The sequence below is a fragment of the Mustela nivalis genome (genome assembly GCF_964662115.1).
Source record: "Mustela nivalis genome assembly, chromosome: 6".
In the NCBI taxonomy this organism is placed as follows: domain Eukaryota; kingdom Metazoa; phylum Chordata; class Mammalia; order Carnivora; family Mustelidae; genus Mustela; species Mustela nivalis.
Window position 1 is genome coordinate 16,368,575 of NC_139025.1, and position 143,139 is coordinate 16,511,713.

The 143,139-nt window shown below is 43.9% G+C and overlaps 3 protein-coding genes across 55 annotated transcripts in view; 2 read left to right on the forward strand and 1 right to left on the reverse strand.

Moving 5' to 3' along the window:
- The first annotated feature begins 7,583 nt into the window (after positions 1–7,583).
- FLVCR2 (FLVCR choline and putative heme transporter 2) lies at positions 7,584–60,755 on the forward strand. Its single transcript, XM_082733617.1, has 10 exons — positions 7,584–9,528; positions 35,293–35,434; positions 38,361–38,501; positions 47,160–47,227; positions 49,046–49,149; positions 52,195–52,305; positions 53,410–53,515; positions 53,666–53,777; positions 54,368–54,423; positions 59,013–60,755. Exons 1-10 carry the CDS (start codon positions 8,806–8,808, stop codon positions 59,088–59,090), a joined length of 1,641 nt encoding a protein of 546 aa, XP_082589743.1. The 5' UTR covers positions 7,584–8,805; the 3' UTR covers positions 59,091–60,755.
- Positions 60,756–61,739: 984 nt separating this feature from the next.
- On the reverse strand, positions 61,740–71,463 carry ERG28 (ergosterol biosynthesis 28 homolog; the record flags this gene model as incomplete). 4 transcript variants are annotated; one of them, XM_082733632.1, is made up of 5 exons in its annotated part: positions 61,740–62,482; positions 62,610–62,728; positions 65,336–65,426; positions 68,075–68,238; positions 70,833–71,271. In XM_082733632.1, the coding sequence occupies 4 exons, from the start codon at positions 68,205–68,207 to the stop codon at positions 62,403–62,405; spliced, it is 423 nt and encodes a 140-aa protein (XP_082589758.1). In that variant the 3' UTR covers positions 61,740–62,402. The 4 variants fall into 4 exon arrangements, 3 of the variants coding, with proteins under 3 accessions (XP_082589758.1, XP_082589756.1, XP_082589757.1); XR_014312467.1 differs by lacking the exon at positions 68,075–68,238 and having other exon boundaries at positions 65,332–65,426; positions 70,833–71,463; XM_082733630.1 differs by lacking the exon at positions 68,075–68,238 and having other exon boundaries at positions 70,833–71,463.
- Positions 71,368–143,139, forward strand: part of TTLL5 (tubulin tyrosine ligase like 5) — a 285,101-nt gene continuing 213,329 nt past the window's right edge. For 37 of the 50 annotated variants that reach the window (XR_014312440.1, XR_014312441.1, XR_014312442.1 and 34 more), the window contains exons 1-16: positions 71,368–71,478; positions 72,784–72,952; positions 78,529–78,635; positions 90,095–90,177; positions 91,542–91,648; positions 98,635–98,765; positions 103,250–103,332; positions 110,426–110,495; positions 110,953–111,037; positions 122,218–122,319; positions 124,065–124,156; positions 124,953–125,060; positions 135,384–135,465; positions 137,013–137,074; positions 138,474–138,568; positions 140,763–140,804. Coding sequence is in view for 26 of the 50 variants with exons in the window: in XM_082733575.1 (XP_082589701.1) it covers positions 72,879–72,952; positions 78,529–78,635; positions 90,095–90,177; positions 91,542–91,648; positions 98,635–98,765; positions 103,250–103,332; positions 110,426–110,495; positions 110,953–111,037; positions 122,218–122,319; positions 124,065–124,156; positions 124,953–125,060; positions 135,384–135,465; positions 137,013–137,074; positions 138,474–138,568; positions 140,763–140,804 (1,323 nt within the window). In the remaining 24 variants the exon portion in view is untranslated. The remainder of the gene's footprint in view (positions 71,479–72,783; positions 72,953–78,528; positions 78,636–90,094; positions 90,178–91,541; positions 91,649–98,634; positions 98,766–103,249; positions 103,333–110,425; positions 110,496–110,952; positions 111,038–122,217; positions 122,320–124,064; positions 124,157–124,952; positions 125,061–135,383; positions 135,466–137,012; positions 137,075–138,473; positions 138,569–140,762; positions 140,805–143,139) is intronic. The other 13 variants (XR_014312454.1, XR_014312455.1, XR_014312456.1 and 10 more) reach the window with 1 other exon arrangement.

The following is a 143,139-nucleotide window of genomic DNA, read 5'->3' on the forward strand; positions in this document are numbered from 1 at the left end:
TGCCCCATTTGAGACACGAGAAAACACTTTCAAGACTACTTAGTGCTCAGGGCAGCTGATGGCACCACCGGCAGGGACTTCACGCGACTATTACTTTGGAAAACTTAAAGAGAATCCATAAAAATGTGGGTTTCATTTTGGACTTGTTTCTTTCTAATTTTTCTATTTATTCACAGAATCAAGGTGAACCTGAGCCAAGCGTCCTGCCCTGCAGTACCAAGGGGGCGTGGTGCCAGAGAGTGAAAGATGAGAGGATGAATTCGGGACTCCCTACTTTCCATAAAATTTGATTGTTGGATTTTCATGGGAATTTATACTCAGCATTTAAAGCAGCTTCTCTGGCCTTTCGATCTTGCAGGGGCTGAGAGGAAGGGGTTGGGGGTGTGGGCAACAAAGGAAGAAGGACAGAGGAACCAGAGGCGGGGGTGATGATACAATTTTGCTTCTCTCTCCACAAGCTTTCCTGGGAAATTGTTACCCTCCCTCCAGAGAGAATTATCCTGATTCCTCCCTCTGCCCTCCACTCCCCCATCCAATCCTGCCACCTGCAGCTCCTCCCCCATTCCCCTCACTGCCGCCACTCTCAAACTCCCTTCTCACTTGGGTGAGAGCAAGGACCTCCCAAGAGGTCCCTCTGCCCCCATGCTCACCCCCCCCCCCGCCACCTCATTGGGTTCTCCCCAAAGCAGCCAGAGCAGCCAGGACTCTCCAAGAGACAATTCTGATAACGTCCCTTCATCTGATTGAAACCTCTCAATGGCTCCCCTTTGCTCTTAGGACAAAGTAAAAATCTCTTCATGATGCTTGCACCATCTAGCTGCTGCCTCTCTGGTTGCCCTCACCCTCACTCTGCCCTAGCCACACTGATGTTCAACTCCTTCCTGCCTCAGGGCCTTTGCACATACTGTTTGCTTGATTAGAATGCCCTTCCCCCCCTTCACCTAGTTAGTTTTCACTCTTAAGAGCTGGCTTCACTCTTAAGAGCTAACTTCTCTGCCCTAGATAAATTCTTACCAATAACCCTCAGAGCACTTGTAACAATTTTACTTATGCATGTGTGAGAGTTTGCTTGGTTATTGTCCTCCAAACTAAACCATTAGCTCCATCAGGGCAGGAAAGGACTATGCCTGTTTTACTCACCAGAGGATCCCCAACACTGGCCGTAGGTCTTACCTGTCCCTCAAGGTCCTGTTCAAACATCTCTCTGAGAAGCCCTCTCTAGCTTCCTGCTTTGTCAATCCATGAGCCAGCACTGACCTTCACCAAGAATTTACTGCCCCACTCTACAATGACTTCCTCACTAGTCTGTCTCACCATAAGTTTGTGGACACCCGGAGGGTAAGAATACTAAGACCACTGTCCTTGTTGTGTTTGGTTTCCCTGACGCCCAGCACAGTGCTTGGCCTGCAGGAGACGAGTGTGTGAATGAATGAATAAATGGCTCTGTTAAGAAAGCCTGGGTATTATCCGCAAACACGGAGGGATTTCACCAGATGATTCTGTCTATCCTTTCTCTAGCACTCTGGTTTCAACATCACCTAACCCTGTCTGCTCAGCACCCCTCTTGTCACCCCACGTACCTTTAATTGTTGCCTTGGTGATCAACAAATCTCACTGCTACCACACTTCCTCTGTTTCATTATGCAAAGAAAACCTCACACCTCTGGACTTTCTATAGATTATGCAAAAAAAAATCTTAATATCTCCTTCCTCTTTGACTCTTGTTTAGCAAGACCTTTCTCATGTTTATGGAGGAACTTTGTTTTCTAATTATTAAGAAATATTTAAAATCTATAAAAAGCTATCAAGAACAACATAGTGAGCACCACGAACACATCAAAACGTGGACAGATGCGGAAGTACAATGTGATCTGGGTCCACAGGCCTTTTCTTTAGGATAATGACTGATACCATTTGAGGCCTCTCAAGATACAGCCCTGTATACCCAGGGAACTGAAACATTCATCTCAAACCATGCGTCCAGGACAGAGCCTGGCCCTGATGTGTCCAGCTAGGAAGCTTTCATTCTGTCCTGACTTCTAAAGAGAATGGGTCTTCCCCGGCTCTTTAAGACATCAGCAGGCCCTGGTCCCACTCCCTTCAAGGACAGACTCGGAGACACTCTGAACTGAGAGGACCCTGGAAGGGAAGGAATCCAGAATCCCATACCACGGGACTGATCTGGGGCTTTCCCACTCTATGGGCTCTATGGTAGCCTTCGCGGGGGGGGGGGGGGGGGAGGAAGACAAAATAAAGGAAGCCTGAGTATTCAGGACAAGCTGGACATGTTGCCATTCATTTTGAGGCCATCCGGAGATGGGACTTGCCTAGGAGTTGCATTTCAGAAGGCAGTTCAATCACACCTTCACTTCCCTTCTCTAGGCCAGACATCACACAAGAGAGATTGAGGTTGAATGTGAAAAGGGCAGGAGAACTTGAGAAACTCAAGGCAGTGGATGACTTAAAGACCTAAATAAACATGTATGGTAGAGGGGTGCCTGGGTGGCTCAGTGGGTTACAGCCTCTGCCTTCACCTCAGGTCATGATCTCAGGGTCCTGGGATCGAGTCCCAATTCAGGCTCTCTGTTCAGTGGGGAGCCTGCTTCCCCCACGCCTCCCTGCCTGCCTTTCTGCCTACTTGTGATCCCTCTCTGTCAAACAAATAAATAAATAAATAAAATCTTTTAAAAAAGAACAACCCCCTCTCCAAACCCAAGAACATGTATGGTAGAGTGTGTACATGCAGGTTGTGGAAGAAGCCTCTAAATCATACACTGGAAAAGGCTTCTTGGAGGCAGTGGCACTTGCCCCCGTGAAAGCTGGTGTGGGCAAGGCATGATGTCTGCACCATGCTTGCGGGGAGCGACAGGTGTTTCCACCTGCCTGGAGGGCCAAGTGGAGTGGCTTGTGGTGGGTGTTGTGGCCAGAGCAGCATCACAAAGGCTTCAGTGCTCAGCTGGGGAGTGGGGAACATCTGCAGTCGAGGGGTGGCTGCTGGAAGAGTCAAGGCAGGAGAGAGGGCTAACGAGAACTGGAACTCTGAAGAGTGGCGCAGTGGTGAACCGGAAGGGTCAGACCAATGAGGACGGGTCGCAGCATCAAGGTGAGGAGCCACGAGAAGCCCAACGAAGGTGGTGCCAAGGGGAAAGGAGGAAAGGGAAGATGGTAAGGATGCCCCGCGGACACTGAGAGTAAAGGAAGAGAGGGTTCTGGGTGGCTCTCAAGATACTTCTCTGGCTGACCTGGGAGCTGGAGGAGCTATTCATTGATAGACAGAATTCCAGAGGAGACGTGGACCTTGGCATGATCTTTGGATGATGGGACAGAAGTTTCATCACAAGAGGGAGTCATACGTGGTTAAGATCCCCCATGGAATCTACAAGTGTAAAAGTCATTGGAAGCAGAAGGAAGGTCAGGGAGAGTGTCAAGCAAGTCTAGGGGGTGGGTTATGGGGCCTCTGACCACACACCTAGTTCTCTGAGGTGACACACGGCCCAAGTTTGGAGGACCCGGCTCAGCTGAAAAACCATCCCTGAGGTTCCAGAGTTGAGTCTCGAGTGTCCATTTTAGCACCAACATAAAATCCATGACAGAACAGACCACACCCGCAGATATCACAGTGGGCCTCGGTGAAGAAATTCTATCTCCACTGAGTTTGATTCAATTTTTAAAGTGTAGAGTTTTAGGGGGTGACTGGGTGGCTCAGTGGGTTAAGCCTCTGCCTTTGGCTCAGATCATGATCTCAGGGTCCTGGGATCGAGTCCCACATCGGGCTCTGCTCAGCAGGGAGCCTGCTTCCCTCTCTGTCTCTGCCTGTCTCTCTGCTTGTGATCTCTCTCTCTCTGTGTCAAATAAATAAAATCTTAAAAAAAAATAAAGTGTAGAGTTTTGGGGGCTGGGGTGACTGGGTGGCTCAGTCGTTAAGCATCTGCCTTCAGCTCAGGGCGTGATCCTGAGGTCCTGGATAGAGCCCCTCATCGGGCTCCCTGCTCAGTGGGAAGGCTGCTTCTCCCTCTCCCACTCCCCCGGCTTGTGTTCCCTCTCTCCTTTGTCTCTCTGTGTCAAATAAATAAATAAAATCTTAAGAAAAATAAAGTGTAGAGTTTTTTAAAAGCCAAATATATACAAAGTTTAATAAATCAAATAGTCATGTATCGAGGATATCAGTTGGTTAACTACCTTTCCTACTCCCCCAAGCCAAGGACTTCTAACTTTTGTTTGATAAGTCTTTTGGTATTTATCTCCATAACTCTAAATCAGATAGTATATTGATATTTTCTGATTTTGTCCATGTTAGGCATTATGCATTGACCTTCCAATATGGCAGTCAAAGATTTAGCTCTGCTTACCCCACCCTTCCCTCTACCACACACATGTGCTCACTTCCCATTCCCTCCATCTCCCAATATAGTTACATCATACTTGGTTGTATCAGCTTCCAGTCTTCACATTGTGATGACCATGTGATTCACACCTGAGTCACTTAAGATAACCATGATTTTCCCTTCTTCCCTCCACAACATTTTATATTCCACTGGAATTAACACTTGGTCCCTCCCATTTACTTAATTACATCTGTGATATGTTATCACAAGTCCAAGCTGTAATTCACCCCAATTGTGTAAACCCCTCTCAAGAGTTTCGCACACAATCCTATCAGTGTCATCTACTTGAATAAAACTTTCCTGGAGTTTTTTTGACTAGCTTCCCTCTGAACAAGGTGCTTTCTGTGCCTGGCCCATAATGGTTCATCTGGGGTTTTCTTTTACTATGATCCTGGTGATTCCAGTTCCCTGCCTCTTGCATTGGAGTCCCCATTTTCTTGGATCTAACAACTTATTCTCTAGGCTTCCTTCCTTGTTTTGGTGGAGCGCATCCTTCAGCAGCTTTCTGAGAGAGAGGATGAGGCACTACCTTTTTTGGGAAACTCTGCATTTCTGAAAATGTTTGATTCTCTTGTCATACTTGTTTTGTTTTGGTCGTTTGGGTATGGAATTCGAGGCAGGAAATGATTTTCTTCTGAAGGCATTATTTCCCTGACTTCCGGTTTCCAGGTTGGATACCTCTGATGACATTCCATGCCTGCTTTTTTGGAATGCATTTTATGAAACCTCTTTTTCAATCTCTGGAAACCTCTCGGAGCTCCTTTTTGTCCCAGTTTTCTGAAATTTCATGGTGAAGTGTAATTCAACTCTATACTACCAATAAGTACCGAGAACATGTGCTGCATGAATGATCCCACCAAAAGCTCCAAAGTATGCAAAGACATACACAAGTCTTTAAGGACCTGGAAATGTACGGGAGTGTGGGAGACAAGGGAAAGTAGGATTTGGTGAGGATGCACTATTACACACATAAGATTTGTAAGAGCTGCATTTCCACAAATTCTAAGTGTTGGTATTTTTTAAGAGGGACTGATCCAGAATCTCGATCTGATTCATTCATTAGCAATTTAGACTTCCTATGGACTCAACAAATTCCATGCCTCACCCATCCACAGTCTTGGCTTATCTGGTAGGACGTTGTGACTTCTAGTCCTACTTTTATTGCTGGGAGTTGTTGTTAGCCTCTAGAGGGCAGACTTTGCTGCTATTCTGCTGAAGGCCGGGAAAGCTTGTTTTCAAAGCCAGAGGGTCCCTCCAAGTCCCAGGGAACTAGTTGGGGTAAACCAGGGAACAGGGCCCCCTTTCAGGAAGCAATCTCTAAAGTGTATTTCTCCTTCTTCTTCAAGATTACCTATACTTAGGACATATCTATGGATAGGTAAACAGATGTAACACATAGTAAGCTACTCAGTTTTCTCAATGGATGAACACAGAATATTTCTCTCTATGTAATATCATCCCAACATTTACATAGCTGTCCATCCCTGGTGGGAATCAGCCAAGCACTACTGTGATGGCTGCCACATTATTATTACTGAAAACAATTTTGCCGATATTTTTAATTCTCATTTTATAGACCTGGAGGATAGAGAGATTAGTAAACTGAATCCAGCCCTCACGTTAGATCCTTAGATCTGGCTCACTCTACCACAAAAGGCCACCCCAAATATCACTGGAATGACCAGTGGTTAGACCAGTGGGATTTGTCACCGAACTCTAAACTCTAGCATTTGTTACCCCATAGCAGCACACAGTAGGGGAGAGGAGGTGTGCTGGGTGGAAGAGAACTCACAGAACCATATTGTTGCTTGTTTTGATGCTAAGTAGCTGTGGGGCTCTGAGCTACAGGCTCCAACTCTCTGGGCCTCAGTTTCCATATATGCAAGATACAGGTAAGAATACATTGTAAAGGGGCACTTGCCTGGCTCAGTCAGTAGAGCATCTGATCTTGATCTTGTGTTCAAGCCCACACTGGGTGTAGAGATCACTTTAAAAAATTTCTTTCTTTCTTTCTTTCTTTCTTTCTTTCTTTCTTTCTTTCTTTCTCCTTCTCTTCTTCTTCTTCTGAATACATTGTTAAGAGTTGGAGAGAGGTCTATGATGATCTAGGAATTAGATGCAGTAAGAGGTCTTAGAAGGTCTTTCAAGAGAATAGAGGTTCTGTGTTCCTTGAAGAATGATAGGAAACACTGCTGGAATTTTGAGAATGGGGACTGTTAAATTAGTGTAGAGATTCTTCCTGGGTGTGAGTTTTCTCTCCAAACATTCCACAATAGTCCAAGACCCCATAATTTCTGCAAAAAAAGTTGGTGCCTCCAAACAGTGTTCCCCCTCCTAGGAACCAGGGGCTTTGGCCCCACCAGGGGTGCTCAAATGTGGCTACCTGCTGAGACGACCTGGGGACCTTTAAATGTGCAGATGCCAGGGGTCCCGTCTTAACCAGATTTGGGGTGTGGCTGAAGCACTGGGAATGGTGAGTTCCCCATGTGCTTCTAATGTTCAATCCAAGTTGAGAACCGCTGCCCCGGGCTTTAAATTCAACATTCACTTGAAAATTTAAAAAGAAAACAAAGGAAAGCAGTAGGGCCCAGTGGCTCTCAAACTTTGATGTGCAAACAAACAGATCACCTGGAGGTCTTCTAAAATGTAACCTCTAATTCGGGAGGTCCACGGTGGACGGGGCTTCTGCCTTTGTAATAGGCTCCCAGGAGCATGTCCACACTGCTGTTCCCAGACGGCATGTGAGCAGCGAGGCTATAGCTGGAGTGAATACAGACTTGACTGAGAACTATGGTTCTTCAAGCCAGCTGGGATCTTAAGTAAGAAATCACTTCACTTTTTGAGCCTTAGTCTTCTGATCTTAAATGCAGGCTGGCCATGGTAACTACATCATAGAGTTCTTGTGATGCTTTAATGCCATAATGTAGCAAACATGTTAGGCATGATACAACAAATATTAGCTTTTGGATTCTTAGGATAGCTAACACTCATGGAACGATTGCGATCCGCCAGGAAATTTTTAAAGCACTTTCACGTCTTGTATCATTCAAGCCTCAAAACAACACTGTGAGGTGTGTACTTATGATTTCATCATCCCTATTTTATGGGTGAAGAAACCGAGGCAGGGAGGTAGAGTATCTTAATTTACATCACAATCTGGGAGTGGTTAAACTGGTGTTTGAACCCAGAGAGAATCTGGGTCCCGCACCCCCCACCCCCGTCCTCCCGGGCTGAAATGGGACACTGGAAACAGACATTTCTGCCCTGCAGGTCTGACATTCTGGAGGCGATGACTTGAAGGATCACCCTCTGTTACGGGCTGGGATCAACAGGTGGCAGCCCAGGGCTACTTAAAGAAATACCCAGCAACAAGGCCACCAGTTCTAAAAACTCTCCAAACTCTCGGCTACTCTCCACCCACCGGTGCTTGCCTAGGTGACCAGGGACCGACAGGAAAGAAGAGGCGTACCTCACGGGTTCAAATTTGAGTCCCCCAAGAAAAGACCACTTCGGCAGGCAAAGCAACGAGCGAGCCATTCGAGTTTCCTGCAATTTGCGTTTACCCGAGGAGCGCAACCAGACCGAGAAATCTACAAATCTCTTTATACCCAAAGTTCAGCAAGGATCCGGGAGCTCAGCCAATTGGTAAAAAGTCGGGAAGCCCTCCTGGATTGCCCAGAGCACTCTGGAGGAGCCGGGCATCGATGCCCACGCGCAGGGGATGGGGACCCGCGCCGAGGAGACTCCATCTGTGGGATTACCTCGGCAGAACTTCGGGGTTTTTTTCCTGCGGGGGTCCCCTGAGAGAGGCAATGAATCTGAGGGGCAGTGCAGGGGGTGGGGGGGTTAACCCGGCGGTTTCCATGGCACCCGGGGCGTGGGGGAGGAATGCACCCCGCAAGCTGTGGCGAAACAACTGCGCAGCCGGACCAGCCCGGCTCGAGAAGGCGGGAGGGAAGGGGGGGCAGGAGGGTGGGGGAAGCCGGCTGGACGGGGGTGGGGCGGTCACGTGCGCCCGAGGGGGCGGGGCCCCAAAGCCACCCCGGAGCGGAACCCTGTCCCACCTAGAGGCTCCGTGCCAGGCGCGAACTTTTCTCCACGACCGAGGGACAGAATTGGCCTGAACCCCTGGGGTGGACTGCAGGCCCCCGGAGCCAGGACCGGGCTGAGGTGTCTGCAGCCGGCCTGGGGGGGACAGCGGTCGGTGGCAAGAGACACCAAGGAAAAGTGGGAGCAGAAGCTTGGGGGTGAGTGAAGGGAGCCCGGCTCGCGGTTTTTACGCAGCCTCGGGTCTCCGTTTATTCTGGGATTGGGCCGGGGCAAGTGCCCTTCCAGCTCTAAGGGAGCGGCCGAGGCCACTGTCCCTTGAGACTGCCGGAGTCCTCAGCACCTGTCTCGGGCTCCAGGAGAGGCTGTGATCATGGTGAATGAAGATCCCAACCAACACGAGCACGATGGCAGCTCTGCGCAGGAGCCTGCCCTCTGGGCAGACCCCAGCGCCTCGGGCCAAGCCAGCGTGTCCGCAGAGCAGAGCGTGTCGGCCCCCCCCAGCGTCTCCATCCACCCCAGCGTCTCGACCCAGCCCAGCAGTTCGGCCCACCCCTGCGTCACGGCGCACCCAAGCAGTTCGGCCCACCCCAGTACCTTGGCCCAAGCCGGTGGCTTGGCCCACCCCAGTAGCTCAGGCCCTGAGGACCTTAGCGTGATCAAGGTGAGCAAACGCCGCTGGGTGGTAGTCCTGCTGTTCAGCGGCTACTCCATGTGCAACGCCTTCCAGTGGATCCAGTACGGCTCCATCAATAACATCTTCATGAAGTTCTACGGGGTCAGCGCCTTTGCCATCGACTGGCTGTCCATGTGTTACATGCTCACCTACATCCCTCTGCTCCTGCCCGTGGCCTGGCTGCTGGAGAAATTCGGCCTGCGTACCATCGCCCTCACAGGCTCTGCTCTCAACTGCCTGGGGGCCTGGGTGAAGTTGGGGAGCCTGAAGCCACATCTCTTCCCGGTCACCGTCCTGGGCCAGGTTGTCTGCTCGGTGGCCCAGGTCTTCATCCTGGGCATGCCCTCCCGCATTGCTTCCGTCTGGTTCGGGGCTAACGAGGTGTCAACGGCCTGCTCTGTCGCAGTCTTTGGCAATCAGGTGGGTCGAGCTGTGGGTGGGCCGTTTGGAGGAATGGGCGTCATTGTCATAGTGAGGCCCTCCGTGTTAGGTTGCACCTGAGTGTGGGGGAGCCTGTAGTTTTCTGACTTCAGCAGTGTTTGTGACTCTGGGTGACTTGGTGGCTGAGTGGGAGGGAGGGATTGTGACTGGATGGCTGTGTAAGAGAAGAGCAGGGGAACAGAAGGAGGAGACCTAGTCTTTGACCGACAGTTCCTCCTCCCCTAGCAGGAAGCACGCTTCTGGACCGCCCTCGGGTTTATGATCTTCCTGACCCCCGCAGTCCACGGCTTAAACCTGGGGTTTCAGGAAAGTCATTCTTTCTCAGGGAGCAGCCCGTGGGCATCAGGTTATTCTGGGATTGTCAGAATTTGATGGGTATTTTTAGCCGGACCCACCGGCTTTCCTAGAGCACAGAATCTCCTGTACAACATACAATCACAGAGCGCTGGCTTGGTGGTGCTTGGCCCTGTGCTGACCATCTTTTATACACAGCTGAAGCCAGGACAGTGGAAACGGTGCTCTGGGACATGCTGCTTTCCTGGGGGTTAGAGCCAAGCCTAGCAGGAGGGAATAGAAATCTCACCCTGAATTTCTAAGGCCTAGAAACCTTTTTGGAAAGGCGTGGAGAGCTCCTATCTCAATCCCTTTTCTTTTCTTCTTTTGAAGGAAGATCTCAAATTCTTTGCATCTCAGTGAGGTTATGATCCAAAATGCTAGGCATATTATGACTGCCTTCTCTAAATATTTGAAGCAAGTATTTACGGGGTTCTGCCTCCCAAGGGTTAAATCTCTGTCTGTGCAGCAGAACAGGATTCATAGGAGGTCACTGCAGTCTCAAACCCATTGTTTGGGGAGAGCACTGTTGGCTATGTGGGAGAAGCCCCTCCCCTGTGGCCAGGAGAGATCAGAGAATTCAAAAAAATTTTTTTATAAATCATAAAGCATAAACTAATAGATTTTCAGACTCCTCCTCACACACCTGTGAGGGAACTTGACACCAGATAAATCTTTAAAATTTAATAATACTGTTTACTCATTCCCCACCCCCAATCCCCACCAAGGTCAGGAAATGCTAAGAATTTTGCATTTTAAAAACACTCTGACAGAATATATTTGTAGCACAGAGCCATCTACTCAATTTGATCTTTTCGGCTTAACCCTAAGAAAATATATGAAAAACCCTGAAAAAATGTATTGAAAAATTGAATTGTTTGTGCTTCCTCCTGTAGGGATGAAGATCTATGTTTGTTTCTTGGCATGTGTTTTATTTAACCTTTCTTTCTGAGGAAAGTAGGGCTAAATGGAGGAGAGATAGTACTAGAGTGGTAGCAAGAGCTTTGCTGCTTAGAAATAAAGGCTCCCCAGAGTTGTCTAAACAGACTTCGGATGGTATTCCGCACTCTGATTCTTCTGGGCCTGTGAACCTCACACTGATATGCCAAACTCTGTACCCTGGTAATTCTGAGCCTCCTTCATCTAGTGCCTCCAACCACTCTACATGTGCACCAGCCCTGCTGGCATCAAATTCGTCATTCATTCATTCATTCATTCATTCAACAAGGATTCACCTAGTGCCTCCCAGTTTGCCAGGCACTGGGCTAGGCCCACAAAAGTAATCCCTGTCTTTGCAGAGTTCCCGTACAGGATTTTAAAATTGTTCCAGGCACTAGGATTCTGATAAACAAACGAGTAAACAAAACCAAGGACAGCATGTATAGGATTTATTTTCAGTTCTCCAGAAGAATTTTAATACTTTGTTCGCCTGACTGCTTAGAGGAAATTGAAGGGGAAGGAAGCCAATGTCTATCAAACACCTATTATGTGCAAGGTATTTCTCATCTGTTATTTATTTTTTCAACTCTTTGAGGTAGGTGGAATTTGTCCCTGTTGTTATGGGTGAGAAAATTGAGACCCAGATAATTAGAGGAAACTTATCTGGGGTTCTACAGCTACTAAGTGGTAGAAGGGAGATTTGATCGCGACTCCACCTCCAAAATCCAGTGTCGGTAGGCCAGTGCTGAGTTGTCATGTGGATAAAGCATATGTTTTTTAGTTTTTAAATTAAATTTTTAAATTAATTTTTTATTTTTTTCATTCATTAATTTTTTTTTAAAAAGTGGAGCCCAAGGCAGGACTTGAACTCATGACCCTGAGATCAAGACCTGAGCTGAGATCAAGAGTCGGACCCTTAACTGACTGAGCTAGCCAGGTGCCCCTAAAGCCTATATTTTTACAAAGGGGGAGGTCAGGATTGTGAGGGTGGAATTTTGTCCCTCGTATCTGGTTGGTGAGGGTGATTAAGTTTCCAGCAGTTTTCTCCAGAATCAGAGAGCCTCTCCACCTGCCTTCTGTTTTGAAGGGCTGGGCGTTAGTATCACCTTTCCACCTACCCTGTTGTAAACTGCTGAAGGGCAGATTCTGCCTCTAGAAGCCTAGCAGGAGTCACAAGCAGGTGGGGCTCTCTTTGGCAAGAAGAAACCAATGAGTCCTCAGCAGGGCTGAGAGAGGGAAGGAATGCTAGAATTGCAACAGAGCCTCTTCCCTTTGGCTCTGGCCGTTTGCACAGGTAGTGACACCTGGCATCTGGCAATACTTGTTCCATTGCTTTCAGGGAAATGACCCATGGGGGGTTTTCAGGGACGTGAATGATCTTATAGCAGAAGGATTGGAAGAAAGCCCCTTCCTAGAGTCTGGTGGTAGCTTAGTGGCATTGGACGGGAGAGAGGTGGGATCTCGAAGGGGCCGAGTCAGGGCCAGCCCCGAGGAGGAATTTACAGCACCGAGATGGCAGAGGGACTTCAAGGACCCTTGGGCAGCTGAGAGCCCAGTGCCTACCAGAAAGAGAAGAGGAGAGAATGTTTGCTTTTTGGGTTGCGAAAAATATCAGAGCCCCCCCCTTTCCTGGTTTCACTTTCCATGGTTTTAGTCCCCTGCGGTCAACCTGGAAACAGATGGTCCTCCTCCTGACCTACAGGAGCATCATCCTACACGATGTCATAATGGCACATCATTCCCCTCGCTTCATCTCATCACACAGGCATGTTAGCCTGGCACTTCATTGTAAGAAGGGTGAGCAGAGTACAGTAAGACAGAGAGAGAGAAAGAGAGAGAGAGAGGCGACATTCATGTGCTTTCATTACAATGTATTGTTACAGCAGTTCTAGTTTATTGCTAGTTAATTGCTAATCTCTTACGTTGCCTCACTGACAACTGAACTTTACCATGGTTAGAGGTAGGTGTAGAGAAACACGTCATACAGACAGGGTTCAGTACTATCTGCAGTTTGAGGCACCCTGTGGGGGATCTGGGAATACAGCCCCCGTGGATAAGGATGGACTTAGCAGTCTGGTGCAGTCACCTTCCAGAATCGGGCGTGTAGCCGCCACGCCGTTTGGGCTTTTGGAAATAGGACCACCCAATAGAAACATAAGGCAAGCCACGTGTACAACTAAATTTTCCTACTAGCTACATTAAAAATAGGTGAAACGTTGATTTTTTTAAAAAGTAGAAAGAGCAGGTGAAACTGGTTTTATTAGGATATTTTATTTAATTCGGTATATCCAAAATAGTCTTTCAACATATAATCAATATAACAAAATCACTAATAAGCTATTTTCCATTCTTTTTTTATACTGAGTCTTCGAAAATCAGCATGAATTTGACACTTAGAGCCTCACCACATTTCCCAGGAATGGGCTCAATAGCCAGATCTAGCAGATCTAGAACAATGATGCTATTTACGGGGTGGGGGGGAATATCCTTGACCCTCTTGGGGCCCTGGTTCGGTCTAAAAATTAAACTGATGGAGACAGGTTATAGGAGAAAATCATCCAAGTTTATTTAGTATAAGTATTGCATGATTTCCTTCCTAAGGAAATGAAGAAACACTCAGACCTGTGTGGTTTCAGGCCAAGTTTGATGAAAAGTGCATCATCATAGAGGAATATGACAGGTTAGGAGTGTAAAGTTAGTGTAGTGAACGGGAGGAAGCTGGACAAGGCCTACTTGTTATGCTTCTCCTTGGTATCCTTCTGTCTTCAGAGGTAGGGGTGCTCCTTTGCTCCAGCTGTGAGAGGGGTAGCTCTTATAGGAGAGTTTAAGACCTATTTCAGGGAAGAAGGGTGAGGAGGAGGAGGAAGTCAGAGTGGCTTTCCTACTCTGCTGTTTTCCGAAACCCCCTCTGGGTGCCGTACTTTGGGGGAGCATGTCCTGACCCACATCATATCTAAGTGTTTGGAAATAGGTTCTAGCAGATAAAGACAGACCCTAGGAATCAAAGTCCAGCCTTGAGGACGTGGTGTTTGCCCGCTGGCTGATCGAGTGGTAATACCAGAGAGGCTGGGTGTTTGAGACTGACTCAGGGGTCAGGGTCATGAGGTGGGTGGTCAGCCCACTCTTGTTCCCAGATCATGGTCATTTGCCATGGAGATGTGTTAAAGTCTAAGCTTACCGTTCTGGATTTTCTAATGTCAGAGGCCTTTCATGGTCTCATTGAAGTTGGGGGAGGTGAAGGCAAACTCATGTTCTCTTCTGGTCATTGTTCTTGTTCCTTAAAGCACACAGAGTGCCTGCCCACGTGGCTGACCACTGCTGGCCTCCCCTTATGCACTAGAAGACAGGAATAGTCCAGGGCTGGGAGGGCGGAAGGAGGCTAGAGGTGACTGACATGCAGCGGGGGTGTGGGGGGTGGGGCTGGGACCACACCCTCCTGGGGGCCAGCCAGGTCCTATAAATGTGACAGTCAAAATGACAGTGGGGTGTAATGGGGTCATGGCAACTTGAGAGTCCATTTCCCATCTAAAGACAGCAGCTGCATCAGCTCCCGCCAACTGTTGGTATACAAAGTATGGCCCAGTGCTGCCAGATCTTTTTTTTTTTTTTTTTAAGATTTTATTTATTTGACAGACAGAGATCACAAGTAGGCAGAGAGGGAGGAAGGGAAGCAGGCTCCTGCTGAGCAGAGAGCCTGATGTGGGGCTCGATCCTGGGACCCCCAGGATCGTGACCTGAGCTGAAGGCAGAGGCATTAACCCACTGAGCCACCCAGGCACCACCATTTTTTTTTCTTTAGGGAGAAACCAGAGATCCAGATTTTTAGATCAAGTCTGTTTTGATGATGATGATGATGATGATGATGATGATGATTATGGTAAAAGAGACATAATGTTTATCATTTTAACCATTCACAAGTATACAATTCAATGACATTAACTACTTTTACAATGTTATGGAAGCACTACCACTATCTATTCCCCAAACATTTTCATAAACCCCCCACCACTGCGTACCCATCAAATATTAACTCCTCCTATCCCCCTCCCTCCAGCCCCTAGTGACCTCTGTTCTACTCTGTTTCTACGAATTTGCCTCGGCTAGGTACGTCACATAAGTGGAATCATACAACGTTTGTCTTTCTGGGTCTGGCTTATGAAATCTATTAAGTGCTGATAACTAATTCATAGGTGTGTGCGTTTAGTTATATTCCATCTTTTGAAACTGTGGGTCAGATAAAACTTGAGTTTGAGGCTTCTGGGGAAGATATAGTGGAAGGGAATGCCCGGTCTCCTTTGTTTATCGGGACACCCTTGCCAAAGACGCAGGCCAGCAGAATGAGCTCAGAGGCGAGCAGCTCTGGGGAGGAATCCAGACCCGTGTTCCCAGCGAAAAATGGCGATCATCTGCCTCACCCTAGGGGCTGGGTAAAAATACAGATGCCTGGGCCCCGAGGTGGACTTCCTTACCTGGACTCTCTAGGGCTGGGGCCCGGGCTCCTATCTCTTCACCTGGCTTCCCAGGTGAGACCCGTGATCAGTTTTTTGAAATCACTAGGAGGAGAGAGCAGCAGGCTATGGGAAGGCAGCCTCTCGCTTGCAGCCACGTTGTTGTCATGAGAGATTTATTGCATGTTTGGCTGAATGTGTCATGAGAGATTTATTGCATGTTTGCTGAATGCTGGTCTGGTGGGCAATGGAGGAAGCAATGGGGAGCTCAGGCATTCAGCCTCCAGACTGAGGGAAGAGGCTGGGCTGGGGTAGGGCTCATCATTTGTATTCATTTAAGATTTTAAAAATATACTCCCACTCTGGGTGTGGGGGGCACACCCTGGTGGAATGTAAGGTGGAACCAACCTCATGCGCCCTCTTCTTCATTTTGTTCCTTTAACCTTCAGCTCAGGGCACTGGAGGAGGCTCGGGTTGGCCTGGCATGACTTGTCTTTGTTCCTTTGGTGGCATTGTTGCAAGTGCCTGGCAATTCTCATGGAATCAAGTCTAAGTCTTCGAGTTAGCATGCTCAGACCCCGACTCCTCACCGTTTCTTTCTATCCAGTCTGTCTCTTGTTCTCTCCCAGCCTTGTCGCTCTACTCTCACCAGTCTGGCTCCTTAATTCTCTCCTTGAAGATAGACTCACTGTTTGGGGAATAAGCCTCAGGCTGTGAAGAGTGATGTCAGCAACATGGTGGGTCAGGAAGCTTCAGACCCTCACCCCTCACAGAAATGTTAAGTAAACTAAAACCAAGCTAAAATCACTTCTTCATAGGAGTTCTGGAGATTAGTCAAAGATAAACAGCAACTAGGCAAACACCCAACCAAGAGAAACCCCCATTCAAAATGGTGGGAGATTTCATGGCATTTTTACTTAAGTTTTCCTCCCCCCCCCCTTCCTCCCACATGCTGTACTCCCAATAACCAGGTCCTTTCTGTAAACTGAATTTGCAACACTTTAACCTAATTGTATTTTTGTACACTAACAATGAACAATCCAAAAAAGGAAATTAAGAAAACAAAACAAGCCCAGGAATAAATTTAATGAAAAGGGTGAAAGATTTATACACTGAAAACTGTGAAACATCGCTGAAAGTAATTAAAGAAGTCATAAATACATAAATACATGAAAAAGACATCCTGTGTTTGTGGAAGACTAAATATTATTAAGATGGAAATATTACCAAAAACATTTATAGATTCAGTGTCATCCCCATCAAAATGCCAATGATGTTATTTGCAGAAATAGAAAAATGGAAAAAAGAAAATATTTAAGGGATGCTGAATAGCCAAAATAATTTTGGAGGAAAACAACAAAGTTGGAGGTCTCACACTTCTTAACCCTAAAACTAGTAACAAAGCGGTAGCAATCATGGCGGTATGATACTGGCAAAAAGGTATAACATAGAGACCGATGGAATAGAGAGCCCAGAAGTAAACCCTCACATATGTGATCCAATGATTTTAACAAGGGTGCCAAGGCCAATGGGAACATTTTCCTTAATATTTTTTAGAGCAGTTTTAGGTTTGCAGCAAAATTAAGTCGAAGGCACAGAGATTTCTCCCTACCCTTCTTACTGCCACTCCTCAGCTCGCATAGCCTCCCCTGTCGTCACCATCCACCACCAGAATGTTACAGTTGTTGAACCTACATTGACACATCATGACAACCAATCTCCTCAACAAATGGTGTGGAGAAAACTATAACCCACAGTGCTATATTTGTTACAGTTGATGAACCTACATTGACACATGGTTATCACTAAACAAATGGTGTTGGTAAAACTCTATAATAAGAAAACACAGGGAAAACGCTTCGTGATCTTGGATCTGGTAACGATGGCAATGATTTCTTGGTTGTGATACAAAAAGCATGGTCAAAAAAAAAAAAGAGAGATTCATTGGACAATATCAAAACAAAACTCTTCTGTGCATCACAGGACACTGATCATTAGAGTGAGAAGGCAATTTGTGGAATGGGAGAAAACATTTTCAAACCATATATCTGATAAGGGTTGATATCCAGAATATATAAAGAATCCCTACCGCTGAACAAAACAAAACAAAACTTATTTAAAAATGAGCAAAGGACTTGAACAGGTATTCCTCCAAAAAAGATATACAAATGGTCACTACGCATATGAAAAGATGCTCATTATCAGGGAAATGCAAGGCAAAAACACAATGAGATTCCACCTCACACTTAATAGAATGCTATGAAAGAATAAAGAAGTGTAGACAAGCTTGTGGAGAAATTGGAACCCTTGTGCATTGCTGATGGGAATGTAAAATGGTGCAGTCTGGAAAACAGTATGGCAGTTCCTCAGAAACTTAAAACTAGAATTACTGTATGATCCAGCAATTCTGCTCCTAGCTATTTATCCAAAAGAACTGAAAGCAGGAAGCTAAACCTGATATTTGTATGCTTGTTTTTACAGCAACATTATTCACAATAGCCATAAAAGTGAAAGTAACCTAAGTGTCCCTCTACAGATACATGGGTAAACAAAATGTGATATACACATAAAATGAAATATTATTCATCCGTGAAAGGAAATTCTGACCCTGCTCCACATGGATCAGCCTTGGAGACATTAGGTAGGTGGAAATAGGTAGACGGTAGGTGGAATAGGATAGTCCGCCAAAGGAGAGATACTACGGGATCCCACTTATATGAGGTATTGATGTGTATTTTTTCCTGACACCAACCAATTCTCCAATTCTGTGCCACCAACTGAGTGTCCTACAATCAGATTTAATTCTGACACTGATTACTTGGAGTTAATGCCGACCAGCCAACCCCACAAGTTCAGGGCTCGGTTCCACAAGACTGCCCCCACTTAAGATGCCATCTCCAAGTCTTGGGGGCCAGCCAAACTTCTCACCCACTGGTTATACATTGAAGGTTCGCATGACCCCTACTCAGGTTCTATGATTGGCTAGGATGGCTCACAGAACGCAGGTAAACATTTTGTTTACTAGTAAGGTAACTTTACTCGTTATTATAAAGAATGCAACTCAGGAACGGCCAAGTGGAAGAGATGCGGGGGTCTCTCTGGGCCTGCCACCCTGCCTCTCCACCCTGATGTCATGTGTTTTGACCAGAAAGTTCACCGAATTTCCTTGCTCGTGTGTTTTTATAGAGCTCAATTTCTAGCTCCCCTTCCCTCTTCAGACGTCAGAGGAGGATGAGGCTGAAAGTTCCCAAACTCGAATCATGTAATTTTCTGGAGATTAGCCCATCCTAAGGCCATTGACAGGCCATGCTCTGAGTCACTTCAGCATCATAAATTCAGATGTGATGGAAAAGGGTTTCTTAGAAGTAACAAAAGACACTCCTACACTCACGAGATGCCAACAGCTTTCAGAACTCTGTACCAGGAACCGGGGACAAAGAGCAAATATGTTTTGATGATACCACAGGTACAAAGAGTACTCAGATTCATAGAGACAGAAAGTAGGATGGCAGTTGCCAGGGACTAGGGGAGGAAAGAACGGGGAGTTACTGTTTGATGAGTATAGCATTTCAGTTTGGGAAGATGAAGAATGTTCTGGAGATGGGTAGAAGTGATGGTTTGCATAGCAATATACTTCATGCCACTAAACCATACAGTTAAAAATGGTTAAAATGCTAAGTTTCATGCTATGTGTATTTTACAAAAAAAAAAAAAAATCCATTGCTTGCTGGGTGCCTGCTCACCTGTCTTCAACTCATTAGTGTCTGTGCTTGGAGGAGAGCATTCTGGGCCCTCTGGGTGCTTGCTGAGTTCACTGAGACACTGGGATACTTTGTTTCCTGGTGGTTTGTGTTTCCCCCTTTTCCTTATCTTTTCTCCTGTCGTTCCCTCCCTCTCTCCGCGCCCCCCCCCCTTTTTCAGCTACATGGGAAACTTATCAGAGGGCTGGAAATTTGACTAATAAACCTCCCCCATATCTCAGAGCAGGGCTCTGGGTGTAACAGGTGCTGACAGATGGACACACAGACACACTCACAGGCATTAAGGTGACTACTCAGTTGAGAGCTCAGGTCATTGGAGGAAGGAACTGTCATACCTGGATTTGTCTTTCTGATGTGATTCAGTCTTGTTCCTTCAATGGAAAGAGCTATGCAGTCCTTACTGTGTTGTGTGCCTTGAACCATGCCAGACCCAGGGTGGTTGAGAACACCATCGTTAGCTCTGCTGTGTTCCTTCAGACAAGTCCATTAGGTTTTCTACGTTTTGATTTCTTCTTTTGTAAGCGGGAGACAATAGTGGCTATTGCAGAAGGTAAAGGAGAGGGTTAAGTGAGACATAATGGAGGGCTCTCAGCTGGCAGAATTTGTTCGATGAAAAGGTGCTCAATGAAGAACAGATGTTATCAGTACTACCGTCAATAAACACAATTGCTCCTTTGCACAGGGGGCTCCTGATCTAGAAGGAGAGGCCAACACTGAAAGACTCATAATACCACCATGTATGTTCATGGGACCTTACAGGTCACACAGCACATGGGAGGACATTATCCCAGTATGAGCATAATGGGGAGCAACCAGGACAGCTTCCCTGAGGAGGTGATTTTTATGAGCTGATTTTGCATGAGTGGAGTGACCAGGGGTTGGGTGATTAGGGAGGGCAGGCCATTCTGCGAAGTGTCCAGGCAGTATCACAATGGGGACTCGTCCCACTTGAAAGCCACTCAAACGGACAGCTGTATGTAGGGCTCAGAGGTGGTGTTTCTTTCACAGCATGTGGCGATGACACCTGTTGTCTGTGATGAAGACTTTCGAGTCTCTGAGATAACACAGATGCTGTGTTATCATCAGTCCTTCGTCTCACAAACCTAAGGTTAGGTGGACACAGCTGGTTTCTACTGCCTGGTTCTTGATCTTTTTCCAGCAATGCTGTTAACAGGATATCCCTTTCTTGACTTAGACTACGCCCCCCCCATCCCCAACATCAAACAACCCTGAGTGGATCGCAGGATAAGGGCTGGAACCCCATCAAGCATGATAAAAAACTGTGTGGTTCACGTGACAGCCGGTGTCTCCTCTTCTTTCTTTGTTCTGTCTCCCGACTTCTACCCACTACCATTCCTGAAGTGAACCCAATGGAGCATCTTTCTTCTCTTGGGTCTGAAGGACTTTTTTCTTTACTGAGTTGTTCCGAGGGGGGAAGCCGCCTTGCAGGCTCCAGCTGTCCACCTTGATTCTTCTGCTTTCTGACCTCCTTGCGGGCATCTTTCCTTTTTTATGCTGTGCAAAAACATGAGCTCAGCTTCTCAGCACCAGGTGGTTCAAGAGGACGCCTTGCTTGGGCATGCGTGCAGATGATAGACGTGCCATCGGGGTGCTGCAGGGGAGATAGGAGGTGCACTGGGCTCTCCTTGCCTGCCATCTTCTTGCAATCTGTGTGTCTCAGAACCTCATAATGGAGCAGTGTTTGCTTTGGAGCCTGATTCCTTCTCTAGAGCGGAGGTGAACACAAGTCCCGTGCGTTTCCAGGAGACCGCTTTTGATTGGACAGCTCTGCTGGCTCCCGAGGGGGTTGTGTGGGGAGTGAGAGGACACAATGATGGAGCCAATTTAGGAGTTGGGTTGTTTTTTTTTCCCCCTCCTTTTCCCCCTTCTTCTCTCCCCTGGAAATGCGTGCTTTCTGCCCCAAATTACTGTGTTGCCATGGCTGGGTCTCCTCTGATGGCTCTGGAGACCGCTCCCTGTACACGAGGCCAACTGTGGTGTCCGTCTATTCCGAGAAGTGGGCGGGGCCCATTCCAATGGGCTGTTTGTTCGGGGTGGTGGCTGCCCTGTGAAGCAATCTGTGCCTCCTCAGACCTTTGCCCTGGGCTTCTAGTTCAGTGCTGGGCATGTCTGTGGAACCACTCAGTGAGCTCGCTCGGAGGACCGTTTCCTCTTTCCCGAGGAGCTCAGCGGGCATACAGATCCCTCTCTCTCCCCCCACCCCTGTCTAGGACGCACAGGGAAGTTAGCTCTGGAGAACAGTCTCTTGACTTCTTGCACTGAGGGCAGCCGAGAGCCACTGCGAAGGGAGGGCCCTGCGCCTCCAGTACCAGAAGCACCTGCGAGGGTGGAGGGGGGTGGTGTGTGTTGTTAAAATGCAGATTCCTAGGCACCAAGCAGACCCAGGGAATCAGTGTCTCGGGGTGGGGTTCGGGAATCTGTGTTTTTGATCCTCTGTTAGGGATTCTGACACTCTCTGAAGTTCGAGAACTCCTGGGATGAAAGAGTCGTGGAGCCCGGACCCGGTGCTGCTCGCCACTGTGTTTGTGGTGTCCGGCAGGACGCTTGCCCTCCTCGGTCATCAGCCTTGTGAGCTGTAGCAGGAAAGCCTGCCTCCCAAGGTTGTTACCAGAATTAGGTGAGGGAGTGTGTGAAGGCTCTCGGAATCAAAAAAGCCCTCCGGAGACGGTTCCTGAGCCCACACCCGCCTGCTCCCTCCACACCACACTCTCTGCAGCGTCTTTTGATTTCAGTCACTTTCCTTCATCTCTGCTGCCATCCCTGAAGTTTAGGCTGGCAGATGCCCCTCCCCAGGTCCATACGTGGGGCAAGTGAAGCAGTCCACACCCCATGTCCACTCTCTCAGCCTCTCAGCGGTGAGCTGGTTGGGGCCAGCAGTCACCACCCTCCTGCAGAGAGGTCACCCCCCGCCCCCGCCCCACCGCTTGCTTGTAACATACCAACCAGAAGAGGCCACGCCTGGCACACAGCAGCGACTGAGGCTCTCTGGATGGGAAGGGGGATGTCTGGTGCTCTGGCTTTTTTACACTTTAGCCGTGGGACCTTATCTTCTCATCGCTGAGAGAAGATTCCAGAGCATTTTCTGTGATTATCGTCTCGTACCCCGTCACCTGCAGCCTCAGGAGGAGAGGAGTTGGGGTGAGGGAAGAATGTGGCTTGATTCAACTCTCTGACTAATCTTTTCCACCTTTTCTCTGTAACTAGGCCCCAGGAGAAAATCCCCTCCACCTAGAGCCTCAGTTCCCGAAGCCTTGGAAGCAGGTGGTCAGGAAAGGCAGCAGGTGGTGATAAAGCCTCCCTTCCGGGCTGCCTGAGCGGGGCAGGGCCGGGAAAGATCAAGGCTCTCCGGTTTCTGGAGCAGCTTCCTGGAAACCCTCCCCACGCCCTATGTCCTGAGTATCACTGGAGTGTCACTGTCCCTGTCCCAAGGGACAGTCTCAGCCCCCGGCCTGCCGTGTGGCCTTGAGAAAGGCATCTCAACAGCCCTCCCCGTTGGTGGAGCAAGACCGTCCTTGCCAGTGTTTGCTTCTCAGGCTGTTGTTGGGGGGGAGATAAGTCATGTTCCCAGAGCCCAGATCACTGGCCAGAGGTTTGTTTCAGGCACCGAAGGAAACATGGACGTTCTCTCCTCCCATCGGACTGCTTTCTGCTTCCCTGTCCAGAAAGAACTTTGATAAGAGGTGCTGGGTAAATGTGTTTGCCACTTTCTGATGACCCAAACACGTTCCTCAGCTCTACCACAATCGCCCTGCAAAGGAGTCCATCAGGCCCTGGGTCATCTGGAGTCTCCGACCACGTCTTCCAGGCACCTGTGGCTGGTTGGTGCCTTGTCACGGCTCAGCGAGGTTCTGTGGGAAGACAGCGGGGCCGGGAACGGGACCATCATAAGTCCCAATATTTACTTCACTGCTCTGAACGCAGCAAGTTGCTTGACTTTGGGCATCCTGCTGTTGACCTTGACCTCACCGGGTTGCCTTGCTGCTCAGGTTGTATGTTGTGCAAACCTAGGCTCTTAAGTGCCTTTAAGGAAAAAACGACTCTGGACTTGCTCAGTGACACTTAAGGAATAAAACGTTGGACATGCGTACAGCGCATGTCCCGTTGCCTTTGTGAAGTGCGGTGGTTGGAATGCACTTGGCTTGAGGACGGCAGCCTCTGTCTGCAGAGCTTGGCATTCTTGCCCTTTAGAATCTGCTTTTCGTTTCCATAAGCTCTCTGGTCATTCTGGCTGTAGGAACCCATCCTAGAGCTTCTGGGTTCTGGAGTCTTCCTGCTAATTTGAGCCTCTTGGCCTGACCCATTCTGCAGCTTCAGGAATCCTGCAGAACGTTCTGATTATTTTTGATTGCCAGAAGGGGCTTTTGCCAAGGGTTAGCACAAAGCAGCTTTTCAATCTATACATGCCCAGGATGGCTCCTTTCTTCAATGAAGGTGGGTATCCATGGTGGCACAGCACAGAGCCGATATGGTCTTCACGGAGGACACGTGGCCCAGAGTGAGGAGCCTTCTTTTGAGGACGTGGTGGTGTTGGCCTTCCCCTATTTCCACCCAGGGCCTTTACAGTTAGTGGCAGTGATCAGTGGTAACCCACAGGGACTGGGGGGGCTTGGGCTGTAACTTGTGAAGACATTGTCTTTTTTCTTTCCAGAGTTGTTCCTCCTCAGAGAAAAGGCTACCCCATTATCTGCCCCAGGAATGGCTAGTCCTGCATTCTCATGCTGTCCCCCAAAACCCATGGCCTTTCGAAGGGTGCTCCTGCCCTGGGCCACATCTCTGTCCCTTGCAAATAACCCACACAGTCCCCTGGCCATCCCCTCTGTCTTCTTGAATCCTGCTTGTTCTGGATTTCATTCCCTCCAGCCAGCCTCCCCACATGCCCCCAGTTGATAGCAGGTAATGTGACTAATGGGAGCCAGGGAATGAAGGCTCTCATCCTCTTGGCCGGACCGTCTCAGGAAGGACAGCTTCGGGTTAAAGGTCACACACTGCGCTTCTAGAACTCAGTGCTCTTAGGAGCTATGGTTTTGTTGGTTGTTTTGTTTTGTTTTGTTTTGTTTGAGACAGTGCAGCGCAACTGTCATTTTTGTATTGCACAAATGTTTAGTGAGCATCTGCTTTGTTCTGAGCAGCAGTCTGAGTGCTAAGCATGAAGCAATGAATGGGAAAGAAAAGGTCCCCGAGTTCACATTTAAGAGAGGAGAGATGAAACTGTAAGGCAGCGAGTAATGGAGTGACTAATGGTGGAAATATCAGGTCAAGCAGGAGAGGAGGCATCTTCAGAGCAGGATTTTGGGAGATGCTCTTGTGTAAGTAGGTCCCTGAGTAACTCCCTAGATCACAGAGCCAGATCTGATGGTGCTGCTTCCTTGGGGTGGTGTTAGCTATGGGTGGCAGAGATTTCTTTCTCTTTCTAGATTTCTCTTCGGGATCACGAGGCAGGGTTAGTTAACTTGTGCAGTCGACTTCACAAGCTAGGAAAAAGCGGCTTTGGAACCACCCTGTCTGTTTCTGGTGGCACACCCTGCAGGAAGAGGAACTGGGTCTTTCCATGGTAACCCACAAAACAATAACTCTTCCAGGGCCTGCCCCCTGAGTAATCACCTGGGTCTGAACTTCACCCTCGAAAATCAGAAGGGGAGGACTGTCACTCAGAAAGTCCAATCAGACTTCGAAGAAATGTGGGAGGGATAGAAACATTTATTGTCACACGAACTCCTTTTAGGGATGACAGCATGGGACACTGCATGTGTCTGGGCTGTTACCACCATCTGTACCCAGGACAGCGGGACTGATCCGTTGGCTACTATGTGCGGGCTTCTGGGGCAGAGTTGGTGCGAAGTCCCAAAGCCTTTGAATAGAGCTAAGCACGTTGCCCACTTCCAGGGCGGAAACCTGGGAGATAGTGAGGTCTGTGCTCCGCTGCTTTGGCTGGCCTGGCGGTTCGAAAGATGCCCCCTCGTTTTTCCTCTTTTGCAATAGAGTCATGGGGAAGTTCTTTGAGCCTGTGGTCATTGGCCCTCAGCAGTGTCAGCAGAGGGACCTTTGAGTAGTGAAGCCAGCAGCGCCACGGGCTCTTAGTGAAAAGGGAGGTAGAGGAGGCTTCACATCTGTGTTCATATAGACCTAGAATTACCCCTTTGCAGACGTCACCAGGAGGACAATTTCAAGAGGAACTCTAACCCTGAAAAGAAGGAGTGTGAGTACTGAGAGCCTCCTGAGTGGATGGCAGCAAGCAGGAACAGATAGGAAGCTCAGCTTAAAAAAAAAAAAAAAATTCCCTGTAGAACTCAGACCCCTCCCCTAAACCTAGCTTCTTCTCTGTTTATAGCCTAGTGCACCTCTGCTCTTCAGCTACCTTGCACCCCCCCAAAGATGAGGAGTGAAACCCAGCACCAAGGCTGTAGGTCAAGATCAAGGTATATTCGATAGCTTATAAGCTTGGTGATACAAGCACTTTGTCTCCTCCCTTTCTTTTTAGTACGACCATTTGGTGCTCAATCACTACTGAATGTAGGTTTGATGATGGGAAGTCCCATATCCCAATGGCTGATCTTCAGAGCCCAAATCGGAGGTCTTCTATAGGTCATTCCTCCTCATTTTTGCTTTCTTGTGGTGGTAAGCTCTTGGAATAGACCTAATTGCTGTTATGCCCAACCTGTCAGCTGTAGATACTTGAGTTAGATCTGAGCTGCACAATCCTGAGTTATCTCTTTACTTAGAAGCTGTTTCCCAAGCACCTTCTCTCCTCTTGGCATTGTGCCTGGTGCCATGTGGGGAAGAGTCACAGAAGGCAATGTAAATCAGTGACCCTGTCCTCAAGGTGCTAATCATCTATCTGGGGAGACACCACCACCCTATGTGAAGAAAAATCCAAAAAGCATCCCATAAGAATAAGAAATCGTGTAAAGTCTAACCAAGTAGTAAACAAAACAGACTATGGCTGGAGGTACCTCTCATCTCCAACAGCTAGACCTAGAGGGATGGGCTTGGTTTATGGAATGGAGCATATAAGACTGGGGGACGTGTCAGGTGTCTGAAGGTACTCACTTCTGTGACTATCACCCTGCCTACTGGATTTGGAGTCAGTCTTGCTGTTAGAAGCTGAGTGGCCTTGGGCAATTCAGAGATGTTTTCTCATCTATAAAAACCAAGTTCGACACAACGATGCCAACTTTAGGTGGTTGCCATGGGGATTAAATGAAATAACGTGAAAAAATCACTTAGCACGCTGCCTAGCACATAGTAGGTGCTTGTTATGCATCAGAGCTCTTCCTTTTAGTTTTGCTAACAGCGAAGACCTGCTCATTTAACCCAAGGCTTAGGGTACAGACTCTAGTCCAGATGGCCTGAGCTTGAAGTCTGGCCTTATCATTTATTATTATATGACCTTGGCTAAACTACACAAATGTCATTTCCTCAAATTTTTTCCTCCTGAATGCTCAATTTTTAAATTTTTTTAAAAAGGTTTTATTTCTATTATTTGACAGAAAGAAAATAGAGAGAGAGCGTGCACAAGTAGGCAGAGGGGCAGGCGGAGGAGGAGGGAGAAGTAGGTTCCCTGCGAGCCCAACACGGGGCTTGATCCTAGCACCCTCGGATTGTGACCTGAGCCAAAGACAGGTGCTTAACTGACTGAGCCACCCAGGCGCCCCTGAATGCTCAATTTTAAAATAAGGATTAAAAGATTGCGCTTGTATGTGTGTATGTGGCTTAGTAGTGCCGTGGTGACTCGGGCATGTGAGCTCCACGTATCAGCGGCTATTAGTTCTTTCCCTGAGAAGCAGGCCGTCCTAATTTCTCTAACTGCTGCTTCCTGCATTTCCCTAACCTCTTTTCCCCTAAAGGACTGAAGAAACCCAACAGTGTCCAGGTGGTAGAAGCCCTCAGCACAGTTGTAGATTTGAGGACAGACCCTGTGAATGGGGAGGGAGCCCTAAGGACGTCTTGGGTTGACTAGCTGTGACCACCGTGACCTTGCTTCCTCAGTTCTTAGAGACCTCCGCTTAGCCTTCTAAATGCATAAACCCCCCTTGGTGAGTGATTTCCTCCTAAATCAATGGGATTGTTTTTGTTCCTGAAGGTCTGCTCCCTCCTTAATCCTGAGTTGGTCTTTTCAAAAGAAGCCAAAGGCTTGGATTTGGGAATTTCAAAAATACAGTCATATGAGCGGGCTTTGCAGGCACATTATTGCTTACCATGGCATTTCCTAGGAGCTGCCCAGCATTCCTAGGTGGCCAGAGGCTCATTTCTATAATTCAGCTGGTGTTCAGCTTTCATGTTTCAATGTCCCGGCACCCACCCCATTCTTTTTGTTTTGTTTTTTTTTTTTCCCTCGGGCATCCGCAGACTCAGTGCCAGGATGCCCCTTCTGCACCTCCCCCATTGGTCCAAAGATGGCTTTCCTGCCCAGTGCCTTTCCACTGGCCTAGTACCTTACATTTGGGACCCTGGAGCCCCTGTTTGCATCATTTTACCCAGACGTAGGTGTAAAAACAGATGTTTAAGCGACATACTGGAATGTGCTAATGTGTGTTTCCATAGAAGCATTTTTGCCATGTTTAAATGCCCACACCAGCACATACCAGGGATGGCCCATGAGTGTTGACGTCACTCCTGAGTTGCACCTAATACCCCACGTGTATGTGGTCCTAGGAGACAAAGCGTCAGTGGCACCGTGCTGTTCATGCCGAAGACGCCCGTGTCGAGCCACGCAGCCCCAGAAGTGTGTGGGCATAATTAGGTATGGGATGGAAATCAGGCTTACCGCATTTTTAGCACGTTTTGGTGTCCATAAATTCTTCATGGACTCAAATGACCTTTTGTGTAGTAACATTTCCTGACATTGGTCTGTGTAGTTGAATTTTTTTTTTTTTGAAGATTTTATTTATTTATTTGACAGAGAGAGAGACAGAGACAGAGAACAAGCAGGGGGAGCAGCAGAGGGAGAGGGAGAAGTGGGTTGTCTGCTGAGCAGGGAACCCAACACAGGGCTCGATCCAGGATGCTGGGAGCATGTCCTGAGCCGAAGGCAGGTGCTTAACCGACTAAACCACTCAGGCGCCCCTGTGTAGTTTAACTTTTCCTCAACTGTGGTACTCTGTGAACCTTAGCTTCGGGTTAATTTTTAGAGTGTAAGACCATTGCCAGTGAACATAGAGATGTGTAGGTTCGCACGTGTATCTCGTCACTCATGATATAAAAATACCCTCCTGGGGGCGGCGTTGGGCCGTGTGCTTTAAGATTGTTCACGTGGGTTGATGGGCTTTAAGAGTGTGAAAATCTAGATTGAACCCCAATGTATCTTTCACGTGGCTCTGATTTTAAAAGGGCCTTCAATCATGTTTTTGTTTTGTTTGGCTTGGCTTGGCTTGGTTTGGTTTTAAATAGCAAACTTTCTCTGAGAATTCGGTCTGCATTTCAATTTCCGGCAACGTCTTTCCCCAGGTCCAGGCTCGTGGCTAATCTGGAAGGGGAGTGAGGTGTTCCTGACATGCCAGTGAGCTGAAGCCTCTTCATTCAACACCCGTTTATTGAGCGAGCCCCTGCTCTGTTTACCAGGCACCAGACTAGAGTCAGAAAAATGGCAGAAGACCAAGGGATTAGAGGAGTTCAGGGCAAGGAGATCTCTCCTCGCTAGTATAATCAAAGAAAACCCAGTAAAGGAGCTGATGTTGAGATGGGCTCTGAAACATTAAAAGAGGGAGCCCTTTCCAAGCGGGGAAGCTGCTTGCATAAAGGTAGAAACTAGACCACGAAGAGACTGGAATCGTGACTCGTCCAAGTCCAATCTGGCTGGAGTACCAGGGACACAGCAGGAAGTGGGCGGAGAAGGGCCTGGAAAGACAGTTGAAAGTAGGTGAAGAAAGCCAAGAACAGCAGTCTGAGGGGTTTGGACTTCCTTCCTCCCTCTGAAAGGCCTGATTCCTTGGAGGGACCCCCCACCCGCTGACAGGGGCTTGGTGGCCAGCCCTGCGCTGAGGAACGTGTGCCTGAGTGTGTGGCACAGGGCGGTAGAGGAGAGCCCATGGTTACCCACTCAGAGAGGGCTCCAGGGAGGGCTTGGGAGGCTCGGGGACAGAGTGTGTGTCAGAGCACAGGGTCAGGGGTGACTGAGAGAATGGAGAAAGAGCCACGAGAGGGAAGGAGTTGGAGAGGGAAGACAAGGAGAACCAGGGAGGGCAGTTTGACGGCCCTAAACAGACCATGACTTCAAGGCCTGGTAGCTTCTCACGGCCGCCATTACTGTGAGAGGGCGTGAGGGGAGAGCCGTGGCTGTAGCCACCCCTTGGTGTGAAGCTTCCTGCTGCGCAGTCCACTCAAAGGAGCTCATGTAGACCCCAGAATAACCGCGAGAGCTAGACAGTATAACTAGATAATGGTATCTTCCTTTTGTGCATTACAAAGCAGGCACAAGGAGGTAAATCCGCTTCCCACAGTCAGACATGTAATAACAGGTAGAGCTGGGATTTGAACTCTTATCTCTCTGATCCCAGAGCCTGAGTCCCTAACCACTATATTAGAGTGATGATGTCTTCCAGGACTGTTGAGATTGAAAGGAGGAAAGGTGAGGGTTTCTTTCTTTGTTTGTTTGTTTTTTAAAGATCTTATTTATTTGAGAGAGAAAGAGCATGAGAGGGGGAAGGTCAGAGGGAGAAGCACACCCCGCGTGGAGCAGGAATCCCAATGCGGGACTCGACCCTGGGACTCCGGGATCATGACCTGAGCTGAAGGTAGTTGCTTAACCAATAAGCCACCCAGGCAACCCGAGGGGTTTGCAACATAGGTGTGAATTCTTTGAGGATTAAGTGAACCCATTAGGTCAAAAGCAGACCATGTTTGAAGTAAGACAAAGACTTGTTTTTGTTCTAAAGGGCTCTGTGGCAGGGAAAGCTGCCCACCAAGTTAGGAGACATTTTTTTTTATCCACGACACCAGGATGTCAGCTCCTGGGAGCCCTGAAATCCCAGAGACATGCCTGGCCCTGACCTGGTGACTGTGCCCAGGGGAAAAGAATGAGGCAATGTCCCAGAAATGGCCCAACCCTGGTACGGAGTGGGGTCATCTCTGTTTGGATGGCAGGTATGCCCTGGGGGAGGAGTGAGCAGAAGAGGGGGTTGGGTGAGTGAGAACTTGTTTGCTGAGGTGGTTGCCTTCTATCAAGAAGAGCAGTGTCCACCTTACCAATGGCCCAGGGACAGAAGGATGAGGTGCATAGCAGCCTAGCAAAGGATTCAGATGGGGACCAGTGGTCTGTCCCTGGAATATTAGGACCAAAGACCTCACCATGGTGTTGGCACAGAGCTCCCTGCCTTTCGTGGAAGGCCCAGGGTCCTCGTTTGATGGCTTGGGTATCTTCATGGCCACACGACATGTAGGAGGACAGCTCTGTGCCACGATTTTGACTCAATGGTGACTCCAGGCTTTGCTGAATGTCCCATTATGGTCAGCGATGGGGATAGTGGTCCTGTGGATCTTAGAGCCAACATAGCACATGCTTTGTCCCGTGCAAAGAGATTAAATTTGGAAATCTTAGCCTCTTAGAGGCAGCCTCTAATCTTAGCCTCTTAGAGGCAGCCTGGTTTTCTGGGTTTTTGTTTGCTCTGCCAAATGCAGAGTAAGCAAGAATGACAAGGAGTGCTTTACACAAAGTATGGCTTTTTCCTGTTCCCCAGTCCCCTCAGGTGGCACGGGTGCGGTTTTTGACTGTGACCTTTGCTTTGGAAGTACTCCTGACCACTGATGCTGCAACAGCATTTAGACATCACCCTTGGGTTTGCAGAGAGGGCAAATAGAAACCAGGGTGTGAGCACTGAGTACCCCAGCCTGCCTTTTCATGCTTTTGTTAAATGCCCTCTTTGGGGTGAAGTTAACCACAGGGATGAGTCTCGCGGGCTCCAGATTCAGAACGGCTGTGTGTTCAGACTTAAGCTCTCACGCTTCCCGCTGTGTGACCTGGGGCAAGTCAATTTTCTGTACCTCCCTTTCATCGACTATAAAACTGGGACAGCGGGACACCCACATCTTTCTTTCTGGGGTGGTTTCAAGGATTGAGATCCTCCACTCTGTGCATTTTATGATCAGTATCACATGCTGCGCTCTAGAGATCAGTGGAAGCCCTGCCCTCCTGGTACTTACAGTCTGGTTGGGGAGACGGATGGCAATTGAATAATCACACAAGTATAAAACTACCTGGGTGGGGCCTGACCTCAAATGAGACACTAGAGAAAGCTTCCCTGACCAAGTGCGGCTTGAGCTCAGGCCTGAAGGATGTCTGCATGGACTCGGTGAACCGGAGGAGGGAGGGTATTCTAGTCTGGTCAGAGGAAGCTGGTGCAAAATCCCTGTGGGTCCTTGGACATGAAGGTGCTTTGGACATTTTTTAAAAGAAGATTTTATGTATGTATTAAAGAGAGCATGCATATGAGCAGGAGCAGACTTCCTCTTGAGCAGGACACGGCACCCAGACACCCTACTTTGGACGTTTGAAAGATGGAGAGGAGGCCAGCGTGGCAGGGTTTCAGGGAGCAGAGAGTTGGCCGGGGCAGATGACCCCCAGTGCAGAACTTCGTGGGTATGCTTAGGTTTTTACTTAATTTAAAAGCAAGGGGAAGTCACTGCAAGGTTTTAGGTAGAGGAAGGACATAATCCAATCATATTTTGCCAGTATCACTGGCTGCAGAGTGGAAAATGTCTGCGAGCAGAGCCACGTGGAAGCTGTTAGGACACCCATGACCAAACTGTCACCCAAGCTCCCTTGATGGGTGACAAGGATTGCCTACATATGAACCTACAGGTACTCAGGATGAATCCCAGACCTGCAGGATCACAGTGGGGTCAAGGTTGGTGGCTTTTTCAGGCAGTGTGGGCAATCTTGCTATTGGTGCTGTAGAAATGATGAGAACCTAATTCCACTTGAAAAGCAATTTTTTTTTTAAAGATTTTATTTATTTATTTGACAGAGATCACAAGGAGAGAGGCAGGCAGGGAGAGAGGGAAGCAGGCTCCCCACAGAGCAGAGAGCCCGACGCGGGGCTGGATCCCAGGACCCTGAGATCACGACCTGAGCGGAAGGCAGAGGCTTAACCCACTGAGCCACCCAGGCGCACCTGAAAAGCAATTTTTAAAGCATAAGTTCCTGTAGAGACAAGACTGGATGGTTTGACTGTGTATTGTGTTTTTTGCCCACAACTAATAATTTGTTGAGGATGGTAAAACTAGGACAAACGCTAGGACATAAACCAATCAAACCAGTTAGCAATTATTTTTAATCATTTTCATTCATGGCCCGGGTCTTGTTTTTGTAAGTGCAGGAAAGGTGCCAGCACACCCTCTTGGGGCATCATTCTCCCATCTCTTTGAGTTAATCTTGTACTGACTTGGGCTGCAGGTCTCTGATTTTTACCCTTGAGGTGTCCTAGAAAATTCATGACAGAACTTGAATGGGTGAGAACCTAGGCTTCCATGTTGACTAGTGTCATATCAACTTTTCACAGGAGATGGTAGGTGAGCTCAGGTTCTGGAGTCAGAACTGGTATTAGGAGGGCCAGTTCTTCTGCTAGCTGTCCATGTGACCTTAGGCAGGGTGTGGACCATCAGTGTTTCTCATTTTTGTCTTTATTGTAAAATTTCTTGGGTTAAATGAAAAAGATAAATGCTGTTAGATACAGAGTACATAGTAGATGCTCAAGAAATAGCCAGCCATCCTACCTTCTCCCTACCTCCTCCCCTGTAAACCTTTTTATATTCCCCTTACCCCTCTGAATCCAATGTGGTTTGTAGAAAGAACAGGGACCCTCATGGGCAGACCTGTGCGATACTGCCAGCTTTGCGTAGAGAAGATTTTTCCACCAGTGTTCATCCATCCATCTGTCTAGCTAGCCAACATGACTGAGCACCTGCCAGGGAACAGACAGGAATTGGGAGCTGAGCAGAGCCTGTAAACTCTCACTGAACACAGATCTCAAGAAGAAGGAACAAATACGTCTTGAAAAAAACAGAAGAGGCAGCAGTCCAATCCGGATGTTTTTGTTTTCCACGCTGACCACGAAAGTACCTCCAAAGTCAATTTCCTTCTGAAGAAAGTGTACCTTGTGGCAGTGTTGCTCTCTGGCTGGGTCACCACGGGTCCCTACAGCTGACTGCCTCAGCCTGCTGTCTGGAGAAGGCTTCCATGTGGAATAGCACTCATTCAGGCCTCGTGTATAGACAGAATGGAGTGTGGTCTCTGAGGAATCAGAGTCTGCTCTGGTGTAGAACAAGCTGGGAGGGCTTCTTTCTCAAGGCAGAAGATTACTGAGTATTAGGTTTTCCTGTATCAAGGTCTTTTGGGGAATGAAAGAATCATAGAGACTTGGATGATATCCCATATCTGTCCTCATTCTTTTTTTTTAAATTTAATTTAATTTTTTCAGTGTTCCAAGATTCATTGTTTATGCACCACACCCAGTGCTCCATGCAATACATGACCTCCTTAATACCTTGGGACATTTTGGGGTTCGGTTGAACGTGTAGATCTCCAACACCCAAGTAGTGGGAGACCAGATAGAACCTGAAGGGTACCCTGTTTTCCAACTGTGCCCGTTGTATTTGTCCCTTTGTCTTTGGCTGGTTTACACCCCTTAAATTATTGGAGATCAACCCTTAAGCTAGACTTAACTCTGGCAAATCGTTGTGACCAAGGATCAGAGAAGACTCCAAGGACATGAAATATCTTCTCTTCTGGAGAATTCGGCTCACTTGACCCTTTCTCAGGACTCTTAGCGCTGGTGAGGCCTGTCAGGCCCAGTGGCAGAGGCCCTGGGGGGAGAAGCTAAAAGATCTGTTTTCTTATCTCAAATTTGCTAGAACTCCTATGACCCTGTGTGACTCACCTCCTAGAGCTTACCTTCAATTGACTTCCACTTGACCCTGTATTAATCAGGCTGTACTAGACAATGACAAAGGAACTTTCAAAACAATAGCATCCTATGATTTCAACCCACAATAACCCCCTTTGTGTTATTCTTTTGTATCTTTGTTTTAAAGTCCCTGCCCCCACTAGATTATAAAGTTACTTGAAAACGAGAATTGTGCCATATCCATCGCAGTACCTTGGTAAAATATCTAGCAGAGTACTTTTCACACAATAGATGGTTTAAAGATCTGTTTGATTTATTGATTATATATTGGCAAATTTGGAAGAACCCTATCCAGAGCCTATCGATGATGACTTTTGCCACTGTTCCAGAGCTGAGAACCACCATCCTGAGTGGTTGTAACTGACAGGCTGGAAAAGCAATCAAGGTGGTCAACAGACAGGTGTAACAGACGTTGTTATAGGGTCGCATGAAACTAACTCACCTTCTACCCACAGTTCCTTTCAAGTGCAGTAAAGAAAAGTGGGACCTTAAAAGATTAACTCGTCTTCCTTCACTTTGGGAATTTGAGGCTTGCCTGAGTTCTCAGGCTGTTTTCTGATTTCTGCCTTGGTATGTATGTGTGGCAGAAGGACTTTTGGGAGTTACGTCACAGTAAGCCATCACTGAATCTAGGCATTTGGGAACTTGGTAATGCCTGAGTCATGTTATCTATCAGATCCTGGGAATTTGAACTGTGAGGCAGGAATGAGATGTTTTAATTCGTGGGTGTGTGCGCATGCATGTTTATAGCCAGTTTTCATGCCCCCATGTCCTGTGTGTGTACCTTTATGTGGTGACATGTGACTTCACACTGTAGATGCTTTGTAAATTATGAGTTATTTACACAATGAACTTATTTTTTCACATGTGTGAGTGGGGTAGCAATTTTAGGCTTTCATCTCCTACTGAATGCAAGTTCTTGGGGTTATAGGGTATAGAATTGAATTTTTCTGTCAGCCAGTCTCAAAGCTCCAGGTTAATGGATTCAGTGAGATGAAAAATTCAGTGGGGAAAAAAAAATCAATGTTTTACTCTACTATAGAGTACATTGTTCATTAGTCTGCAGATAGAGAAGAGCTAGCCTGCCTTGAGAACCCCAACTCTAATGTTTTCCAATAGGTATCGATAGGGTGATCAGGGGTAAGTTTCAATCAATAAAAAGAGTTGAGTTGTCAATGAAATGAAAGATCTCTTTGGTGTTTTGAGAGGGGGGACCAATTCCTGTTGGGGTTTTAAGGAGGCCTGGAAGTTAGGGTTTGTGCTTCTTATCAGGAGTCTCTTTAAGTTTATGCTGTCATCTCTTGGCTGTTGGAAACTGTGATTGATTGTCTCTGTCTTCTATAGCTTGGAATTGCAATTGGGTTCTTGGTCCCTCCTGTTTTGGTACCCAACATCGAAGACCGGGACAAGCTTGCCTACCACATCAGCATCATGTTTTACATAATAGCAGGCGTGGCTACTCTGCTTTTCATCCTTGTCATCATCGGTAAGGTCATTAGTAGACTGATGGGGGGCCATGAGGCAGGGAGGTTCTGCTGACTTGGGTGGGGACCTTGTGAACATGACCTTAGAATACCACGGACATTTACGGAAAGTAGATGCCAGGCTGCTAGTTGAGGTCTTCAAATGTCTTAGCCAATAGAGTGCTAGCTGTTCTTGTGTACTTTGTTAGCTGCTCAGTAAGGATTTAATTGTAATCAACCGGTTCCCCAATAAAACCTCACCAGAGTTAACGGGCAGGCTATTGATCCCTGTGATGAAACCCCCTGAGTGCTTATGATATATATCACAGGCACTATGCTAAACATGCCTGATCTCTTTGAATCTTGAGGGAAATTCCCATCACCAATCCCATCAATCCCCTCTTTCCCACAAAGAGGAAAATGAGACTTAAGGGGAGTTAAGTAAATTATTCAACATTAGATGGGTAGTAAGTGGCAGAGATCACCTAACCCTGTGTAACTCCATACTCTAAATTTCTGGAACGAAACTAAAACAGAATTGACCCACAAACACTAATATTCTTGTAGATTCATCTGAGAATACGTGGGGACCACATTTTTGAGGCTTTTTTGTTTTTTAAACTATAAGAGGAATACATGTTGGTTATGGAACAATCTGAACAATACAAAAAAGCATAAAGAAAAGAATAGCCAAGGTGCCTGGCTGGCTCAATTGGTAGAGCATGCGACTCTTGATTGAGCTCATGGGCGTGAGTTCAAGCCCCATGTTGGGGGTAGAGGTTACTTCAATAAATAAATAAAATAAATAATTAAAATAGGGGCGCCTGGGTGGCTCAGTGGTTTGGGCTGCTGCCTTCAGCTCGGGTCATGATCTCAGGGTCCTGGGATCGAGCCCCGCATCGGGCTCCCTGCTCTGCAGGAAGCCTGCTTCCCTCTCTCTCTCTCTCTCTCTCTGCCTGCCTCTCTGCCTACTTGTGATCTCTGTCTGTCAAATAAATAAATAAAATCTTTAAAAAAAATAATTAAAATAAAAAGAAATAACCATTAACTTAGACGGTACCAGTTAATCCCCACCACCAACCTCAGACAACCACTATTAATTTTATGTGCATGTACATTTGATCGTTGAGATATTGATTACTATATTTATATATCCTCTTTTATCATCTGAATGGTATTACATGTGTTGTGATAAATTCAGAAACAGCATAGTAGAGGCTTTTTAATTTTCAGTTAGTCATTCGCCTTTAAAGGTTAACCAACCAGCTTTCTTCCTAACATTCCATCTCACGTGGTAAAAAAAGGTCTCATTCTTCCCTGCCATCCCCACCTCCTGTTTTATGATTGTGCACCCTGTTCCACTGTTCTTACTGAGTCACTCTCTCCCCTTGGGCTCCAAGATGAGAAAGTCTGATGGCTTTTCGAAGCTGTCAGGATATGTTGGGTGGAGGACTTGCTGTTTCTGGGAAGGGGAGAAGCTACGGGAGTGTGGATGGCCTCAGGAAAGAACAGTTCATCCAGGGTCCCTCTTACTCAACCAGACCTTAAGTTTCAACTTGTAACGTGCCCAGCTTCAAATGCCTGCGCTCGTAGCAGATGAGCATGTGGTTCTTTGCATTTGAAATTCCAAAGGTAAGACATTTGTATGTTTTGACATTGTATTATCAAGCCAGAGATTGGCTAATTGAGTAAAGAACTGAAAAATCTGATCTGAATTCTGGTTTATAGTTTCTCCAGGACCTTGGAGAAATGGAAGAGAGATAGCCTCTTGCCTTGCTTTCTTTCCCCTCATGCAAAGGGAGGTGAATGGACAAGACAGTGGATGAATGGTTTCCAACACCAGGAAGTAATCCAGGAGTATTTCTGGAGAAGGAAGAAGCAGGGCTCTGAAGTTAGGGCTGGGGGGGTGCTTTGATCTTCAAGAGAGTAAACCTCACCTGCAGAGCTTCCTCTAACTAGAGACAGTTTATTGACCTTTCAGGAGCATTCTCATGGCGTGTGGAGAAGCTACATGGAGCTTGCCTGGACCCAACTTGGGGGGGAAGCAATTTAACCAAACAAATGGTTACACTTGTCTGGCCCCAGAACCTGAACAGCGATCAGTGCCATCAAATTTTTGTACCAGCTGTGCTGGAAATCAAATATAAAATGAATGGTTTTTGTGCTATCTCTCCCCAGTCCTTCCTACCCCTTCTGCAGGGGTGTGTGTTAATTCTCTTGTCTCTTCACGAGGCAGACATTAGAGTCAGAATGTGACAAACTAGGAATTGACTTGAGGTTTTTTCCAACAGAAGAAGATCTTTTCACTTATTCAGGGAATATTCCTTGGCTGCCATGTGCCAGGCTCTCTGCTAAGCAGGGGCGACACGGTCCCTTCCCCTTTGGGAGGAGCTTTGGTGCTAAGCCATTCACTGGGCTCACTAACCCCAAACTTTCTCACTTTCTCTCTCTCCATGTATTACTACTATGTTATTTTCAGTGTGCTGTGATATGTTATTTGCTGATTGATTATGGGACTCCTTGACCCTCGAATGCTGCATAGGAGGCCCAAGGAGTGCAGCCATCCAGAGGCCATGAAGAAAAAGCCACAGGTGGTGAGAAACCGCTTCAAGAAAGAGGGACTGATGGATTTAATTGAAGAATTCATATTTCCTTTTTGAGTCTTTTTTTAAAAAAAAGATTTTATTTATTTATTTGACAGTGAGAGAGAGCATGAGAGAGGAAAAGGTCAGAGGGAGAAGCAGACTCCCCATGGAGCAGGGAGCACGATGCGGGACTCGATCCCAGGACTCTGGGATCATGACCCGAGCCGAAGGCAGTCGCCCAACCAGCTGAGCCACCCAGGCGCCCTCCTTTTTGAGTCTTAACCTTTTCTCTTGTCCACGTGTTAGCTCTGCAGGGGTGGGGCCATGGAGATTTGCAGTGATATCTCTGTTTCTTTCCTTTCAGTATTCAAGGAGAAGCCTAAACACCCCCCCAGCAGGGCACAATCTCTGAGCTATGCCTTGGCGTCCCCTGATGCATCGTACTTAAGTTCCATTGTCCGGGTCTTCAAAAACCTCAACTTTGTGCTGCTTATCATCACCTATGGTAATGTGCATGTGTGTCCAAGAGTGTGTTTAAATTGGTAAAGTAAGACCTGATGTCTTTCTCTTTCCAAATCCCTAGTGTGTATATAAAGCTATTGCTCAGGGCCAACCCAGAAAAGTCAGTTGTGCCTCAGGGCCTTTGCATGTTCTGTGAAGTTCACTTAGAAAAGCATTCCCTCCCAAGTCAAGTTGTCTTGACAAATGCCTGCTGATCCTTCAGGTCTTACCTAAGTATCAGTGCTATAAAGGTGACCTTTACCTGTTTTATTACGCTGTTCCTGGTGCATCTTAACACTTACATTTAAAAAGAAAATTCCAGGTCTCTTTTCCCCCTAGACTATGAACGTTCCAAGGGTAGGGATTTATGGCTTTTCATCTTTATAGTTCCTTAGCAGTGGCCAGCCTGGATTGGACACTCTAACAGTTATTTAGTGAATGAATGAATGAATGAATGAATGAATGCATATATGAGTCTTGCCACATAAACCGGTCCCAACCAATCCTCTATCATTTTGTAACACTAACTCCTTTTTTTACCTGAATACAAGACAGTATCCCTCTTTTAGTTCCCTTTTTTGCTTTTGGTAAGATACAGTTGAATATGCATTAAAATTCTTTAAAAGATTTTATTTTATTTATTTTAGAGAGGGGGAGAGAGAGAGAAAGAGAGAGAAAGTACATGAGTAGGGAGAAGAGCAGAGGGAGAGGGAGAGGGGAGCAAAACTCCCAGCTGAATGGCGAGCCCAACATGGAGCTTGATCCCATGACCCACAGGTCATGACCTAAGCTGAAACTAAGAGTCAGACACTCAACCAGCTGAGACACCCAGGTACCCTTACTAGTTAGTTTCTTAAAAATCAAGAGTCAACAGTTGTGTAACATGCTTAGTAACCATTAGAAGGAAAGAAACAAGGTTGGTTTGACATAATTTATGCTTAGTGAAACTCCAGTTGGCTTTAACCTTGTTTTTTTTTTTTTAATATAACAATAACATTTGCTATGTGCCAAGACTTCCCATGTATGATTTTATTTATTTAACTCTCATCATGCCCATGTGAGGACGGTACCATAGTTTTCCCTATTTAACAGAGGAGAAAACTTAAACTCAAGACAGGCTAAGTAACTAGCTCGAGAAGACACAGCTTTGCATTGGCAGAGGCAGAATTCAAATATAGGTTTATCTAACTCCAGAGCCTACACAATTAGTGCCTATACCCCTTTTTGAATTATGCCAGAGTTTCATGTTAGGCTTATTATCATGCTCTTTATCTAAATTAGAGTGTTTATCTGCGGAGGCACGAAAAGGTAGTATCACACACAGGAGAGTGGCATGCCTATTTTTTAGGCACTCACAAAAATAAGTGATCTCTTACCTGGAAAAGTGTTGGATGAACAGATTAGTCTTCAAGGTCTCAGGTCTCCATTTCTCATTCTTTCCAGCTTTTCCGTTCTGAGAATGTCTCTGCCTTCACCCATAATATACAGACAGACTTTCCAATACTTAAGATGTCCAATTAAAGACGTTATGTGAGTTGTCCATAAGTAGGAGACACTCATGTGTAGATGGGACCAATCACTTAGTGGGGATATTTGGAGTATATCAGGCCATATAGATGGATAGTAAAGCCACATGACCTTTGGGATCCCTTTCAGATTCAGGATTGCATGGCTCCAAGAACTTTTACTTTTCCTTGAGTTAAATATCTCAAGTGCATTGACTTTTGAACACCATAAATCTTTTTTTTAAAATTTTTTATTTTTTATAAACATATATTTTTATCCCCAGGGGTACAGGTCTGTGAATCGCCAGGTTTACACACTTCACAGCACTCACCAAAGCACATACCCTCCCCAATGTCCATAACCCCACCCCCCTTCTCCTAACCCCCCTCCCCCCAGCAACCCTCAGTTTGTTTTGTGAGATTAAGAGTCACTTCTGTTTTTGTCTCCCTCCCAATCCCATCTTGTTTCATTGATTCTTCTCCTACCCACTTAAGCCCCCATGTTGCATCACCACTTCCTCATATCAGGGGAACACATAAATCTTATTGCATCTGACATCAGGGTATTTTAGCCTACCTTGGCATTCTAGAGCAGATGAGTGCTTAATAAATTTTTTTAATGGGTGAGAATAATGATAGTGGTGATAAGTGGGCGATGATCCCAGTGTATAGGCAGGGAAGCAAAGCAACTCTTCCTCTTATTCATGGCTGGTTGCTTATATGGTCTTTAATTTGGCAGCATTGTTTTAATACTGCACTTCTGCACATTCATCTATTTTGTTAAATGATAACACAGGAAATAGGGAAGCACTTCTGGAATGGTGGAGTGAGGACCTTGGATAATCTGTTCTTCCATAAAGCAACAAGTGCACTGGATTAAAAACATTGTCAAAATCAAATTTCCAGAACTCTTAAACAAAGGTTTGCAACAATCCAAGGGACATTTATTCAAGGGAAAAAAAATGACTGAATAACAACAGAAACAGTGAGCTTTGTGTTTTAACTTGCCCTATTCCAATCCGCCTCTCCCAGTCTCTGTGGTAGCCTTGACAACCAGCAGCCTAGCAGCCATGGTAGTTGGGAGAACCAGCAGCCTCACAGCCACTTGGTGGGGCAAAAACAATTCTGGAGCTCCCCCCAAAAACCCTGTTCCTAGGTCATTATATGATATCTGACAGTTCCCTAGAAGAGCCCCATTCAGAGGACTTGCTTTTATTTAACCTGACTCAGAGCTTGCTCTATGGGAAAAGCACTATTTCCAGGGCATTTGTTGAAAATCATCACTGTTTAGTATCATAGCTGCCTAAGGTAGTAATAACCAGTTTAGGAAACAGGAAGCTGGCCCAAATTCTTGAAACAAAAATCTAGAGAATGAGATGGTCATAGGAGCTTTGAAAAGCTCTCACATATTCTTAGGAATTTAAATAGAAGTCCACATACATATGAGCCCTAAACTCTCACCTCTGGCTGATCTTGAGGCTCTGGGCAAGGAGGAAGTGAAGGCTAAGGCAGGATTTACACCTGCCTGCTGGAGCATTGAAGGAGAGCCTCAGACCTCATACAGAGGAGGTCCTTGGCAAAGGTGGAGACTTAATGGTTTAAGGTATTTAAGGAAATTTCTTTCTAATCATTACCTCACCACTAAACTGATGTAGCAGAAATTTCAGCAGCTGCACATGACAAAGAATACAAACTTTAAAAAATTAGTCCAGGAAAGTCATCAAGCAAACAGCAGCAACAGCAACAAATCCCAGGGAGGGATGAGAATCTCATTTCCAGAGCTGACATGGTATTCAAAGTGTCCAGCTTTATCAAAAGATTATGAGACATGCAAAGAAATTAGAAAGAATGACACAAGGGGAAAAAAGCACTTAATAGAAACTGTTCCTAAGGAAGCCCAGATGTTGGACATAATAAAGATTATAAATCAACAATATAAATAGTGTTCAAAGAACTAAAGAAACCATGCCTAAAGAATGAAAAAAAAAAGGTGGAGAATAAAGTTTTACCAAATAGAGGATATCGATAAAGACAGGAATGAAAAAGAACCAAATAGAAATTCTGGAATTGAAAGTACACTAACTAAAATGAAAAACTCACTGGAGGGCTCAAAATCAGATATGAGCTGGCAGCAGAAAGAATCATTGAACTTGAAGATAGGTCACATGAAATTATCCTGTCTGAGGAACAGAAAAAATAAAGAAGAAAAATGAGCAGAACCTCGAGACCTGTGGGAAACGATCATGCAAACCAACATACACATAATGGGAGTCCTAGAAGGTGAGGAGAGAAAAGGCGAAAGTTAATTGTCATTTAAATTGGGATAGTGCTACCCAGAAAAACAATTTGCTTCTGATTCTCTAGGAGCATTTGAGTCCATTGCAGAGATAGAATTTAATAACTTTTTTTTTTTTTTTTTTTCCATCAAAGGTCTGGGGTTATTCCAGTGAGAGAGAGTTAAACTAATCTGGATGTTTGCATATATTTAATTATAGTTAGAAAACTGCAAGCCTTTTTCCATGATAGATAATTGGACTTGGTGACTAAACTTTGGACCAACAAGGAAACGATTTTTAGGCTTAATAACAGATTCGGAAAGAATTTTATTGAGCTATTACTGTGTGTCAGACCCTCTGTTAAGTGCTTTACATAGATCATCACATTTAATCTTCAAAACAATCCCATGACATCGGTTCTCAACTCCATTCCATTTTATATTGAGGACGCTGAGGCTCCATTTAGTTCCTTGCCCACAACTGGACAGCTAGCAAGCAACAGATCTTGGATTTAAACTTCTGTCTGACTGATGCCGAAGCCTATCTTCCTCACCACCGTGCCATTTTTGTGTCCTTATGGAGAAAGGAACATCTAGAGACAAAGCCAAGCTCTTTTAGCCTCACTTGTCTCAGTGGTCCTTGGGTTTACCTCGGGGAGGTATTTCCTTCTTCAGGTTCAATCCTGTAAGCCAGCTGCCTAGGAGTTGCCTTCTCCTAAGATGCAGATCTAGAGTTCTGGGGTTTTCGAAGCAGGATCAACTTATATTGACCAGCCATCTTTGGGATTTGGAAATGATGGGGTTTTGACTTTAGCATCTTTCTAAGGCTTAGAGGTCATGTAAAGGCAGTGTTTGGGACTCAGTCCACCTAAGAATCACTGCTCTCCTCCAAATTAAATCTTTGCTCCAAATTACAAACAAAACAAAACCCTCTATAAATTCACCTAGATGTTTTGAAGCTCTCCCGAGTGTCCCACCACCTCTCCTGTAGTTTCAGATTGGGCTTTGAAAAGGGAAATGGTTCATATTTTTATATTGTACGTATGATGTTCATATTTTCCTCTGAATTACATGCACTTAAGAGCATGTGGCTTGAATCAAGCCGATGATAGCATTTCATGGGCATGTTTGCTGGACGTGGGTGAACATGTCTTGGGATAAGAGCCTTGAATGCTGGAATGGTGAATTCAGAGTTGGCATGTATGGAATGAGTTTTAATGTCTGCTCTGCCAAATTACTCAATGTACCTCCTTCACCCATCCTGTGCCCATGAAATAAAAATCTCTGAAAATACGAATCAATTTTGGTTCCCACTGGAGTGCTCTGAAGGGAAATGAGAGCTTCTAAAGCAGTTGCATGAATCCACATTGCTGTTGTGTTGGTGAACTTGATTTCCTACATTCTTTCACTGGTCTGAACTGCATTTCACCAGGTAAGGAATAGCTCCCACATAGCTGGTGGGATCGCCAGTACTGTCTTTCTAGTGGCTTTCCAAGTCTTCCCCAAGCTGCTGAGTCTGCTGCCCAGAGTAGAGCCTGGTGAGGGCTTTGGAGGAATTTCAGGGGGCTTTTTCTTGTAGGCTTCTGGTCATACCCTTAGAGATACATTTGAGAGATATAATAAAGGCTGTCCAACTAAATTGAATGTCAGGTAAACAGCACATTCTTTTCAGCATAAACATGTCCCATGGAGTATTAGGGGCATATTTATGCTGAAAAAGTATTACCTGAATTTCAAATTATAACTGGATGTGTTGTTTTTGTTTTGTTTTGTTTTCTAAATCTGGCAGCCCAGCTTAGAGAGGAGGGGGCAGAGATGGGTTTTGTGTTTGATATTCCTGAAATCACAGGAATAAAAAAAATGCCTTTTCCTCCAGTAAAATACCACCCCCAATGCCCTTCTCCAGGTTTGGCAATGCAGGAAGACCCAGGGCTGGAACCATATTCTCTACAGGTCTGCCAGAGTCTAGGGGCCCAGTGGATCTTAGGATTTGTATCAGCAGAGTTGGGCAGTGGTGTGGCATAAGAGAATAACCTTTCCTAGGCTACCTTCTCCTTGAGTCCCTAGGCCTTGCTTTCACATGATCCCCTCTTCTGCCCTATCATCAATGGCACAACAATTGCCACATTGAAAAAAATCATTGAAAAGGCTTCTCTTCTAAAGAATGTCCTCAAAGGGAACACTATTCCATGTTGTCCCCCAGCCTTGCCTTCTGAATAATCTTCCAGTGCTGGACATCCAAACTCACAGCCCAGCACAGGAAGATTATCACCTTCCCTTGGGGCTTTCAAGGGCTTTACTACTGCCCACTCCCCTATGGGTTTAGGGAGGCTGATTGTGCTTCCTCTCAGATCCTACTTGAGAGTAGGCATAATATCCTTCTTGTGATTCCCTGGAGCTTTGATGAGGTGAGGCTGGCCCTTTAAAACGAGGGTTTACTACAAGTCCAGGAAGGGCCCAAGGGAAATGAACACAGAGTATCCAGAGCCCAGAGATAGAATCTGGGATCAGTGTTTCCCAAGCTTGCCTGATGACAGAATCGCCTCAGGTGCTTGGTTGAGTGTGTGCCTGAATTTCCCTGCCTTTCTTCTAGAAACTCAGTTTCAGAAAGTCTGGACGAGGGCCTGGGAATCTGCTCTTAAAAGGCATTCCAGGTGATTCTGGCTTGCAGCAGCATTGAGCAGCTCTAATGTAGGGTCATTCTCATGGTCTTGAAGCCCCTTCTCATACCATTTGCCGCCATGTTAACCTGGGAGCCTGGGCCTAGTCTTGGACCTTCCGGATTCCCAAGGTCATTTACTTATGAACTCTGCTGAGTCTAAGAAATGGCTAGGGGGGGGGGTTGTTGTTGTTGTTAAGTGGGCTCTACACCCAGCATGGAGCCCAGTGTATGGCTTGAACTCAGGACCTTCAGATCAAGACCTGAGCTGAGATCAAGTCAGATACTTCACCGACTTAGCTACCTGGGCACCCCTATTGTTGTTATTATTGTTGTTATTTTAGATTTTACTTATTTATTTAATTTTTAAAAAGATTTTATTTATTTATTTGATAGACAGATCACAAGCAGGCAGAGAGAGAGGGGGGAAGCAGGCTCCCTGCTGAGCAGAGAGCCCAATGCAGGACTCGATCCCAGGACCCTGGGATCAGGACTTGAGCTGAAGGCAGAGGCTTAGCCCACTGAGCCACCCAGGAGCCCCTTACTTATTTATTTAAGATAGAGACAGAGAGAGAGTATGTGAGTGAGCAATGGGGGAGGGGCGAGAAGGAGAGGGACAGGAGCAAGGGGACTGAGCATGGAGCCCAAGCACAGGGCTCCATCTCATGACCCAGAGATAGTAACCTGAGCCAAATTCATGATTCTGATGCTCAACTTGACTGAGCCACCCAGGTGCCTGTTGTTATTTTTAAATTACAGATTCTTAGCTCTATTTTAGGAAAATCAGATTTAGTAGATCCAGGGTGAGGCCCAGGAATCTGCATTTTTAAACTCTTCTGCACTTAACTTGGTGTCTCATTCCTCTGGGAACCTGATAAAGGGAGTCAGTGAACTGCATTGAGGCAACATCACATATGATAAAAATGACCTCAGTGTTAAAAATGACTGTCTGGATTGGGGGACCTTTTCATATCTGCTAGGAGGCCATTCTTTGTGCTTCTCTGAGTATGCTGACTCTTTTAGCTGGCCTGTCCTCTCTGGGGCCCTAAAGCTATGCCTCTGGAGATGCCACCAGCAATAGTGGCTCCTGCGAGGTGATAAACCAGGACGGCTGCCATGCCCATATTTCCCTGCGCCTGTGCCATCACTGTGAGGCCAAAGAGGATGGGTTCTGGGTGGCTCCGTGATCTGGGCTTCGTGGAAGAGGAATCCCTGAGGCTGCCCTGCTCGTGAGCTGTGTCCTGTTACTTAGAGTCTTCTAGGGCATCTAATGTCAAGTGTACCAGTGATGGTCTTGTGAGCCTCAAAATTAGTTAAAATTAAGAACCCTGGTGAGCATTATAAAATGACTTTCTGTATTTGTTTTAAAACTGGGTGCATTTTCCTCATCTATAAAATGGGGATGATAATATTAATTACCTTGCTATAAGGATTGTAAGATACCTAAACGGTATCTAGTACATAAAAATGTGCTACTGCCACCTTCCTCCCCACCCTCCTCCCCACTCTCCTCCTCACCTTCCTCCCCACCCTCTTCCTCACTGTCCTCCTCGCCATCCTCCTCACCACCGTCATCATCATTATCATCATCGCCGTTGGGTCAGTTTCAGTCTCATTAAAGCTACTACAGCTTTGCACAAATGGCCTCATGGATTCTTATCGTGTATTCTGGTGTTCCTTTTATCCGTTGGATGAATTGATGAGTTAGGAGAGTCAGCTCAATGCTCTTTAGGGTGCTTTCTGGTTTCAGATATGAGATTTTGTGTGACATTGAGCCAAAAAGAAAGCTGAATGGGGACAGAAAAGAGAAACCACCCACAGAAGGAGTGGTGTCACGGGTCAGAGGCCTGGAGCAATCTGGAGCGGGGACAGGTCATCAGGAGGAGATGGAAGGTGTCCAGTGGTTCTGCTGACCCTGAAGGTCAATAGGTCAATGCTTGAGAGGAATGTAGACGGTTCTGACCTGGGAATAATGTTTCTAGCGCCTGTGTTTCCAGGGCAGGGTTAAAGGGATCTGCAGGCAGTGGTGTGGGCTGAGAAATGGTTGAAATAGTTACTTTGGGTTGTTTTGGAGTCTTGAGTAGCCTCCTACTTTCTGGGGACACCACTCATAATGGCAGTGAAGCTGAGGACTTCTGACCTCCCTACCTGCCAGGGGGAGATGGTAGCAATGGTCCAGCATAAGGCTGCCCCTAATGCAGTGTGTCTCCCTCCTTCTTTCAGGTCTCAATGCTGGTGCTTTTTATGCCTTGTCCACGCTGCTGAATCGCATGGTGATCTTGCACTACCCGGTAAGGTAGTCCCTTGAGCACGCTGAAGAGAGTGAGAGCTCTGTCCATCCCGGCAGGAGCTGGGGCAGTGGTTAACTCTAGTCCCCCTTAGACCCTGCCCTTGCCATTCCAGACAGTGTCGTATGGTGCTGTGCTTATGGGATTTGGAGGGAGACGGCCCTGGTTCTCAGCCCTACCTCTAAATTGTATGACAGGCTGTTTAGCCTCTCATTCTCCTTTCTGCAAAAGAAACAATTCCTTATTGAAAGATTATTTTTTAGCGTTAGAAACTAATACTATGTATGTGTGCCCATATGTATATATTCATATGTTCTATGTATGTAAAGCACATAGCATGGCGCCTAGCTGTACAGTAGGTAAACCTACAGACATACAGATCATGTATGAAAGATTTAATTTGTAAAATAGGGGTTTAATAGAGTTTAATTTTGAATGCTTGATTGCTCAACTGGAAGCATTTCTTCTTCTTTTTTGTTTTTCTTTTAAAAGATTTTATCTATTTGTCGAAGAGAGAAGAGGAAGAGTACACATAAGCAGGGAGAGGGGCAGAGGCAGAGGGAGAAGCAGGCTTCCCGCTGAGCAAGGAGCCAGACTATGGGACTCCATCCCAGGACCCTGGAATCACGCTCTGAGCCAAAGGCAGAAACTTAACTGACTGAGCCACCCAGGCATCCCTGAAAGCATTTCTTAAATGTTTTTGGAACCAGCAAGGGCTGGATTCTAGGAGTGGGATACTGTGTGTCCTGGAGTCAGGAATCCCAGGTCCAACCCCCTTTTGAAAGGAGAGGGGTCTTAAGGTACCTGGGTGGCTCAGTGGGTTAAGCTTCTGCCTTCAGCTCAGTTCATGATCTCAGGGTCCTGGGATCAAGCCCTGCATCAGGCTCTCTGCTCAGTGGGGAGCCTGCTTCCCCCTCTCTCTCTTCTTGCCTCTCTGCTTACTTTTGATCTCTCTCTGTCAAATAAATAAATAAAATCTTTTAAAAAAGGACAGGGTTTTCACACTTGCAGAGGTGGTAGGCCACTGTGGCTAACGTGTTCCTATTTTGGAGTTTGACAGGTCTGAGTTCAGATCCTAGCTCTGTTCTTAATAAATGCCTCATGACTTCCTGCTAGCAGGTTCATCTCACTGTGCCTTGTTTTTTGTTTTTGTTTTTTTTTTTTTTTTTTTCCCATATATAAAGCGCAGACTATTGGTTTCTAACCTCACAGTGGGGAATTTTGAGAAGTAAACAAGATTATATAACTGTCATCTTCCTATTCTTTTTGGCACTAATAGCTCAAAAATAATTAAATAAAAAACAACAACTAAGCACAAAATATTTGGATATATGTATTTCGGTCTCCCTGTTTGTGAAATGGGGATAATGACAAATAAGATAAAAGGGCTGCCGTAAAGATTAAATTTAAAAAGATTTACTTCAGGGACGCCTGGGTGGCTCAGTTGGTTAAGCAGCTGCCTTCGGCTCAGGTCATGATCCCAGCGTCCTGGGATCGAGTCCCACATCAGGCTCCTTGCTCCGCAGGGAGCCTGCTTCTTCCTCTGACTCTGCCTTCCATTCTGTCTGCCTGTGCTCGCTCTCGCTTGCTCTCTCTCTGACAAATAAATAAATAAAATCTTAAAAAAAAAAAAAAAAAAAAAAGATCTACTTCAGAGTGGCTCTGGGACAGTTCGGTCACCTTGCCCTGGTATGTTCAGAGAATCAGCTCAAATGGAGCCTGAGTTACTTGCCTTTCTTTCCCCTGTCACCTCCTGCTGACTGTGCTCTGTCTGGTGTCTTGTCCCATTCCTGGGTGATCACGGGGCTGTGGTTTTCCCAGGGGGAAGAAGTGAATGCTGGAAGAATTGGCCTGACCATCGTCATTGCAGGAATGCTTGGGGCCGTGATCTCAGGCATCTGGCTGGATAGGTCCAAAACCTACAAGTAAGTGTCCTCCTCTTGGACTGACAGTTGGGGACCCTTATTTTGAAATGACACATTCCTCAGCAGTTTGGCTCCAGAGGGTTGAGTGTGAGAGTTGGGGGGTCTCAGGGGTCGAGCGGTTCACATTTATCTTCTCTAAGCCTCAGTTTCTCTATTTATTAAATGAGGGAAATAGTACCCATTCCGTGGGGGATCTGATAAGATCAGAGACAGAGAATGTGAGGCCTAGCCCAGTATTCTTTCCCCATCCCCCCATGTAGTTTGAGAAAGGGGCAGATGAGGGAGAAATGAAAACAAAGGTAGAAAAATGCCAGCGGTTGCAAAGTTAATGGAAACCCCAAAGAGTGGCGATGAGGAAGTGAGGCCCTACCCCGTTCGCCTGGCTGCCAGGGGTTAAGCAAGGTGGATGGGCTTTTTCTGGATTACACCGTATCATCTTGCTACTGCTTATACATCCTTCGTAAATACCGCGATGGTCTTGGGGCCTGAATGCCCAGTGTGTTTCCAGGAGCCCTGAGCAGACTTTCTAAGATTTTAGTGTATGCCAGGCTCACCCAAGATGCTTATTAAAAATAGATTCCTGGGCCCCATCCTCATGGCTGCCAGGTCAGTGGGGGAAACCGCCTTTGTAAAAAGCAGCTCACCCAGTGCCTCAAGCCAAATAGCCAGGCTTAGAGGAAAGGCTCTGGAGAATGGAGACCCGACACCCTTCCCTTTTTGTTGCTCCTTTCCAGTGCTGTGTATACACTAGGTGCTCGATTAATGCAGGTCAGCTGGGGAGCTGTCGGGGTTGTCCTACCCTAGGGCAGGGTGGCTGGTTTGTCGAGGCCCCCAAAGCGCCCAGTGTCTGGAGGCGACAGACAGTGGCAGACCTGTTCTCTGTCACACAAACCCGCTTCTGTGAGGCTCTGGTCAGACCAGGTCTGACTCTAGCTGCCCCAGACAAAGGGCAGTTGAGGTCATTCCTGGGGATGTGGCCGCCTGGCTGAATGCGACGCGGAGCCTGGCTTGGCTTAATGACTGCTGGGGAGGTTGGCTGCCGTCTCGTCTCTGCCATCTGTCAGTGGCTTGCTTCAGCCCGGCCCGAGGGCAGTGAGGACTGGCTACGCCCCAAAACCAGTGAACAGCAGTGTCCCTCTTCCTGGGGCTCGATCTGTGGCAGGAGAAGGAAGGGATTGGAACAGTGGTGGGGCTGGGATGTGCAGCCAGATGACTGAGAAGAACTAGAAAATACAGGGAAAGGGCTGAGGTCACACTTGAGGATGTAGACACCACTGTTTGCTAGTGTCCCTGATGTCCAGCTTCTGCCATCAGTGTGAGATCCTCTTCACCCTGTGCTATGACCCAGGCAGAGAAAGATGCTCTGTGATTGGGGCATTTCAGTGCCCCATTCTCTTCTCCCTGAGGTTCCCAGATTTGACCTGTTTGACATGGTGCCTCCAAAATTGGGGGGGGGGGTCACATCCTGTTATTTGAGGCTGGGACTACTTACAGTTTTTCTAAATGGGTCAGTGGTTTAAAACGAAGCTGTAGTTAAGCAAACTTGGTAAGAGGGGAGCTTGTATGGCCGGCAGAAGAAATGGGTGTCCATGAGGTTGTCTGCTGTGGGGTGGGTGGGACCAGACGCAGGTGCAGGGTGGAGAAATGTGGATGCCCTCTGTCCTCCACAGCTGCTTTGAAGCCCTGAGTGGAAGGGGCATCCTTTGCAGCCTCTGGCCTTGAGCTTTTCCAAAGAGGCAACCATGTAGTGTGTCTAAGTGTGTTAATGTATCAGGTCCTGAGTCAAGCAGTAGAAAGAGCAGCATACGTTTCAGATCCCAGGGCTGGGTCCAAATCCCAGCTCTGCATTTACTCAGTGGGTGACTCTGAATTAACCTAAGGGGTCTGTGCCTCAGTTTCCTCATTTGCAAAATTAGGGGTAGTCATACGTTTCTTGTGGGGCTTTTGTCAGGCTCGAGTGAGACAATAAATGCACATGAAGCACTTAACAGAATTTCTGGCATCCAATAAATGCGGGATTAGTTTGATATAACCAAAGTATACATCTACTGACACCCCCACTGTGTTTCTGGTTTCAGGGGGGATGAGTGAGGGTTTTTGGCTTTCAGTGTCTGAGTGCTCATTTCGTGGGAAGGTGGGCAGGGGGGATGGCGGAGCCCGCAGCCTGCCATTAGTAGGGCAGGGGGAGGAACATAGGTCCGGTGGCAGGGGTGGGGCTGCGGCAGAGTCACGAGTGGGCAATGTGGGAGGAGAAATGTAGGGAGGGGTGCACGCAGGGCGAACCTCCGACAGGAAGCAGCAGACGGCTGATGGTCCTTCTGAGAGGACTGGCAAAGGGGCATGTCATGGGGAGTGGGCAGAGCTTTCCCACTTGGGCTTTGGACTCGAGCACTTAGTTCAGGACTGGAGAATGTTCTTGCTTAGCTTCTGCTGTCTGGAGCAGAGCAGTTCGGGTTTGGTGAAAAATCTGCACTGCCCCGCGCCATTGGCAGGAAGAAGTTCCAGATGACAGAGAATCTAAAAACTCATCTCACTGCCCACCACGGCCATGGGGTCTTGGGGCAAAGCAGACCAGCAGGAGGAGGTGGCTTCTGAGCTAGTCCCGCACGCCACTGCTGCCTGACTGGAGCTGATGTTTGTTCTGTGGTTTTGTTTTGTTTTTTTTTATTTTTGTTTGTTTGTTTTTTGGTGGAGGACAAGGAAAGGAGAGGGTTGTGTCCTTCTTGCTTGGGGTGTAGCATGATATTGTTGAGAGGGTTCTGTGGGAGTTAAACACACACATGTAACAAGAGGGCCTCATCCTCTCCTGGGCTTCCCCTTTATAGCACTGGCCACAGTGTATTTAAATAACTACTTGTGTGATCATTGGTTCAGTGTCCATCAACTTTATGGCCAGAAAGTTCTGTGAGAACTGATGTCCCAGTACACAGCAGAGGGCTTAACACATAGCAGGTGCCCAAATGATACTTGTATAATGAATGAATGAATGAATGGTCCTGTTATAGTCAGAAGCCAGTGACTCAACTTCTTTGTCTCTGCTTTTAGAGAGACAACCCTGGTGGTCTACATCATGACGGTAGTGGGCATGGTGGTGTACACACTGACGTTGAACCTGGGATACCTGTGGGTAGTGTTCATCACCGCTGGCACAATGGGGTAAGTGTGACCTCTGACCTGTCTAGCAGGAAAGCGGCATCCTATGGCTCATAGTGCTGCCGCCTTCCTTGGAAGCAACACTCGTCCCTTTGTTGCCTTCTCATTGATCTCTGGAGATGTGGAAATCATGGCCAGAGGTCTTGTTTACTTGCAACACTTCAAAAGCCTGCCCGGAGCTTCCACGCCTTTGGGATGGAGTCTGTCCTTCACAGAACTCAGGGAGGCTAGGAAATGTTTAGAGTCTCTTGTAGCTCTGCCTGGGACAGTGGGGTGGACAGAAAAAGTGCACAGGGCTAGGAATCAGAAAGTCTGGGTCCTGGTCCTAGTTCCGCTGCTGACCTTTAGATGACAGGTGCATCACCAAACTGCCCTGAGCCTCAGTTTCCACATCTGTAAATGAAGATAAGAGTGGCCTATCTTGTAGGGTTGTTGCAAGAGAGAGAGAGAAATAAGTGTGAAAGTAGCCCAAAGTGTGGTACAGATGTAAGAAATTAGAGTTGAAACTTTCTGGACCTGTTGTATGAGAAAGCGCAGGAGACAGCACATCTTCCTTGGGGGTCTCTGCTTAGCTGCATATCCCCCTTATTTTCCTGTGGGCACTACATGAGTGTGTGTGTGAGAAAGAGGAAGTCAGAGACAGAGATACACAGACACTCAGTCCTTCTCAGCTGGTGAAACTCCAGAGGGAAAAAGGAGGACACTGAGATCCTCCTTCCAGGTCCCAGGGAGCAAGGAGATGCTGTTTAGTGTCCAGGGAGTTCCCACTGCCAGCACGGGGCCTGCAGACCGATGATGCAGAATTTCTCAACTGAGGGCTGAACACCGCAGGCATCCCCATCCCTTCTGCCAATGCGGACAGTAATTGATGGTTGGGCATAGAAGAAGCTGGGGACACCCAGGGGGCTCCTGAACATGAAGCCTCCATAGGAACTTCTTCCTGACCTGCAGGGGTATCTCTTTCCTTGGTCACCAGAGGGATGGCCTGGAATATCTTGGTGACCAGAAACAAAGCAGAAAAAGGAGTTCTAAGGAGGGCGAGGTGGGCTCCCTATCCTTCTTGTTCTTGAATTCTCCACTACCTTGTTTCTGTGATCTGGCCTTCAGCTTCTTCATGACGGGCTACCTCCCGCTGGGATTTGAGTTTGCTGTGGAGTTGACATACCCAGAATCGGAAGGCATATCGTCTGGCCTCCTGAATGTATCTGCCCAGGTAGGACTCTTATTTGGTGGTGGCCCCAAAACAGTGGCTCTTTTTTCCCTACTTGACTGGGCTGCTGCTGGCATTGTATCATGACGGCTCAGTGCTCCCATGGACTAGTTGGCCAGGCCCTTGTTTCCAGTCTCCTTTGTGTCTTTCCAGGTGTTCGGGATCATCTTCACCATCTCCCAGGGTCAAATTATTGACAACTACGGAACCATGCCTGGGAACATCTTTCTCTGTGTGTTCCTCACCCTTGGAGCAGCCCTCACTGGTGAGTTGGGGCCTTAAGACAAGATGGTGCTTAGGCCGCTCGTGAGCTTAGGCTGTTGGCGATTTGAGACCTCAGTGTTTTGATTGATCATACAGATCGGGGGTACACTTGCAGAGGGGCCGAGGGGAAGGCTTATTAAGAAATGTGTTTGAGGGGCAGTAGCATATTTTGGTGGAATGAGCCTAGAATTTGGTGCCAAAAGACCCTTGTTTGCATCCAAGACTGTGACACTGACCTCCATAGCTGTTTGACCTTGGGCAAGTGGACCAACTTCTGGAAGGCTCACTTTCTTAAACTATAAAATGGGGGTTGTTGTAAGGACTAGCGCAACATGTGCAAACTCCCTGGCAAATATAACGGGTATATAAATGAAGGCCTATGTCATCATTGGCTTCTGCCTGTCAGGCACATCAGTGATCCCCAGGCTCTGTCAAGCTGGTGGTGGGAACCTCCATCTCCCTGGGATATCTATAGGTCTGAGATACCTGTGACCCTTTGGAAAGTGAGGACTCCCTCTCTTGGGTGAACTTCATCGTTGGTCTCTTGTTAATTCTGTGTTTTGGTGTTCTTTCTCAATCTCTTGACCTCAGCGTTCATTAAGGCAGATCTCCGGAGGCAGAAAGCAAACAAAGAAACTCCCGAGAATGTGAGTATGTGGAAGCTTGCTGGGCTGAAAGCGGGGTCCCAGGCTTTGTTTGAGGCTGTGGCAGCATGGGGGGCCGGGGGGCTCCCACTCTGGGGGGCTCCTACTCTGGAGGCCATGAGATCAGCTCAACTCACATAAACATGGCGCCCAAGAGTTTCCTGGGTGAGTGTTCAGCATGGCTGTTGTGCTGCTCTTTCCTGGCCTCTTCTGCTTCCTTCCCTTCTCCTGGCCTCCCTCCTGTGGTCCCCAGGATATGTCACTGTTGTCACAGTCTGCTGAGCAGCAACCCCTCCTTGGATCCTGAGACAAGTCCCGAGACCCTGGCTCCACTGCTTTCACCCAGGGTTCAGTGGCTGGAGAGGAAAGGTGGGAGCCTACCTCGAATGTGGTGGTGGTGGACCCGAGGCAGTGGTTCTCCTTGCATGTTCCAGCCCCTTAGTGCAGTGGAGCTGGAGGGGCTGGCGCCAGTGCATTTCCAACAGGGCTCACAAAGGGCGAGTCAGGGAGTAGGCATTGATGGTGGTAGATGGGGGAGGACTAGGGGTATGATTTAGAACACAAGAGGGTATCCCATCTGCTTTAATCAGCTAGGGACTATTTCAGTCAAAATGTTAGGTATCAAATCAGCCAGGATGAAAGCAATTTCAAATGTGAGGAGGAAAAGTGGGATATTACTTAAAAAACAAACAAACCACCCCAAAACCCATTACAGAGATAATTAATACATGTTCTTTGTAGGAAAACTAAAAAAATACAGAAAAGTATATAAAATTTAAAAATCATCTGTAATATTATCACCTAGAGATGAAATGCTGTTTTTTTTTTTGCAATACTTACACGTCTGTATCTACATATAATATGTATGTATATCTATATTTGTTATATATATGGATATGTAAATTTTTTTTACATTTTGCTATTTTATTTATTATTATTATTATTATTTTTTTAATTCTTTAAAATTTTTTATAAACATATATTTTTATCCCCAGGGGTACAGGTCTGTGAATCGCCAGGTTTACGCACTTCACAGCACTCACCAAAGCACATATCCTCCCCAATGTCCATAACTCCACCCCGCTTCTCCCAACCCCCCTCCCCCCAGCAGCCCTCAGTTTGTTTTGTGAGATTAAGAGTCACTTATGGTTTGTCTCCCTCCCAATCCCATCTTGTTTCATTGATTCTTCTCCTACCCACTTAAGCCCCCATGTTGCATCACCACTTCCTCATATCAGGGAGATCATGTGATAGTTGTCTTTCTCTGCTTGACTTATTTCGCTAAGCATGATACACTCTAGTTCCATCCATGTTGTCACAAATGGCAAGATTTCATTTCTTTTGATGGCTGCATAGTATTCCATTGTGTATATATACCACATCTTCTTGATCCATTCATCTGTTGATGGACATCTAGGTTCTTTCCATAGTTTGGCTATTGTGGACATTGCTGCTATAAACATTCGGGTGCACGTGCCCCTTTGGATCACTACGTTTGTATCTTTAGGGTAAATACCCGGTAGTGCAATGGCTGGGTCATAGGGAGTTCTATTTTCAACATTTTGAGGAACCTCCATGCTGTTTTCCAGAGTGGTTGCACCAGCTTGCATTCCCGGATATGTAAATTTTTTTAAACAAAGATGGAATCTTCTGCTTTTTTACTTGTGAACACCTTATCAGGTCATTATAACATGCTTCTCATTTCTACACAGTGTTTCAATGAGTGCACATGGATAAACCATGATTTTTTTTTAAAAGATTTTATTTATTTATTTGACAGACAGAGATCACAAATTGGCAGAGAGACAGGCAGAGAGAGAGGGGGAAGAGGCTCCCTGCTGAGCAGAAAGCCCTATGCAGGGCTCGATCCCAGGACCCTGGGATCATGACCTCAGCCAAAAGCAGAGGCTTTAACCCACTGAGCCACCCAGGTGCCCCCAGGATAAACCATGACTAAACAGTCTTGCTGTCTGTGGACATTAAGGTTGCTCTCAATCATTGTTATAAACAATATCATGACTAAAGTCCTGGAAGCTGAACCTTTGTGCATGTTCCCAAGCACACTATTTACTTGAGAAATGGATCCGTGCTCACGCACATTTTTAAGATCTTGGTACATATTGCTGAACTGTTGTTGAGAAAGGTCCTATCAACACTATCAGAGTATATTGCTCTAGAAGTGTAGGAGTGCCAACACGGAGGCCTTATCATTTTGGAAAAGCTTGCCAGTTGGTGAGGCAAAAATGGTATCCGAAAGAGTATATTTAGTATTGTAAGGACATATGTGGGCAGATGGATGACAAGCTTTCATTGATTATTTGTCTTCTGATATCACACTCTGGAGTTGGTGGGCCTACCACTCTGGAGTTGGTAGCATGTGGAGGGCAGAGCCTAGCGCAGGAAACTCAGTGGGGAGACAGGGAAGGCCTTGGAGCTGAAATGCTGCTCTCTAGACTGGCGCGAGGACCCTGCCATGACCTCCATGAGGATGGGCTTTCACCTGGCCCCACTACAAGGAGGCATCAGGCTTTGAAATATAGAGCGAGCCTGGGAACAAGATGCCTATAATAAAACAGGAGAGATTTCTTGCGAGAAGGTTTCAATTTGGAATGTGACATCTTGTGTCAAGGGATAGGAGATTTTGCTGTTTACTTTGTAATCTGTGTTTGCGTTGGTAGATGTAGGCAAACAGGAAGAAAGAAAAGGTCACCTATAACCCTAATACCTGGAGATTACCTGGAGATGAACATTGCGGTCTGTCATTCAGGGTTGTTTTGTGGGAGTCTTCGGGAGCAGGTTGGGGTCCTAGCCTGCTTGTTTGCTTAACAATAGTTTGACAAACTTTCCACAGTTACATTCTACCACCTCGTATCTACGTGGATATATTTCCATTTCCTCTTGTTTAATATTTAGGTTATTGTGATTTTTCACTATTCTCATGGGTGTATCTTGGTGCACAGGGACCAGGTTTGTTAGTCAAGGTTGGAGCTGTTGGCTTGGTCATCTTCTGTATGGAGTATAGGAAATAGCACTGAGTAGAAGTAAGGAGACAAATCCGGGGACGGTACTCCAAAGTCTGTGTCCCTGGATAACTCACCATGTGCCTTTGAACCTCCCTTGCACCTGGGGAAGTCTATTGTTACGGGAAGGTCAGAATCATGGTGCACTGACACCCTGGGAAGGCAGGGCTGTCACAGAGCCTCCCTCCTCTGGAACCCACCATTATGTACCCCATGGCAGTCCGTGTAAGGGAGACCCGGCCATCGGCACACAAATTCATGCTGAAGACAGGGCACCCAACAGATGTGGCCAGAGCTGCTCTTTCTAATCAGTGAGATACACAGTTTTGGTTAAAAAAAAAAAAAAAAAAGAAAAGAAAGAAAGAACATCTAGCTTGGGGCTAATGGCTAATTGAGATGATGAGAATCTTGGTTTGGGTTTCCGTTTTTTTTCCAGTTGGTGGTTCTCTGCTAGAGACAGCGGCTGTACTTCTGCCCCCACTAATCTCTGTTTCTGGTTGTGATTTCAAAGTGCTGGCTTTGGCAGGGGCAGGAGTGCGTGGGCGTGCACGTGTGCGTGAGCGAGAGGCGAGAGGCTGCTTGATTGACGTAAGCAGGCGGCTGGTGGCCTGAATGGAAGCTACTCATGGCTGAGGCTGAGCTGCTGGCAAGAGAATGGGCAGGTTGGGTTTCTACAGCTGTTGCCCCAGCTGCGGACTAGGCCTGGGACAGTCCCTGGGGGAGAAGCACCATGTGTCCAGCTGGCACTGGGCCTGTAGATGTCCCTTGAGCTCTTGAGTGGTGATGGTGCAGTGCTGTGCCCGTGCCAGGGGCTTTCCCACCGACAGATGAGTGCTTGAGGTAAGAAGCAGGGCACAGCACATACCTAGGGACCGCAGAAGATCATTTCCAGGTCATACTTAATTCCAGACCCACCTGAACAAGTGTGAGCCACAGGACTCTGCTTATCCTGGGCCATCTTGCCCCAACAAAGTCAAAGCCAGACTGATCCAAAGTCGTCTTCCCTAGGTATAAGATATATATACATAATTTTAGCCACTGAGTTTATATCCTGCCTTTACAAAAATTCTCTCTTGCCTCCATTCCCTGCACACTATAATAATATTCCTCATGCTGGGGGCCACCTCCAAAGGAAGGTAGTCAGAATTTCTGCAGGGGTTGTAGAGCTGACACTTTGGAGAACTACTCAGTGGTCAGTCCAAGTGAGTTTTAGGCAGTCAGAATGGGGAGGGAGGGTGGGCTCTGCTTCTCTCGCAGGCCCCAGAGGGAGACTGAACCCTCCCTCGGAGGCACTCGGAGCAGGACCGTTTGTGGTGGCCATGGTGTCACAGAGAGCTGGCCTTTCTGGCTTTTCTTTGATGACACAGTGAGGGTGTGTGTGTGTTTAGAGAGCACACTAGCAGAGGCTGGGTGCTGCTTTTCTACTTCCCTTTGTTTGCTCCTGGGGCTGCTGAGGGGCCTCTGGCTCTTGGTTTTCCCACTGATGACATCCCTGACGGGCTGCTGTTTTAGCCAAGGGTGCAGTCCTTTTCCTCTTCACCCAAAGGGCTGCCTCCTTGTTGTGCCTTGCAGAAGCTCCCGGAGGAGGAGGAGGAGGAGGAGAGCAACACCAGCAAAGCACCCACCACTGTGTCTGAGGAGCAGCTCTGAGAGGAAAAGGTGGTGGCCACTCAGGGAACCAGACAGCACTCCCCACCTCTTCCATCAGCGCCTACCACTGGCACATAGGCCTTCGCCGCAGCAGCTTTTGGAGGGAACCGGCTGGCATACTGGGGGCTTGGACGGCAGGGCCTCTGCCATCTGGAACCCACTCAAGAGCTTGCATGGTCTAGCTGGGGAAGATGGCACCTTCCACTGGGTGCCCGCTCCATCCCCGCCCCCTTCGCAGGCTGTGGGAGCTGGTGCCGGAGAGACTGCTGGAGGGCCGTGGTGCCTCGTCTTCCCCCTTCCCCTCCAGCCCGCCAGGAGAGGGCCTGCAAAATTATCACGGAAAGAAAGCTTATTCAGGATATTAACTTTTTTTTTTTTTTTAAGAATCATAAGACCCTTAGAAGCCCAGTTCTAAGGAGAGGCGGCTGCTCCAGAGAGGGGGTAATTTGGGGGTCACCACATTGTGGCTAATGTTCTGTGGGAGAGAAAGCACCAGCAGAAAAACATCAGAACGAACCCATCAGGACTCGGCCTAGCTTCTCCTGCCTTAGGGAGGGTCTGTTTCCAGACCCTCTCCTAAGAGCTGATCAAACCCAACATCAATAAACTTGACAGAAACTTTGCTGCGACCGTGACCGTGCTGTGATCGTGAAGGAGAAGCCTGTCTGGGAGGGTGACCTGCCTCGCAGCCTGAGGCCGCTTGTGAAGGTCCAGCCTTTGGGAACTGTGGTAGCTAGATTTGGGGACAGGATGGTTCTTTTCTACAAGATCTCTGCCCAGGGACTTCTTTGTGTGTGTGTGTTGTCGTCACCGCCGATGCCTTGAGAAACTGTCGTCGGCCCGAGTGCTTCCTTTCTCTGAAGGGAGGGGAAATCCCAGCCACCTTCCTGTAATCTTTCCTGAAAACTTTGTTTCATGTCCACCCTGAGGAATCCACAGCTTCGGAGAGAGGAGAGGAAAGGGGCAGAAGGAAAAGGAATTGAGTTGGCTTGAGTTAAGTGCCTTCTGCCTCCGAAGGGGATTGTATTCGCACACCCAAACCCTCTCACTGTCCCCTTCCGGCAATCACCTTTTAACAGATGTTGTGAATGTGTGAAACCCCTTTTTTTTTCTTTCTCAAGGGATTCCCTTTAAACCAACTCAGGGTGACCTCCTCGCCTGCCCAGCCTGCTGTCCAGCTCTCCTCATGGGCTGGGGTAGTGTCCCCCGAAAGTAAGACATTTGAATCATTTCTCCTGTGCTGAGCAGCTGTGATCATGTCCATGGTGCTGCTGGGCTGTGGCCACTGCCCAGTCTGGGCATCTGGGGGCAGCCTGGGTTGGCAGGGGGGCTGCTGCCTGAGGGGAGCTGTGTGCGTGTTTGTGTTTGTGTATACAGGCATTCCAGATGTGTTGTATGTAAGAGAAGTTCACACTTCTGCTGGGGGAGGGTTGGGGGGTAGAAGACAGGTGGAGAGGAAGCACATCTTGCTTTTTGATAAGGAGAAATGTGTTTACTCTCCAGCTCCTTAAAACTTTTTAACAAAACGTTTACCAGATTGGTCATTCCTTTATTTTAAAAGCGTGATTTGTATTTTCTACTTGTAATGCCAGATGTTTTAAGACAATAAAAGATTCTCCAAGTGGCCTGCCATGTCATTAGACGGGGCAGAGGTGTCTTTGGGTAGCCAAGAGTCCAGCTCATTTGTGGGGCCTGGGCCCATGGGACGGAATGGGAGGGGCCTGGGGCTAGAGAAGCAGTTCCCAGAGCCCACTGCAGAGGTGGATCCTCTGTTCACACAGATGTGACCCTCCCCAAGGCCTACTGTTTCAAGACAAGGCTGGAAGACTGAATGTGTGCCTATGCGGTGCCTTGTATCTCACTGGCCTACACATGACCCTGCCTGCCTTCTGGGCTGTGTACACATGTGGATGGTCCACACACGGGGGTGCTGCTCAGAGCCCACTGTTGTTTCTGGCTCTGCCTCAAAGTGTGGCCGAAGTGTTTGCTGTTGTGACTGCACCATCCGGCCCTGGCCAGAGTCCATGCTTTTGGCCTCTGCTGTTGTGTCACCATTTTTCCTTCTGAACTGTCTGACCTACTGCCACTTCTCCCTTCCCAGGTGGGTGTGCCTTACACTGTGGCTTGGACATGCTGCTCTCAGTTTTCTGTACGTTTCTTTCTTAGTGAATGCACAGCGCCTGTGGCATTCTGGCACCATTATCTGTTAGCAGTTCTCAGCTGGAGAGAGACTCGACGAATTCTACTTTAAATCATCTTGAAAGGGAGCCAAGGCTGGCTGTTAAAGAATGATAATATTCATGATGCATTCTATTCTAAATCATCTCTTCAGATCCTTCGGGTCTTGTCTTGGCTTATCTGGAATTATGTTTCTATGACGTATGCTTAGAGCATCCAAATCCAAACCATGCATGCTTTCATTCACTTTCTAAGGTGAGCTCCATGTGCATCTACACTCACATGCTAACTCCGTAAGATCACTGCTTTTCTTACTACCTCTTGACAATAGTTGGTGGGTCCCTGGGTCCTTGAGCTGTCCTACCAATTAGGGTGTATTTGATCAGCAAAAAGCTGTGATTCTCCTACACTACAGCTCGGAGAGGGGCAGGAGTGTTCCTGGCTTAGGGGAGGTCAAAGTACAAGGACTGATCCAAGCAGAGAATTTTTCTATTTATTACAAAATTTGTTACACAAATAGAGCTGACCAGAAGGTCTAAAAACAGCCCAGACTCTTCCAACCCTGATCCACTTGTAGACACAAGTATACGAGCCATGCTTACTCACAGGGGAGCCCTTCTTAGAAGAACTGCCTGTTCCTCGGATGGTTCAGAGTCTTGGGGCCAGCAGCAGAGAGGAGCCCAACCTCGGGGGGCGACCTCCTGAAGCAGCCCTTGGTGACAGCTGCTCTGGGTGACGCAGCAGCTGTAAGTTTCATAGTTCACGTGTTCCCACCACACAAGTCAGAGGAAGGGATGAAAATAAAGGGAAAAAGCAGAGGCTGGAAAAGGGATCCTGGAAGACTGTAGGTAGGGGAAGGGCACACAGTGGGTTTCTGAGGTGCTGGACATCTCTTGAGCTGGGTGAAGGGACAGAGTATTCAATCATTTAAAAGGATTCTTTCAATTGTATGTACACATTATATTTTCTGTATGAAGGTTGTAGCTTAAAAATTTTTAAGTGTAAGAAAAACCCCAAACCTAAAAGGCTAGGAGTGGTAAGAGGGCTCAGGATGGAGCAGAAAGAAGAGGATGGAGGATGAAGGAAGGGGACGCAAGGTGGAAGACGAAGTCTCAGAGGTGGTTAACGCCGGCCTCAGTTTCTCTTCTTCTGTCTGGATACTGGTTCGACTTCTAGGTACCGGAGGCCAACTAGCATACCCAGGATCGAGAAACCTTAAGTAAGAGAAAAGAAAGGTGGCAGACATCAGCACAGCACTTTCTTATCCTCTTGTATGTCTGCTCTCCCACTCCCGACCCTAGGGTACAGTTCCCATAGGAGGTCTGGGGGGCAGGTGCTTACTTGCCACCATCAGGGGGGCCAAGACGCCAATTGTGGGAGCTGCGGTCCCAAAGACAAACAACTCAGACAGGAAGTGTCCCAGGGCGAGGAGGAAGGTCCAGAGTGTGATGTGGTAGAGCCTACAAGGGAGCAGACAGAAATGGGAACTGGAGGCCTGCTTGTTCAGTGCAGGGGACAAGCAACGGTCCAATTCCCACCTACCCCCCCAAGTCAATCCAGACTTGGGCCCAAGAAAGACCCATCTGCTCCATTACATCAATTTACCCTCTACGAGAGCAAAACTGAAGGTTTCAAGGGCTAGACTGAGAGGAGAATGGTTCTGGCATCCAGAGTGGGTCTCTAAGTCGTAGCAAGGTGGTGAAGCCAGCCAGAGCAAAGCAGAGTCTGGGTTATGGCACTCCTAGCAGTATAGACAGCTGGGGAGCAATCACGCTTACACATTCTACTTACTCAGACTGGCTTGGCTCTGTAGTCCAAGCCCACCTGGTAGGTGTTGGGCCTGGAGCTAGTCAGTGCTCAGAGGATGGATGTCATAGAATGAAGGGCCTGAGTGCGGCAGGAGCAGTGAGGACCTCTCTGGGGCTTTTAGATGCTCTTGCCATGTGGGCTGTTGTTATTTTGGGTCTTAGCCTGGGAACATGATCAGGTGGAGGACACAGTGATAACCTCATGGGAAGAGAATGTATTCCTCAGTTTTGACGAAGCGGTGGAGGGGAGATAGGCTATAGGAAGCTATAGATAGGCTTAGATTGGGGATATCTTTTTTTTTTTGACAATGATTTTTAAGATTATGAAGTATTTCAAAGGTACAAAAAAGCATTGATGATAGAATACTGTAATTATCCCATTTGCAACCAAAACCCTGCTCCATCCAATTGGGATGTTTTGGCATTTTTGCTCCAGATACTTTCTTCTAAGAAATGAAACATCACAGATATCAGTTAAAGCATTCTATGTATCCTTATCCCACCCAGATCCAATTCTCCTGCCCCCCCCTCCCCAGAAGGAATGGATATGTTAAATATGAATTTTATCATTCCTGTGCATGTTTTTATACATTTAGTAAATATGCATATATGGGTGTTGATTTTGAATTTCTGTTTAGGGAGGAAATAAAATCAGAATGTATTATCAGAAGAGCATGGACTAAAGTCCCAGGTTACAAAAGGCTAGAAACAGAAGTCTGCATTTATGGCTATCCTGTGTCAGGACGAGGGAAATGAATGGGATTATTTAATTCTTTCGCCCTCCTAGTCACCCTGCCCTCAGATCTACTAGTCTCATTTTATACATAAAGAGACTAAGAGGCAGAGGTCAACAGCTGATCCCCTGAACAACATGGGTCCACTTATATGTGGATTTAAAAAAAAAACACATTGTAGTACAGTACAGTAAATGCATTTTCTGTTCCTTATGATTTTCTGAGTAACATTTCCTTTGCTCTAGCTTACTTGATTTTAAGGATACAGTACCTAACACATAAAACACACAAAATATGTCTTAATCAACTTTCTTATCAGTAAAGCTTCTGGTGGGTAGTAGGCTGTTAGTAGCTAAGTTTGGGGGGAGTCAAATCTATACAGCGGATTTTCGCTATAATGAAGTTTTACAGCTCCAAAAGGAGTTATTAACAGAATGGAGATAAGAGCCCATTTTCTTGTTTTCATGCCTGGGCCCCAGGCTGTTTCCACTGCTACTTTCACTGGGAACCATACTGCTTCCCAAAATACACGTCAGTGTAGAATGAGTCAAACCATAGTTTCAAGTTTAAAAAAAAAATAAAAAAACTTGGAGAGATCACAGGGTTAACAGCCCTGCTTCAAATCCCACTTGAGTCAGTCTTCCTTAGTTCAAATTAATTGGGTCTCTAACATGTAGATCTGCAGACTTGGGAATGAAAATCATTACCTCCCAGGGCTGCTGGGAGACTTAATCAAGGTCACGTAGGTGAAAGCTCCAGACATCATCAGGGGTGCTCAGTAAATATCATTACCTCCTCTTTCCCCAAATGCTGAGAGCTTAGATATGGCAGAAAAATATTTTGGTGAGAAGTTGACATTTTGGTGGCCTTAGCCAGTGATCTGAGCAAACTTCCCCCTTTTGACTATGGTGAGGATGGTTGGCAAGGAAGTTCAAGCCCCCTCCAGTGGTCAGCACTGGTTATAGCGTGATTCAGACGAGAGGCTATGGTTGTCTGCAAAATGTTTCAGCCTGGCCTGAGTACCCTAGAGTGGCAGAATATAGGAATCCTGGGTTCGCTTTCATCCTCACCTATGAAAGGGATACAAGCATGCAGCAGTTTCCTCGTGGGTTCCTATTTTCGGGGACTGGGGTTTCTGTTCATTCCTATTTCTTAAGGAGGAATGTGAGAATAAGGTAATATGTGGGTGGCTGTTCTAAAAAGAGTGCACTACTCTCCTTCTTTAGTAGAAGAAAGGCTGATTCTTTAGTGAAGAAGTAGAGGGGTGTGATGCAGGCCACTGGATCATGACATGCCCTGTTGCTATCCACTTCTAAGGAATTTTCAAACTGTAAAGACCTGTGAGGCCTATTATGGTTTCTTTTTTTTTAAGGCCTGGAAAGAATAGAACCATTAACTTTTCATTATCCACTTTCTAGGCTAATGTATGAAAATTAACAGGTCTCCAAGGGGAGGCCCACACTGGGTATGCCTAGCACCTGATTTCCAACGACCGGATGCTAAAACTCTTCCTTCCCTTACATACGTCTTGTTGTGGATGTCGATGGCACAGAGGCAGCGAATCACTGATGACAGCAGTGTCCAGATCCCAAAAGTCCGAGCCTGGAGGCCATTCACTGTAGAGCAGAAAAAACCAAGAGTGTCGAGAGGGGACAGTCAGGGTTCCCTCCAAACTCCTCTTACTTCACTTGGTGGCTCATGGGAGGCAGGCTGCTGAGCCTGAACTCCCTTCAGCTGGGCAGAGGGGAGGCTCTGGGGCTGCACATGGTAACGAGAAGGAATGGAAGGAATCCCACAGTGAGAACTGTGCAGCTCCTCTTCGGATGTCTACAGTTGAGCGGGGGCATTCCAAGAGTAAGAACCCAACAAAGAGCCCACTTAGGCCGTATCTCCTGACTGTAGCAGTTTCCACCTCTGTCCTGAACACCACTCTGGTGCAGGGGACGTCCAGCATTTATGGCTATAAATGGATCAGGACAGGTCTGGGGGAATGTTGCACACAGTGGGGCATCAGGACAAGATGCCTAGGAGGTCAGTAAACCTTTAAGGCTGATGCAGTAGGGAGTTCAGAAATCCTGCAACATATCTAGATGCTCAATCTGGCCTTGAAGAGACTGAAGTCTTCTCCTGAAGCCAGATCTATATTATTTGAACAAAGCCCACACTGGGCAGGTTTCCTGTGCACTTGCTACTGGAACAAAGTGCTGCTTCCTTTGTGTTTGCTGAGGCCATCCTACTCTGGGTGGCTTTGTTCTGGTATTGCTGTAGGAAATATCTTGTCCTGAAAGTAGGGATCACAGTCTACCACAGCAGTGGTTCTTAACTCTGGGCATTTATGAGAGTCAACTAAAGAAGTTTTATGAAATTACCAAGACCTGGGTAGCAGAACAATTAAATCATACTCTTTGGAGGTAGGCCCTGGGAGTAAGTATTTTCTAAAAAGACTTTCTTCCCAGGTGACTGTAGAGTTCTTTATCTAATATATTCTGTGGCAGGGGATGCCGTGAAAGCAAAGATACTTCCTTTGCTGGTCTATTGAGCAAGAGAAATTTCAAGGGACAAGACTGATAACCGAAGGTCTATTTCTTTTTCTTTTTTTTTTTTAAACAGATTTTATTTATTTATTTTTGAGAGAGCGAGTGTATGTACAAGTGGGGGGAGGGGCAGAGGGAGAAGCAGGCTCTGAGCCTGATGTGGGACTCCATCTCAGGTCCCTGGGATCGTGACCTGGGCTGAAGGCAGATGCTTAACTAGCTGAGCCACTCAGGCGCCCTGAAAGGTTTATTAATGTTTACTTGGGCTTTCAGGATTTTCCATCCTTTGGAAAACCACACAGTGATACCAATTCCTACAACACTGAAGACCTTCAGACGGTAGTAAGGTGAGAAAAAAAATTCCACATGCCAACCAAATATCTAGTGGTTGGCCCTGGAAGGCTACATTCTTGATAAACCAATTTGATAGCTCTACTGATGAAAACACTGAGGAAAGAGTTCTAACTAGACCCAGAGCCCGAATCTGGGTCTAGTTAGTGAGATACAAAAATGGAGTATTTCACCAACCCTAGGCAGGTAAGGCATCAGGCAAAATTCTGTGGGATGCTCCAGAACACTGTTCCCATCAGCAGAGTACCATGAGTGCCTCCTGATTATGGGGGGCGGGGGTGCAGTCTCTACTTCTGGGATGGAGACAGACAATTCCTCCCAGCCCTCCATGCTCCCCACCTCCCAACAGTTCTTCAACTTGACTATACACCCTTGAGTGAATCGCATAACCCCTGGGTTTTTCTGTCAACTTTAAGCTTAAAGGACTAGACCGGATAATCCCTAAAGTCCTGTGGATCTACAAAGGGTTCCTGGACATCAGAAGGCAGCATTTGAGGGGGACACGGTGGAAATGTCCTACCTACTTTCCCAGGTACTTTACTCTGATTGAGCTTTGTTCAAAGGGAGCCTTAGCCTACTTTGATCTATTCTGTATGGAGATGTTGCAGAAACATGAGCTAGGTCACAGCCCGAATCTGGGTTAGCTATAAATGCGACACAGAGTTGTCAGCTGCGTGAAATGGTGCTGCAGCTCAAACACCATTATCCCACACATCAGTGCAAGGAAGCACAAGCTGAAATGTGAAAATACGCTCAGCAGGGAGGCTCAAGGAACTGGGAAAGGCCACCAGAGGCCTTCTGAGTTCCACTCTGGGAGACCAGCTCAGTGGAATTTCGGATAGCTTCTTGGGGGCTCTTCACAGTTTAAGAAGTCCTTAGGTCAGTAACTCCCCATCTGGAACACAGAATAAACTATATGTGGCACAACCTAGCTTCTGAAGAGGAATGAAATAATATGAACAGGTTTTTTATAGCTTTCTAGTGGGGCACCCCAGTGTCACCAAATAACTCTCTTCTCACTGCCCTTGTAATACTTTTTGTATTGCCTGTAATATGCAAAGGACAGTATAAAATGGATGAAAAGATACTCAGACAAGCTTGGGAGGAAAAAGGGCCAAGTGCTATACACAAAGGCCATTATTCTAATGGCCACCAAAGGTTAGATTAGCCAGCATCAGAATCACCTGGGAAGTTATGAAAAATTAGGGCCCCACTCGGGGTGAAAGTTTCAGGAGCTAAGTCTAGAGGAGAAAATGGACACCTGTGCTGTGTGTGTGTTTGTTTTTGAACGTCCTATAGCTTGCTCTTAGGCACAGCCCAGTCTGGGAACCACAGTTTGGGACCACTCCCACGAAGGATACAGTTCTCCAATTTCTTACCGAGATCCGGCTTGCCTGTGTAGAGCTTTTCATAGAGAAAGGTGTGGTCTCGGAAACTCTGCAGGGTGTTCCCTATGGCTATGATGGACACCATAACCAGCCAGCTTCGTAACACGTTCAAGAAACGGCTCATGACTTCCCTCCAACCCAAGAGGGCTTTTTGCCTTGGGAACAAAGGCAAAAAACAGGAGACAGCAGTTAGCTTACTCAACCATAAGCTCTCTGGCTTGAGTAGTTAACTTGTGCCCCACTCCCGGAGGCTACACGAAGCTTATCTTGGGAATCACTTCATTAGTTCCTTTCCCAGTCCCTGAACTTACCCACACTCTGTTATTTTAACGTACCATTCTTATTTCACAGGGTTTGCAAGCTGCCTGGACATTTACCCTAAACCCAAGGATGCTAACCTTTACCTAGAGCGACAGAGGCTAAGTGCAGGGCTTAGAAATGGTAAGCCAACCGAAAATAATAGAGAAAAAAGGGAACAGACAAAGAGGAGGTGTACAGATATGACTATCAGATAATAAAATGGTCTTCTGTTTAAGAGTTATAGAAACCGGTCTTATTTATTTACTCTCACTGCTAGTCGTGAATCAACAGGATACTTTGCAGTAAGTGGCACAGTATTTACTTTTGTCTAAACAACTTCTCCACAGTGTTAGCCTAAATCAGAACCCTTTTCTCTTGGCTGGAATCAATCTTTTAATATCTTTCCTTCTAGCCCAGTTTTTTGTTTTGTTTTGTTTTATGACATTCCCTTGTAATCCAAGTGGCTCACTTAGATCTACCAACAGATGCATGCCTGCCTATTGATGACAGACCCTTTGAAGCTTACAAAAGCCACACACATTTGAGTGGTATCTATGGAGTGAGGGCAATATGTACACTCTTGGGTTTTCTCTACTCTGGTTCTCAGGTAATTTGTGCTCTATAAACTAGAACAATATAAAAGTTAAAAGTAAATGAATTGCTGTGACTTGAGAACTAGCATGAAAATTATGTGGAGGAGAGCCAACAATGTTGGTGTTGCGTTGCAGGAGAAATTAGGATAGCTAACAGGTAGTGGGCGCTTGTATGTGTCACGCACTGTGCAAGCACCTAACATAAAGTATCTCATTTAATCCCTAAACAAGGTGGATAGGCACTATCACTATTTCCATTTGACAGATGAGGGCTGGCACAGAGAAATCAAGTGATTTGCTTGAGGTTACACAGCTAACAACATGGCAGAGCTAAGCTAAGAACCCTGCTCTGCAATACTGCCTCACTGAGAATATTTTGATGAAGTTTCTATTTTTAAGGAAGGCAAGCACACTATACCCACTTCTGTCTTGAAATTGTATACAAAATACATTTACATTATGTACTTTTTGTTTAATAAAAAAAAAAGCTTAGATGAACCCTTGAAGAGCAATGATTTCAATCAACTTGATTTATTTTTCTAAAGATCTTACTTATTCATTTGAGAGGGAGAGGGAGGGGGAGAAACAGGTTCCCCACCGAGCAGAAAGCCCGATGTGGGGCTCAATCCCAGGACTCTGAGATCATGACCTGAGCCAAAGGCAAGGCACTTAACCAACTGAGCCATCCAGGGGCCCCTCAATCAACTTGATTTAAATAAAATTCATGTAGATAAAGAACCCAATAATACAACTACTTCTTCTCATCTTCATTGTAGTGTTGTAATCTGTGTTTTTTGGGTTTTGGGTTTTGTTTTTTTTTTTTTCTTTTTTGGCTGTCTTTTGTTTTTCCCAAAGTTTATCTGTTGTCAGGTTGACTTCTTGGGCCTGAAGTGGTGATAAACCATCAGGCTTCCTTTGACACTCTGACAGAAGTTTCAGTATGGTCTTAGGCTACCCAGCTGAAATATATGTGAAAGTCAGCCATGACCTAAGACAAGGTGAAACACTAAAAAGAAAGAACAACCAAAAAAGGGCTCTAGAGGAGGAAGCGAAATCCCTCAGGGAATGGTAGATTGCAACAATGGATGTTATTGAAGTCCAGAGAGAATAGAGTTTTACTGGCGATCAGAAGCGGTCAGGGCATGGGCCAAGACCCCCTGATCCTCCTTATTTTTCCCCATTTCTCAACAGGTGACTCAGGCTTTCTCCTCCCAGGGGCAGAAAAGCCATGCGGATGGCTCCCCTCTTTGAGAGAACTTACACCCATTTCACAAAAGCTCTTAGAAATCCCAACAGATAGCTGATGAGGGCAAAGCCTGAGCACTCTTCCGAACTGCTCTACCAAATCCCTCAACCCCATTTCCCTAAAGCTTCAGGGCCTCCTAAAGTATCTAACATCTGTTCTCAAATTTTGTCCTGGCCTGGCCCTGCAAAGGTGTGGTGTTAAAACTAGTCAGGGGGAGGTTCCCACCGTTCCACAATCATTGTGTAGCTGTACGACTCTGGGTGAGAAATCTGCAAAAAAGGAGCTTTAAAAATACCTATCTCAAGGGTTACTGTGGGAATTACATGAGAAAGTGAAAAGGTTCCTTGCTTGTCCTGTGCTAGGCTCCGAGTGGCTGGTCATTCGTTCATTCATTCTTTGGTTCCCCGAATCTACCAAGCCTTCTTCATCTTCATAGTCCCAGCTGCCCCTTGTCAAGGTCTCTCGAAACCCCTTGTCCCCCCCACCCCCAAAAGGTTGCTATCAACGATCTTCCATCCATCTCACCTCCATTTTTCCAGACTCTCCCTATGCTCTCAATCAGATGCCGCCAAAACGCCTCCCTCCCTCTTCTCCCCAACACTCTCGGTACCTGGTGACCGGACCCCCAGCACAGCAGCAGCAGCACCAGCTGGAGCAGCGGCAGCAGCAGCAATAAGAGCAGCAGCAGCAAAGCCTCGAAGCACATCTAGCGAGGAGTCCACCTGAGCCATTTGTCCTCGCCCCCGCCCACAGGCCGGCTCCAGGATTGGGTTGTTTCCGTCAGCCCTCGCTCTGATTGGCTGCTCCGGTTTTGCTCGAGCAGGAGATGGGGCGTGCACCCCTTTACTGCCAATCAGTGGTTGCCGCTGCCCAAGCTTCACCCCGGTACGGCCGCTCACGCAGCGAACCCTCCTGTTGAGCGTGGCGGAAGGACTCCGGAGCTGGAGTCTACCCTTTAGGAGTGGAGAGAAAGAGAGCGGAAAAAGAACTCTATAGACTTCTCCTGAGAGCAAAGCTCTGCGCCCGCATAGCGCGGCGGTGACGACATTCCTTCGCGCCCGAAGCCGAGCGTTGTCAGCGCGGGGAGGCGGGCGCCTGCGCAGTGGCTCCGAGCGGGCGGTTGCTTGTTGGTTGTTGTAGTAACGGGGGAAGCAGCGGTCGGCGGCGGCCGTGAGCCCGGCTGGGGAAGGAGGAGGGTGGTAGGCGCAGAGCGCGGTCCCCGCCGGCCCTCCCGGAGCCATGGGAAGATGAGACAGGTAAACGCCTGCGCCGGCGCGCTCCCCTACGGGAGGGAGGTGAGCTCCCGAGCCTGGGCGGGCGCCGGCGGCTACACTTCCCTCTCGGAGTCCGGGGCTAGCTGTTGGCTTCCGGGCGCGCTGGGCTGAATCGCAGCGGCACAGTCATCCCTGTCCTTCCCTTGGGGAGCATCAGAGGATCTACCTGGGATTGGGGTGAGCCGGGGGTGGGGCCGAGGGGCTGATCCCTTTCGGGCGAAGACGATTCTTGGGCGAGTGTCCTTAATCTTCTTCCCTCCGTTGTCTCTGCTCTGCTGGCGGCCTGGGACAGGTTTGTCATCTCTTCCTCGCTTGGAGGTTTTGCTTGTTTTGTTTTAATTTAAAGGACTTTCCAACATTTTGGGAAAGATCTAGAAATCCCGTCGGGAGTCCTCGGAAGAACGCGTTTGAAGTTACTAGATACTGCCCATTCCGCTGAAGATCTGTAGGGATCGTCATCGGGATCGGCGGTTTTTTGGTCCCGATTACGATCTTACCGTATTTTGAGTGTATAGCAAAATAAGATTTGCAGAGATGGACATCAGATCGTTATCTCTGAGTAACAGGATTATGGTCATTTAAACTTGTTCATTTTCTTTATCTGTAAATTCGATTTCATCCTTAAACACACAACACACTTGTACTTTTTACATATGCAAAAATATTTTAAGTTAGAAATATCCTAATGTCTATTTGAGATTCAAATTATAGTTTGTGATTTTTAGTAAGGGAGAATAATTTTTGAGAGTGGAAGGACAGTGTTTTTGTTTGTTTTTTGTTTTTTTTTTTCCCCAGCTACTTATCACCTTGATTGAGGAGAATATATTAATCTTTTAGTTTAGTGGTTGAATTTGTTTTAGTGAAATATGAAGGCATTTCAGCTGTGTGCTTGTTCTAGTGTCTAAAGAAATATTTTCAAGGGTAGTAAATCTTGAGTTTTTATTTTTAACCCAAGTCAAGCTTTTCTAGCAAGGAGTCTATGTTTTAGTCAGTAAGCCACCTATCTCAGACTTTCCTAGAAGCTAATTCTTGCTAGGTTTAGTATATAAAAGAAAAATGAGAAGCTCAAACTTAATAACAGCTCTTTAAATACATAGAGGACAGACAGTATGTTTGAAACAATCTTGAGTTTTGTGGCATAAATGAGGCACTGTGATAGAAGGTAAGCTTCTTACTTAAATGGGCACCATTTAGGTAAACATTCATATTTATTACTTGGAAGATCAATAGCAATAATCAATAAATAGAAAATGCCATTGTGTTTCAAATCATTTGGCTTTCTTGCAGGAATCAGTGCCACCTAAATTGTTTGATCCGGTGAATCTGCAAGAAAAGGTCTCTGAGGCCCCCATCTGCTGACTGCATGACAAACCCTAAAGGAAATGCCAGTCGTGATGGCCCGGGACCTGGAGGAAACAGCATCATCCTCAGAGGATGAGGAGGTGGTAAGCCAAGAGTAAGTAAGAGCAAGCCTGCGTCTAAAGCCTTTGCCTTTGGGTAGAAAATAATTCTCTTTTAGTTATACCTTCTTTCACGCGGTCTCCTTCCTTTGGTGTAGTCAGACTCTGGTTTTAGTTTCTATCCTCAGTCTAATCCAGGATTTTAGGAATTGGTCACCCTTAGCTATCTGAAATGAGAGAAGGCTCTATTTCTGGGCTCATGAACATTGGCCCCAGGTACTACTCTTTGTGAACTCTTGATTGGAGCTCCTAACGGGGGAGGTTTTAAATTTGTAGATATGGAAGCAAAGGAGGTCTCCAGACCCTGTGAGGTAGGTTACGTTATTTTCTCAAAAACCTGTACAATGATAGAATGATAGTCTATAGAGAGGTCAAGTAACTTACCAGAGTAACTGTGGGACAGTACATTAGAATTCTGTAACCTCTGCTGTGCCATTGAACCACATTGCTTTCCTGAGTTATTAGGAAAGAGGTTTCTTGATTGCCGGATTCTTGTAACAATAAAAATGAATGATGGGAGTAAGTGTAGCTTATCATTTAGCATAGATGATGGTGAGGGCCTTAACTGATGTGTCTCATTTAATCTGAAGATGTTATTATTGCCACTTCAGTAAGCTCAGCCTTAAAGATCAAAGAACTTTTTCAAGGATGCAGAGTGTGTGATGAATTGAGAATCAGACCCAGTTTTCGTGGATTTTGAGGCACTTTACTCTTTTGCCTCCGTTAGCATTATTCCTTGACACAGAGGAAAAAGAGAGTCTGACTTAAATTTAAGATTAGTTTTTCAGTTTCTCTGTGAGTCCTCTTGGATATGTGTGTGCTATGTAACTTGAAAAGTCGGGGTAATATCTCTCAGGCTGTTTTATAGGGGTATGGTTAGGATCAAATAGAATGATATGTATGAAATGACTTTTTTTAAATGAAGATGTGCCATACAGTTGTTAAGGGATTATTCCTACTGGCTTTAATTTTGAATTTAAAGTGCATTTCTTTCTATAAAGTAGAAGATAACATTTAATGTAACTAGAAGAATTGGGGAGGGTATATGCTATGGTGAGTGCTGTGAAGTGTGTAAACCTGGCGATTCACAGACCTGTACCTCTGGGGATAAAAATATATGTTTATCAAAAATAAAAAATTAAATAAAAAAATAATGTAACTAGCAGAAATTATTGAAGCATTCATAAAGCTTTAGGAAAGGTTTCTCATCACTGTAAGGTCATAGAAAATAAAAGAGATTTAGCATTATATTTGGGTCATTCTTATTCAGGATAATTAAATAGATAATTCCCTCTGGTCACTTTATCTTGTGACTTTTTGCTTTCTGTGTGCTGCGTCTTACCTATTTCACAAAATTTTTAACTTCTACAAGCATCAGTCTAATTTCAAGATCATTCTTTTACTTCATGGTGTTTTGGTAAGTTAAAAATAGTCAAATATTGACAATTCCGGACGACAATTTCAGATTTTCAACCTAATATTGCAGTGGGTACTCGGTAAATAGTTGCCAACTGAGTGACCCACCGACCGAATGAATAAATGGAGACTTTCTGCTTTAGATCATCCTAGAGCAGGGGTTCTTAAGGTTTTTGGTGTCATGTGTTCCTTATCAGAATAATATTTTTAGATGCTTAAAGTAAAATACACATCACTGCGAGTAGTACCAATTACCTTGAAATACAGTTATTAAAATTAAAAACAAACTTCAAACTTGTGATATTGTAATATGTGCTCTTTGCTTTAAACAAGATTACCCATTTAAAACCTGGGAAAGTTAGATTTTATTTTGTAAAGACAGCAGCCTGAAGATTGTTTTACTCAGTTTGCATAAGCTCATCATCCTGTGGGTAGTTGGGGTAGTCTTCCCCCCCCCCCCATTTATCTATCCATTTTAGAATTGGGGGGAGAGAGTCTCAAGCAGTTTCTGTGTTGAGTGCAGAGTCTGACTCAGGGCTTGAGCTCACCATCCTGAGACCCTGACTTAAACTGAAACCAGGAGTGGGATGCTCAACCACCTGTGCCACCCAGGTGCCCCGACCCTGTGGGGGTAGTCTTTGATTAGCAGTTGTAAGTGGGGAATATTGGGAAGCATCAAAGGTGTCTGGACCACCACTGTGATGTGTCACCATTTCGCAGCTGAATGATTGCTTGGGAGGAGAGCTGCCAAATTGTTGTCCAGCTTCATCATGCCAGGTGAGGAAGATCGTGACCACAGGTGATCCGGTGGCAAGTGTAGTAACTACCGTAACTTAGAGGTAGTGGTAAATGTAAATGATATTGTGAGACATCTGCAACAGCTGTAATATGGTATAAAAAATGTATAATTTCAGACAGACTCAAAGACACAAATAATGCTTTGTTGCCTATATTCATAATTGAGAAATGGCTGAATTTCTAGTACAAGTAAGTGAACCTACAGGTGTAATTCCCTACCCCAATCCAAATTCATGGATTTTTTTTTTGCTCTTCCTTTCAGACTCCTGGTGACTTTTGACAGTTAACATTCCATTGGCTCATGTCTTGTCTATCAGACACTTACTATATACATTAGGAATCTTAAGTTAATCTGATTTACACTTGGGGTAATATGCTTACGTTTTTAAAGTTTCAGAACTTTAAAGTCCTTAAATCATCCAAGGGTGCTGATGTGATCCAAAGATGTCTATCCGTGGGCATCTGCTAGATCTCCTCAGATCCCAAGGCTGTGTTAAAGTGTTAATGGACTTTAGGGCTGGGATCTGTCCAGGAAATCCTTGTTTTGCACAACATTATTTCAAATACTAAATTTAAAGGGGCCCTTTTTCTATATTTAGCTAGTGGATCCCAAATACAAATTTATATATAGATGTGGAAGGATGTAATATAAGGTTTCTTCAGGTACTAAAAAAACAATTTCAATTCCTATTATAAAAACCAGCTTTAATAGCAGTTCATAAACATATACATGGGGGATAAAAATATCTTCAACAAATATACAAAGTATGTTTGTATACAAAGTATACAGTGAGCACTACAGGAGTTCAGAGACAGAAGGCATCATCAGTGTGGGCTGGAGGAGCTGGGGGAAGGCCCCACATGGGTAGTGAGAGGTCTTGGGCATAAATGTGGGATCAAATGGACGGAAGCAGGGAAGGCGTTTCCAGTGAGGGCATTGGTATGAATTAGGCCTCGAAGCTTCAAGTAATGTAGGCTAGGTCCCAGGAGTGAATAATATATATGCCTCATGAAATTCCTTCTTAAGAACCAAAGTGTTAAGCATTCAATAAAGTGAACCTTACAACTGTTCTACTTTGGTAATTAAGCATCCAAGTTTTGTGTTCATTCATGCGTATACGAGCATATTTTCTTAATATATACCAGTTTCTGGTGTGAATGAAAATTGGAAGTCCCAATTTTCAGTTTCCTCACCATTTTGAATCTTTTGCCTTTAGCACCACCTGGTGGGAGCATGCTTTTAAGGATAACAGCATCTGCCCAGAGTGTTTTGGTTGACTGTACTGAATTCATAATGTGTCTACCACATCTTTTATCTTTTCATAGGTTGCAAGTGGAAGGATTTCTCTGACAGGGATTTGGCTTTCCGCAAATAGCATAGCTGGGGCCTTGGCTCCTCTCAGCCGTATATCTGTTTATTGTGTTCCTGACCCTTGTCAGGCATTTTAACTTGAAGCAGTAATCCATTATTTGTAAATGGGAGGGCACAGTGGTGCCAGTTTGTAGCTAATGCTAGAGTGACAGGAACTTTGGATAATTTCCAGAGTTTCTGTCCAAGACTTTTCAGTTTAGGCTGCCTATTTTTTCTCTATCCTCTGACTTAGAAATAGAGCGGAAAAATTATAGTTGGAAGAGATCCTAGGAATCATCTGGCCCCCTGCCCACATTTTACAGGTGTTTAAGATTAAAAAGCAAGCAAACCATGAAAAAAAAAATCCTTCTTGCTAAAAAAGTGCCCGTGATAAATACCTTTTTTCACAAATGGGTGCTATTACCCAAGTCAAGAAGCAGGAACAGAGAAAACAGGAAGTGAACTAGGTATGGTGTTCTTTGCTTTTCCTCACTAAAACACTTTGGCAGCTCATTCCAAGTCTCAAGGCTGCCTCACTTCTCAGACTGGTAGCCTGGCAGCCTGTGCATTCAAAACGGGGATCTTTTTAAACTTGGGTTGGGAAGGTCTGACTTGACCCTGAGATTTGTAGTATGACCTTTTTTTAAAGGATGTGGTCATATGAGTGTTTGAGAGCAGCCCAAATTTTGGCTAAATGGATCTTATTCTGCTTAAGGAACTGATTAGTGTAGGTTCCCAAAAGGGTGGGTTTTGAGGTGTTGTGTATATAAAACATCACTGAAATGTGATCAGGGAGATGGGAGGGTGTTAGAGCTCAGTCAGGCACTTGGGTTCAGATATCTGTTCCCTTACTTATCCAGCTCTCTGATCTTGAGCAAATCACTTATCCTCCCCGAGACACCTTTTTTTTCCAGTTCATAGTGCGGACAAGCAGATTAAGTGAGACAACATGTGAAAGCTCTTACTTTAATTCCTGGCACACAGTAGGGGCTCAGGTCACTTCTTTCCCTTCTGGCTCCTTAGCACTAAGGAGGTTGAAGATTTTCCCAGTCTGTGAGTAAATACCTATCTGTCTAAGATTGATTAAACAGATTTCCTGAGGCTACAGTAGGAGCATAAAGTCGGAGGTCCTTTTCTGGAGAGTATTTTCTGGAAAAAATATTGTTCCATTTAGTATAGGCTTGCTTTAAAATACTGTGGTTTTAATTGGAGCGTTTGTATTAATTTTGGGTTTCTAGCTCAGAATCATAGGATGGGTTATCAAATTGTCTTAAAAAGGGACTATAGGGCATAAAAAGGTATATAAATTATTTGTGGATGCTATGTATTAGAATTCTTTATATATGCTAGGGATTAAAATAAAAATTGTCCTAAGTAATAAAAGGAATTTAAAAATTTCATTTTAAAGATTTTTTTCCCATGGTCCCCCATAAAGGGAATTTATGAACTTGTATTTAGGAAAGACTTGATTCTGTAATGCCACATTTGCCTCTCAGGATCTCATTTTTCTCATTCTTCCAGTGGGATTCTCACTGACTTCCTCCTTTACCTGTAGCTCCAGGCTTTCCTCTCAGGGTCATAAAATGACAATTGCACTTAATTCCTTCTCTTATACCATCCAGGGGAAGAGGCCATCTCTTCTGTAGCTGCTATAGAAGAGAAAGAAAAGATCTCTTTCTCAGAGGGTCTCACTGTGTACCTTCTGGCACTCACTGGCTGCATTTGGTTTATGTGCTCATTCTGGATCCACTAACTAGAACTGAGGGGTAGAAGGCCCTGATCGGCTGAGGCCAATTGAAGGCCATCCCCAGAGCAAGGATGGAGTTAATCATAACTAGACCCCATGGCTAAGAATGGGAGCTAAATGGTTTCCCATAGGACATTTGGGATTCTTGTTCCAAGAGGAGGGAAAGTTGTTAAGCAGCAAACCACGGTGATCTGCTTCAGTCATTAATTCGGATTTTGAGCTGTCACTTAATAAATAAAAGCCTTTCGTCACGGCTGTAGGGATCATCCGTGTATCATGTGGACCGGAGGCTGCAGGAGAATTCCAGTTTTGGTGTTCCACGCTGAGGCTATTCTGACAAAGGACAACAATATTCGAGTAATTGGAGGTAGGTATGGCCTCCCCAACGGCGGGCAGGGCTGGGTATGGCCTGGTAACCTCGTCTTACAGAAGTTGGTGTCATAGGTAAATAGGAAAAGGGCCTAGGTCATGAGAAAAAAAACAAATCTCATGATTTTTTTAAATATACTTCGGGGTTATTTGGAATTTCTTAAATTTTCTGCATCTGAAATTGCTTTCCTTTGAACTTTTTCTTCAGAATTATGTGCATGTGTTACTGTTATTTTTTGTCGTAACAGACACAAAACAAAATGTGCCCTTTTAAACATTTTAGAATGTACACTTCACTGGCATTTAGTGCAGTCTCCATGCTGTACAAACCACACCACTGTCTAGTCCAGAACATTTTCATCATCATCCTAAGTCAACCCCATTTCCATTAAGCAGTCACTCCCAATGGTTCCTTACCCCAGCTCGTGGTATACTGCTCATCTCCTTTCTGTCTCTTTTGATTTGCCTATTCTGAATATTTCTTACAAATGTACTCCTACAATATGTAGTCTTTTGTGTCTGGCTTTTTTAACTTAACAGAATGTTTGCAAGGTTCATCCGTGTTGTAGCATATATTAGTACCTCGTTACTCTCATGGAGGGCCATGTTTTGTTCATCCATTCTTCAGTTGATCGATCGGTTGGTGGTTGTTTCCACCTTTTGGCTATTGTGAATAGTGCTGCTCTGAAGATGCACGTATGTGTTTTTGTTTGAGCACCTGTTTTCAATTCTTTTGGGTCTATGCCTAGGAATGGAATTGCTAGGTCTTATGGTAATTCATGTTTAACTTATTAAAGGGCTGCCAAAGGATATTCTGTAGTGATTACACAATCCTACATTCCCACCAGTGTTGTAGGAGAGTTCCATTTTCTCCACATCCTCACTGACATTTCTTATTTTTTGTTTTGTAGATTATAGCTTGACTAGTGGGTGTGAAATGGTATCTTACTGTGGTTTTGATGTTAATTTCCCTGATGACTAATGACACTGAGCATCTTTTCATGTACTTCTTGGTAATTTGCATATCTTATTTAGAGAAATATCTGTTCAAAGCCTTTGCCTTTTTTTTTTTTTTTTTTTTTAAATTGGCGCCATACCCAGCATGGATCCCAATGTGGGTTTGAACTCATGATCCTGAGATCAAAACCTGAGTGAACAGAGTTCAAGAGTCGGATGCTAACCAGCTGAGCCACCCAGGCGCCTCCCGCCTTTGCCTCTTTTTGAATTGAGTTGCTTCACTTCTGTTGTTGAGTTAGAAGAGTTTTTTATATATTCTAGATACTAGACCCTTATCAGATATTTCGATTTCCAAATTCTTTTTCCTATTCTCTGGTTTGCCTTTTTATCTCTCTCCCCCCCCACCCCCCAGTATGGTGGGGATGCACCATTCCTGAAGTACTGCAATACCAGGTTGTTGCGTGGAGTGGACAGAGCAAGCTCCTATTCCATCTTTCTGCTCCAAAAATCCATTTAATATATTGTCCTTGGATAGAGGATGTATCAGATATTAAACTGATAAGAACAGATACTACATATGATCTTAGCCAAAAGGCCAAGAAGCGATATGTCTTTTTATATCTTGATAGTGTTCTCACATGAGCAAAAATTTTTCATTTTGATGACGTGCAGTTTATCTGTTTTTTCTTTTGTTGCTTATGCTTTTGGTGTCACATCTAAGGGAATCATCGCCTAATCCAAGCTCATAATCCCTATGCTTTCTGCTAAGAGTTTTATAGTTTAAGTGCTTACGTTTAGAGCTAAATGGTCTTTGATCCATTTTGAGTTAATTTTCCTATATAGTATGAAACAAGTGTCCACCTTCATCTTTTGCATGTGACTATCCAGTTGTCCCACTGTGATTAGTTGCAGAGACTGTTCTTTCCCTATTGAATAGTCTCGGCACTGTCATTGGAAATCAGCTGACTATGGATGTATGGGTTTGTTTCTAGACTCTTAATATTCCACTTAAATCTTAACTTTATACCAGTGCCACATTGTTTTGATTACTCTGTCTTTGTACTAAATTTTAAAAAATTGGGCTATGTGAGTGCTTTAATTTTATTCTCCTTTTTCAAGATTTTTTAGGCTATTCAGGATCCCTTGCAATTCCGTATTAATTTTAAGATCAGCTTTTCCATTTGTGCAAAAAGGCTGTTGGGATTGTGATGGGGAGCATATTGCCATCTTCGTACGAAGTCTTCTAGTCTGTAAACATGGGATGTCTTGTCATTTATTTAGGTCATCTTTAATTTCTTTAGCAATGTTTTGTAGTTTTCATTGTACAAGTTTTAGAGTTCCTTGGCTAACTTTATTCCTAAATATCTTATTCTCTTTGATGCTATCATAAATGGAATTGTTTTTTCAGTTCCATTTTTGGATTATTCATTGCCAGTGTGCATAAGTACAAGCGATTTTTATAAGTTGATCTTGGATTCTGAAACCTTGCTGAACTCATTTATTAGCTCTAATTGTGTGTGTGTGTGTTTGTATTCTTTAGCATTGTCTGTATGTAAGATCATGTCATCTGCACATAGAGATTTTACTTCTTCCTTTCCAGCCTGGATGCCTTTTGTTTCTTTTTCTTGCCTAATGGCTCTTCCTAGAATTTCAAGTACAATGTCAAATAGACGTTGTAAAAGTGGGTATCTTTCTCTTTCTTGTTTCTGATCTGAGGGGGAAAGCTTTCAGTCTTTCACCGTTCAATATATTAGCTGTGGATTTTCATGAATGCCCTTTATCATGTTCAAGAATTTTCCTTCTATTCCTTTATTTGGTGTTTTTTTTTTTTTTTTTTTTTTTTTAAATCATGTAGGGGTATTGGATTTTGTTAAATGCTTTCTCTGCATTAATTGAGATTTTTTTTCCTTCATTCTCTTAATGTGGCGTATTACATTGATTGACTTTTGTATGTTGAACCATATGTACATTCCTGAGATAAATCCCTCTTGGTCATGGTATAATCCTTTAAATATGCTGCTTGGTTTGGTTTGCTGTTATTTTGTTGAGGATATTTGCATCTGTACTCATAAGGGATTTTGATTTGTAGTTTTCTTGTGATAGCTATCTGGATTTGGTATCAGAGTAATGCTGGCCATATAATGTGTTCCCTCCTCTTTTTTGGAAGAACTTGAGAATGATTGGTGTTGATTCTTTAACTGTTTGATAAATTCACCAGTGATTCCACATAGTCTGGGCTTTTCTTTATTGGGAGGTTTTTGATTACTGATTCAAGCTCTACTTGCTATATGTCTATTCATATTTTATATTTTTTATTGATGCAGTTTTGGTAGTTTGTGTGTTTTTAGTTTTTGTGTTTATCTAATTTGTTGGCATATAATTATTCTTAGTATCTTATTATTTTTTATAGTATTCTTTTTTTTTTTTAAGATTTTATTTCTTTATTTGACAGAAATCACAAGTAGGCAGAGAGGCAGGTAGAGAGAGAGGAGGAAGCAGGCTCCCTGCTGAGCAGAGAGCCCGATACGGGGCTTGATCCCAGGACCCTGAGATCATGAAGGCAGAGGCTTTAACCCACTGAGCCACCCAGGCACCCCTTCATAGTATTCTTTTTATTTCTGTATTTCTTTTTATTTATAGTATTCTTTTTATTTCTGTATTTCTTTTTATTTATAGTATTCTTTTTATTTCTGTAAGATAAGTTGTAATGTCCCCATTCACTTCTGGTTTTAGTAATTTGAATCTTTCCCCTTTTTTTCTTAGTCTAAAGGTTTGTCAGTTTTGATCTATTTAAAGAGACAATGTTTACTTTTGCTTATTTTCTCTATTGTTCTTCTATTCTCAATTTCATTTATCTCTACTCTTCTTTGATATTAGGCAGGGCTCTGAATTCTGGGGTTAGCCTGTAGCTGTCTTCAGAGGTTACAGAACTCTGAACTCTGTCAGGACTGGATCAGAACTGTTGTGTGATACAGTGGAAAGAGTCTTAACATGGGTTCTCAGTCACTGGTTCAGATCCCGCTTTGGCATTTACTAGCTGTGAGTCTGGGGCAAATCACTTAAACTCTCTCATTCTGTTTTAGTATTAGTTAGGTGGAGATAATAGCTACCTTGTAGGCATTGTTTATGAAGAATTAATGAGATCATTCAATATTTGGCACATAGTAGGCGCTCACAGTTTGTGCTGTTTACTTGTTGAATAGGATCTGTTCTTCTTTGATATGACTTTAAGGTCTCTTCTTGCCCCACAATAAGCCAGGAGTTCAGAGGACAGTGAACACCTGCTTCTGGGATTTGAGTCCTCCCTCCCCAAAGGGTCCTGTTCTAATCCCTTTAGCAAGTTGCTAGGTTACCACTTAAAGGGATATGGTTCACTTATATTTTTTGAATTTGGAGGAACTGAAGATTTTGCTAATATTTGCAAAGAAACTCCCTCTCAATATGATTGGAGTCAAACATCAAAGGTAGGTAAAACAACAGAAGTAAATAATCTCCCCCAAACATACATGTTTTAGTCTGCTTGTCACATAAATGAATCTCTGTATTCTGTGACAATAAGCAGACCCTTCTTTTTTAGAATAGGTAGCATTTATTAGAAATCAGTATTCATCAGTGTTGTCATCTCGTTTTTCAAGCAATTCCTTTGTTTTTAGAACTTAAATGTCTTTTTCTTTCCCTTGACACAATCTTGTGATTAAAGAAAAAGCCACTGTACTTTTTTTTCAAACTTTGTTTTCAAATTTTCTCTATCTTTCCCATTCTTTACGGTTTTGTGGTTTTCTAAACCTCCTTTATGAAAAGAACAATTTTTAAAAAAGATTTATTTACTTTAGAGAGAGAAGAAGAGAGAGTGAAAACAAGAGGGAGGGGCAGAGGGAAAGAGAGAGAGAGAATCTCCAGCAGACTCCCCACTGAGCACAGAGCCTGACGTGGGGCTGTGTCCTAGGACCCAGAGATCATGACCTGAGCTGGATTCAGACATTCACCAACTGAGCCACTCAAGAACCCCTGAAAAGAACAACTAGAATGAGTATTTCTAGTTACTGCCTCAGATTTCTGAATTGTTAAATACTCTGGGTCTTTTTTTTTTTTTTTCCCCCTCCTCTCTTAAATAGCTGACATAGATCTGCTCAGATCATAATCCTGTGTTTAAATCCCCTTGAGAAGTGTTTCTGGGGCATTAGGTGCCTTCTGCTGATCTTAGAGTGTTAGACGCCAGCCTTGTTTTTTCTGTTATCTGTTAAATGTTCCATTGAATTTACTTTTAATATTTTTGGTACAGTATGATTTTGTATACTTTATTTGGGAAATATTCCAGAAATAGATTTTTTTCCTTACTTATCTCCATGTTTTTTTCAAAATTGCGTATACTTTGAACATGTAAATGGGATTGCATTTTAGAGGCAAGAGAGATATTTTCAGTTTAAGGTAATCTGTTCCTAGAAAGAAACATCTTTTTATAATTTGCCTCTGCATGTGTCAGTTTCATAAGTTTGCATTTGTGTAGGCTAGCACTGTCCAATAGAAATATGATATAAGCTAGGTATATACAATTTTTCCAGTGGCCTTATTAAAAAATGTAAAGAGAAATAGGGGTGCCTGGGTGGCTCAGTTGGATAAGTGTCTGCCTTCAGCTCAGGTCATGATCCTGGGATCAAGTTCTGCCTTGGGCTCCTTGCTCAGCAGGAAGCCTGCTTCTCCCTCTGCCTGCCGCTCCCCTTGCTTGTGCTCTGACAAATATATAAAATCTTTAAAAAGAAAAAAAGTGCAATAAGTGAAATTAGTATTAATAATATATTTTATTTAATCCAAAGTGTCACTTCCGCATTTACTCAGTATAGAAAAATTTATTAAGATGTTTGACATTTAGCGGCTCCTGGTTGGTTCAGTCAGTTAAGTATGTGCCTTTGGCTCAGGTCATGATTCCGGAATCCTGAATTGAGCCCCACATAGAGCTCCCTGCTCAGTGGGGAGCCTGCTTCTCTTCTCCCTCTGCCCTTCTCCCTTCATGCTCTCATTCTTGCTGTCTGTCTCTCTCACATAAATAAATAAAATCTTAAAAAAAAAAGATACTTGACTTCTAGTGTATATTTTACACTGTAAGTATACAATCTCAGTGTGGTACAAAATTTCCATCAGAAGTTCTTATCAGTATTTAGACTTTATAAACATTATAGATGAAAAAGTAAATTCTTGTGTTCAGGTTGTTCCAAACAAGTTTTCCAATAACTGAATTATGTGTCAGTTTTCACATTTAAATTTAAATTAATAAAGTTAAATAAAATTTGAAATGCAGTTCCTTGGTCACACTAGTTACATTTCTTCTTCTACTTTTTTTTTTTTTTTTTTTTTTTTGAAGAGGAGGAGAGGCAGCGAGGGAGGGACAGAGGGAAAATCTCAGGGAGGCTCCGCACCCAGCACTGAGCCTCATGTGAGGCTGATCTGACAACCTTGAGATTGTGATATGAGCGAAAGTCAAGAGTCAGACTCTGAACTGACCGAGCCACCCAGGTGCCCCACACTACTTACCTTCCAGGTGCTCAGTAATTAGATGTGGCCCTCTACTACCATCTTCAACGGTGCAGGTCTAGACCTCATTTTCTGACACAGGCAAAGCTACACTGTGTTGCCATTGGAAGGGTTATTCTTTTATTCTAAAAGTTAAAAAAAAAGAAAAGAAAAATCTGTTTTATCTTCATTCTAGTTTCCCAGGCTATTTTTGTCCAGACCTCTTAGGGCATTCATCACTCTCTAGGTGCTTCTGTGCTGACAGATGATTGGTTCCTTGTTTTAGTTCACGCTGCTGCTGCTGGTCCTGGAATTTGCCAGGAGTCCTGATGCTTTAGGTCGCATTCTGATGCACACGGGAGTGGCTGGAGAGTAGGAAATTCTGTAATCTCCTGGAATCGATGCAGTGTGTGTCCGGAGGCTCAGATAGCAGATGTTTGGCAGTTCGCTAGCAAGAACAGTTCTGTGCCCTGCTTCTTGTTTTTATATGGAAGGAAATACGGATAAGGTGGTTATTTCTTGGGCAGTGGGACCGCTCAGTTTATAGTCGCAAAGCCTCCATTTAACTCTTGCTGTGGGAGCAGAGCCCAGGGTTGCCAGGTCTTTCAAGTGAAGCCCAGAAATCGAGATTTTTATATGAATTCTTTCAATTTTAAAAAGATTAGCGACTAATTCAGCTTTAAGTTTAAAACACCACAAAGAATGAAAAACCATGTCTGCAGGCTAGATTTGGCCCTTGGGTCACTAGTTTATAACTGGTTATCAGCATTGTTGGGCACAGAACATGAACGTGCATTAACATCCCCAGCAATCACACTTGCCTTATGTCATTCCACCCTGGTTTTCTTGCACTCCCCTTTTAAACATGCACAGGGTATCAGAGTTAGGTTATAGCTAGTTGGTATGGATTAGAAGTAGTTGATCACTGCTTGCTTGGGTCATTGAGTGCAGTGATAATTGCATTTTTCTTCTATGTTAGGAAAAGCAGGAGAAAAAGTATTAATAGCATTTTTATTTTTAAAATTGCTATGTCAAATGCATAATTTATGCATGACACTATATATTATGGCTATTTTACCACATATTTACTTTTTTTTAAAATGATTTTTACTGTTAAGAAAATTTTTTATTATGAGCGCTGGGTGTTACATGCAACTAACTGATGAATCATTGAACACTATACCTGAGACTAATGATGTACGATATGTTGGCTAATTTAAATTAAAAAAAAGAAAAAAGTTTTTACTACGTAGCAACAAATGTCCTAAAAGTTTTACACTTGGTCATTGATGCAGTGCTTACTCCTACCCCATGAGGTAAGTACCTTTATTATCAACCCCATTTGAGAAGGAGGGAAATTGACCGTAGAGAAATAACTTATTCACTATTACAGGCAGGAAGTAGTAGAGCCTGGATTTGAGCCCTTGGCAGTTCCACTCCAGAGACATATTCTTTCTCTTATCAAATCTCCCTTTCCTCCCCAGTCCCCGGATAATCATTGTCTGATTTTCTGCTTGCCTTAGTGACTCCCTTCCCCATGGCCTGGCACTGTGAGGTGAGCATTGCTGAGCAGGCATGGATTCAGGTACACTTCTGATCTCCAGCACGGATGATGCTTTTGGCTTTTGCATGTGCAGAAATGGAGATGTCAGTGGTCGTGGTTATCATAACGAAGAGTCCTGATTTCCTTTCACTTTCTAAACACTCACTCTAAAAAGATTAAAAACCCTTAGACAAGCTGTAAGGATAGCACATTCATTGAATGTGTGTATACTCTTGCCATGCGCTCACCACCTGGTAATGTTCTGTCATATTTCTTGTCTCTCTCTGAACCATTTGAGAATTAGTTCAGATACTTCATACCTTAACGCCTTATTCAGCAGTTGTGTCCCTAAGCTCAGGCGCATCCTCCGCATAACCACAGTACCACAGGGACACTCAGGAAATTCGCCATTGGTAAAATACTCTGGCATACAGTGCTTATGCGCATTACCCCTTTTGATCTTTATAGCTGTTTTTTTTTTTTCCAGAATCCAGGACTAAATCAAAGATTATATTTAGTTTTCATATTTCTCTTCTAATCTCCCAGACTTGGGGTGTGTGTGTGTGTGTGTGTGTGTCTTTCATGGCATTGACATGTTTAGAGATTTCCCAACTAGCTGCTTTGCAGATGTCCTTAAGTTTGAGCTTGTCTGATTGTTTCTGTGTGTTTAGACTCAGGTTTAAAAATTTTGTAAGACTATCACTTAGTGCAGTTGTGTCCTCCTCAGTGTATCACATTAGGAAGGATGTGATGTCATTGTACTGCATTACTGGTGATGGCAGATTTCATCATTTGGTTGAGATATTGTTCACCAGGTTGGCTTATTGGAAGGGTGCCTTTCTTCTTTGTTACAAGCATTCTCTGGAGTGATGTTTTGAGATGCATGGATATCCTCTTTCCCAATAGTCTCTCACCCATGGGTATTGCTTTTAGTCTGAACTACTTCCTCTTACGGTTTTTATAAAATGCTGATTTTCTGTTTCTTTCCTTCTGTATTTATTAGCTGGATTTTCTGTAAAGAAGAGCTTTCCCTTCCATGGGAGGCAGAATAATGGTCCTTCCAAAGATCTCTACCTTCTAGTCCCCAGAACCTGACATGGCAATGGAAAATTGAGGTTGTAGGTGGAATTAAGGTTGCTAATCAGCTGACCTTAATTACAAGGAAGGGCCCTTTAAGTAAGAGGAGGCAGGGCACATCGGTGGGTGGCTCATCATTTAAGCGTCTGCCTTCCGCTCAGGTCATGATCTCAGGATTCTGGGATCAAGTCCCGCTTCAGGCTCCCTGCTCAGTGGGGAGTCTGCTGCTCCCTCTGCTTGCCGCTAGTGTGCAAGTGCTCTCTCTCTCTGTCAAATAAATAAAATCTTAAAAAAAAAAAAAGTAGGAGGAGGCTAGATGCTATATGAGAAGGACTAGACCTGCCATTGCTGGCTTTGAAAATAGAGGAGGGAAACTAAGCCGCGGATCGGGGGCAGCCTCTAAAAGCTGAAAAAGGAGTAGAAATGGACCCATCCAGAGCCTATAGAAAAGAATGTAGTCCCAGTCTTGCCTTGTTGACAGCTGTATCAGACTCCTGATCTACAGAAATATCAGAAATATTGGTTAAGCTGCCAAGTGTGTGGTAGTTTATTTTAGCAGTGATAGAAAACCAGGATACCTTCTTACCTTCTTATCAGTGTGGACTCATTGGGAAGGGAATTGTAGTTTATCTCTGTCATATTCATATCTGTGTTGAAATTGTCTTAAATTTGGCCACTGGGATCCTTGTGACATAGCCATTTTTGAGCACTTTCCTCTTTCTTGACAGAAAAGATATCCCAGGCCTGTCTTGTGCTTTCCCTCCCCACCTTGGAGTCACAAGACAAGCTCTTAAGCAGGGCACCATTTCTTACCTTCTACTCTGCGCCGAAACCAACACCTAGGACTCTAAACTTTCTTATGACAGTATTGCAAAGGCAATGTAATAGTGATTAATCACTGGGGAAACCCTGTAACTGGGCTTTAAAGTTTGCCACAAGAATGAGAAGTATGGAGTGTCTGGCCTTTTCATTCTGTTTTCTTCCTGTGTCTGCTTTGCATGGTGTTCCTGCCAGGGCTGGGCAAGTAGCAGCAGGGATTTATGGAGATTTTCACATAAATTCATGAAAAGATGTGTCTCTTTCTGAAGGCTGAATTTTGTTCTAAGGCCTGTTCATAAGTTTCTGTATTATTCTCATTCGGAAAGTGTTCAGTATGTAGTCCTTTAAAAAAGTTGTTCTGCACATGGGGTACCTGGCCAGTGGAGCCTGTGACTCTCAGGGTCATGAGTTTGAGCCCCACACTGGGCATAGAGATTACCTTCGTTAAAGAATAATAATAATAATTGTTCTGTAGAATTCTTGGCTAATTTTCTCAATTTGTAGGGATGCATAGAAAGATTACCTTTAAGGGGCCAGAATAAATGTTAGTCTTTGGGGATATGTAGAAATCTCACGTGATTACAGACTTTTGTCTTAGGGAGCAATGACTATGCTTGTAGAGCCTGGCAGGAAACTGTGGTGGGGACTGTGCTGAACTAGAGTGCCAGAGCCTGTGCTGAAGAGAGCACTGGTGTTTCCCTGTTGACTCTTGCCCTGGCAAAGAGAGCTACCCAGGGATGCTGGGGTTTTCAAGAGGGGTCCAGAAATCTAGATTTTTACACAAATCCCAGTACTTTCAAAAGGTCGGTAATTCAGTTTTATTGAGAAATAACACACAGGGAGAAATTAACAAACTCTATCTGTAGATTGGATCCCCAGTTTACAATCTCTGGCCTAAGATACACTGGTAAGCAGCATCACTACACACAGAGGGCTGTCCAGAGCAGGGGTTCTTAGCCTTTTTCTGCAGTGGACCAAATGTGTAAGGGGTGGGGAAGCCAGTGGGTCTTTTGTCAGAATAATGTGTTTTAAGTGTATAAAGAAATCTACAGGATTATAAACAGAATCAATTGTATTGACATGGAGTTACCAAAATATTTCTGAGAAGCTAAATTTGTGACATATATGCATTTTTATTTGTGCATTAAATAACATGATCTCGTGGAAGGTCTGTTCATTAACTGTAACTTCTAAATACTGTGAGAAGTGATATTGTGAGATAACCGTAACAACTGTAAAATAATATTAAAACACCTAGTATATGTAGGAGGCAGGGTCACAGGAGTTTGCTACCACTGCTCTGTCTTGTGCCTACATTCATAACTGCAGATCATGTTAAATGTAAACTAGCAGTGGAAATGAAGATGTTACAACCCCCAGTGAACCTCACGTTAAGAACCCTTAGTCCAAAATGATCTGCAGCCCGCTCATAGTAGTGTGAGGGGAGCAGTATATATTTTTGAGTATAATTAAGAATTAAGTCACACAGTTCAGTTTTGTCTCTTCAATTAACTTTCTGGTTACTGAATTTGACTCTGTTTTTTTTTTTTTAGAACGTTATCATTTGTCTTACAAAATTGTGCGAACAGATAGTCGCCTGGTACGCAGCATTCTGACAGCCCATGGATTTCATGAAGTAAGTTCATTTTTACTATCTCACCTGATCTGCTGCAAAGCTGAAAATCCTAACCCCCTGACTACCAGTTAAGAGGACAGCTCTAGAAGGTTCATGGGACCTATGCTTAGTGATAATGCAAAGCTTGCACTGGATTTCCAAGTGGCTCTGTCAGTTTCTCTTGAAATACATGGAAAACATTTTCACAAGATTTCTCTCTCTCTCTCTCTCCCTCTCTCTCTCCTCTTTCTCTCTTTTAACAAGCAAACAAAAGCCCAAACATTTTTCTTGCTATGATTTTTTGGGTTGGGGTGGAGACAGACTTGCCCCTAAGGAATCATCTGATACCTAATTAAGGTGCTTTGATTGCAAGCAACAGAAACAGAGGCTGCCTAACTTAAACCAAAAAGGATTTGTGGGTAAGGTATATACAGCATAGGGAGCAGAATCAGAGGAAGGGTTGAGAAGGCAGGCCTTTGGAAGGAGAGAGCCTAGGACAAATCCTGGGGATCTGGAAATAGGAATCAGGACTGTCTCCTCAAGGCACTGCTACAGATGTGACTCAGCTCCTCTCACTGTCCTTGTGCCCTTCGTCCCCGAAGAATCACATTCTGGAGATAATACCGCTGGTCCAGCTTGGGTCATGGATCTACACCTTGTAAGTGGGGAGGGTAGTGTGACTAGCAGTCTTTTGAAACTAAGTAGTATGTTATTCCCCCCCAAAATTGGGAAAATTGGGATATTGATATCAAAGGGACAGACAAAAATGTTGGATAGTCTTACCCTGTAGACATTTTGATAAATTGATAAAAGTCTAGTTGTTAGCCCCTTACCTTGGGTTGAGGTTTGAAATAGAGTAATTGAGGAAGTTCTGTTACTTGTTCATATCCTGTCCTGTTGTTTTATCTCCAGGGCCTAACATGGTACATATCCCATCATAGGCATCAAGTACATAATTAACAAATGAATTCTTAGGAATTAATGAATGGATGTATAGTCTAAGTTGGTTTGCCACCACAGGGTTTTAGTTCTGATCAGTACTTTATATCCATCATCTGCAGGGATATAAGGACACCCTGAGAAAGGAGTTGTGGGGTTGAGCCCTCTTCTCATACTTTGATATGCAAGAATGTTAAGAGACATAACAGACTGCTTTAGAAGGATTCATTTTTTCTACTTTCTGCATTTGAGATTTGCCCAACTATCCCATTCTTTAAACTTGATCGTCCCCATGTTCTTTATACTCAGATTTTATTTTATTAGGCTCACATACTAACTGGGCGCCCACTGTGCTCTGCACGTGAGAAATTTCTATGGCCTTTCTTGCTGTCTCTCTCTCTGGAGAGAGGCTATCTCTGATGTTTTATCTTTTTATCTGCCCTCAGGTTCACCCAAGCAGCACTGACTATAACCTAATGTGGACGGGATCTCACCTGAAGCCCTTCTTACTTCGCACACTCTCTGAAGCACAAAAGGTTAATCACTTTCCCAGGTAATGCTCTTGTAGCTACTTTGCTCCATTTAAAGGTGCCTGACATTGGGCATGTAGCCAGTAGAGATAATTAATGTCCTTAAAAAAAGAAGTCTGTGATACAGGGCAGCAGCCTGCTGATCAAACTGAGGTGTTCACATCCATAAGCGTGTATTGGACTATGTAGACATGGATGGTTCTGAAGGAAACTGTTTCTGGATTGTAAATTCCATAGGTTCTCTTTCCTAAAATTGCACAGCTTGAGAGCCCTTCATATGGATGGTTTCTCCCTTCTCACCTCCTTTTTCCAGTGTTACTGTTTTCCCCTTTATTAACAGTGGCCCCCTTAGAATCTTCATATGGTGCAAACATTGTCCTTGGGTGCAGACAGTTTTCAGGATTCTAAACAAAAGTACAAAAAAACCATGATGTCAAATTCAGTTCTGACAAGGACAAATGACCAAGCAACAGAAACCATCACGATGGTGATTTCCATTTCCTTACTTTTAATGGAACTAAAGGAGGACATAGTTTGTTAGCTGGTAGACCATTAATTTGAATTTTTAATGATAGATCATCTTGTGACTTTCTGACACAGAACTAGGGAGGAGTTCAGAGAATTGAATGTCATTGCTGTAGAAAACTCCTTCCAATCACATTGTTAATGGCAGCCTAGGGAGGCAATGCTGCCTAGTGGCTAGAAGCATGAGCTCTGTAATCAGTTACCTGGGCCTAGATCCCAGCTCTGCTGAGTGACCACCAAACATGACCTCTCTGAACATCAGTTTCCTCATTGGTAAAAAGATGTTGCTAAGACAGACTTTGTATAACTGATGTTAGGATTTAACCTATTAGGATCTAAGATGTTTAAAACAGTGCACGCCTGTCACATCGTAAACATTGGAGAAGTCTTAGCTACTGTTTTTGTGACCAGAGTTTCTTAGTGTTTTCATCCACGAAAAAGAAAATAGGAATAAAACGGATGCTAAAGGGGCACCTGGGTGGCTCAGAGGGTGAAAGCCTGCCTTCAGCTCAGGTCATGATTCCAGGGTCCTGGGATTGAGCCCCGCTCTCTGCTCAGCAGGGAGCCTGCTTCCCTTCCTTTCTCTCTGCCTGGCTTTCTGCCTACTTGTGATCTCTGTCCTTCAAATAAATAAATAAAATCTTAAAACAAAACAAAACAAAAACGGATGCTGAAACCCTGCCTTATTCTGGCAGTCATACTCAACCATGGAGAGATAGATAGATGACCTTATAGAGAAGAAAGAAACAAATCTCATTTAATGAAGAGAAGGAAATCCAGTACAAATTTTTTAATTTGGTCAGTAGTTATGTTTTGTATTATTTCCAGGGCTTATGTCCTACAAAATATCCTTATGTACTTATGCTAACAGGCTTCATTTTCAGTTACTTTCAGAGGCTTTTCTCATTTTTATCTCATGAAATTTCTTTCTTGATTTTTCAATTCTGTTGTCTTATATCTCATCACTGTGTCTAAGTACCTGGCCAGTGTCAAATAGTTTCTTCATCATCTGGGATAAATGTGTGTTTTGAGTCTTCATAACAAGTTCCAGTTTTATTTGATGTCTCAGCTTCATTCGCAGAGAGTAATTTAAACTTTATTTTCGTCCTCACTGTTTGAAAGATGTGGATTTGTCTGAAAGATATTCTAAATGTGTGACTGGATGATTGAAGTCAATCAGATGCATCTGTTTTAAATAGGCATTGAAAGAGTCCTTGAAATAGCCCACATTAGAGTCTGCATTCCAAATTCATGTGAGCAGTATATTATTTATTTTAATAGTTTCTGAAATACTCCCGTTGGTATATAAGAATTCTGTCTTAGTTTAGGCTCAGTCAGTATTCATAAATTCAATCCTATCTTCTCTTGAGTACTTCTTGAATGTATTATTCTTGCATGTTCGAGTACATTAATAATCCGTCATCTAGGGGTGCCTGGGTAGCTCAGTGGATTAAAGCCTCTGCCTTCAGCTTGGGTCATGATCACGGGGTCCTGCAATGAAGCCCCGCATCGGGCTCTCTGCTCAGCGGGGAGCCTGCATCCCTTCCTCTCTCTCTGCCTACTGGTGATCTCTCTCTCTCTCTGTCAAATAAATAAACAAAATCTTTAATAATAAAAAAAAATATAATCCATTATCTAAATGCAATGTCCCTTGTGGCTTCTGCTGCTCTTTTTCTCATGTTTTCAATCCAAAGGCTTGAACTCACATGCAAGAGGAATTCGAGCACTAAAATGTTTCTTATTGTCAACTCTTTCTTAATATTTTTAACTTTTCATTTTAAGTAATTTTAGACTTCTAGAGAAGTTGCAAAAATATAGTTACTCAGTATGCTTTACCTTGTTCTTCTAACATTAACATCAGTTACAACTGGTATAATTATCAAAATGGAGACTTGAACATTGGTATAATATGCATTTTAATCAAAATTTATAATATTTATGGTGTTTTGATGAATCGTGTACTACAGTAGTTGCAGTGAGAGTCAATTTAGTGTAAGTGGTTTTTAGCCAAATGATTACAGGGGAATTGAAAATAATGCATATTAATTCACATGCATATTTTATTGTAGAGAAGGTGTGCTATGATATAAAAGATCTGCAAGCATTAAATATGTTCTGTGAGGCTAAGCCATTCTCTGGGGGAAATGGCATAGAAGAATTAAAAGCAAGGGTGATTGGGGGATAATTCCTGTGTGGGAGGATGAAGGAAGCTTCTGGGGGTGCTCACACAGGTGACCAAAATTCATCATGCTTTGCGTATGTGATTTGTAGACTTTTCCGCATATATATTACCTCCAGTAAGAAGTGTATTTTAAAAAAGTGAAAAATGTACTGACAGAAAAGAGCCTTCTCTTTGATAATATTTTTAAACTGTATGGTGGCTGTTGAATCCTGATGTTATTTAGGTTCCCTTGAATATACTGAAAAGGGTAGTGTTATGATTTTATTTTAAAATAATATTTACCATTCATTGGCTCATTTGGGACAATTTAAGTTTTGTTTTTTTTTTTAAGATTTTATTTATGTGAAAGAGAAAGTGAGCAAGAGAGTGCACAAGCTGGGGAAGGGGCAGAGGGAGAGGGAGGAGCAGACCTCACTGAGTAGGGAGCTCAGTGTGGGACTTGCTCCCAGGACCCTGGAGTCATGACCTGAGCTGAAGGCAGATGCTTAACTGACTGAGCTTCCCAGATGCCCCTATTTAAGTTTTTGATGAAGAATCTTAGATGTCAACTAAAGGATACATAGTTTCCCAAAATTTGTATAGGGGGCATTAAGTAGAAGGATTTGGAGACCACTAGGATTGGGCATCTATAGGAGAATGTATTCCTTTTCCTTGTCCTTTCCTCATTATTTCTTAACTGATGATAAACATCACTGAGGATCCTTTCTAAAAACAGACAATCACACACACACACACATATACAATCATGGATCCCATTGCAGATTCAGGGACTCACCATATCCTGGGAAAGTGTATATTTAAAAAGTACCTTCTACTGGGTGATGAATATCAAGGAGGGCACGTGTTGTGATGACCACTGGGTGTTGTTATACACAGTGAATGAATCATTGAACTCTACCTCAGAAACTAATGATGTACTATATGTTGGCTAACTGAACAGAATAAAAATAAATAAATAGATCAGTGCCTTCTAGGTGCTTAATCTTCCCAGGTAAATATATACCTAGAAAGCTATATATTTAAAAAGCACTAGGGTGATCTATATCTGGGAAGATTTAGGAATTACATTCTAGACTAAATCAGCATTATAGTGTGGACCATCTGTACCAAAGTCACCTGGGACACTTGTATAAAATGCAGAATCCTTAGCTTTATCCCAGAATTGCGAGAGCTGGGGCCTAGGAATGGTAATTTTAGTAATTCACTTTGTAGGTGATTCTTATCTGAAATTTAAGGCCTCTTCTCTGTATTTATGAGGAGGACAGTGGGTTTGTGATACCTAGACTTATCAAAGCTACCTTTGAATTTAAGAAATCATAGTGAAAAATTAGAACGGAGGAAGAGACACAGTAAGTTTTTAGTGGTTACAGCAAAGATTCTTAGATGGTTTTTAATTAGTGGAAGAAACTATGACTGGAAGCCAGTAGTGGAGCTCATGAGTCCAGCTGAGGCCAACTGAAGTAGCAGCTGTAGAACTCCAGAATGTACTCCCTGATAGGTGGCATTTGCTGCCTGAAGCTTATGGGTCATTTCCTTGCTTTTCTTTAACATTTTATCTTTTACATATCCATCTTCTAAGGATGTAAATTTAGTTATCAGTGGGATTCTTTTTTTCTTTTTTTTTTTTAAGATTTTATTTATGTGAGAGAGAGACAGTGAGAAAGTACATGAGAAAGGAGAAGGAAGGTCAGAGGGAGAAGCAGACTTCCCGAGGAGCTGGGAGCCCGACCCGGGACCCGATCCCAGGACTCCAGGATCATGACCTGAGCTGAAGGCAGCTGCCCAGCCAGCTGAGTCACCCAGGCACCCGTCATTGGGATTCTTAAAGTAGTGATCTGAGACTTTACTCCAGTAGGCCCACTGTAGTTTAAAATTAAGGTCTATCTTGGACGCTATCTAGGAGAAACATATCAGACCCTTGATTCTTGTTTTACTAATGATGATGCAAGTTCCGCGTAGTTATAGCAAAGGTTGAACAATTACTGCTGTTAAATATGGGTAAGGTAGCCATATCTTTTATTTTCCTGAATGGTACTATTTTCAAGTATGCCAACCTTTGCCCAGGCCATGTTTCTCAGAAGGTCACATCCTCTAGATATCTTTGTAAAAAAATTCCCAGAATGCTTTGGGTTTAGAACTTGTTAGTTGGGGTACTAGTATTTTTTCATTATTTGGGTAATCTAGATTTTTTTTTTCTACTACTAAAGAATTGTGACTCAGTGAACATACAACATGTAGTGTTCCAAAATGTTTCATTTATTTTTAGTAGTGAATAGTAACAGGCTGCTAATGAAGCTAGAATTTATTTGATGTATTTGGTTTGTGGACCTTGAAAATTTGAATATATTTATCAAAGTCAAACTTAGAAACAGTCTTTTTTGCTTCTTTATATTTGAATTCTGTTTTAGAATAGATTTTATACTCATAAGACCCATTTGGCAAAAAGAATCAGATTTCAGTATGATTCTAAAACTGTAAAAAATTCTAGGAGAAAACCTTCATGTGCTTGGATTTAAATCATAAAGATTTCTTATACATAACAGTAAATGCACAGTCCATAGGAGAAAGATATGGATAAATTGGATTTCCTCCAGATTTAAAATGTCTGCTCTTTGAAAGACATTGTTAAGAAAATGAAAAGATAAGCCACAGACTAGGAGAAGATATTTGCAGAACTCATATCTGATAAGGAATTTGTATCCATAGTGTATAGTGAACTCTCAAAACTCAATAATAAACAGCCCTTCTTTTTGCAAAATGGGCTAAAGATATTTGAACAGATGCTGCACTGAAGAAGATAGATGTGAAAGGATGTTGCACATCAGTAGTCACTAGTGGAATTAAAACCACTTGAGGTACTACTGCCTACCTGTTGGAACGGCTGAAAACAAAACAGAAAAAACAGACAACACCAAGTGCCGGTCAGGACTCAGTGCAATGGAAGGCGGAAACTTTGCCAGTGGGAAATGCAAAACGGTACAGCCACTTTGGGTCATAGTTGCTTAGAAAGTTAAATATATACTCACACATGTGTTAGTTCTAAAACGTGTCCACAAATTCCTTGACATGGCCTTCAAAAAGTTGAGCTTCATTTCTCTGTTCTTGGGTGTAAGCCAGCCTTTGTGCCTTCTAATGGATAGAATATGGCAGAAGTGACAGCCTGTTGCTTCTGGGGCTGTCATTAAAGACATTGCAGCTTCTTCGTTGTTCCCTTTCCCTCTTGAATCACCTGATCTGGGAGAAACCAGCTGTCATGTCACAAAGACACTCGGTCAGCCTTACAGAAGAATTCACATGGGAAGGGACTGAGGCTTCTTGTCAACGACCAGCCCCAGGCGAGAGAGCTATTTGGCAAGTGGGTCCTTCAGTCGTTGTTGAGCCTCATGACCACAGCTCTGGTCAGTGTTTTGACTGTAGCCTCATGAGAGGCCCTTGGATAGAACTACCCAGGCCTGCTACCCCAACACTCCTAACCCACAGAAACCCACAGAAAATGTTTATCATTGTTTTGAGCTATAATGTTGTGGCAATAATTTATAATGCAAAAATAGATAACTAATAGAATTTACTAAACAATTTTACTGAACTTGGCAGTCTCATTCCTGGAGAGATTGGAACTTATGTCCATACAAAAACTTACATTCTTACAAAAGTCTATGCTTTTAGTGATTTTATTCATAATCTTCAAAAACTGAAAAGAGCTTACATGTCTATCTACTGGCAAATGAATAAGGAAACTGCAGTCTTTCTGAGCAATGGATTACTCCTGAGCCCTAAAAAGGAGTGAGTTTCTTATGCAGGCAACAGCAGGGATGAATCTCAGTTGTTGCCAGTCTCGGGGAAAGGAGCCAGTCTCAAAAAGACACATATATATGATTCCATGAACTTGACCTTCTGGAAGAGGCAAAACTAAGGGACAGGAAACAGGTGAATACTTACCAATGGCAGAAGGGGACTGGAAGGATTGGCTCCAAAGGGACCGGAAGTGACTTCTTGGGATGCTAGAACCATTTGTGGTAGCAATTAAATAATTGTATATGTTTGTTAAAACTTATAGAATTATATACTAAAAAGGGCAAATCTTACTGTAGGTCAGTTATACCTCAGTGAATAAATCTGAACAAAGAAATCCAGTTCATGAAAATGATTATTAGACGTTGGGGTTGACAGAGTGGTCGATCTCATGTAATACCGTCCTCGGTACCTATTCCAGCTCTGAACTACGAACTCTGTAGTATGTGGTAACACAGGAAGGCCTCGGAGTCAGACTTTACTGAAATGGAAAACTTTTATGATTTTTAGGTCCTATGAACTAACCCGGAAAGACCGACTCTACAAAAACATCATCCGAATGCAGCACACACACGGATTCAAGGCTTTTCACATCCTCCCTCAGACCTTCCTTCTGCCAGCCGAGTATGCGGAATTCTGTAGTAAGTGCTTGGCTGCGAATGCCCCCTTCCTCCCCCGCCACCTCACCCCTGCAACTGAGCTCGGGGCAGACTTACCCCAAGGGCCACCTTGAGTTAGTAACTACTTAGGGCTTTTCAAATCTTTAAAACAGTGTGTTTCTTTAGTGAAACAGCTGGAGGGATGACTTTAAAACCGTTTTCATTGTGATTGTGTCCCTGTATGTTTATTTTTAGTAAGCCTGTTGCTCTCATTTCTAGAAGGATACATGGGTGTCACACCTGTGCCCGTCTGGTACAGAACATTTCTTTACTAGCAAGAGTCAGTGCCTATGGAAGCGTGTATATACTTCTGCCTTTGAACTATATATGCTTCCTTTTTGTTGTCTGCTTTTTCTTGCCATTTAAGGAGTATTCCTATCACCTTGATTTCTCGACTTGTATGGCTTACGAGGTACAAGTATCACACATTGTTTAGTGTGAGGGTTTAGAGGTACCCGTCAGTCACACTCTGGTTGGAGTATCCTGACAGGGGTTAGCCTAATAGGGATCTAAATGTCCACTCTCTTGCCTGTAAAGCTCACTAGGAGCATGTGGCTTGCTTTCTAGTCTCAATGGGGCCTTCTAATTCCTTTTGCCTTGAAGTCAGCTATCTTCCCCAGGTGCAAGTAGACGAAATGGGCTATTTCAGACTTTTCTCCCTGGGGGCAGAGCCTGATCAGGAGGCCTGGTGCATGGAAGAGGTGTGAGTACAGAGAAGGTGGGAAGCAGGTCTTTTGTAAGAGTCTGAAAAGTAACAATAATAAAAGCTAAAATGGAACGAACATCTCCTTTCTATTAGGCCCTCTTCTGAGTGGCAGTTCTACTCTGAGGTAAGGACCGTTGTTATTCCCAGTTTTACAGATGAAGAGACGAATGTACTGAGAGGTCAGGAGCTTTCCGTAAGTTGTATAGTTTGCCAGCGGTGGTTCAGACTCTGTGGTTTGGCATCAGAGACCGTGTTCTTCACCACCAGGCCTTACTGCTTGAAGACCCGGGGCTGTGTGTGCACAGTGTCCGTTTCCCAGTACCACCAGTGATAGAGGCCTCTTCTGTGAGAAGGGTCTAAGGACAGACACATAGATCCCTTTCTTCTCAGTACATCCAGGAGAGAGACTACGCCTGCCTTAGGAAGCACAGAGAGAAGAAGAGGAAGTTCTCTCTAGACTTCCTGACTTGTGATTTTCTTAACCTGTTGGACATAACAGTCTGGTCTGGTTGCCCAGTGCGGGGTGTTCATCTTCTGGGATTTCCCGCTTCACGTCGGTGAGGCCATTTCTCTGATAGCACTCCCTGTTCAAGTGAGGACCATTAAGATTAGATATGTTCAGTGTTTGCCCACAGAAGGCTCTGAAATGGCTCAGAAGAGACTAGTAATTAAATGAATTAAGTTCAAAATGACAGTGGATGCAAAGCTGAAAACTTACAGTTAAGAATTTTTGTTATGTGACTTTAGCCATGTTACTTAAAGCACTCTGTGTCTTAGCTGCCTCCTCTGCAAAATGGGGATATTACTAGTACTGACCTCATAGTATTGTGATGTTTAAGTAGGTTAATACATGGAAGGCACTTGGAATGGTATGCGATAGGTGCTTAATAATGTTCAGTGTTACTCCTTATTTCAAGTTATGTTGAGATGTATTGTTATGTAGTAAAGGTAAAAAATTATGCAATAAGCCAACATGATAGCATAAAAATACTTCAGTTAATGTGTTAGCACATGTCCCAGATGCACATGTCCTCCTGTTAACTTCTACAATAATTCCCTGTTGACGTCTACAGGAATCTGAGATGAAAATTCCCTTTGTCCTCTCTCTGCTATTTCTTATTTTTCTGTTCACCCTTTGGAGGCAGATGGGGGGGGAGTGTTCCTTCAGGTGACGGAAAGACTTAGGATTCCTCCATCAGTTCAAGCATGACCTGTCTTTTGGAAGAATTGCTTCTTTAGTGTATTATTCAAACTTGTGTGTGTGCTACTTTTTAACAAAAATGAATTTAAAAGGTCAGCAGAACACATGGAATTAATATAGCCATAACTCAAAGCCACCATGCTTAGCCCCAGGGCAGTTACTATAGGCAAATGGTGTTCCTCAGTCCCCCAAACAAATCACCTACTGACGTCATCACCAAACACCACAGCAGGGACTCACTGTGTTTGTGGAAAAGGGGGAACAGGGACAATGTGACAGTAGAAGGGTCTTCTCGGTTTCAGTCTCGCCAGGATGCCAGTGATTCTTTACCAGTTGTCTAGAATCTAAGACCTCTGCACTAAAATTCATTTGGCGGTGGGGAAAGGATCCAACACTGTTAGGTTAGTTGTGTTGCTAAGGTTATGTCTTAGGGGAGAAACCCACCTACTGGTACCACTTCCTCTTTCAAAGAGACTTTCCTCTTCTTCACGATGTCTGTCTTAAGTTCTTCTCTTCCTTTAGTGTCATGTCTCCTTAGCGTATTGTAACCCAGAAATTTCCATTTTCTCCATGACTCGCGTTCCTGTCCCTCTGCAGCTCACTTGAGTGTGTGCACTAGGAGAGTTTCGAGAAGGAAAGTGGCACAAACAGGTTAGCTTTTAGAAAAATAACTGTGAAATGAATCGGAGGGCACGAGGGGAAGAACACAGTGATGACGGAGGTTACGACAAGAAGTGTAGTTGGATTGAGCTAGGTAGCTGGAGTAGAAGAGAGGGAGAAGAAAGAATGGTAGAATAAAGTGAACCAACTGGCTGTGAGTAGTGAGGCAAGGGCCAAAGATGGCTGCAGCCAGGAGCCTCGGCACGTCTTTCACCAGGGATCATAACCAGGACTGTAAAGGAAGCGCTATTAAAAGGGATGAAGAGTGTGAAATTTGGGGCCGGTTACGGATTTGAGAGGCCTACAGGTTTCCACGGGGTGATTTGCAGGCAGCTGTAAAGCCAGGGTTGAGTTCTGGCCAAAGGTAATAGATCCTGGAAGTTGCAGGGATGGAGGAAGAGGTGATTATTAGAGAAAAAGAGAAGAAGCACCCCAGAGAGGAGAGTGAGCTTGAAGACATGAACAAGGGAATGGGGTCCCGGAGGAGACGGGAGAGGGTTAAATCAAGAACAGACGTGTGGAAAGAGGCTCCGCATCACTCATCAGGAAAACGCAAATCCGAACCCCAACGAGATATCACCTCACACCTGGCAGAATGTCTAGTATCAAAAAGACAGGAAATGACAAGTATTGGCAAGGTTGTAGAGAAAAGGGAGCCCTTTAGTACTGTTGGTGGGAAAGTAAATTGCTGCAGCCACTATGAAAAACAGTGTGGAGGTTCCTGAAAAAATAAAAATAGGAATAGCATATGACCCAGCGATTCCAGCTCTCGGTATTTACAGGAAGAAGATGAAAACACTAATCCAAAAAGTTATGTGCTTATTGCTGCATTATTTACAACAGCCAAATTCTGGAAGCAACCTCACTGTCCATTGATAGACGATGGATAAATGTGTGGTATATATACACGGTGGAATATGACTCAGCCATAAAAAGAATGAAATCTTGCCATTCATGACAACATGGGTGGACCTAGACGGTATTACACTGAGTGAAAAGTGTCAGAGAAAGACAAACACTGTATGATTTCACTTATATGTGGAATATTATAAAACAAGACAAATAGATAAACAAAAATGAGAAGGCTCCTCAATACAGAGAACACGCTGGTGGTTGTCAGAGGGGAGGCAGTGGGCGGGGCGGGGGGGGCGGTGAAACAGGTGAAGGGGATTAAAGAGGTACAAGCTTCCGGTTATGAAATAAACGAGTCACGGACATGAAAGTTACAGCGTAGGGAAGGCAGTCAGTATTGTAGTAACCGTCTGTGGGGACAGATGGTAACTATGCCCATTGTGCTGTTTCATTGTGTATATAGATGTTGAGTCACTGTATTGTGCAAAAAAAGTAAAGGGCACCTTTCGATCACTTGTAAATTAATGTCCTCTTGCGCCACTTGCACACAGTTTGACTGACAGCGATTTTTTTTCATCCAAGCTAAGAGAAATCACTTAAGGAATGCTGTCAATTCAGGTGATCTAGTGTTTGACCCCCAGTGGCACTGTCTGCAGTGGGAGCCTCCAGAGGTCTTTGGGTTGACTGAGGAGAGAATCTCAGATTTCCGTAGGCTGTTCGTGATAGTCATAGACCAGTATGAGAGAGTTGCCTTATTTTGTTTTTATCCTCTCATTCAAGAAAGAGGGGAAGTGGTGGAAGTAATGTGTAGTTTTGCTGCCTCCTCCTTCCTCCTTTCCTTCCCCTCTCTGCTTTTGTGTTGATGTTTGAAGCCAGTTCAAAAATATAGGTATTTTAGCCTGGTCGCCCTCCACTTAGAAATATGGAAACTTCTTTGGGTGTCTGAGTGGATAAACCATTGTTGAAATTTAAAATAATAAACTCTTGTTCTTTCTTTCTCTCTGTTTCCTCTCTGTCCCTCTTTTAATCTCCCAATATTTTGAGCAGATTCATATTCAAAGGACCGGGGACCTTGGATAGTAAAACCAGTGGCCTCTTCTAGGGGGCGGGGCGTCTACCTGATCAACAATGTAAGTATGCAGCAGATGGCACCCTCTCTTCTTCCTCTTCTATTTCTTTCTTTCTTTCTTCTTCTTCTTTTTTTAAAATAAGTTTTAAACACTCCATGTGGGGCTTGAACTCATGATCCCAAGATCAGGAGTCACATGCTTCACCAGCTGAGCCAGCCAGGCACCCCCTTACCCTGCCTTCTTACTCGTTTTTTCTTGTTTCACCCCTTGTCTTAGCTACTAATACGATTTTTTTTTTCAATTAAGAATAGGTGTTCCCTTCTGAAATCTGCATTCAGACATGTGAGTCGATGGTGGGTATGAGTTGGCTACTAGTCAGTTGCCTTACCAGCAGTAACCTCTTCCTGTTCCAGCAGTTACTCTGTGGCTAAAAAGTCAGTTGATCAAATGTTAGGGAAGAGAAGCCTTTGGTGTCAGCAGAAAAGAGGTTCCTTTTCCACTTGAAGCATATTGTCATATTAATTCCTCAGTACCAATCATTAATTGGTAGCATATACATTTAGTTTCTAGTGTGAGAATTGTGGGTTCCTGCCCTCGAGATCATCGAGGAAATTAACCTCAGTTTGGTATGGCATCCTTGATGCTGTTTCTGCATCTTCCTCCCCCTCATCCTCTTCTTTTTTTCAAAACTTGTCAGTATCTTGATTCTTTGCAAAATCCTTATTAAAAGTGGTTTGTAAGTTGAACAAATACAGAATAAATAAAGTAAAATCTCAACCCCAGGCTCACTTCCTAGAAGACTTTTAACAGTAGTTTATAACCTAATGGAATTGATTTTATGTTTCTTTTCTTGGCTTTCCGTTGTGTTTATTAAGCCCCAGTTTGATGTGTATTGTATTCACATAACCTCCTGCCCTCCCTTCCACATTCCTGTTCTTTATTGTTTTTATATTTTGAAAGTTTATACAATTATACTATCTTCAGTAACTGTGATTCCATTTCTCTGCTTTATCTATAAGTTGAGTAAAAAGAATTAAACTCAATAGTAACCTCACAGCATTGGAATTCTGAAAAAAATTTTCTAAGTTTTATTTGTTTAAGTAATCTCTACACCCAACGTGGGGCTTGAACTCACAACCCCAAGACCGGGAGTCACATGCTTCTCCCACTGAGCCAGCCAGACACCCCTGGAATCCTGAAATTGAACCAGTATTTCACTCTGGGTCTTTCCTCATTTTTACTCCTGGACATTTGGTCAGCCCTTTTAGTCTGGAAACTAGTGTTTTTCTTTGGTTTAGGGAAAATTATCCTTTTTTTTTTTTTTTTTTTTTTGCTTTTGTTTCTGCTTCTAGACCTCATTTTTGAGGCATCCTGGGTCTTTCCTTTATGTCAACTTTCCTCTGGTATTAAATTCTGTTTTCACTCATCTTGATCTTTCTGGATCACCAGTTTGGACTTTATCCATTTTACTATTCATTTTATCTACTATATTTTTCTGTTGGCTATCATATTTTATAGAAATCCTTACTTTCTGTTTGCCTTTTTTTTTTTTTTTAATTAAAAAAAGCCTGTTGTTGCTTAATGGATTAATGGGTGCGGTATTGGCCTTAGTAAGGATATCAGTTGAAAGTTTTTTGAAAGTTTTCTTTTGTTTCGTGAGTTTTCTTGGGATTGTCTTTTTTTGCCCCCTGCTGTTGGGTTTTCTCAGTGTCAGTGACCTTGGGTGTATTTATGAACTAAAGACTAGACTGACTGAAACTGACAGCTGGCTCAGGTTTTGGGTACTCTTGTTTAGGACTGATTCCCTGCAAAGTTTCTCCCTGGACAGAAGGCGAACTCAGTTTGGTGCGAGGATAAATGGTGTTGACTGACAGGCCGAGCCTCAGGTGGGTGTGAGTGAGGAGCATGTGTCTTCCTGCCGCCCTGCCAAAACAGAACAGGCTTAACTGTGAATTACAGAGGAAGATTCTGGTGATTTCCCTTCTGGGCAGCACTATCTTTCCTGTCTTTTCCTCTCTGTGTCTGTTGTAGGGATAGAGCGGCCTCAAATTCCACTCTTCTGTCAAATCCCTCTGCCCACACAAGATGTCCTCCTCAGAGTATTATCATTAGGTTTTATCCTGAGGGCAAAGCTCTGGGTGTTGGAGGAAGCCCCCTGAATTAATTAAGAATTAATTATCTGATTTTCGTTCCTTGGCCCACTCCTGCTCCTCATTTTTGTTTCCTGCCAGCTTGGAGCTTCTCGGAGGCTCCTTGAGAAGATCATTCTCACCTCTGGTAATTTGCTTCCTTTGCTCTGTTTTCTCAGCCTGATCCCATCTGCTTTCTGTCTTTGAGGTCTCTTACTGGCTCCTTTAAATGTTTTCTAACTTTGTTATCATTTCGTTCTTTTAAAAATATCTTCTCTGTCCTTCCAGTGGGACTCTGGAAGGGACGAAGGGGAGGTAGATATGTGTGTGTGTGTGTGGTCAAGTACTCTGTTTTCAAATTCCCCAAATTTTCTTTTTATGTGGTCCGAGCTATTTCCTACATGTACACAAACTAACTTTCTGAGAGGTCTTTCACCTCGAAAAATCCTTAAATTCAGTGTGGACTGAAAACTGTTGGGTGACTACTGATGACTGGGCCTTACTGAGCCTCGTTCTGGTATAGGAGCTACTCCAGCCTGAGGCCTAGGCTACAAGTCCCTTTACCTGGCCCTGGATCAGTCCCTCTGGAGGCCTTTTGCCCCTGAGTCTCTTGGGACAGAAGGCCCTGGTCATATGGCTTGGAGGTCTCTTTTCTTGTTTCTGTTCTGACCTTGGCGTGAAGGCTCCTGTCTGACAGCTTTTCCTTCAGCTCCGTGCCAGGAGCTCCAGTGTTGTTTGAATCTCATAGACGGCACTCGTTTGGGTTTGGGTTTTAGCTGCCAAATGGAATTGCTATTGAAAGTCAACTGTGGTACAAGTTTGCTTTTTATTTTCTTAGACATGAGTCAAAAGGAATAGGATCTATTTCCAGCTCATCTGGGACGTTTTTCTTTTGGAATGCACTTTTGCTCTAGTGATTTGTTATTTCGAAACCAACATCATAAAGAATAGAAAAGTTAAACTTTCCTTGGTGGGGCTGAGAACCCGGTGCCCTAACTCTTCCCTGGATGGAGTCTCATAGAGGGTGACAAGTCTTTAGAGAATGTGTTTGGCAGGCTTTCCTTCTCCCTCCCACTTCTCCCTGGGCTGAATCCCTAGAGACCCCCTGCATAGATCAAAGTACTTGGCAGGACCCTTTGCCTCCCTCCTCCCCCTCAGTGCAGCTTTGGAATGAGTCTGATTCTTTGAGGTATTTGGTGAAGGTGCCAGACAGAAGCCTGGGAAGATGCCAGTAGGCACCAGGGGAGCTGGCAGCATGTGGACATAATGGGAAAATATTCCCATTTCACTCCAAAAACTGGAATTTTATCACCTTTAACTCAGACCTACAAACCATGTAGTTAATACTCCTCTCTCTCTCCTTACACACAAGGCCTCACCATCCTGTCTTTTCCATACCTGGATCCTTTCCCATGGAATATGTGACCTATTAGCCAACTGGATGAAGTAACTCTTTCCAAGGCTGCTGCCTGCTTTCCTTTTAGATTTGTTGGGGTGGAGGGAGTGCTCAGGCGGAGGGTCTGTGAACAGAACTAACGGGAGTGGGTGAGGGACTGGGGGGGTGGGTGGAGTTAGGTGTGAAGGTCAGATGAAAACATCTTTCCTTGTCTTCCCCACTGGAGAGGGCCTCTTATTAAAAATTCCCAATTATAGTCATAACCTCTGGAAAGTGTCTACAAATAGCAACTTTTACCATTACAAGAACAGGATAAAGGATAGAAAAGGCGTTACTTTTATGAAATACCAAAGGGAGAAGCGTGAGCTCTTACAGACGGAAGTACCTTGGCCTCTCAGCTAACATGCATGGCTTCTTAGGATGTGCTCTTTACCTCTAGAAATACAGCACAGAGGAGCACAGTTGCGTTTGCCCCAGCTCCCTCAGTAACCATGACTAAATGCCGTATTTTCCCAATTCAGTATATTCAAGTTGAGGAGGGAAAGATCTGGCATTTTCTGATTAAGGTACAAATTTGATTATGGAGGTCAAATTTCGTCATCCTCTTCTAACACATTAGCCATAGTAAATACAACATTGTTTTCTTTGAGATTTTGAAGTAGCAGGAGAATAGGTCACTCTATTTACTTCCTATATTTGTGAATATAATTCTTTATAGTGCTCTTTCTATTTGTTTCTGTTTGTTTATATGTTGTTATCTTAAGTGCTCTCTATTTTTTTTATCATGGTTCAAGAACTATTTAGGGAGTCCTTGCTGTGTGCCAGGTGCTGCCACTCCTTAAAACCTTTTGAGAAATAGGGATTATCTCTTAATACTAACACTGATAGCTAATGTGTCTTCATTATGACTTAGGTGTGCAGCTCTGAGTGGAATGGCACGTTGTGCACCGTGATGAAGGCTTAGTAAGAACTTAGTAGAACCATAGAGTTACTCTTGACTTTACACTGGTAGGTCTTGAGCATTTAATGTGTGCCTGTCATGGTACCTTCCAAATATAAACTCAGTTAGTCTTTAGAAGAACCCTAGGTGGTTACTGTTACTTCCTTAGTAAGTGGTAGAGTCAAGATTATAACTCAAGTCTAGTTGATTCCAGAGCATAACGCTCTTAACCACTGTACCATTCTGCCTTACAATAACTTAACAGATACCATGAGCTTTAATCTCAAAGTCCAGTTAGAAACATGGATATGTTTCCAGCTTTCCCAACAATTTAGACCTTGCTTTAGCATGCTTTGGAGGGCAATTTGAGCTTGGAATTGAAATCATTTGAAATGAGTTAGTTGGGAAATGATGAAAAGGAAACAGGCTTGAAAATACCAAAAAGCTTTCATTAGTTGCTTTTTAGTATAACATTATACAAAGAAACTATACCCAAACTATTTTTTTCTTTGATGAACTACAATTTAACTCTTGATGTAGGTAGAAATGAGAGGCTCAGACCACTGGACAAATATTAAATAATGTACGAGATAATGCATAACTCAAGGGATACATGTGTATGATGAGGGAGGGGAGGGAGGAAGTGGGCAAGGACATTAGATGTGTCATGGAGTGATGGCCATCGCCAGTGTAGTCTCTGGTTCCGAGGACAGTTGGATGGTCACGTATCTGCCACAGCCTATAGGTGTTACTCAGTGGGAAGAGGTCTGCATTTGTTTAATTTTAGGTTTGGAATGCAGCCTGAGGCTTGCTCCTTTGCACTATGATTCATCACTTCTTACATACTAAGCTGACTCAAAATGGAGATAGTGCTTGTGAGAAAGTGATCAAGAAATGTAAGGGAGTCCGGAAATGGTGTGGGCGATCAGGTCCATGAGTGTGAATCAGCACTGACCGTCGCCGGGTCCGTGTGATGCAGCAGTGGGAGAAGAGCGGGGAATCTCTTTATCTTAACTCTGGGGTTGCTCATCGTGGTTGTGTATGATGTTAGAGGCCACAAAATTATCCTTATTTCATGGTAACTGTAGTATTTGGGGGTAGCAAATGCATTATTATAAATACCGTCTTTTGAATTTGGGGGCTAGTATGTCAGGTCAGAACTTTGGGGAAAGATGTGAATCGTACTCTAAGAGTTAAGTCTCTGAGGCACACTGGCTGGATTCCAGTGCTCCTCTGTCACCATGTGACTTTGTCACCCTCTCTGACTCTTTCCTCATCTGTAATATTCGAATGGTGATATACCTACCTCAGAGGGTTGGGTAAGGACTGTAGGAAATATTACTCCTGAAGAATTAGAACAGAGCTGGACGTGTAGCAAATGTTCCATGCATTTATTACATTTCTTTTCATGCAAATATTAATAGTTACTTCTGTTGCTTCTACTTCTGTTGCTTCTACTGTAGCCATTATCATTACAATTATGAATATAGCCACTTCCCTTTTCCAGTCCTTTTGTCCTGTATAGATTGTGGTGGCTTCCAGCTGACTTTTCTGTCTTCATCTAATCTCAATTAGAGTTGTGCTATTCCATATATTTTAATCTTACTATTAAGAATCCACAAACATTTCCTCCTTCCCACCATGTTCAGGCTTAACTTCCTTTGTTGGGGGTTCAAATCCCTTTGCCGGTGGTCTCCCCTCCCTCCTGAGATTCTAACCAGACCTTTCATTATTCCTCAGGTTGGTCTTTTAGCCCCAGGTCATTGGTCTGCGTCCTCTCCTTTAACTAAAGTTTGTGCCTGCCACCTTTCCGTGGCAGCTTCCTTTCCTTTCCACCATGTGCTAGTAGCTTTCAACACTCGCTTCTGCGCTTACTCTTCCAGAATAGACGTTTCCTCACTGATTCACGAAACTGGGCAGCACTTGTACTGAGCAGTCCCTCGACTTGCGCTTGTAACTATGCTGCTTTGTGTTCTTTTAACTTGTACATTTTGCTGTCCCCTTACCTAAATATTAAAGCCTTTGGAAGGACGGATTAGGGTCTATATGAGGGCAGGGATTCTCTCTGTCTTCACTGGATCCTCAGTGCCTTATGAGTATCAAACAGTCCTCATGATTCTATATTGTATAACAACTCTTTTTTCATTGAAAAACCCTTTAAGATCTAGTTCAGTCTTTTTAAAGTAGCATAGGAAATACAACTAAATGAATCAATGAAACATCTTTCCTGTTTCTCAAGGAAAATGCCAGGATCCATTGGGAAAAGATCTGTAAGTTCTCTAAGCAGCTTGATGAAAGCCTTTGCTTAAGAATAATGGTAGTATTTTAAAATTTCCAACACACCTTACATTTTGGAGAAAGCACGTTTTTATTTATTTTTTTAAGTAGCTTTTATTTTCTTGGCATGTAACTTTTTAATATCATGTATGTAAATCTTTAAAGCTGTTATTGCTCTCTTTATTACGTGAGAAGTGGTATGTAAATTTATTTTCCCCTCATTGTAATTGGATACCCATAGTGTTTATAAGTGCTGTGTTACCTGACCAGTTGGATGTAGGGGTAGGTTGGAATAAAACCTTCCTTAAGAGATGTAGTTTTCCGCTTTATTGTTTTTGAAAGGTCAAGAACTCTGCTCCCTCATTGTGAGTTAGGATTTCTGTCCTTTTATTCTTTCTCTTTACTCAATAGCCGAACCAGATTTCCCTGGAGGAGAACATCCTGGTCTCCCGTTACATTAACAACCCGCTGCTCATAGACGGTGAGTTGAGATTGGGCCCTTGACGGGCTCGATCTTGCTAATTTTAAAGAATATTTTCACAGTCTTCTCTAGTAAGTCTTTATGAAGCTTGTATAATTCTTGGCAGCTGTGGCTCCAGAGATGAGGCTGGTGCCTTACCTACCTCATAGGATTATTTTGAAGATGAAATGAGAGAATAGAAAAGAAAAAGTGCTTTGTAGTACATCTACGTGAGAGCTGCACAGTCTGTATATGTAAGCTCTCTTTCTCAATGGATGTGTATGATTTATATATATATATATATATATATATATATATATATCAAGGAAAATGATATATATATATGTTTATTTATTTGTAGGAAATGAGTAATGATTTATTCTTAAAGGGCAAGGTATGCAGGCAGTATGTGTTTTGTGGGGAGAGGAAGACTATTCTTTCTTTCATATTTCTTTATGAACCCCAATTTTTTTTCTAGATTTCAAGTTTGACGTGCGCCTCTACGTGCTTGTGACTTCCTATGATCCTCTTGTCATCTATCTCTATGAAGAGGGATTGGCTAGGTAAGAGACTTTTGGGGGGAAGGGGTGTTTATCAAAATGGCTCCATTTAACGAGTGTGTTAAGATCAGGCTGTTTCTCTTACATTCAACTCAGAAGATGAACCCAGATGGGCTTCAGATGGCTGAACATCAGTCATGTTACTTTGCAGTCTCCCTTGCATCTCTGCACATAGGAACGTGCCTCTCTATATAAACCCACACCTTTCCCAGCAGGGATCCAGGATCACGTTGTGTTTTCAGGCCACAGTGGTAGTTATGGTGACCCTAGGGTCATACCTGAGATACCCTGAGATAATTTGTCACTTTTCTTCACAACCGATCTAGGAAGGAAGAAATCCAATATCGATATACCTGTTCTATAACAGACATTTATTTCAGTGCTCCCAACAACCTTGTAGTTAATGCAGTTTTGCAGTTGGGAAAATGGGCTTCCGGGGGTGAGGAGAGAACTTGGTCACATTTCAGAGCTCTCCCACCTGGATGGTAGTGGAGTGGGGCTTTGAACTGGTGGATATCACTCCAGAGCTCATAGCTTGAGCTGTTTCATGGCCTCTTGTTGCCCTTTTGTATTTTGGAGACATTAGCTGCTTTTTTTCCCCTACCTGTAAATAATAAACCCTACAGTGGTTGTATATACATTCTGTTTCTCTTGATGTACTTTTTAGGTTTTAAGATAACAAAAGTGACTTACTTACAAAATTAAACTCAAGTTTTAATAATTTGAAGGTTTTTTTTCCACAGCCAGAAAATTTTACCGGTGATATAGGCCTTTTAAATTGTTTAGAATAAGTATGTAATTTTGCTGTGCTTGTATTCTTTTCCCCTACAAAACTAATATGTAAATCTCTTTACTAACGAGCTTGCTCTGAAGTTCCTTTTCTGCTTGGTGGCCTTATTGGACCCAGCAGTTGAGGACTTACTTTGCATCTGCAGTCAGCCACAGCAGGCTAAAAAGTATGGTCTGTATTTGTGAATTTTAGAAAATGCACTTGGAAGATGGGAAATATCACAGTTAGAAGAAAGCTACCTATCTAAGTTTAGGTGCTTTGACACGAATTGTTGTCCTCTGAAAGCTGTTATTTTCTTTTTTTCCTTTTTTTAAGAATTTATTTATTTATTTGACAGGGAGAGATCACAAGTAGGCAGAGAGGCAGGCAGAGAGAGAGAGAGAAGGAAGCAGGCTCCCCACTGAGCAGCGAGCCCCATGCGGGGCTCGATCCCAGGACCCTGAGATCATGACGTGAGCTGAAAGCAGAGAGGCTTAACCCACTGAGCCACCCAGGTGCCCTGGAAGCTCTTATTTTAGAATGTTATTTTAATTCTGTCATGGACTCACATTTTTTGATGCATCCTGTGACTGGAATCAGGGTGAGCGCCTTTAACCGGCTTGTAGCGGGTTGAGGTGAGCCTCCCCTTCCCCTCTAGGTGGCAGCGACAGCATTCAGAAACACAGTCATGGAAGATTCCTGAGTCTGAGTGTGAGGAACACTGAAGGCTACTCAAGCTCTGTGGTTCTAGACTCTTGTTCCTTGGAAAGGAGGGGGAAGCTAAAATCTTTCTCAGTTCTTAGGGAAAGGGCTGACCCGGGCATCTGAGCACACCAGGCATCCTAGCTCACATCAGCTTTTCATAGGCAGACAGTTTTCTGTCGTGTTTGTAGACACATGTGCTCTCAGACTTTGAAGTAAAGGTTTAAAAGCTGAATCCCCATACTATGTAGATTTAAAAAAAAGGAAAAGAAACCCTTTCCTCCTGCTCAGGAGTATAAGATGCTTGAGGGGTTTCCATTTTCTAAGTCGAGGTACATGAGCTGACCCTCTTGTCCAACGTGAGCTTCTCCACCTCCTTCCCTCCCTGCCTCCTCACCCCATCTTGCCTCCTGTGCCTTTTGCAGGGACTGATTATGTCCTGCCACAAAGTGAACTTCTTGAATCGGGAAAAGACCTCAAGGTTACACCCGCTGTTTCTCAAGGATCCCGTACCAGCATCTTCTGCATATTATTCTGAAGACCTTGCACTCATGCTATCAGTAGCCCTCTCTGTTGGTAAAATTTAGTGTAGCTTTCAGGCCTCAGTGGTTCAGATATGATATGAGAGCACTACAACGTTCATTATAGAACTTCCTACAGATATGCGAGTGCTGTGTCTACCGGGTGTGTGTGGGAAATCAGATCCACTAAATTGAGTAACTGTCTTCCCTCACCCCCAGCAGGGACTGAGTGTGTGTATGTGTGGGTGTGTGTGTGTACTTTTTTTTCCCCACCAGAATTATTTGGAAGACAGTTTAAAAAAAAAAAAAAAAAACTCAGACCAAATTGAACCAAGTAATAATAGGACTATTCAGGGCTTGGGCTCAGTTAATGTAAAAGTATAGGTACATCTCCAGTCTTCACACAAGTATGGTGCAATATGGCCTGTGCCTGGCTATTAGTGAGGCCTGCGAGGCTCCGCTGCCGTTCACAGCCACTTCCATGTACCCGAGCTCCTGTGTCTTAACTCACTGTGTATCTTGGCATTCATCTGCTTCTTTTTAATCCTCAGAATCTGCTCAACTGTGTCATTACATTCAACAATAGTCCATAGCGTCTCCAGATCTGCAGCCTCTGGTAATTTGGGGTCACGTGTGTTTTCTGTAGACATTGCTGAAGATAATCAGTTCGGGATGAGATTACTAGGCTGTTTTACTTTGAGGCTCAACAAGGAAAACCGTAATTTTTCCTAAAGAGAAAGCATTGGCAGCAAATTTAATTGGCTTCCTCTTTAGAAAAGAAGGGCCGCCTTCTGTGTCACTTCTGTTTCGGGCCCCAAATTAATGCTTAGGAGACATAAAGATTAAGTGCATTTCCCAAGACTGTTTTGTAAACTAGATATTTTGTGTCAATTCTTGACCTTTTTAAACTTACTAAGAAAAAGACCAGAAATAGTTTTAGATTAATAATTTCCAGTTGTCTTTGTTGTTTTATTAGCACAGAAAAACTGTCATTGTTTTCCTATACATTGGCAAACTATGGAGATGTTTAGAAAAAGGATTGGGTTCCTCATATTTGGGCCCAGCATTTTTGCCCCAGAGGTTCACCCTGTTTTTGAGTTTGACAAGTGTGTTCCTGCTTTGCACCAGCAGGGGACACTCAGTTTCCAGAGAGGGGTACCATTCTCTACCGAAATGGTGTAGATTCTTTTTCTTGTCAGAGGTGGGATCTAAAAAGACTTTGTCCTGGATTTTACAGTTTCAAGTGGATCCAGTATGTGGTCTAAACGATTTGATGAGGCCTTTTTTGAGACAGAGCTAATAGGCACATTTTCACTACAACGGGAAAAATAAAAAGTCAAAATTGACTTGAAAACCAAGTGTGTTGTCAGACACCCAAAGATAGGTCGCACTGGCAACTCGAGGGCAGCAGAGGTGCCCATCCACAGAACTGGAAGCTGCCATCCACGCTGGAAGGTGGGAGGCGAGGGCGGTGAGAAGGTCCGTCAGGCGCTGCCTCTCTTCTGCCTTAGCTGTGTGATTCAACAGGAATTCAGAAAAGACCCCAAAGTATTTGTAATGCCTTTCCCTTCTTCCCCACCCCCCAGTTCCTTCTTCAGTAGCCTTCCTTGCTAATTAACACTGGCTCCGCAGGGATATTTACCTTTTCTCTGCTGGATTCCTGCGGTTTTGAAAGAATTCAGGTACTCGTTGGTTGCCAAGGAATTCACATTACCTCACAGGCTGCACACTGTCCAGAGTCTGCCACAGCAGTGAGGGGGGGGTGGGGGGCTTTGGAGACAGCAGCGAGGGCAAGAAAACCCTCTCCGGTGCTCAGTGTCACCCTCGCTGGCAGGCCCCTGCTGTTTGTGAAGTTTGAGTCATTTCTGGCTCTGAAGACCAGGGATCAGGCTGGTAATCTCCTCCCAGACGGCTCCGTGGGGCGCTGCCTCGTCACTGCAGCGCTGGCAGTCTCCCGCCTGCAGCTGGTTGACAGCAGATCAGAGAGCCCTTGGGCCTCTTGTTCTTGTCCATAAGATTTGTCTGGGTCAGACCAGGATGAAACCCAGTGGCTCCTGGCAAGGCTGCCGGAGGTGCTGTCTCTTCATCCTCCGGACCTTTCTGGCTCGGCATGGCTACACCTGCTGCAAGATAACTCAGGTGCCCCAGCCAGGGGCTCCACGGGGCTGGCTTCCTTTTTCTTTTGTACTTTTGGACTGAAGGTTTGTTAGATGATGTGGACTCTCAAAGGGGAGGGGCTCACTGCCCTACTTCCAGATTATCTCTGACTCCGGCTATTCTGCTGTGTCTGTGAAAAACAGCATAGGTTTTGAATGGAGGAAGAGGGTTAAAAGGATTCCACTAAGTCTGTGCTTTCCTTCCTGTTTTGGTTCCATACTGGTGATGTTCCTGGGACAAGCAACTCGTGTGCAGTTTCAATTCATACTTGCCCAGTACCTTCAATGTGCCTAACACAGGATCCCTACCCATGGACACTCAAGAGTTTTAGACAGATCGTTATTGTTGTCCCCATTCTCATGGAGAAACATTAAGATGCAAAAAGGAAATGTAGCTTTTGACTTCAGAATTCATTATCAGGGGGCACATGGGTAGCTCAGTGGGTTAAGCCTCTGCCTTCCACTCAGGTCATGATCCCAGGGTCCTGAGATCGAGCCCCATGTCAGGCTCTCTGTTCAGCCAGGAGCATGCTTCCTCCCTTCTCTCTCTGCCTGCTTGTGATCTCTCTCTCTGTCAGATAAATAAATAAAATAGTAAAAAAAAAAAATTCATTATCAGAACAAAGATTATGTATTTCAGTGTGGTTTATAACAAGGCATATACTTCTCCATCGGTGGGCTATGAAATAGTAAACAGAGTTTCAGATTTGGCAAAGAAGTCTAGGCTACCCCCTCCCCCTTATTTATTTTTTTGGGTTAAAGGTCAAGGCTGTGAAATGCTGTCATCAGAGCTTTTTCTAAATTTTGATTTCATTAAGAGGGAGATTCAAGACTCAATTCATCATTTTGATTTCAGTATGTGCCAGCATAAGTATTTGCAAATGTGGTCCTGGGGTGGCTGGTAAATTACGTCTTTTAGGTTGCGGCTAATGAAGAGCTCGCATTGAAGCTTGCAGACCTAGATGGGTTGAAATTTGATATGTGAAGTTCTAAATCAGGGGTCACAAACCTACAGACTCCCAAGGACATTCACTGAGAGGGAGCATAAGTGTGAGTAGGGGGAGGGGCAGAGGGAGAGAGAATCCCAAGCAGACTCTGCCTTGAGCAGAACTTGAGGCTCCATCTCACATACCTGAGATCACAACCTGAGCCAGAATCAAGAGTTGGACACTTAACCGATCAAGCCACCCAGGCACCCCGAGAATATCTAGATTTTTATTGAGAAACTTACTTCTGTTTTTAGACTTTGAATTTTGAAACCATTTCAGACTTCTAGAAAAGCTGTAAAAGTAGCGCAAAGTTACATTTTACCCTGCATCTAGAGATCCCATTCGGATTTTGCCATTTGTTCTAATAATGTTCTCTGTAACAAAAGCCTCTGAGCCCAGATCACGTGGTTTATTTAGTTGTCATGTCTCTTGGTCCCCTTTGGTCTGGAACGGTTCCCTCAGTCTTCCCATGACTTTTATGACCTTAGCATTTGTGAAGATGACAGGCCAGTCATTTTTTAGGATGTATTTCCATTGGAATTATCTGATATTTTTTCATGAGTAGACCTAGCTTATGTATTTTTGGCCAGAATACCACAGAAGCGATGCCATGTTGTTATTGCATTAAAACTGATGGCACGCGATAATGATTTATTGGTATTTGACCACTTGGTGAAGGTTATGTCTACTAGATCTGTCTGCTGTAAGATTACTTTGTTTTCCGCTCTCTCATTAATAAGTGTCTTCTGAGGAGATTTTGAGACCACATAAAATCTCATCCCTCCTCTCGCTTTAACTCAGTGATTTTACTCTCCATTGATGTTTCTTGCCTGAGTTATTACTATGACAGTTGCCGAATGATGACTTTCTGATTCCATTATTCCTTTTCCTTTTATTATTTGGCATTTTATTCCAAGGAAGAGCTGTCTCTTCTAACCGTTTATTTATTCATTTATTTATTTATTTATACCAGTGGGGACTCAAGGACTCCTCTGTTTTATTTGATGGGTTATAATTCTTTATTATCAGGATTTATTTTGACATCATATTGTCTCAGATTTGGCCAGTGGGAGCCCCTGTAAACTGGCTTTTGTGTCCTCTCATTTCTTTGAGCACAAGATGTTTCAGGCTTCTCTCATTCTTTCTGCGCCCCAGCTCTAGAATCAACCATTTTCTCAAAGGGGCACTAGTTGCTTTTAATGGAGAGCAGTATTTAGAAATTAAGATTCAAGAGCTAGATAATCTCATTGCTCTGGGATATCTCTGCTTTCAGGTCCTTGAAATGGGTAGACCAAGGAAATCTATGTTTGTGTGTTGTGTATTTATATATATATAGAGACAGAGACACACATTGCCTTTTATATTTATTTTTGTATCTGTTTCCATACGTTGAAAAGCAGGAATTTATACGAATACCTCCAGTTCTCCCTCAAAACTACAGAGTTCATTTGAGACTTTCTCTGTCCTTGTTTTCTATCTCTCTTCTCCAACAGTGAAAAATCTGACTCTCTTTATCTTCCAACATATTTATTTACCCAATTCCCTGTGTGTAGCCAACCTCTGGACCTCCTTGGCCACTGTCTTTCTCAGATGCCCTCCTTGTGTGGACTCTGACCCTGTGGGACCGCCATCCTGCATGGATAACTCTGTGTACTGCCTGTGGGCCGCCTTCCTATGCTGTCCTCCATCGTCCTCCATACCAGTCATGGCTGTAGGAAGGAAGGTCGAGTTTTTAAACACTGGCCAAATCAACCAGGTGTTTTGTTTTGTTTTGTTTTGTTTTGTTTTGTTTTGTTTTAAAACAATTTGCGGGCTAATCAGAACTTGATTGGTAGGCTGGTAGAACCTCTAGTCTAGATAATACAAAGGAGATGTTGGGAACTGGTGACCAGAGATGAACATGGTCTTTTAATAGGGGCTTTAGTGAGAACCCTATCATTTTAGGAGGGAAGAGATGAGCGTTCATACACCTATGTGGCCTTCTACATTCCCCATCGGGCTAAACAAAATAGAGGATGGCTTTTGGCCCTTTTGGTAACTTTCCACCGAGCCTAAGTTTGTTTTTGTTTTTGTTTTTGTTTTCTCTAATTCTCACTTCTAACTGCTTTTTACGCTCTTTAGAAGCCCCCTCTGTGACACCAATAATCTCGTCCTTACTGGAGTTCAGAATATAAATTCCTCAGGGAGAAGGAAGATTAGGACGAAGAAACACTGTTAGAGATGCAGTCCGATTGAAAAAAGAAGTGGGGGCACCTGGGTGGCTCAGTGGGTTAAGCCACTGCCTTCGGCTCAGGTCATGATCTCAGGGTCCTGGGATCGAGTCCCGCATCGGGCTCTCTGCTCAGCAGGGAGCCTGCTTCCCTCTCTCTCTCTCTGCCTGCCTCTCTGACTACTTGAGATTTCTCTCTGTCAAATAAATAAATAAAATCTTAAAAAAAAAAAAAAGAAAAAAGAAAAAAGAAGTGTAGAAATGACAGATGAGTGGAGTACCAGGTTACTCAACTGGCAGGCTTTTGCCAATCTTTTCATGTTGTCGATCAAGTTAGATCAGATCATCATATCAAGGAGAGATGAAAAGCCTCTTTCTCTGAAGCAGAACCTTTTCCCTCCCTCTCCATCATTATTCTTTTGAGGGGGAGAGGATGGCAGGAGGTATGTCACTGTGAGGTAATGTCTGGGTGAGGCAAGCAGGCCCCCTGTGGGTCCTCTTTGCATTTCTTAAGAACTTCAGAGAATGACTGTCTCCCACTTGATTGGGGAATGGCTATAGAAGGAAGATTGGGATGCATAGGTAGGGTTTACTTACCGTGGAGTGATGTGGTTAGAAGTTAGGTGATAACTACTACTATTTTTCAGAAGTTTCTGAAAAATCAGAGGTCCTTCTCATGCACAGACATAATGGACATCAGACCCTTGTCCCTTAGCCATACATGCCTGGTCAGCATTGTCTCTTCGTCCACATCCTTCTTCCTGTCCTCATGTTTGTTTATTTTAATTTCAGGGTTTTTTGGGGGTTGTTTTTCACTTTTCTTTCTTTGGCTTTCATATATTTCTAGTACAGGGAATTAGGAAGTGGAGATAGTGGGTGGGTGAGAAGAAATAGAGAAGAGGAACATTTTTAAATGCTGCCCTTTAATGTGGTAGAAATTCATGTTGACTTCATAGTCTGAGTAAGCATATGTAAATAATTTGTAAATCATATGAAAATAAACTTGTGGCCTTCCAGGACTTTTTTTCACACACTTGGATGTGCCTCTTGGGAAAACCACTTTAGCAAAGGGTGATATGGTTATGGCGGTATGTAAACAGGGGTTGATATTTACCATAACCATTCGACTCAAGTGTCCTTTTGTTGATGTTGAGCATCACTGGAAAGTTTTCTCTTTCCCTGGTTACTTCCTTCAGAGGCACGTATATTTTATACTTCGGTCTTCTTTTGGCAGTAGTCCAGGGTATCAAATTGCTGCTCTGTTTTCAGTGGGCTCCATGTTTAATCCCTCCGTCTTTTGCCTTCATTCCAAATTCAGGAATTAGTCTCTTACACGATGCTCATATTTAAGCTGTTCTTGCAGACCTAGGCTTTGTGTGCTGTTAACGCTGCCATTGTTATTTCTTAACATGAACTTTAAAGATCAGCTCTGGTATTTCTGCCGATGAGTTTTAAATCTATATAACGTTATGCCGACAGTTTTTTCTTTTTGCTTCATGTTGTCCATAGAATTCTATGGTGCCACGCACTGTATCCACACCCACGGGGTATTTCTTGACCAGCTCACGCCCTGTCATCCACAGCATCCCACACACAGTTTCCCAGGCATGGGTAACTCTGTTTTTATTTTTCACTCTTCCTATTGGTCTAAGGTTCTGTAAAAGTAGCAGCTACATGTGTTGCAGAGTCAGTGTAGGGGGTGGGGAATATTGATGAATTTATTCAAGTTTCATTTTTGAACTTAATGTTACTTATGGAAATTCAGTGTGTGATTACAACAGCCAGATCTGCAGACAGCATTATGGAGGGTGAGAAAATAATTCAATTTAGGGAGAAATGATTATTTCAACATTGAACCAGCTATTTATGGGACAACAACATTGTGACTAAGAACATGAGTTTTGGAGTTGGGACAGCCTTGGTTTCGATTCTGGGTGTGCTTTTTTTTTTTTTTTTTAAAGTTTTTATTTAAATTCCAGTTAGTTAACATACAGTGTAATATGTGTTTCAGGTGTTACAGTATACTAATTCAACACTTCCAAGCAATACCTGTGCTCATCATAACTAGTACCCTCCTTAATCTCTCCCCACCCTTCACTGTGTAGAAGTTTTTTATTTTGATGTAGTCGTAGTCCCAATAATTCATTTTTGCTTTTTTTCCCTTGCCTCAGGAGACATACCTAGAAAGAAGTTGCTATGGCCGATGTCAAAGAAGTTACTGCCTGTGTTCTCTTCCAGGATGAATTTTATGGTTTCAGGTCTCATGTTTAGGTCTTTAATCCATTTTGAATTTATTTTCATGTCTGATGGAAGAAAGTCTAGTTTCATTCTTTCACATGTGGCTGTCCAGTTTTCCCAGTACCATTTGTTGAAGAGACTGTCTTTTTCCATTGGATATCCTTTCCTGCTCTGTCCAAGATAAGTTGGCCATAGATAGAATTGTGGGCGCATTTCTCGGTTTTCTGTTCTGTCCTACTCATCTGTGTTTCTGTTTTTTGTGCCAATACCAGTACCACCCTGTTTTGATGACTACAGCTTTGAAATGTAACTTTGAAGCTGGGAATTGTGGTGCTTCCAGCTTTGCTGTGCTTTTTCAAGGTTGCTTTGGCTATTCTGGGTCTTTTGTGGTTCAATACAAATTTTAGAATTATTTATTCTAGCTCTGCAAAAATGCTGTTGGGATTTTGATAGGGATTGTATTAAATGTATAGATGGCTTTGGGTAATATAGACATTTTAACAATATTTGTTCTTCCAGTCCATGAGCATGGAATGTCTTTCCATTTCTTTGTGTCCTCTTCAATTTCTTACATAAGTTTTCTATAGTTTTCAGAGTATGGATCTTTTAGCTCTTTGATTAGGCTTATTCCTGGATATCTTACTCTTTTTGTTGTAATTGTAAATGGGTTTGGTTCCTTAGTTTCTCTTTATGCTGTTTCATTTTTGGTGTATAAAAATGCAATGCATTTCTGTATGTTGATTTTATGTCCTGAGACTTCCAATTCTAGCAGGTTTTTGGTGGAGTCTTTTGTGTTTTTTATGTATAGTATCATGGCATTTGCAAATAGGAAAGTTTTACTTCTTCCTTGCTGATTTGGATGCATTTTATTTCTTTCTGTTGTGTGACTGCTGTGGCTAGGACTTCCATTACTGTGTTGAATAAAAGTGGTGAGAGTGGACATCCTTGTCTTGTTCCTGATCTTAGGAGAAAAGCTTTCAGTATTTTTTCCCATTGAAAATGTTAGTTGTGGGTTTTTTCATATATGACCTTTATTATGTTGAGGTGTATTCCCCTACTAAGCCTACTTTGTTGAGGGTTTTTATCAAGAGTGGATGTTGTAGGGGCGCCTGGGTGGCTCAGTTGTTAAGTGTCTGCCTTCGGCTCAGGTCATGATCCCAGGGTCCTAGAATTGGGCTCCACATCTGGCTCCCTGCTCAGCGGGATGCCTGCTTCTTTTCCATCTCCTACTCCCCCTGCTTGTGTTCCTTCTCTCACTGTGTCTCTCTGTCAAATAAATAAAATCTTTAAAAAAAAGAAAGTGGATGTTGTACTTTGTTAGTGTAATTTTGGACAAGTTACTTAATTTTTCTAGGTTACCCTTTAGTTTTCATATCTACTCTAAAAATGAGATATAATATTATCTACTTCAGGACTTGCTTTAAGGAATGAATTAAATACTATATATGAAACACTTACTATGGGAGTGGGCACTTACCAAGCACTCATTATTTGTTAATGATGTTAGCCTCCTTTTATGAATACCACATTGATCCTGAGTTCTAGCCTGCATTTCCTTGAACCCCTGTTCTGACATTTAACTTACGTCCTTTCTGTCAGGTTTGCAACTGTGAGATATGATCAAGGAGCCAAGAACATTCGGAACCAGTTCATGCACCTGACAAACTACAGTGTGAATAAGAAGAGTGGAGACTATGTCAGGTACCAGCTCCGTCTGAGCCAATATCCACGTGCGGGTGTGGTGCTCGTGGAACGTCAGCTCGCTGTCCTACATTTATCTTCATGGAACCTACGGGAAGCCGTGGTCATCTAACATATTTAGCTCCCGCTTTTCCGTTGCTTGCCCTCCCTGTTAGAGTGTCGCCTTTCTGTACCAAAATATGCCTTCCCACATTTCGTCTTCACCGTCTTTCCTCACTTCACTTAACGGGTGGGAATTTAATAGGCATATGGAACTTTTTAGAAGTCAAGAAATGAGGTTATTTCAGCACTTGGCAAAATGTATCAAAAGCTTTAAAAATATTGGTACCCTTTGACCCAGCATTTCCATTTCTAGGAACTTAAGCTTAAGAAATAACAAGAGATGTGCATACAGTTTCAGAGAGAAGAACGTTCACGACTGTACATTGTCAGGTGGAAAAAAACAGATCGCCCGACACTACTTGCAGTTGAATTTCTTTTCTGAATATATAAGATAACTAAAGCTGTCTATGTTTGCTGAGGGAGAGAAGATGGAAACTAGAAGGATATATACTAAAATGTTAGCAGTGCTTAACTGTGGTGGGCAGGATCATGGGCGGGTGACTTCTGTTTTCTTCACTGTGCTTTTATGTATTTGCTAAATTTTTCTGAAGTAAATACTTGTATGATTGGGGGGAAAAAAGTTAGGAATAAATTAAATGAAGAAAGAAATGAGGCCATCTCAGAAAAAGATTTGGTGGAAGGGAGTGCCAGCCCAGCTGTGTGGAAATATTCCTTCTGCTCTGTTTTCTTTCATCCTGATAATTTTGCCAGAAAGTGGAAAAATAAAAAAGAAACCCAAACAGTTACTTTCTCCTCAGACTAAAAATAGGTGTCTAGAAGGTCCAAGGAAAGAAAGAAAAGAATCTGGAAGTGATGGCATAGTTGCCAGAGCTCTATAGATTTCATGGAGTGTCCTGTGACCAGTGTTGGGAATGGCTGAAGATACTGTATCCTTCACTCTGGAAGATGAACAGACGCGCAGCTGGTGGTTGGTTGGGTGGTGGTAGGGAATAAGGGGGCTGCGAGACATGGTCGCATGTTGCAAGACCCTTCTGGTGGTCATGGCATTGTACTCCATTTGCTAGTCTGCTGCTCTGGCTGTGGGGTACTTATCACTTTCTTGTTGTCTCAGTGCATTCTCCCTTCAGTGTTACCTCAGAAAGTACCAAAAAAAAAGACCTGTGTCTATCACTAACGAGGAGGGAGCTTGCTTCAGATGCTAATGCGGTTCTGTGCTGGGTTAGCTCATTAAAATGCTACATGCTACATTACCGTAAGCTCACTAGCCCACAGACTCAGTTCTGGTCTGAAAATGGCATTAGAAGTTGTTCTGTGGGCTCATGGGACATTTACCTCAAAGACTAGGTTAGTATCTCTGAACGTTTCACTTTATTAATGTATCCACTCTTCCGTTAACATTCTTCCATACATTTCTTCCACCTTTTCCTGATACATTACTGTTTGCTTAAAGAGGAATTTGCTGCCTTCTCCCCTACCACCCCGATCAGGGAAGCCATATGCATTTTCATTTCAATGGTAGATACGGCATATATATGACAAAAAGGACCGAGAAAACTTGCTGAGTGGAGGGCAGCAAAGGGAATGTTTTCCTAATGATCAAAAGGACAAGTATTTGTAAAAAATCTGATTTCTACTTATAGGCCTATTTGCGTGTGTGATCTTGATCCATTCCTTTGTTTCAGCTGTGATGATCCAGAGGTGGAGGATTATGGGAACAAATGGAGCATGAGTGCCATGCTTAGGTATCTGAAACAGGAAGGCAGAGATACAACTGGTAAGTACTAGGCCTTTTTCCTTGTTGACCTCTCTCCTCTATCTAGCCTGCCCTGGCCTCTCAGCATGAATCACGCTCTTTTAGTTCTGACCTTGTTGCTGAGACATCTGATGGGGTCATTGGTGGTGGTGTCAAGTTTTCCTGTCCTGTTCAAGATGGAGAACAGGCTTTCCATGAGCCCTGAAATTCCTTTCCTTATTTCTAGTTTGGAAGGCACCCTAAAACCTTAGCCTTTAGTGAATTAATCCTTCTTGAGTGTTGAAGTGCAAACTGAAATACTCCATATTGGCCCGGGGTGCAAATTCGTCCATGTTGATCTCTCTCATTCATGTTGCTGAGTTGGAGAATGAGCAGCGTCAAATATGAGTTCAGGGCTTGGCGTCAAAATGGACACTATTGCTGAGCCTCGAGCAGGGTGGGAAGTGCGCAAAAGGCTAACGCTTAGTCCCCGAAGGAAAGAGTGATAGGAGAAGGCTGAGAAGGGGGGAGTAAGGCTTCTTTTCCATTCCTTGTCTGTCTTTTGTTGTAGCAGGCCACTCGAGCACAGTCCCCAGCACCTATTTTCTGGCCTGCGTCAACTTATTCATAGATATTCATAGATAAGATAACTCGCCTTCTCTGAGAGAAGCACAGCCACCACCTAGAGACTTTTTGGAATGAGCACACATGGTGTTCTGGAATCCAGTCTTTCTACTCCATGCATTATAGTGTTTCTTCCTACTTCTTCTATTGCTATTGCTGCTGCTTTTTCTTTTTCTTTTTCTTCTTCTTCTTCTTTTTTTTTTTTTTTTTGTAGCGTTGATGGCCCATGTGGAAGACCTGATTATTAAGACTATCATCTCTGCTGAACTAGCTATTGCTACAGCCTGTAAAACCTTTGTTCCTCACCGCAGCAGTTGTTTTGGTAAGGAGAATCAAGAAGCTTAATATGTTTTATGAAAAGGGGCTTGGGAAGTTGGGACAGGATCCTGGGGTAGACAGGCTTAGTGATTCTGCAGGAGTAAGAGGTGTGTGGTGGACTTTTCTTTCTAGGCTCACATAGCACATGAAGGTCCCACTGAGAGGCCAGTGGTGGAGGTCCCCTGAGGACTCACTAGCTTTCTGTATGGGAAGCAGGGGTTGGAACCAAAGTATGGGTCTCTTTGTCAGAGAGCAATCAGAAAAAGCCTGCAATGGGCTGTACAGGAATCCAGCTCTAACAAATATATTCCAGAGCTCTTTGGCAGCCAGACTGGGAACCGTTCCAAGAAGCTCTGGCTGGTACCAGTATGTGCTTTCTCCCAGTTTCCAATGACTCCTCCTTTTTGTTTTAGTCTTCTTTCTAGTGGATCTCTCCCCCTGCCTCCCTTTCTTCTCCTCTTCCTCCTTCCGTCTCCTTTTGTCCCATCCGTGACTCCCCAGTTGCACAGAGAAGGAGTAAGACATAGTTCACAGCTCCTAGATCAGGAAGCCTGTTGCCTACTGACCCACCGGCTGTGACCAGCTCCAAGGGTGCTTGCGCATGTTTGCTTTCTGTGTGGATATGAGCTTTTTAGTGATGGCCAGCAGCAGCGTCTATAAAGTCCCACGGGGCTTTTAGCAGGTGGTAGGCTTTGTTAGTAAAACACACCAGGATCATTGCTGGGGGGATATTTAAAGTAGCGCAGTAATGAGGATGTACAGCATGGTTTGCTCGGGAGGCAGGGTAACAGGAAAATAGAGAACATGGGCGTTAGAGCCTCAGGGAGTTAATTTAAAAGCCGTTTGTTTAAAAGCCATTCCCTTAGTAGTTTTCTCATTTTCAGCACGTTACTCCAGTCCTGTTTCCTCAGCTTTAAAATGGCGGTAATGATGGTACCTACCTCCCAAGGGTACCGTGGAGATGAGATGAGATAAGCAAAGCAACTGGCTCAATGTCTGCTTCTCAATTTGTACTCAATAGAAATCATTTCTTTGTTATTTTTATAACTAGAATTAATAATTCTTGACCTCTTTCATGGATTATCATAATAATCTGTACTTGAGGGACACTAAACAAAGGGAGGTGTTGAGACTCTGAATAGAAGAACATAGATTAACCAGGACCTGAAATCATATAGGAAAAGAAGAGGTTGTGACATCTTTTCTAGATGTAATTATGTTCATATCTTGTAAAACCCTCACATGGTTCCTTAGGCTTAACTAGTAAATAGAAACTTGACATGACTTCAAGGCTTCTAAGGACTTGACCCCAGCTTCATATTCTAGAAATTCTAGAATTTTCTAGAATCTCCTCTTATATCTCATAATCCAACTACACCACTGAGCACTCCATGCCACTGTGCCTTGGTGTAAATTCTGCTATCCTGTCTGCCTGGCACACTTCTGTTCATATTCTAAGACTCATGTTCACTATTGCCTTTTCTAGGAACCCTTGCTTAACAAAGTGCCCTGTTGTGTCTCCTTTCTCACGCTGTTTGATCCTTTGTTCTGTTATATTCTTTTCCTATCATATTGTGATGGTTTGTTTACACATGCACTTACTTGGTAGTCTCTGAGCTTATACTCTCAATTCTCAGTAGCCACTGTGTGTCTCCTTCCCCTCTTACCGTCTTTTTGTCAAACAGACCTTTCACTGTCTGCCTAGGCCTGCCAGCTCCTTCCCTTCCCCTGTGTCTTTGCACCTGCTTTATCCTGTGTCTGATAAATTTTTCTCATGTTAACTTTACTTATTGATTACCGACATCTTTTCAAGATGAAGTCAAGTGTCAATTCTTTGGTGAATTTTTCCCTAAATATTCCAGTCACAGTTAGCCCTCCCAGCTCCCAGCTTTCCTTTCATAATCTGCGGTGGTACCTGATTGTCATCTGGTACCCATTTATGTGTCTCACTTCCCTCCTGGACTAGAGGCTCCTTGCAGACAGGAGTGGTATCTCCCTAGTTTCTGTTCCTGTTGTGCACAATAGCATTGTTTTTGCTTTTAGAGGATGTTCAAGAAGTGTTTGTTGAGAGAATCATTGGTACTTGCTTTTTTGCCCTTTGGTGGCCTGATAGTGGGCTTCTCAGTAGATCTGATTTGGTAAGGGCCTAGAGCTCTTAGTGCTATTCTAAACTGTCTGAGCAAGGGGTGATTGAACATATTTTCAACTTCAGAAACCTCACTAGGTTAAAAAACTTCTTTTCCACATCTACTTGACTCTTATATGAGGGTAAATTTCCTGCTGTAAAAATCTTTGTTGTAGAAATGATCATAAGCTGTTCTGAAGGTTTCTTCTGTTTGTTTTATTACCTGATTGCCTTTTGGGAGCTTGAGAATTTCTGGAACTTAGTGGCAGTAGAGATTCCGATATGAGTAAGTAGTGACTTTCTCTGACTCAGTGAAATACCCCTAAGTCCATTTCATCATCCCTGGGTCCCCTTTCCCCCTCCCTCCTCTTCTTCAGCTTTAATAAAGTGAGTGCATCTGGAGTTTTTTAAGTTGTTGACTGTCTTGGCTTTTGTGGTTCTAATTCCACTTCCTGTCAGCCCTGGGATTTTGTGTGCTTCGTTAACCTCCCCCATCAGATATGATTCTGCATACGTGTGTATATTTGTGTGAGTCTCTCTGGCTCCCACTGACTCCTGTGAACTTCCCCTGGGGTTTAAGTTACAAGGAATAAACTGGGTTTGTTTTTTTTCCTTCTTTCTTTCTTACTTGTTTTAGAGTAAACAGGAATCGAGAGCTTCCCGGAATAATTTGGCTTACATAGAGCATTGGTGCTTTTAGTGGAAGCCAGTAGTCCAGTGATGGGGTCCACTATATCCTTTCAAGTCGTGGTTTCACACGTACACATTAAGGATCTTGGCCAGGAGCAGTCCATTTCTATCTAAGCATTTCTGTCCTTGTGATTTCTTTCCCACTCTACCACCTGTAATGCCTGACGATTGCTTTTTGGTACTGCCAGTATTCTATTCATCTGTTTATCTATGCATTTAACTTATTTTCAGTCCCTGCTGAAAGGCATAGATTGTAAGTGTTGTTCTTCTCAAGCTGGATTTTACATGGATGATATCTACATACACCTGCATTGTATTATTGGTATTTAAATGTAGACCTAGGAGCCTTCGCAAACAATCTTAAGACTTAGCCGTGTAATGCCTTCTCATAGATTATACATCTGGAAAGGACCCCAGAGAATAATTAGTCCATAAAAAGAAGTTGAGACCTGACAAACTGGAGCCCTTCCTGAGGTCCCAGAGCTCATGAGTGGAAGAGCCCACATGAAGGAGACCCAGCCTGGAGGGCAGGGGCCCACGGGATGGTTGGCTGGCAGGTCACCTTAATCACTGGACTCTTGTCTTACAGACTTTTTGATGCCTCTCCCAATAAAATAGATTTCTGGCACTCTAATTTGTATTGCCTTCAAGGTTGTAAAAATATGGTACCATGTGAAATGTATGTGTAAACAGCAACCCTTTAAGTATGCTTAGGAAATTGGCACTGTGACATAACTGGCAACGAGAAGGGCTTTTTGACCAGTTGGAGAAAACCAGCCAAGAGCAACAGGATGTTAGCTGTCCTTTACAGATGTTGCTGCTGACAGCAGTTTTATCTCTGTGTGTGAGGGCGGCTAAAGTAACAGGCCAGGAGCCTGGTCCTCTCTGGCTTGGGACTCCTCTGAGCCAGCTGCCATGCCCCTTGTAGAGGCGATGTGGCTGGCCTTGTTTAGGTCAGAGACCAATGACCTCTTTGCTTGGGACGATCCACGCTCAGTATGGCTCTGTCTGTTGAATGAATGCTACTTTGGCCTTCCATTGCTCTTATTCTAGACCATTTCATAGGGTAAGCTGACATTCTCAGAGGGTGGGTGTCCATAAATATTTGTGGAAGACACAAAAGTGGGCAGCATACATTCCCCAATTACGTAAACTGCTTGACCATCACCAATAGAAGTCAGCAAACAGTTCATTTTTCTTTCTTTCTTCTTTTCTGACAGTTCACTTTTCGACAGAGTCTCCTTTCTGCTTTATTCCATGCTCCTCTTCAGGTCGGAAGGGAAGGGAAGTTCACTGTGGAAGGTTCGGGGGAGGAAGTACCTACTGTTGTCAAACACTTCTCATTGGTTATTCCCTTTAGCCCTCTTTTGAGAGTTTTATTGGTATTTGTTACCCATGGTTTTATAACAAAGACAAGGGATTTGGAAAGGTTAAATAATCTGTTCCTAGGTCATGCAGTTGGCCAAGCCAAGTTTGGGAGCCAGGTCTCTCTGGCTCTTTCTCCACTCACATAAAGACAAGTTCTGATGAGTCTGACCACTTTTGGCACATCCCATATCCTGGATTCTTCTCCTGCCCTCCTGTAACTAGATCTCAGGAAAAAGGATATCACTCTCTCTAGCTGATCAGACCTGAAAAAGACACTCTTTCGGCTCTCATCAACAGTACTGAGTCCTAGAAACTGCTTTCAAATCTACCTTTACATATGGTAGCCAGATACCATGTTGATGTATTGGACTAGTTAACAAATTGGCTCTGGGCTTTCTCTTTTATTTAGCTCATTTTCCTGTGGGATCTTGATTTGCTTTTTTCCAACTTCTCCTTCTGGACCCCAGATAAAGACTTCCTCCTTAGGTTTTCAACTCAAATCCAAAGCCAAGGTAAAAAGAATTTCTTTATACAATAGCATTTGACTGACAGTGCGGACTGGCTAATGTCAGCACTTTCCACTGACTTAGGATCACAGCTGCAGCCCGGGCTTTGTTTCTGGAGAGGGTGAGTGGATTGATTCCACAATTAGTGGTGTGACATGTTTAGTAATCTTTTAGGCGTTGGACGTGTTATTATTTGCCCTATCAAATCTTTTTTCCCTCCCTTCCTAGACCACCCTTTATCAGGTTTTTAAAAAAATATGTCAATATGTAAAAATATTAATAAAAATGCCTCTTATTGTCTTTATGGTTAATAGCTTTATTATGAATATTTCGAGTCTTGTCCTAGGGTTACTTTGGGGGAGTAGCTACATATTACTTGGTCTTTTTCAAAAATCATACAGTATTTTTCACTTAATTGGTTTTCTTTTAGCCTTTTCTTTTCTTTTTCTTTCTTTTAGCATTTCTTGATTGCTTTCTCTGTGCTTTTTATGGTGTAGGCTGCTTGTAGTATACAATGAATGAGGCATGGCCCTATCCTCCAGTGGTGTGGAGGAGCAGACATGAAGTGATAAATGACAGTACAGGGAGCAGAGGGACTCAGGCACTCTTGGAATACACCAGAGCTACTGGCTATACCTAAGGGAAGCCGGGGAAAGCCATTTGTAATGGAGGGAATAGGATGTGCCCAGCACAGTGTCCAGACACAGTGTGACATTTTTTAAAGTGGGAAGCTCACTGTGACTAGATAGATAGAGCCTGCGTGGGAAGCGGTGACAGGAGAGGAGATATGGAAGTAGATTGGAGCCTGATTATAGAGGACTGACATGTATAAATTTATCCTATAGATGATAGACAGCCACTAGAGTTTTTTGAGCCAGGAGAGCAGTAAGATTATTATTATTATTTGCTTTCATTTTTATCATGATATGAGCCAAACTGGTAAGACAGAATTACAATAAAGGGAATACTATACAACATGACCAGAAGTAACTAAAATCCTGCAGGAGCCAACCTGACATCAAGTGTCTGTTGTTGGGGCAGTTCACAGTTTGTCTCTATCTGACAGACTGATGTCTTAGAAATTCTGATAGCCATATGGAGCACAGACTGCAGCGGGGAGAGACTAGTCCTAGGGAAATGGATGGGGAGGTAAGAAGTATGTAGTGATAATATAGACTGAGCAATCCCACTTGTAGATTGTTTACCCAAGAAAAGTAATACACGTTCACACAAATACCTGTATGTGAAGGTTTAGAGCAGCTTTATTTATAATCATCAAAAATCAGAAGCAACCCAGCTGTCCATGAACTGTTGAATGGACGAATAGGTTGTGGTATATCCATAACATGGAATAAAAGGAATGGACTACACTGTTGAAACACAGTAACGTCAATAAATCTCAGAAGCACAATGCTGAGTGAAAGGAGCCACTCTCAAAGGCTAATACCATATGATTTCATTTATTTGACTTTCTGGAAAGGTAGAGATCAGATCAATGATTGCTGGTGGGATGGGGAGTGAGAATTGAGTCTAAGGGGGCATGAGGAGTGTCTGATAGAATTGTCCTTTATCTTAATTGTGGTGATGGTTAAGTGACCATATACATTAGTGTAAACTCATCAGACTCCAATTGAAAAGGGTTTTGTTGTATGTAAATTATACAATAATTTTATTGTCTCGCTTTAAAACAAGAAACAATAACAGGTGGATGAATCTCAGAAAGGCTAAATGAAAGAGCCAGACTCAAGAGAATACATACAGGATGCTTCCGTTTATAGGGCTTTCTGGAATGGACAAAATGAATCTATGGTGAAAGAAAGAAGAATAGTGATTATCTGGGGGTATGATGAGGGGAAGCAAGGTATTTACCAGGAAGGAGCATGAGGGATCTTTCTGGAATGATGGAAATGTTCTCTATGGGTTGAGATGAGTGTGCATTACATGGATGTATCCAATTATTATGCATGATCAAATTGTACACTTAAGATCTGTCCCTTTTCATTATATATGAATTCTGTGTCAAAAAGGAATTTATATGATTGGATTAAAGAGAAATAGAGAAGAGATCTGGTAATGTGTAGGATTTCCGACGTGGTGAAGAGAGTGTTTCTAGCTTTGGCAACTGGCCGATGGGGTTACCATTTTCCAAGGTGAAGAATAATGGGAATCCAAACAGGTTTGGGGGAAAGATAACAAGTTATGTTCTGTTGAGGTTGAGTACTCATGGGATATCCTAGTGAAGTTATTCAGAAGGCGATTGGGGTTAGGGATTTGGTGTCCAGGAGACACTTGACTAAAGATAGAGATTTGAATGTCATCATCATGATATTAATTGCAGCCATGAGAATACATGAGATCACCCAAGAAGAGAAGTAGATTGAGAAGGAAAGAGCCCTGAGGATGCCACCCTGAGCAAACCTACCAGTGAATAGCTGGGCAGAAGAGAAGGTGTGAAAGGAGGAGGAGAAGCAGAAGAGAGCAGTGGCCTGGAACCAAGGGAGAAGAAAGTTCCAATAAGTAAGGGGTGGTCAACAGTTTCAGATGTTTGGGCTTCGCAGTAAGGTGGTCTTTGGTGATCACAGTGAGAACAGTCACTGACTTAGAGCATGGGAGCAAATCCCTATGGGCTGGGGAATGGAATAGGCTGTAAGAAGGTTAAGGCAGTTAAGGGTAGATTGCTTTTACAGGAAGCTGCATTCAAGAAATAGGGAGAAAAGGGCACCGGTGAGAAGTAGAGGTGGTGCCAGGCTTCCCCTCACTTACTCACGAGAGTATTTTCAAGTTAGTTTTGATTTGGCTGGGGACTGAAGGAAATACATCATGAAAGAAAATTTTCCTAAGGAAACATTGTTGAACAAGGTGGGAGCAACAGTTCTTTGAAAATACTTGCTCTTCTGTTGTGAGAGGACAAGAGAGAGGAACAAAGAAAGTAGCTCTCAGAGCGGGAAAAACCTAGTTTGCCTGCACCTTTTAATGACAAGAACACTGCTATGTCTCATCCCCGATTACCAAGTTTTTGAAATTCTAGACACTGGCAAAACACACAATATTGAAGGTGAAGTTTAATATTCTCAGTGCAACCTCCTTTTTACCTTTTAAAATCTTAAATGAACATGAAAAAGACCAGTCATAAGTTAAAAGGGTCATTATAAGGACTTTGTAGCCGGTCAAGGGCCCAAATTATTTTTCTTAAGCTGAGTTGATTATTTTAAGAGATAAACCTGATACAAATGCTACTTTTTCATACCATTTCCCATTTCCCACCCCCCAAACCCCATTCCAGTCCCAGCCTCTAAGGGGAGCTGGGCTTGGCTCTGGGTTATAATGCTGTCCCAAACTTAGCCCACTTTTAGATGGTAGTAGATCTAAGCCTTGTGCGCATACAGGTACAGTCAGAGCCAAAACTGATTTTGAGATTGTTAAGCACTGACGGGTTTCATTCACCTGAGTAAAAATGCACTTGGTACTATAAAGGGCATTTTCTCTCTTTGGGTTATTTTATTTTATTTTTTTCTTCCTAGAATGTTAGTTCTCAGACTTTCAACTGAGATACTTGGAATTTGCCTCTTAATTGGGGAAATAGTCCATGTGTTGGCTGTTGAATGCAGGGTGTTTAAATAATGGGGCTCATGGGTTGTCGTTCTGATTTCAGCTTGTCTCCGTTTGTGGTTGGTTCTGCAAGTCTGGTCACTCTGTGCATCAGGCAGTATTCTTACTCTGTTCCTCATACTGTTATTATTAATAATATTACCACTTTATGAAACAGTTGAATCCTGTGTAATCCTGCTTGTGTAATGTTAACATGAGCTTATAGATTTAGCAATTAAGTTTTTCTTTTTAAATGCTTTATTGAGCGCCATATCACAAAAGATTTTTCTTTCAGATTAAAAGGGGAATATTCTAGGATATATTTATAATTAAATATATTTATAATATAATTTATATTTATAATATTTAGGATGACTGAAGATTAGGTAAAATATTTAAGAAGAATGTACTGGCCATAAAAATTATGAATTTGTTACCTACAAGAGATAGGAGCTTTCTATTCTTTACATTTTGAAGTACCAATAATTGGTTCTTGTGTAGTTACATGAAGGAAAATCCTACCTCATACTCTCTTTTGGTTTGAGATTCGTTTTGCAAATTAAATTGAATCCTGAATAAGTACCATGGAAGCAAATTCATTCATGACATCTTTTCCTGTGAGAAAAACTTGAATATGATTGTCTAATTAGTGTTGCATAAATAGGAATTTTGGACTTAGCATTACTGAGCATGCAGGTACTGAAAGGTGGTGGTTAATAGAGAAAAGTGAAAGGAGAAGAGAAATGATGTCCTCACGTGCCACAGTGAATAAATGGTAGAGTCATGAGAAGGAACCAGGTCTCTAGATTTCCCTTCTAGGATTCTTGGTCCCATATCAGACTTCCTGTTCAAAAGACAGTCTTGGGCACCATCTTTCTAGAAACTTACACTTACTTTTCTGTGTTCTTGAGAGGATTAAGAAATGGGAGAATCCTTCTTGAAGTAAAGACATTTGTTTCAAAATGAGTTTCCGGAAGATCCATGGTTGTGTTCTATAGGTGTGAGCTGTGGCCTGTGACCTCTGGCTGAACTGTAAGGAAGCTCATCTTTTCTCTTGGAAAGAAGATGTAGACAGTTTATTTGAGGGACACGGAGTGGGAAGTTTGAGAATGCGTGGGACTTCTGAAAGTCAGATGGATTTGATGTGTGTATCCCAAAGAGGACTGTGGAGAGAGTCTCGTTAATGATAAGAGTAAAGGTTGCCGGCTGAGGTTCCAAAATTAGCGTCATATTATCCCTGCATCCTGGGAGAAAAGCCCGCTTATGTTCTTGCTTTACTCTTTACAACAGTTGAGGAATTAGGAAAGAGAATCAGTAAAGAAACCATGAAAAGGAAACCAGAAACCATGGAAATGGTCTCTGGCTCCTTCCCTTTTTCAGTGATATTAGTGGTGCAGGATAGCTTATCACAGCCCTGCTCTGTCTGCCACGGGTTCCCTCCTTTCTCTTCTTTCTTTCTATATTGAGCCATTGTACTTTATTTTCTGTCTCCAAAGGGAAATTGAAACCATAGGAAAGGGGAAGAATAAATGTATTTTACAGTGAACTATCTTCTTGACCTAGGCTGCAAAAACAAGATACTAGTTTAGGAAAATGTAGTGGAAGGGCCCAGGGAGATTCCTTCAGGAGATTTTTTTGTTTCGGAATATGGGTGGGGGTGCAATCCAGAACAAACCCAAAACAGCTTTGAAGCTTTGATGTTGGATGCCTTTGTGGCATTCTCATTCCCAACTTTTTTTTTTTTTTTTTTTACCCATATGCACAGCAGAATCTTGCCAACTTTTAGAGGTCAGATCACTTGCTGTGTAGAACTCAGGAATGTCAATAGAGTGGATGATAAAAGCAGTGGAATTTTATAACATTATCTCATGATCTCTAGAACTTGATTAATTTATTTTGATCTGGAAAGATTCTCTGCTTCTACTTCCACTCATTACTTATACTCCCCAAATTTCTAGTCCTCTGGTGGGAGTTGATTGGCTTCAGTCTTTCAGATTTTTGTTCAGTTGTAACATGGAAAATGATCTTGTATGTTATGTTGTATTTCTAGAACTCTATGGCTTTGATGTGCTCATAGATTCTACTCTGAAGCCATGGTTGCTGGAAGTAAATCTCTCCCCTTCTTTGGCCTGGTAAGTAGTCTGTTCCTTCAACTGGAAAAGGACAAACCTTCAATGAATAGCACTAAAAAAACTTTTTAAAAAAAGTCGTTTCTCTTGGCGCTAGATTTTTTTTACCCTCGTTATTAGATAGAAATGACTAGAATTTCTAAATTTGAGGGATTTGTGACATGTGGTTAACCTCCAGAGGGTAACCGTGTATCCCTACCTTACTAGTCAATTTGTGATCTGATAACTGTCTTCTTGAGCATCTAAGGGATGCTTCTTGTGTTCATTTTTATTTCCAGTTCTCTCTCTTTCTGTCTTTTAACTTTGTGGGTGTTCTGCCAAGACTAAAGAAATACATGAGATATTATATTTCCTTTATTGCTAAAGGTTTGTACAGGTTCAAATCCACATATACTGTAAGGTATAGAGCTGGGCCTAGGATAGTATATATAATGTTTGGTCCTTTTACCCTTTCTGTATTCTGGTATGCATCTAAGATTAGAGTCTAAAAACTTCAAACAATCTTAAACTTTTTAAACCATCGTTTAGAAGAAGGAAAGAAACATATTTTTTCAATACCAGAGAAGATTGTGCTTATATCTGCAGCTGTAGCCAGAGTTTCTATTAGCCATACACTTCTCTAAACAGCTAGAGAACCCGAGAGATTTATGCTACAGACCACCCAGCAGCTGCACGTTTAAGGATGAAAAATGTTGGCAAAATGCCAAGTCATCAAATAAAGACAGATTAACTACTTCGTGGGGTGGGAGTTCAGCTTCAACCCAGCAGTAAGGTATAGAACTAGATATCACAGAGATGCTTCCGATGTTGGGCTGTTCTTTTGTTAAGTCAGCTCTTAGCATATTGCCCAGCCAGGTGCATCCTCTGATGTTAGAGATCCCCAGAACGATGCACTGGTCCAGCAGCCAAAGTAATCTGGTTCATGGAAGAACACCTCAACACCAAAGCCAACATGGCAGTCTCTGGCACAGGGAGCGTCCAGCTTTCAGTTCATGTTTGTGTTTCCATGTGGGTTCCTGCTGCATCATCTGGTGATATTTTGGTATAACTTGTATTTTTTTGCCTTCATTCGCAAGCCTAAAAGCTTAAGGGATTGATTTAGAACCGAAAATGAAGCCTTAAAAAATGTACAAAGATGACCAGAGTTTCTTCTCTTGCATGTGAATGTGATTTGACTCTTGTAGCAGTAAAAAATAATTTGAAGGATGGACATATTCATGGAAGAGCATATTAAAGGCCTAAACACTGCTAATGATGCAGTGTTCTTGTACATGGTTTGAATTGCACAAGACCTTCTGGAATAAAAAGATTGCATGTCAGGGAATCAACTTTGGTGCTGGACTTGCCCTACAGAGGATGAGTTTAGCAGTGGGCTTTTATTTCAAGTATTTTTGCCCAGATTATTTTTTCTTTTTCCATGGGTTTGGTATGTTTGATGTGTTGCTTCTCATCGAACATTTGGAGGCTCTGCTATATTGAGGCCCATTAGGGGTAGCTCTTCTGTTAATTTCTAACATTATCGATTGGCCTTTCTTTCTCTCTTCTATTAGCGATGCACCTCTGGACCTAAAGATTAAAGCCAGTATGATTTCAGATATGTTCACTGTTGTAGGTGAGTAGTGGTGTTTTCCGAAGACTCATATAAAAGCTAACCAGAGCATCCATTTTGTTGGGCTTTCTAGGTGTTGCCAGTTGGCAGTTCCTAAGCCATGCTGAATGTTTTGTACTGAGAAATTATATTTTCAGGCAAGTGTTTATATGTTTTTACTCCCCCTGGCTCCATCCTGTCCTGAGGCTGAACCACAACTAGGGCTGAGAACTAATTCCTGGGGCACAGGAATTACGAGCCGAGGAAGAGCCTTAACCAAAGGTCTGGAGACCGTCTATTTTTCTCCGAGCTGGGAGAGTGTGACTGACTGAAGAAGCTTTGTTACAAAGGAGAGTGGCTCTGTTTCTGCTAGGCGGTCTCTGCTGGTGTCAACATGGTCCCCCCCCTCCCCAATAGTTATAACTGAAGGAAGTCCAAGGAAGAAATTCCTTTTTTGGCAGATAAGCCAAAAACTTTGAAATGGAGTTTGGCAGTTGGATGGGTTTATTGTGGGTTTGTTGTCATTTCCTAAGTACTCTACTAAGGCATGACAAAACACATTAGAAATGAACTAGTACTTGGTGGACCAGCAAATGCTGTAAAACTTAGCCACACTAGTCTCCCTGGATGGGAGTCTGCTTCTTTTTAGGAAGCAGGTGAAGTGAGCACACACCTAACTGGTTAAGCTGTAGATAATCTAAGAAGCCCAGTTTGCCAGGAGACCACCTTCAGCTGTTCTAGGAGTAGATCTTTTGTTTTTGTTTTTGTTTTTTTTTAAAGATTTTATTTATTTATTTGACAGAGATCACAAGTAGGCAGAGAGGCAGGCCGGGGTTGGGGGGGTTGGGGGGGGGTTGGGGGGATGGCGGGAAGCAAGATTCCTGCTGAGCAGAAAGCCTGATGCAGGCTGGATCCCAGGACCTTGGGATCATGACCTGAGCTGATGGCAGAGGCTTTAACCCACTGAGCCACCCAGGCACCCCAGGAGTAGATCTTGTAACAGGACAGGACCCCTCACCTGCTCTTGGGTTCTCCCAGTAAAACAACATTATTTTCCAGTCACCTTCTAGGAGGCCACTTTAAAATAATTTGTTTTTATAAACAACTGTGTATTTTTAAATGGTGATTTACACTTTTTACTCTGAAGTTCATCAAAAATCCACATCTCTTTTTCAATCAGAATCAGCTCCCCAGCAAGGAAGGTTGATTTATCTGCATATTTTCCATTCTCATGCTGTCCAGTTTTGAACTTGAAGTTCAAGTGAAGTGTGTGTCTGAGAGAGCCATGCCTCATCCTTCTGAGGATAGATCTCTAATATTTATGACTATGAAACTGATTTTGTATCTCTAAAGAAAAGGTACAGCTAAACCTGCTAATTTCTTAGAAAATGGTAGGTTTTAATGTTTGCCATTCCCCATTCAGGATTTGTGTGCCAGGATCCTGCCCAGAGGGCATCAACCCGGCCAATTTATCCCACCTTTGAGTCTTCCAGGCGAAACCCTTTCCAGAAACCTCAGGTAAGCAAATTCAGCAGCAGGGAGCCCGAAGAGGCTTATTGGAAAGTGGTAGCTGATGTAAATGAGTGAGCTGAAGCGCTACAGATATGACGTCACCGAGAGCAGGAGAATATGGGGATCATTCCAGACAGGAGGCAGTGACATTCCTCTGTGGCTGGTAGCATATGCTTTCATTGCTTTCAAACCAACTTACTGTCTGCTTTTTGTTTTTCTTTTCTTTTGCCTTTTTTCATTATCTGTCCTTTTTTCTTTTTCTCTTTAAGAATCACCTGCTTTTTTCCCCAAATTGATATGCTCATAAACAAGGCACAGAGAGGGAGCCGACAAATTCCTAGTCGTTACTCTGCTACATTCTTTCTGATCTTCAGACTAGCTTTGTGAAGAAGATGCTCGTTGAAAGAACATCTTCTCTACAGGTGCTCAGTGATCATGAGGTGTTAACTGAGGTTCAGTGAGATCAAGGCCTACAGAATCCTGTGCATGTCTGAAATGTCACTTGATCAAGCGTCGCTCCCGTCTTTGTGTCCTCTGCATCTGTGTTCCAGTTAAACCAATCAGCTCATTGTTCTGCCTGCTCGGTCCATCATCTAATCCATCCCTGCCTGTCTAGACCGGGCTAGTTTTACTGTGTTCTTTGCCTTTAACATTTCTTCTTAGCTTAAAGGTCCACCTTCCTCCTCTCTTCCCATCTGGGTTGATGACCTTGCCTGCTCAGAAGTCTCAAGATAATTTTCTCTTAAATCCATCCCATTCCATCATGACTCCAGTGCATGGTTTTGGCATTCATTGATTTGTTGCTTTGACATTGTCCAGTGTTCCTCTGCTAGACTGTAAGCTCTTTGAAGGCAGAAATAGCTGCTGCTTCCCCCTGCCTCCCCTTTCCCTTTCTTCTCCCATCCATTGATTCCTTCTCCACTTCTCCCTTCTCCTGTCACCACTCATTCTGCATTTTTCCTTTAGCTTGCTGGTCTCATTTTGAGTATTGCTATTTCTTTCTGCCAAGCTCGTCACTCTTACTTACACAGCTGTATTTCTAAGTTTTCATTAGAATAGCGTCTGCAAGCTCTACTGCCTAAGAGGGGTTGCGGGCAGACAATGGGAATGGGTAAGAGGGCCAGGGACAGTACAGCTGGGAGGAAGGGATGCAGCTGTGCTGAACTGGAGCCTCTGCCCCATATTAAAAAGGGGCAGCTGTTTTGCTGATGTGCTCTAACTGATCATTGCCATGCATGAGTGTGGGACACGTGTTGTCAGAACCTTCCTCCTGTCAAGAGAAAAGAGAAGTCTTATTTTAAAATATTGCCAACTGGTCCAGTTAAAGAAAAAATACTTTGCAGACCAAACGCAACATGTCTTTGAGCTAGATGCACTCTGTGACCACCTGCTCTAGGATCGTCCCCTCTTAGCAATAGAGTTGCGATGTGGGACGGGGTGTACTGGATTTTAAGGGGTATTATTATCTTGGATTAGAAAGAAAACCAGGCAGCAGCATTGTTCTTGATCAGTACATTATCACAGACAAAGGTTTTCTTTAATTTTTTAATAAGAAAAAGTAGAGGATTGCCCTAAGTGTACTAGCAAAACTGAATTTAGACCATCACATTCCTCTGCAGGTAGTTTCCTGTGGCAGAGCCACAGGATAGTGTGTAAAGGACTGCAAATGTTTCTGTGCAGATTTCACAAGAGTTCCTGCCAAATTTTACTCTAGGGGTTAGCTGTATGTCAATCTTGGATGAATTGACCCCTTTTCTTAGCCTGCCTCTCAGCGTTTATTGGCTGCTCTTTGCAAATCAGAGAGTCCGTCCACCATTTGATTTGCTAACTGGTAGGTCATGGCATGACTTCATCCATAAGGAGCCTATAGGACACTTCTTTTTAAAGGGTTAAAAAACTGTAGATTAGTTCTGTGTACTCTGGAACAAATTTATCAGGTGGAATAGTTGGCTTCAGGGTGTGATAGCAGGATTTTGCTTTCCTGCTTAGAAGACGAAACTGGGATAAATACACTGTAGGAGAAAGTGGTGTGAAGCATAATGATGTTCTGGTCTTACAAGCACAAAGTGTAGGGCTCTTGCTTTTGCTTTTTGCTTGGAGATCATCTTCTCCTTTGTGAGATCATAGACATCATAGAGTTGGAAAACCTCACTATGGTAGGAGAAGATAAGGCTTTATTCCATTTTTCTATCTTTTGTAGCGTCCAGTGTCTGCACAGTGTCAGTCCTCAGATGCCAAACTGGTAAGTTCTGGATCACTTGGAGACTTCATTCAGATTCTTATTTCCAGTCCCCAAATGGAAAGTCTTTTAGCTTTGCTCTTTCACAGTCTGTGTTTGATGTACCTGCTTTTTGAACTTTAATAACATAGAGTTTAAGTGAAAATGAATGCACAGAGGTCTTTCCATATATAGAATATAAGAGTAGAGGCTGCAGGAATTTATGAATCCTCTTTTCCTGATAGTGATCGTGCTGTGAAGGAGGCAGTTGGATTTAAATGACGAACGGGATTTAGAGGCATATCTATCGCTTTGACCAGAATATTCCAGGAAGGAAATATAGTTCACAGACACCCTTTCTTTTCTTCAGATGTCTTATGAAAGGTACTATTGTCAGTAGCTTCATACTGAAAACATTTTCACATTGGGTATTGGGCTGTAGTTGATTTTACATACTTCTTATACATCGTGATTTGCAGTTTTATGAATCGTGGAACCTTTGCCATAATAAGTGTCTGAGATGCTACCTTTAAAAATAAACTCAAGGAGTGTCTGGGTAGCTCAGTCGTTAAGCACCTGCCCTTGGCTCAGGTCATGATCCCAGGGTCCTGGGATCAAGCCCTGCATTGGGCTTGATCCTGCTCAGCAGGAGGCCTGCTTCTCCCTCGCCCACTCCCCCTACTTGTGTTCCCTCTCTCAATGTTTCTCTCTCTCTATGTCAAATAAATAAAATCTTCAAAAACAATAAATAAAAATAAAAAGAAACTAAAAATATATATTTTTAAAGATTTTATTTATTTATTTGAGAGAGAATGAGTGAGAGAGAGCATGAGAGAGGAGATCAGAGGGAGAAGCCGACTCCCCAAGGAGCTGGGAGCCCTATGCGGGACTTGATTCCAGAAGTCCAGGATCATGACCTGAGCCAAAGGCAGTTGTTGAACCAACTGAGCCACCCAGGTACCCCAGAAATGAAAAATATTTTATCTCCAACTCCTAATGAACAGTATTTGTCCTCCTTCTGTCCTTGCTAGCATATTTGAGATTAACTGTCATTTTCTTCTATGAAGATCTTTGTTTTCTTTTAAACATCTCGTCGAAGTGACGGGGTAGCAGTGACAGTGCTGCTCCTTCCTGCTAGCTGATACTCTGAAATGAGGGCTGTAGATGTGTCAGACATAAGTGTGCCCCTGCAACTAGTAGTTCTTCAGCAAGAAGCTCCAGGATATTTATTTTGGCCTTGTACTCTCAGTACTCTTTGATACAGTGACCGGACAGCTTGGGATCTTGAGTTGTAATTCCTGCAAATACTGTTTTTGACAAAGTGCTTTATATGGTTTATATGAGTCCAAGAAGTGAAAAAAAAAGCGTATTGGTTGTCTCATCTAGCGTTTGGTCACTGGCTGATGTGGTTCCGTAGGTGTTTTGTTGGTAGAATTCGAAACGCTGTAATGTTTAGTGTTTTATGTTTAGTGAGAACCTAGGTGTGCTAGCTACTTTCTGTGCCAAACAGAAAACCAAACAAAACAAAAACAACTACAAAAAAGCCCCAGAGCTGTTGACTTCTAAGAGCTTACATTCTGAATACCTTTTAGGGATATCTACTCTTCAGGAGAACTTGAAAAAATCCTTAATTCATAGCCTTCTGAATTTGATTCCAAAGAATTGTCTTTGCTGTGTAATTCTAATCTTAACTTCCCTTCACCATTTTAATTTTCTCATGTCTGTCTAGCTCTGCTTGCCAGAATGGCCATAGACTGTGATAGCCTGTGGCCAAGCAAGGCCTCTCCCTTGTGGCTGTGTAATTGAACACTGCTCCAGTGACACAAAGTCTTTCTAGCTTTATTTGGCCAACTTGATACGTGTGGAATTCTCGGACTCTTGTTCTTTGCAGTGTTCAAAGTCACCGACTTTGTGTGAATGAAGCGTTCTCAGCCCCGTGGGGGTTTTGTCTGAGCTAAGTTAGAAATGAAAACAAGTTCTCTGCTCTGGCCATGGACACTTTGTCAAGCTTTCTTCTTCTGTTGCTGTCAGATTGCGCACTCACAGTTTTTTTCCCGTTGTCTATTCCTTTTTAGTCCATCGTCTCTTTCTACATTTCTTCCTTCCCTTGAATGCTTTGAGTTCAGATTTCCCACTCATCAGAAGTCACTTTTCCGGGTCCCCAGGCAGATGACATAGTTTCATGGAAAACACACAGACAGTCAGATTGCTCCTGGTTCAAATTTGTTCTCCCACTAACTAACTAGTGTTAGACTTTGGGCAAGGTCCCTTGTGTCTCTGAGGCTCACTATCCATGTCTGTCCAATGAAGATAATACAAATATGGAGATAGGGTGTGAAAGAAACGATAAAGCATAGGT

Bases quoted from the DNA above. Each gene is read 5' to 3' on its own strand.
- FLVCR2 (XM_082733617.1), top strand. From the start codon at position 8,806: ATGGTGAATGAAGATCCCAACCAACACGAGCACGATGGCAGCTCTGCG. The intron at 35,435-38,360 runs GTAAGGTCATTA...CTTTCCTTTCAG, and splicing joins TTTCATCCTTGTCATCATCG to TATTCAAGGAGAAGCCTAAA. The intron at 49,150-52,194 runs GTAAGTGTCCTC...CTCTGCTTTTAG, and splicing joins GATAGGTCCAAAACCTACAA to AGAGACAACCCTGGTGGTCT.